Source organism: Anarhichas minor, unplaced genomic scaffold (assembly GCF_050575085.1).
Source record: "Anarhichas minor isolate MPS153535 unplaced genomic scaffold, ASM5057508v1 ptg000079l, whole genome shotgun sequence".
Classification (NCBI taxonomy): domain Eukaryota; kingdom Metazoa; phylum Chordata; class Actinopteri; order Perciformes; family Anarhichadidae; genus Anarhichas; species Anarhichas minor.
Window position 1 is genome coordinate 1,585,348 of NW_027466525.1, and position 144,179 is coordinate 1,729,526.

At 42.3% G+C, this 144,179-nt stretch overlaps 7 protein-coding genes across 7 annotated transcripts; 2 read left to right on the plus strand and 5 right to left on the minus strand.

Moving 5' to 3' along the window:
• Window positions 1-2,455: 2,455 nt before the first annotated feature.
• On the minus strand, window positions 2,456-3,470 carry s100a1 (S100 calcium binding protein A1). The gene is made up of 2 exons (XM_076081125.1): window positions 3,330-3,470; window positions 2,456-2,644 (listed from the first exon to the last, which is right to left on the minus strand). Exons 1-2 carry the CDS (start codon window positions 3,468-3,470, stop codon window positions 2,456-2,458), a joined length of 330 nt encoding a protein of 109 aa, XP_075937240.1.
• A 4,027-nt stretch (window positions 3,471-7,497) lies between these two features.
• On the minus strand, window positions 7,498-10,816 carry tlr18 (toll-like receptor 18). The gene is made up of 3 exons (XM_076081177.1): window positions 9,831-10,816; window positions 8,078-9,260; window positions 7,498-7,953 (listed from the first exon to the last, which is right to left on the minus strand). The coding sequence occupies exons 1-3, from the start codon at window positions 10,814-10,816 to the stop codon at window positions 7,498-7,500; spliced, it is 2,625 nt and encodes an 874-aa protein (XP_075937292.1).
• A 16,611-nt stretch (window positions 10,817-27,427) lies between these two features.
• LOC142938003 (semaphorin-7A) lies at window positions 27,428-58,764 on the minus strand. Its single transcript, XM_076081178.1, has 14 exons — window positions 58,686-58,764; window positions 53,022-53,161; window positions 51,021-51,083; window positions 46,651-46,746; window positions 46,176-46,281; window positions 41,927-42,034; window positions 40,986-41,125; window positions 39,895-40,073; window positions 38,344-38,452; window positions 37,907-38,114; window positions 29,889-30,004; window positions 28,801-28,973; window positions 28,323-28,378; window positions 27,428-27,774 (listed from the first exon to the last, which is right to left on the minus strand). Exons 1-14 carry the CDS (start codon window positions 58,762-58,764, stop codon window positions 27,428-27,430), a joined length of 1,920 nt encoding a protein of 639 aa, XP_075937293.1.
• A 7,144-nt stretch (window positions 58,765-65,908) lies between these two features.
• Window positions 65,909-67,744, minus strand: lingo4b (leucine rich repeat and Ig domain containing 4b). Its single transcript, XM_076081276.1, has one exon. The coding sequence runs from the start codon at window positions 67,718-67,720 to the stop codon at window positions 65,909-65,911; it is 1,812 nt and encodes a 603-aa protein (XP_075937391.1). The 5' UTR covers window positions 67,721-67,744.
• Window positions 67,745-98,759: 31,015 nt separating this feature from the next.
• Window positions 98,760-115,775, plus strand: ctsk (cathepsin K). Its single transcript, XM_076081250.1, has 8 exons — window positions 98,760-99,010; window positions 100,278-100,401; window positions 105,147-105,269; window positions 107,478-107,630; window positions 111,202-111,420; window positions 112,821-112,986; window positions 114,289-114,397; window positions 114,614-115,775. The coding sequence occupies exons 2-8, from the start codon at window positions 100,279-100,281 to the stop codon at window positions 114,711-114,713; spliced, it is 993 nt and encodes a 330-aa protein (XP_075937365.1). The 5' UTR covers window positions 98,760-99,010; window position 100,278; the 3' UTR covers window positions 114,714-115,775.
• A 1,968-nt stretch (window positions 115,776-117,743) lies between these two features.
• Window positions 117,744-127,412, plus strand: ctss2.1 (cathepsin S, ortholog2, tandem duplicate 1). Its single transcript, XM_076081197.1, has 8 exons — window positions 117,744-117,886; window positions 119,368-119,492; window positions 119,621-119,743; window positions 120,691-120,843; window positions 122,350-122,577; window positions 125,253-125,418; window positions 126,103-126,205; window positions 127,026-127,412. Exons 1-8 carry the CDS (start codon window positions 117,868-117,870, stop codon window positions 127,123-127,125), a joined length of 1,017 nt encoding a protein of 338 aa, XP_075937312.1. The 5' UTR covers window positions 117,744-117,867; the 3' UTR covers window positions 127,126-127,412.
• Window positions 127,413-133,860: 6,448 nt separating this feature from the next.
• Window positions 133,861-142,034, minus strand: onecutl (one cut domain, family member, like). The gene is made up of 2 exons (XM_076081222.1): window positions 140,993-142,034; window positions 133,861-134,171 (listed from the first exon to the last, which is right to left on the minus strand). The coding sequence occupies exons 1-2, from the start codon at window positions 142,032-142,034 to the stop codon at window positions 133,861-133,863; spliced, it is 1,353 nt and encodes a 450-aa protein (XP_075937337.1).
• Between the last annotated feature and the right edge of the window lie 2,145 nt (window positions 142,035-144,179).

Sequence of the window (144,179 nt, forward strand, 5' to 3'; positions counted from 1 at the left end):
AGTTCAATCTTTCTATTCTTTCTGACTGATATAGTAGAAAATGCATTATTCAATCACTCTGGAAAAAACATGAAACTATGAGTCATTTAGCACCTGATGAACCACTAATGCAACTCTGTCAAAACAAAGAGTAGATCCATCCAGACTAATTCAAATGGTTTGCGACTGCTCTCATAATTGCATAAAATCCTCTGTTGCCCGCAGCGTGTCGCTTCAATACATGTCTGTTTTGGCCCGCTAGTCAAAGTGACCTTATTCTTCCTCTGAGGTGAACGACCGTAACGTGTCTGAGGAATGAGAGCCGACGTCTCGGTGCCTCTGAATGCACAGCAAGTGTTTTCATTTCAGCAGCAAACAGAAGGAGCACAGCTGCTGGGTGAGCAGTTGGACTGAGAGGAAGGGATGACGTCAGGAGCCTCCATGCAGTAGATGTGTGAAGCCTCTTCCTCCTGCTAGCTGCTCTTTATGTTCATGACATTCCATAGTGCTCTTCATTTCCTCTTGGAGTACTTGAATACGACTCTGCTTCGTGGCATTTAAACCTGCTGAGTGAAGTCTTTTGCAAGCTTCTTTGATTCGTCTGTAAAAATAAGGTTCAAGACGTTATTGAGAGGACCAGCTTGGAGAAGGGGAAACAGGTGAACTACCGGAATACCTTTCGGGGGAAAAAATAAATCATTGAGGAACACTCAAGACTGTGTGGGTGACCTCACAATGCTAAATGACTTCATAAAACCCTTCTTTACAGACTGGCTTTTATGTGATGTCGCTTTCCTGCTATATTTTATTATTCTATTTGACAAAATAGTTTTTATATTTATTTTATTTCTTAGATGGTTCTTATATGGATTGGTTTTATTGTTTTATCTATTTGATCAGGGTTTGTTTTGCTTTGTTCAGCCTTCCTTTTGCTTCGCCTTGTCGCTCAAAGCACTTTGTAAGCTCTGTTTTTGAAGGTGCTATATAAATATATATAGTTATGATGAACACTTTCTCCTGGTCACTGGGCTGCCAAGCTTCTTAAATCCTGAATGGTGCAGTAAAATGCCTCACCTTCTTTCAAAGCGCCCTGGCCACTTCAACCCAGATGAAAAACACAAGTCTGGAAGTCTGTCGTGTGAAATAGTCAAAGGAGCTAAAGTTGTGTGTTCATTTTGGACCATCACTCAAAGTGAGAGGATTGTGAAAAGAACACCCGAAGGCATCAGTTGAACTATTTTGCTAAATATTTTGTATTTAGAACACAACCCTTTGGGACATGCATGTCCCAGCCAAGCTGCTGTTTCATAATTAACTGCACTTTACAACTTTGTATGCGCCCATACCGAGTTTCTCCAGACTGCGTTTAAACTTAAAAGCTTCTTGTGTTGACAGAATGTAGCCTCTGCCAGTCTGTCACATGTCAGGGATGCAGTTTAAAGTCAAGAGGACTCTTATGAAGCCGACTGACCGCGCTGTAATGAGATGGTTTCTTTGGAGACAGGTCAACATCCTCAGTGACACTTTGTCAGTCTTAAGCAAAGAGCTCCGACATTTCTCCAATTATCTTCAGATAAACCAAATGTTTAAGAATACTGTTGGAGGGCTTTAACTGGATCGTTTGGTTTGAATGCTACTTTTTGTTCTGGGAAAACTGAATAGACATTTTACCAGGATATCTGCGGTGTAAGTTACTAGAAACACTTAGTGTTGCCCTAACTTTTGCTGAAAGTTTAATTTTAACATGCGAAATTACTACATCTGTAGGTAACATAACTGTTTTTCCTATAATACGAATTGCATTACTTTCACAGGCAGCTCCATATTTCACAAGAAATGTATCATTGGGGAGAAAATGTCAAACCAGGAGTCATTTAGTACCCGATGTATGAATTTAATTCAACCTTGTCTGTACAAATTCTAATAACTTATAAGCTCAGTGTGCCGCTTCAATCAATGTTTTATCTGCTAGTCAAAGTGCTGTTGCAGTATTCGCTCTGAAAGGAACGGCCATATTGTCTCTGAGCCGCCAGGACTGATGTCATTTATTGTGCCAGCGTTTTCCCTTTCAGAATAAAACAGACCAGAGCAGCTGGACGAGCGGCGCTCTGTTGGAATGAGATGACGTCAGGCCCTTGACAGCTGGCCGTCATGAATTACCCCCCATCAGACACTGGGTGGTGCTCAACGTTGCCAGTGAGCTTATTAACACTGTTCCACATGTGATCTGGTTTCGCATTACTCAGGTTTCACAACATTAATAATCGTTTCATGATTACAGAAGTCTGTTCCTGATTGATTAATCAGTCCAGCTTGCATCTTAAAGACGAGACATGTAAGAACAGGATGACATCTTTATTGAGATGGACGACTTGAAGGACAAAAAGAGGTCGTTTGCACCAAATTATCTTCAGAGTCATTACAAGGTGCTGCGATTAAGCCGAATCCCTGAATATGACTTAAATGTATAGAAATATTAGACTTTCTTAGAACCGGGCTGCTCCTTCTTTGCCACCTTGCTCTCGTGGCAGCCTACGAAGAACTCGTTGCAGGCGACGGTCAGTGCAGCGACCAGAACGACAAACTCCTGGAAGTCCACTTGACCGTCCTTGTTCTCATCCAGGTCGGCCAAAATCGCATCAACCACACCGGGGTCCTTGCTGGCCTGAAACAGAAGCGTTGGGATGAAAATTGTACAAAAGAGAGAATTTGTTTTTGCAAGATCAAATCCTGATGGCACCTCCCACATCCAAGCCTTAAGCTGAAGTTCTAGTGATTTTAGGGGAGGGGGGGGGGGGAGGGGGGGGGGGGGGGGAGGGGGGAGATCCCTTCTGTTACCCTGCCAAGGGCCCCCTAATAGTAGATCTTTTATCTGACTGGGATTGTCAAAGTTAGAATGACCTGAGCCTGGTTCTGTAACATCAGTAGCCTGACTGTGCCTTGCATCTATAAATCCATGGCGCTGTCCTTGGTGCTGAAGTAGCAGGAGGATTTGTAACTGAGATGTTTCCTTCTGAGAGCCACCCTTCTGTCAGTTTCATCTTGGATCTAGAATATTCTCTGCACCCCCCGTTTTAACAAATCGCTTATAGACCTTCCCAAAATGCTACAGATATAAGCAATACCATTCAGCTCTTAAGCAACACATACGGTAATTGTAGTGTTCCATTTTGTCACGGTTTTTTCCAAATAGAATTCTCCCTCCGGTACAAACTAAATTCTAGACCCGTTCTACAAGTCATGTACAAACACATCAAGTAATAAATAAAAAATCATCACGGTATCGTATCGAAGTTCCAGTGTATAGTGAGTTGAAGCAAAACCTTCGTTACAGCCAATAAGATACTCACTGCTATGAAATCGGCGAGTTCCCCGTTTAACAGGTTCTTCAGCTCCGCTTTGCTCAGCTTGTACTTGTCCCCTTCTTTTCCAGAATAGGAGTGGAACACTGAGATGAGGCCCTCCATCGCGCTTTGCAGTTGGGAAGTCATTTTGTAGTCTTACAATTAATGCCTTGAAGGACAAATGCAGAAAGTCACCAATATACTGTTTTATTACAGATTAGTTGAAGTCATGAGGAAAATGGCATTTTAGCAAATTTGTGGATTTCCAGTGAGAAAAAAAGAGAATTAATTTAAGACGAGTTAGATCAATCGGAGCGCGATAAAGATTTGTATGCAGAGGACCGGCAGCCTCCATTAGCTCTGAGAGGAAGATCAAATGACTCTGGGAGGAAAGAACTAAAAATATACTGCAGTAACCAAAGATGTTACTTTGTATGAAGGGCAGAGGGTAAATTGTTTTTGATGTACTGAAAACTTTTCCTGAAAGTAAAACAATTGGAGGAAATAATGAGAATAGACATTGTGCCGCTTAGACTTGCCCTGAGGAACCATGGAAATGTTTTTATCTCTGAAGCTCCACTGCACCAGTTTAATCTGTCAAACTATCGACTTCCGTCAGTAGAGGAGATGCTGGTCATTTTAGGCACTGCGGGGGGGGGGGGGGACGACGACGACTAAATTAAGAAATAAATGAAATCATCATCAAGTCAAACCCACCTCAAGGCCAAAATAAAAATGCAGGTAGAGGAGTTGAAACACCTCCTGCCCTTTCACTATCAGACACCCGAGATGGAAGCTGCTGGGGGGGGTCATTTCACCTCCACCCTCAATGAACCAGTGGAGCACAAAGGGACAGACCTCCTGCATGCAGGGCAGCTTGCACATAAACTAGATTCAGATCTTCTTGCGTTACCTTACATGAACTATACCTGAAGGATTAAGGGTGTGTCATATTTCATCATCTGAATGTCTGCTGATTCGTATCCATACTTGATTGTCTGATGATCCTCATCTATATGAGAAGAGACGTGCTTTCATAAATAATACAGGGCTGTCTGTCTGCGTGAGAGTGCGTGAATAAACTCTGCGGTTAGAGAGACAGAAGTGAGCGCTCCATCTTCTTGATTAGTCTCCATGATTGCTGTTAATCAGTCACTCCCACTGCGATCGGGGAGCTAATTAAAAACCTTTGAAATGTCAAATGCAAAAGCGGGTGTTAATTAACTGAGACTGAGACTAAAGCACGAGCATTTTGGGGAAATTGTCAACAAGCAGACTGCAGATGCCACTCCACAAGAAACTAATAAATACATGTTTTTACCACGTTTCCTAGTTAGCAGAATTCATTTTGAACTCTCATCTCGCAGATCTAACTTTTAGGAGTTGAATAGCAACGAAACACCAACAAGTGGGAACTCACCTGAACGCTGACAGCTGCTGGTGGAAGTGGCTTCAGCTCTCATCAGTTATAAGGGCTCCTCTCACCTGTGTGCAAATGAGTCCCAATCAGATAAGCCCCTCCCCCCGGACCGCTGCAACGTCACCTGGTGAGCCACCGGGCCATGAAAGGCAACCACAGGCGCTTCATTGTTGCTGCTCCTATTTTCACCATGTGGTGACAGGAGACGCACAGCTGTGGCTAATAACGCGGATTATGACCATTTAAGGGTAAAGGTAAGAAGTCAGCGCGTTAAACTCCTACTGACACACGGACTGACCCCAATTATACATTACTAAGAAACAGCCGCTGTAGCAAAGTGTTACATCATTTCTAACTTGAATTAGTTATTTAATTATAGTCGCCTGGAAATAAACCCCCAAAGACATCATTATTAGTTTAAGAAAAGTATTTCATTATTGGGTAAAATAAAAATATCTAATTTTCTCTTATACAAATATCACAATCCACATTGCTAGAACAATATTTGCCATTGTATGATTTAGTTTTCTGTCATTTCAACTAAACATACATATATAAGAAACATTGTTACTTCAATATATAATAATTAAAATAAACCCAATGTCATTCAAACAAAGTGCCACTATGATAGGAATTAGAAGCAGGCATCTGAAGTCCTCTTTTCACAGGATGCAAAGCGTCGGGGTTGATTTACATCAGTATCTCCAGATCACCAATGTAAAGGCTTTATGGATATTTGCATGCTTCTAGTTAAACATTAGCTTCATTTCTCAAAACCAAAGTGCATTTGACACAGTAATGCAAATAAGAAGAAGGTCACAGTATTACAGTATGAGATCATGTGAGGCTCAGATGCTTCTCAGCGTTCCTTTAGGGACAGAAGCGTAAAACATGTGCACAACGCAATATTGTATTTTAAGGATGGAAGGACTGGCATTATCTTGACCCAATATAATGTTTCCAAATTTCACATTTGTCTACATTATTAATGAAAACCTGAAACTCTCTCAGATCAGAGCCAGATGTTCTGTTCGCTGTTTGAGGAAGAGTAAAGATGAAACCCTTTATTTGACTTGATTAACTGAGAACGACTGGATGTGTGAGAGTGAGCCTCTCATCTCTCTTTTGTGTGGGAAACCAAAGTAACCGTCTCCGATTACTGCTTTTAAAACCAACCGCAGAGATCCACAAAGAGTGGACGTGAGACAGTCAACATAATCACACAGCCATGACTAAAACAGTTTATTCCATTACACCGTGCATGGAAACAGTAAACATATGTAGCAGCTGGTATTGCACAACAACTTTTCCCCCAACATACATGGATACAAAGATCAAAGAAAATCTCTCTCTCTCTCTCTCTCTCTCTCTCTCTCTCTCTCTCTCTCTCTCTCTCTCTCTCTCTCTCTCTCTCTCTCTCTCTCTCTCTCTCTCTCTCTCCAGGGCTTCAACCAGAAAATAATGAGTTCAATGGTGTCATCTACTGGCCATTTGCTAACTGTACAAATGACTTCACATGTAAACTTGTACAAGTGGCTTTCTTTAAATTGTTACATAACACCGACTCAATACTGCATGTGAAAGTGAAAGGAAATAAGTAATTTGGAAAAACTTTGGAGAAACATTAATCATCAAGTGTGAGCTCTACTCAACTCATCCACACTACACTAAGTAAAAAAAAGATATTTGACAGCAATGAAATTGGTGATAATAAATGTAATAGTTAAATACGGGAGCAGTCAACTTGAAACACGAAGGATCTATAGAGAGACTTCAAAATGATCATCAGTGCAAACTCTTATACCTGATATACAATGTGCCGGAGCGCTATGAATGTTTTGCCAAGTGACCAACTATCACTAAGGATTGCCCATCCTCAAGAGCTAGCATGGAGTGTAACTCAAAAGATTTTACAAGACGCTCATAACATCAGATAACTGTTTATATTACCAATGTAAACATGTGTATAAATGAGCATACGTTCATCCATCCATTATCTTTGACCGCTTATCTTGTTCAGGCGCTGGAGCCGATCCCAGCTGACATTGGGCGAAGGCAGGTTACACCCTGCACAGGTCGCCAGACTATCGCAGGACAAACACAATTAGATTCATCATTTAACGTAAGCTGCATGTCTTTGGACTGTCGGAGGAAGCCGGAGAACACGGAGAGAACCCACGCTGACACGGGGAGAACATGCAAACTCCATTGCACATGACTCCTACGACGTAATTTGTGTTCGTACCTAAAATAAAATTTTAAATACGAGGAAATTGGCGAATGCGGCAAGTTCTCCTAAATCCCTCAGAAGTACGAATCTGTTCGTCCTTGCATGAGGCCCATTGTGAAGTGTTGTATGTCCTGTGTGGCCTTTGACATGGCCCTGGAGCGCTCATGAGCTCATGCCTCTGAGGGCCAAGAGTGTAACAGAGCACGGCCCTTTCACATTGTGGCTCCTGTCACCACATCTTCCCGGCACCAGCGCTTGTTACCCTGAGTGCGACATGGGAGATCTCATTTGTGGCCTTTCAGTGGCTGTCAGCTGGCCACCCGGCGCTGAGACGCTCAGAGGGAGAGCGGAGCGGAGGGCATCCAGCTCGAACCCTCGGGGATAACATGACAGAATGCCATCGGGCAGGCTGGGGATCGTGTTATTGTCATCATAATGAGACGATGGCTTTTGCACACAAAAGGCCTGGGTTCAGGCCTTTACTGAGACAATACTGTATCATTTTTATTTTTCTAACCTTTTGGTCAAAATGCAACCACAGGGATGTGTCTCTGATTCGACAGCTCATTGTTATTCCATTTAATAATGTCATTCTTGGGTTCTGCATTAGATTTAGCTACTCCTGGGTTCCCATCTTCCATGGGTGTCAAAATCACAGAAACGTTTCCCACAGATGATGTTCTGCTCTTAACACTGTGCGCCCTCCTCCGGGTCAGTGTTGGCTTGCCCAGGACACCTTTCAACTGCGCCCAGAAAAACGCCTGCTGGCTGACCTGCTGGGGCCACTCCAGGTACGTCTTGGTGCTCAGCATTTTCTTTAGCTTGCAGTACTTGCTGGGCAAGGAGCTGGGATCCATGGGCTCCTTCAACACTAGTATGACGTCGCCGAAGGTCTTTCCCACTGCTCTCTGCTGAGCGAAGTACAGCTCGTAGTTGCACCAGTCGCTGTTAACAAAATGTTGGGAGAGAACAAATATGACCTGAGGATGAAGACAAAGAAAAAGAAAGAAAACATGGATTACAATTGCTTCGTAATATTGTGTTTTATTCTGTATTTTTGTCTTCTGGCATGTACAAGTTTCTTACAAAACTACACTTTGGTACCTTACGACTGCTTTCAATGTTGTCAATGATGTTATCGATGATCCACCTTCCTGGCATGAAGTCCCTCTCATGGATACACAGACGATAGGAGTTCCCATTGCTCTCCAAACAAGGCAAGAGCTGGTTCCTCACCCAGTCTGCATCAGAGTGGCTGTACGATATGAAGGCATGATAAGTAAAAGTCCCATGTTCCCCAGCCGCTTTTTCCTTGTGAGCTCTGTACTTGGCCCTGACGATCTGATACGTGGCTTTAGTGTACCACGGGAGATCAAACATATAGCATATCAGCATCAATATCAAGATCACCGCTGCCGTGGTGGCGACACAGATGATGATAACTAGTCTGATATCACACGCCACTTGACCCGGGATGAATTTGGATATGACTGTGTTGCGCAAGGCCTCTGGGTGGTAACACCTGTAGTTCCAAGGCCAGTCCGTGAGGTTAACCTTTCCTCTGGACATTGTGTCCTGGACGAAAGCGTGGAGCTCACAGGTGCAGTGGTAAGGATTGTTCCCTGCCCTCAAGTGAGACAGTTGAGGCATGTCCTGGAAGGATGCCCTGCTTATGAGACCAACTGAATTCCCGTCCAAAGCTAGGAACTGCAGTGAGGGACTTTCCCACATGGATGGGATGAACTTGATTTTATTCCCACTCAGCAGGAGCTCTTTTAGGTTGGTGGCTTTCTCAAAGTACGTAATGTCCAGCAGGTCCAGTTCGCAGTAGGACAGGTCCAAGTAGTGTAATGTAGTGGGCAGACATTGGAGGGCTTCACTTACGAACGGGTTGTGGTGAGCGATAAACCGAGTGATATTTTTTTGCCAAACACAGTCCCGACTGTTGTCGGCAGATCCCAGTTTGTTGTTGCTTAAATCCAACACCTGCAGCTGCTGGAACTCCCTCGTTAGCAATGACACGACTTTCAAACTGGTCAGGTCATTGGTGCTCATTGTGAAGGTGTGAAGATTTGGCATGGTGCTCTTGTAATCACACCGCTGGTTGAAGATGAACTCGTTCTCCAGTCGATTGTTGGAGACATCCAGAAACTCCACGCCCTCCATCTCAACCCAGGCATCGCAAGGCACAAAGTTGAAGTACACGTGCTGCATAGACAGTTCCTTAATTTTGTTGAACCAGGTGAAGCGCCAGTCAAATCGCAGCACATCTGGATTGCTGATATACCTGCAAGAAATAGAGATTCATAGTGTTCTGTAAGTGCACGTGTAAAGCAAACTTCTAATGATCATTTTTAGCTTTTTGTGATTATTGAAAATCCTAAAACATATTGCCTTTGTGTACCAAATGTGGTGTTTTGTTTTAACAGTTAATTGTGGAAATATTACAAGCCAGCTATAAATCACGTACGTGACGTGTAGTGCTGCCAATGTGATATAAACCAAATGGTTATTTTTAGGAATTAGATTAGAAATGGTTCAGTTCTGGAAGCTTGCTCTGGAGGAGCTTGCAGTTCATGCAATTGGTTAAATTGGCAAAAATACTTCCAGTTTCACTTTTTTGTTTGTGGTTTTAAGATCTCACATATTTTGTCTTTCACTTGAATTATCGTTATCATTTGTGTGATCGCAAGATCATGAATTCCTGGAGGGAATATACACTCAGTAAACACTACATGAATACCGTGTACATTTTAACTTTCAAAATGTACACTTATACTAAAAAAATAAAAATTCACAGCCAATGAATTATATTCCACCGTGGCACATGATGCCCCCCAAATGAGAAGATACTCACCAAAGATCCAACTTATCCAGTGCCAGGTCTGTGATGCTGGAACCGGCTCCGCTGTCAACAAATGTGGGTGAACGGGCAAAGTCGATGTACTGAAGTCTCAGCCTTTTGATCGGGGTGACTTGTAAGTTTATCAAAGCCATCCTGAGGAGATTCTCATTGAATTTACCTCTGTGGAAGATGAGCTGCTGGGCTGTGATGTCTTTTAAACCCTGGAAAATGTCCTCCTCTTCCAAGTAGTACATGAACTCAAAGAGGTTGCGGAATTGGATGACACTGAAGGTCTTGTTGGCGAGGTCACGTAGCATGTGAGGGAGAGCATTCGGCCGTTGATCTATGGCCATATCAAAGCCCATCTGCTTTGTTTGGATGACTTCTAAACTTCCAGGCTCGTAGTAGCTTAGATTGGCGGAACATTTAATTGCAAAACCTTGTAACCTGATGTTTTTCAGGGGCTGAAAATCAGATTTCTTTAGCCCCATCACCAAAGGGCCACCCATAGACAGAACTTGGAGCTCATCAAATTTGGAGAAGCTTTCCGCTAAAGTTGCATGTTTGTAAAGGTTATTGGACATGTATAGCTCCTTCAGATTCAAGAGAGGAGTCAGAGCTGTGGCAGGAATTTCCTGCAGGGAGTTATTGAAGATGTCCAGATGCTCCAGTAGTGCGTTGTTTTTAAAGGCATCGTTGTCAATGTGTGAAATGTTATTGTACCGCAGCTTAAGGATGCGAAGCTGAGGGAGCCGGAGGAAGTCGTCAGCATGGACAGCTTGAAGTTTGTTGGAGGAGAGATCTACGTGTTCCAGTGTGGATGGAAATTGTCTCCACGGGATGCTGTCGAGCTGTCTTCCCAGACAGTCTGCTGCGCGGCCAAAGATGTCGATGCGACAGGGTCCTCCGTCAGTGTTGGTGGTGCGGGGTGAGGGTGGAGTTGGGGATGTGAGTGCTCCAAGAAGGAGAGCACTAAAATGAAGCAATTCCCAAATCATCAGAGAGACTAGTAAAAGACAAGACAAGGAGAGATAAAATGTTGGCATTATATTCTTTACTCCACAGAAAAAGTTGCAGAATATCGGCCCAAATAGTTTTTTTGGAAGCAGGGGTTTACTTGTCACTAAATACCAGTACTGGCCCTTTTACTTTGTGTGGGTCTCCACCTTTCTCCCAGTATTTCTCAGAATACTACTTTTACCTTTGTGTGCTCTTTTCTATTCTTGTGTTCTTTATTTCTGTCAGTTTACTTTTCTTTTCTTTTATTTCCTCCTCATCTCTGTGCCTTTATATGCTTGTTTATGTGTTTCTTTTTCTCCCTCTGTGCTTTCATCCTCTTTTCTTGCTCCTCCTTAGCTGTAATTCAGCTCCACTCATCACAACACTGCTCCTCTTCACAATAACAATTTACACATATATAAGTAAATAGCTACTGGTCAGAGTGCTTCTGTCGAACCATAACCATGTTCCAAAGAAAGTGTGCATGTATATATATGCAAAGTAATTTTTTGTTTATATTTGGGAAAACCCGCTAAAATTAGGCGATAGACTAATTTCCCATTGCGAGTTGATTTCACAATGGGGGGGGGCATCATGCATTTAGTTGTGTGTGCGTGTGTTCATCCGTCCAGCTAATCTTGTATACTACAGGAAACCATCAGTCAAATATTGTTTCTGCTTAATCATGACTGTGTGCTCGAGGCCCTCTCTTGGTTGTGCTGACTCAGTATTGTGGGGTGAGGTTGGGGCAGCAAGTGATCAACACCTGCTTCAGCAGCCAAAGGCATATCCGACAATAGGCCGTGACAAAAACAAGCCTCGCAGTCTGTTGCAGGCCACATGTTTGCCTTTGTCGTGTCTCAATCTAAAGTCGTGGATTTTTTCAAACAAAATAGAGGACATTCACACTTTTAAAGAAACCCCAAAAAGCAGGCCTACAAATAGCATTGAGAGACAGCAGAGTCATCAATATAAAAGTCATCTACAAGATCTTTCAGCAATTTTCTGTCATTTCCCATTAAATCATAAATGTGCCATTGCACAATAAACAGACGTTTAGTCCGTTCTGCAGGGTATGTGAACCTTGCTAGACCCACAACAGACAACAGACACATCACTCTACCTTCAGTCATTATGTGCTCTCAGGCGTCACATCTGCAGTGGAAAAGACAGACTCATCCATATAAAATAGAGGTTTTCATTGCTCCCCCCTCACACAACAGCACTCGTTGCAGTACAAACTGCACAGTACTTACCCGCTCAAGAATAGATTCCTGCTTCAGGCTGTTAATGCAGATTCCTTCAAATCCGCTCTTCTAAGCCTATTTATATAGCTGGTCCAAGGCTACACACTGTGTTGGCCCTCACATGGAGGAGCCGTCAAGCTTTATAGCCCCCGTTAAACAAACAGTGTTAGTGTTATCCAGTCCAGGAGTGACGTGGCTTGAATAAACATTTATGTCTGTGCGGATGTGGGTAGTATCAAATTATATTGTTTCCTTATTTATTTGAGGTCATCTTTGTTTTTTTCTGGTGGTTGTCCAAGCTGTCAGACTGGGGGATCAATAAATATGATTTAATTTTGGTTTGATTCACGATGGGAACGGAATTAAAATGACTTTGCAGAAGCCAAAGATACAATTAAACTGAGTGGAAGATATTGTGTGTAGCTTTTCCAGAGCAATAAATCACAACATAATAAGATGTGTACAGTATTCTGTTACCACATGAAAACCCACATCAGATGTATATTTATTACAGACCCGTGAGCAATAAGGAACAGGATGGATTGTGATGTTAAATCTATTCTTGTCCCAACAGGTGTTCTTTTGATATGCAGCCAATCGTTCCTCGTGGGTCAACACTCACATGAATGACTCATTGTTAACAGGTTCCTCTGGATGAATACAAGATGACACATACAAAATAATACGCTTAGAATGAATTACTATCACCCTGTGTTTATTGTGTGGTCATCGCCTTACTTCCTTGACATATAAACACTGTCTGGGTGAGAAAAACAGCAGCCGCGATGCTGCTCCAATGAGGAAACAAGAGATGCTCCTCGGCTATCTGATCTGGCCAACAGTGGACAGCTGTTCCTGGAAATTGACAGATTTCATGAACATCAATAATATTGACTGAGTGAAACTCAGCTCATGAAATAAACTGTTGTAAAATGAATTTGTAATATCCGGCAATAACAAAGCTTTGGGAATCCATACAATCTTGTCCCAGACTATTTAAAAAAACGTTTTTTTAGGGCGGTAATGGCAACTTTTAAATGTTACTTTTATCTCTAATCTTTTCCAGTTAGTGAGTAGACACGGGTCGAAGTAGTCCCTGGTGATAATTAAGTATTACATGTGTGATATTGCCTCGGGATCCCCCAGAATGAGCTGGAACATGTTGCCGGTGAGAGGGAGGTCTGGGTCAGCCTGCTTGACCTGCTGCCACCGCGACCCGACCCCGGATAAGCGGTGGAAAATGGATGGATGGATGGATGTGTGATATTGTCAGAAAGTTGATGCAGTCTCTTGTCTTTGTGATCTAGGTCCACTGTTTTTAGACAAAATGTCTCTCTCACAAATGTCAACTTCTTTTTAATGTGCAGCCCGGAATTTGTGACCGATCGGACAGAGCATGCTCCAGTTGGTGGCGTTTTTGCCGAGACAAAGAAGAAGAAGAAGAAGAAGAAGAAGAAGAAGAAGAAGAAGAAGAAGAAGACAAAAACAACAAAGTAGAAGTTTTTCAAGAGGGATTGTGGAAGGAAATCCTTTTACCTACATTTATTTAATTTGTCTTTACAGGAATACAAAAACAGCCAAATGCTGTTGAACTCCTGGAAAACATTATGGTGCAATAATGCATAATAATACCAACTGGAATGGAGTTTGGATCCGGAAATGTGCATGCGTGGCCTCCAGCTGGTTTGACATTAACCTTTCCGGCAGGAAGTTATGTCGGGAATGGATGTAGAGGATTTACTAGTTGACTCATGTGTGCGCAGTTTCCTTCTCTGTGGTGTATGCAGCCTTATCTGTCAAAGGAATGTGCACTACATGTTGGCAAAGCTGCAGGCTGTCCTCTGTTTCAACCTTGGTTATTATTTTCCCCAGCTTCAGAGGTAAGGGCATGTTGCAATCACATCAGCGTCAACACACATTTAGGGTTTTAAGATTTCTGGGTCATACGATCTATAAGACCTACACAGACCTACGCTTATTGTGTATGCTCACAAAACATGTGGCCCTTTTCCCAGTCAACATCTTTCACATGCAGGTTGGCCCGCTGCCGGGTTTATACAGTACGAGGTGGGGAGACAACTGGGAAATCACCCAAGAGCACGAGAAGAGGGAAAATATTTGTTTTCTCTGCATCCGAGAGATAGCTCTCAGAAATCCTGTCATGTCTAAAACCTACAGACTGACACTGCCTGGCAACAATGACATTGTTCATCAATGCACCCAGCTGAGTTGGTGTTGCAACACAAGGATGCAAATTGACACTTAAATCTGGTTGAGTCACTCGTGTGGAGAGAAGTCAAAAGGAAGAGAAAAACAACTTGAAATGTTTCAGTGTGACAGCAGGTCTCATTGTTTGAAAGGTACTCCCCGTCCTTTATAATGAAATCAGTGACGGAAAAAACTAAAACGTTGTGAAAGAACAAGCTTAAACCTCTCAAACCAAAATGTTGACTCTAGATCGAAAACAAGATCGAAACCTTTTCTTTTCATGCATACCAATTCGTTGTCAAATCCTGGCACCTACAATACCCACAATGCAACAAATCCGCCGACAGTTAGGTCAGAGGGTTGGATGTGTTATGCTTAAGCCCCCAGAAAGAGCGCAGAGGTTTGAAGCTTATTTGTCTAAAAATAATAAATAATAAAAATAATTCTGAGGTAAATCAACCTCTTAATTAGCCCCTTTGAAAATCAGCATGTCCTCAAAGTTGTAAAATGCACTAACAGTCAAATGTGTCTATGCTGCTGCTATCCAGCGCCATAGTGCCAAATGTGTATGACTGGAAAAATAAGTTATCTTTGATGTAATGGTCCTGACTGAACTGATCGTGATGTCTGGACTAATAAAAGAAAAGACAATAATCCTCTTCTAACTTTAACATTTGTACCTACTTTACTGTATTCACAGCTCACAGGAGGACTAAGGGATTTCTGCAGGCAGTCATACTCTAATACTGTATTGTGGGACCATGTGGTCCACAGCAACCCAATGCAACACATGCTGCAACTTGAGCTCCATTGTGAGGTGGTAGTGCTGCACTAAATTAACAACCAGGCTATGAAAGAATCAATAAATGGCTCTATTATTGATTCAACTATGATATCTCTCTATTATGCCATGGATGGCGTCATCTGAGTGAGCTCAGAGCTCCATTAGCGTGTGTGATATTTACCCAGCAGTCGATAGCCGGTGGCAAACAGCTCTTTCATTGACATTGCCCACTGCCTCTGTATGACAGCAGTCTTGTTCCTTACTGTGGTTCAATGATGCGCCATGTTTATGTATTACGCACAAACGCAGCTGCACTACAACTCGAGCTGCGCTCCACATGTTTATGTGCATGGGTTGCTCATGTGATTTACACCCGGTGGTATTCAACCGTACAGATACAGGTGTTTTTGGTGTTTGTTGTTTTTTTGTCCCAGGTTTTGATATGGCCATCTCTGAGATTTCTGCTGCCACCCCCATATGATGATGTACAGTTACAGTCATTTCTGCTGCTCAAAGCATGGATGTTGAAACAAAGACAGTCTTCCCATTAGTCTGGATAAACTGCAGGATAGGATGTCAGCAGTTTTTATTGGAAGTATTATTTTTATAAATTTTAGAATTATCCATAGTAAGCAAACCACAATCTTTTCAACAGGCTATTCTTGGTTATTTTGTCAAATCACACGGTAGCACAGACAGGAAGAATGACAGTACATGAGGTTGTTTTCTTACCAACTTGTTTTAAGCATTTGAATAATGTCACATTGGTTAGAATGTTTGGTACAGTTGCTAAAGTGCTTACTAGCTTGCTTTGCCTGCAAAGGTTTAAGGTATGTGATTCAATCCTAGCCTGGAGCAATGCCTTCAAATGGGTGTTGGGTCATGTTGAGAGAGTTGGTTAATAATGAATGGGAGGCCAGGGTCAAACCAATGAAACAGACGTCCACAGAGAGGAACACATTGGTGTATGGCGTGACCCCCTGTCAGTCGTACCAGCTAGATTGTCACTGAAAAGGTCCTTGATAAGTCCTGGTACGAAATGAGTGGGAACCCTGAATGTATTAGTTTCACCAGAGTCCCTATGATGAGTCAAAGTACCCACTCTGGGTACATTATACACTGTTATATATATATATATATATTTCAACGTAATGTTTCAAATGTTCATAGTATTTTGTTAAAATCTACTTACGAATGCAGTTTCACAGATAAAAAATAGAAAAAAATGGTCTTGATGAGTTATGTATTTACTCAATTACAGGGCTATGGCCTCAAAATATAAAAGGTTGTCTCATTGCAAAAACTTAAAAGTCTTGAATTCACAAAAATCTAAATTGTATCCAGAAAGACCTCCAAAAGGAAACAATGCTGAGTACAGAACGAAGTGTGCTGTGTGTGAGTTGACTCCACCTACATTGTCCTGTGCTTTGTGCTGTGTAACATAATGCGTAATCAATGACTGATACCAGAACAAGTGGAGCCACGGGCCTGCATTTTTCATGACTAACTTATAATATCAAACTTTGCCAGACTACAAACCAAACAAACATGCGGTTGCTTTCAAACTCAAGAAAATAATTCACGGGTCAAAATGGTTTCACTCCAAGCTAGCCGCAGTGTGGCTCTCTAGAGACAACAACGTACTGCATGTGACCAGGGAAGCTTCCAAGCATGTGTGGTTAAGGCTGCATTGCAATACTCCAAGAACTGCAAGAATATAAAGGAAAGTTGGAAAGCTGGTTTGCCATTTGAGGGTTTAACATGACCTTTTTAAATGACTGAAGTCACAACATGAATAGAAGTATTAAAGGACTGAGGTAAATGGCACTGAGCAACATTAAATAGCTTGAAAAAGATGTAAGAAGGGAAAACATCAGCGGGGATCCGGTGACTTCAGTAGACAAACCACTGGAGCCTTGGCCTTAACTTCTGCTCACTCTCAATAAAACCCAGAGTTTATCACTCAATGGTTTTATGTCACCAAGAGCATGTACAATTTCTATTCCCCACAGTGTTGTTGAGGAAAGGCCACAGACGTGATCAGCCAGGTCCTAACAGCTGCACTAAACTGCCGGAAATGAGCCAATTTACCGCTGGAGCTTCACAGCTGCCAAGAATTAAGCCGACTGATTGCCTGAGGAGACGGTTATCTTAAAAGATAAGACTGGTGGTAGTTTCTGTTTCTATTTTTATCAACAAATCCCATTATAAGACCCAACCCAACAATTTATATAGAATATAATATAAGATTAGAAGAAGGTGATGGGAAAGCTATATTCATTTTACGGGTATTTGGGCATTAAAAAAAAATGTTGGACTTATTTAAATTATGATCTGATGATGACGCTGCATCAACACTCTGGGGATCGATAATTATTGCATTCTGTAGGGGAACATGGATGTCTGTACCAAATTTACTGGCAATATATCCACTATTTGTCAAGTGATTTATTCTAGAACAATCTGAAATGACAACTGATCAAGCAGCCGATGCCCAACATTGCCAGAGCCACACTACTATGATGTGGCTTAAAAGATAAAACAGGCACCAGCCTAATCCTGTCATAGCCTACATGTTTCATGGATGTGACATAGAGTACGTTGCTGGTGCAATCCCTGAACCACCATGAAAAAGCTGGCTAGAAAACGTGAAAGAGCTGCTTTTTCATTACCACCACTTAAGTGCCCTTTAGCAATATATACAAAGGTTCTTATGATATCTTACTGTATTTCTCTTTTTTTGTGCATTTTCTTATGAATGTCCGGCATCACAGGTCAAATTCCCTTCATATTATACATACAGTATTTTCAAAATAAAAGTCTGTCTTTATAGGCAAAAATTGTTTGAGGCAACAAAAGTACTTAGTTAGGTTTAACGACCGTGGTTTGGGTTAAAATAACTATGGATGTGGCAATACTTGAGTATGGGAACTTATATGACAAATAAGTTAACGTTTAGGGTGAAATAAATTGACATCGACCTCTGGTTTCCCTAAGCAGGATGGTCACTCTTTATATTTTCTGGTTAATGATTACGTGGATTACACACATTTATTGCTGTCAAAGCCCATTTACTCCAGTGGAGCTTCTCCGTGACAACTGATACGACTGCGGTTGAACTGGGAAGACTTCAGGTGAGTCTTGTGTGAAAAGGAAACTCATAACTTTCTAAGCCTGAAAATGTTTGAAATCAATAATTAGTCAACAGGTAAAATGACTGATAAACAAACAAATTCTGGACCTTCACCAATGAGACACAAGGAGTTAAATCTAAAGTTGTTGTGTTTTTCAAATCACAACATTAAGTTTTACAGGTAGAAGCCGTTTTCCCCGTCTAAAGCATAAGAATGGTAGCAATAACAACTGATAACGCTCGTTTTGGCTGATAACATCTCGTTTTGGCTGATAACATCTCGTTTTGGCTGATAACATCTCGTTTTGGCTGATAACATCTCGTTTTGGCTGATAACATCTCGTTTTGGCTGATAACATCTGAGATGGGTGTGTGCTCTCTGACCGATTTCTGGTCAGTGATGACTAATGAGTGACGAGTCTTTCTTTACTTAAAGTCTGACGTCTCTATTTACTCGATGCCAATGCTTTACCCTCGTTAAATCTACAAACTTCAGAACTTAACGTTTGACTTCACAAATAATGTGAGATGTTTGGGTGTTAATCCACTGAAAATAGTCCTCAATATGAAGAACGCAGCAGATTAAAACTGCAACAAACTTGACTACAAACATTTGTATCTTAAGAGTTAAAACTAAAACTTTGAAACAGACATGACAGAACAAAATTCAACTTTACTCACCTTGAGATGGGCGGTCAGATTCAACTGCTTCGCCAGTTTATTAACACACAGCACAGAGTAAAATGTCATGTTAGAAAGTCAGACGCTTGGTGAGAAGTGACGGGAAGTTACTCAACACTGGATGATTTAAAGCCTTTGGCAACTCGTACAGCTCTCTCTCTCTGGCAGCCTCTCATTAATCTGTGTGCGTGTGTGTGTGTGTGTGTGTGTGTGTGTGTGTGTGTGTGTGTGTGTGTGTGTTGCTCAGGAATGTGTCAGACTTCTGAGAAGGAAGAACATCTTCCTGTCACTACATTCATAAGTGTTGATGACATTATCGGGGCCATTATTCTAGCCATTCAGATAGACTTGGTTTCATTTGTCCGGCTTTTAAAATATGGATATCTGCATTTAACCCAATGAAGTAAAAAGGGAATTCATTTTTGGTGCTTGAAATGTAAATAGTCAAACAATATGTCTGACAGGTGAGTGTAAAATGAATTATAGATGGGGGAACAGTTGTGGGGGGGGAAATAGAATAAAGGAAAAGAACATACAAAAATATTTGACAATGATCCAGTTATTACATTACACCATAATGTTTGTCAATCCTAACTGTCCCCTAACATCCCTAAATGGGGTTTGAGCATTTCATATCCTGGAAAAGTTGGCAGGTATTTGTAATGGGAAAATGTTACAGTATCATGTTATGTTTTAAAACATGTACCACTGAAAGTGATGAACACAGACAGACACAAAACAGCAGTCCTGCAGAAGTAGTTAATCAATTTATGAACCAGATGTCCTGTTTTCTCTTACTTTTGGTTTATCACACGCTCCCACACAAGAAGGGGAAGTGAAGACTGTAAGGGGACAAATATGTTGAAGGCCTCTGTGTGACCGAGTTGTGAACCTGAAACTTACCTGTGTTCAAAACTATGCAGTAAAGAGGGTCTTGTTGTAAATCGTGATAACTGTGACTGGTTCCCAGCGAACACACCTGACAGGAACTAAATAATGAGCAGAAGCCTTTAACCTGTGTCAGAGGGCCCCTCGTCTCCTGTGTATGATTTATCTGAGAAAGAGGACCTCTCCGTGTATAAAAGGTGGTGAATCCTGTAGTTCGGAGAAGTCTTTACAACATGCTGCTGGATACGTATCGTGTTGTGCACTCTTCCCTCTTGCAAGAGAATAAACGGACAAAGACAACTTTGAATCTTCTGAAGACATTATTATTAATTTGTGAACAGGAACTCTCTTCTCCCGATTAACCTAGAAATATTCCACCACATATTCTCCACATGATCTCACTGTAGAAACTTTGAACCTTTTGGACTGTCACTTTTTAAATTCTTTGTCACAAGACCTAAACACTGACTGAAGGTATGCACACTGTGCCGGGTAGGATACACAGGCTTTTGGACATTATACGTTGATGATATGGAAGTTGCCTTTGTCTCTGCATTCTGCACATACCACAGGGTTGTTTTTAGCATGTATTCACTTCCTCTAAGTTGGGCACCCTTACAGGACCTTGTTGCCTGTACAGTATCCAGCTCGGAGCCTGTTTGATAACACTACATGGTATGGGTCGAGTCACTGGTTGGGTCCCAAAGTTTGTTCCCCCATCAACTTATGTTCGAACATTGTTAATTGTTTTTCTGTATGATGCCATATTAGTGCCTCCTTACCTCTGTTCTCAACTGAAAAATCAGAAGCTGCAACCTTCAGCAATGCGGACAAATTAAATATTCCAAGAACCCACCCAGTTTTTGCTGAAAGTGCTTTTAAAATTTCTGGACCCTCATCTTGGTGTGAGCTAGAGAAACATTTTAAACTAGATTATGTAATTGTCCAGGACACCCTTGTGAGATTCAAAATGTAAATGGCATTATTCTGGCTGAATAAAGGTTAGATAAAATAATAGAAAAATAAATAAATTGCGAGAAAGTCTGTGTAGGTCGGGTGGGAGGGGTTCGGTTAGATCTGTTTTATTAAGAAACGTACATTAATGCCAGTTACTTATAACAATCCTACTAATTCTACACACTTTATTTAACGCGTATTTTTATCGTCTAAACTTAATTTTTTTGTGTAAGTTGATCATGTATTTTGAAAAGACACAATGCATGTTACGAGAGGAAAATGTACGTTTCCTGTGTTCATGGGCTTTTATTTTGAAAAGCTACTATGCATGTAACCTACGGAAACTGACTGCCGCCCTCTTTTACATCCAATACTGCTGCTAGAGGGGAACCTGGAGCATCATAGTTGACGAAGCGGTGGTATTTGACAAGGGAGTGAAAATGTGTTGGTTTATTGTTAATATGATCAAGAAGAACCAGAACCAGCCAGAACCTGCTATCTGCAGTTTTCATACTTTTTGATGTATTTCTTTGGTAAATAGTATTTTGAGTAAAAACAGTCGAGGAGACTGATATCTCCAGACCTGGGCAAGTAAAAGTGTTTGGTACTGTAGATATGAAAAGGCAAGTGAGAACATGTTTTTATTTGGGTGAACCAAGCCTTTCCCACCATAGGAGCAGTTTTCTCAGGCAGATTACGTCATTGTTTTGAGACATGACATCTGGAAACAATTATAATGGAATGTTGATTGATTTGTTTTTGCCACTGAGAAGATTGACATGTGAACTTCTTCATTGTGCGTGCGTGTGTGTGTGTGTGTGTGTGTGTGTGTGTGTGTGTGTGTGTGTGTGTGTGTGTGTGTATGCTCCTGATAACTGCAGAACAATGGATGTGCCAAACCAATTGACAAGAAAGGAGGATTTATATTGAATGGCTTCTGCTTATTTCAGCCAGAACATATGAATAGAGTTGATAGGCAGCAACTTGTTTGGAAACAGTGAGCTAACAGAGTGAGATAGAGACGCCTACTCAGGGTTTTCCTGAGAAGCAAAGCTTTGTTCTTGAGTCAAAAGCTCAGGAATTGATTGACTTCTGCAAAAGGCTGCTTTTACTGAAGGAGAGTGGTCTTCTCATCTCACCCCCGGGAAGCAAGAAAATGAACATATTTCCCAAAATGTGAAACCATCTAGCTGGCAAAAGTTGTTAATTCAACACTGAGTTATCTTCAGAGCTGCTAACAAAACACTGTATAATGTTGTTTTTTGTTATCTTCTTAAAAATATTCCCATATTTACAACATTCAGGTTTAAAGCAGGTGGCAACCTCCAATTATGAAAACGGAAGCCAATGCCCAAGAGCTTGCATTCTCTCTAATGTCCACCAGGGGGCGACTCCTCTGGTTGTATAGAAGTCTATGAGAAAATGACTCTACTTCTCTCTTGATTTATTACCTCCACTGTTGTATGAGGACACGCTGCAACAAGAGGACACTGCTATAGTCAACAAGGTCCTCGTATGGCAAGGATGGCTGGTATTTGCAATTGTGGAGCTAAATGGTGCACAGGTGTAATTTTCACCACATCTCTCCTACGTCATTAACTTATTGTTTATAAAAAGCCGGTGTCTATCATTATGGTAACCATTAGAAGGTGAAGTGTTTTTGGACAAAATTCACTGTAGTATGACATTTCCTCCTCCTTGACAAAGCTAACTAATGTTCCCAAATACTAGGCTTTTGGTGCGTTCAGTTCACTCAACAGTCTCACTAAATACTGTTTAACGAACATAATTGGATATTTTGGCCACGAAACATTCATCAATCTGAGAAAGCCGGCTTTCTCTCTCAAGTCCTATCACGGAGCCTGCTGGCTGCTGTAACGTCATCTCTGAATATCTGAGCAGACAGGTTTGACAACCATGCCCCATTAGTGTTGATGCATGGAGAAGATGCTGGTTCTGGACTCATAAAATACCACGGATCAGGGAGGGGGACGCTACAATAACACAGCTGCAACAAGCGTAATCAGCTTCAGGTTTTAAGAATAACTAAACTGGATTTATGACTCATGTCGGTTGATTTTAGATGCTGAATGGGCGGTATATGTCCTTTTACATATTTTGCCAATACACCAAATATTGGCCAGCAGATGGTGATGATGCAACCTGCCTGTCTTGACAGGAACCTCCAACTGCATGTCAACCATTTTGTGATGCAGATTTACACAATATTCTGCTTCTTTTATGCTCTTATCTCAACAACTGTAATCTGAAAGGGTGATTAAAACCCCTTAAAACATTTTATTAACCAATTAGATAGATTTTAATTTAAACATTGCAGTAAATTGATATATTTGAGATTCTTGTTAATTACTCAAGTATCTAATTGGTTTACCCCAGATAAAGTATGGGATTAATTAAAGAGTACAATTATGGATTTGAATGCATTAATGGTTCTTGAAAGGGTGTTCTGCATGGATTCATTGCTTTTATAAGGGGGATAATATTTACAGGTGCCATTTAATTTGTAAGAAAAAGAAAGCTCCTAAACTATGTCACTACACCTTTATATAATCCAATCCATGAATTATCCTTTAAAAACCTTGATTGCATCATTGTTGATGTTTAATTTAAGGAATTGAAAGCTAAATTCAATGATTCAGTTTCATAGTTCTTTGAAATAAACACAGTAAATAATGTCTTTATACTTATATTTTATTAATTTTCACCGCACATGTTCAGGGAAACACATGTCAATATGGGTTTGTTACATGAATATCTATTGCACTATAGATATGTCTTCTTTAAAAATACACGTTATGAGATGGCATTCGACTGGCATTGCACCAATATAAATCTTTTTTTTAAACAAGTTTGGCATGTTACTTTTAAAATGAGATATATCGAGACACAGAATCGTGGGCACACATCATGTACAGTACTTGACACTCAAAAACCCCAGAGCAAACAAAAACAGGGGCCCGCTTCACTCGACGCTGATTGGCTTGCAGCAGACAGCGCGATCCATTACATCGGTCTCCTGAAGGCAAATCAAGAGCTTGCTTTGAAGGAGACGAGCCTTTATCGGACTGGCTGACCCTGACGCATGTGATTGAGTGATAACTGAATTTCGATAAAGCGGCCGTGTGAACATCCACATCAAAGCAAGGACTTGAACATAGAGGAGATTTGGATAGTTGGTATAAATGCTATAAATCTAATTCCACGCAATAGCTTGAAAAATGTTGATTAGTTGAGCATGATGACTGGGAGTGCTGAGTGATGAAAGCTTGATTTTACCTGCCTGAGGAGCAATAAAATCAGCTCTGCACAGCAACAACTATCTGACCCCATTTAAACTCGAGGTTATCTCTTCTGGTGAGAAAAATCCACACTGTAGACGTCTGCCAAATAAACACTGTCACTTTAGGCAACGTAAAGTACCTGGTTAATGGAATACTTTGTCCCAAAAAAAGGAACTTTTTATAAGAATTGTATAAGAACGAAGAATCAAAAAACGGAGCAAAGTCCCGATGCTTTGAAGTAAATTGGGGCCGCGTTCAACAACAGCAAAACTACATCCAAACATCTGTTTACGAACTCTCACACAACTGGTGCAGGATAATCGTATCCTCTCTAAAAGCTTACTATTTAAAACACTTCCGCATGAACAGTCTGAAGACGGTCTCCACTGGATTATCAGCCCGTCAGAAAAATGTTGGCATTGCACGTTTCTGGAAACCGCGGAGTTGTTGAATGCGGACATTTTTTGCAGCAAGTGACGTAGTATATCGAGCGAGCGTTATTGAAAGTCACCTGGTATAATAACGAGCGTAACAACTGAGAAAGTCCTCTGTGGGCGGGTGGGGTTTCGCCCAGAAGTCCGCTCTGTTGCGTTGTTACATTAGTAGTAGAAGAAGCTAAACCTAACCAAGAAATGTACCTTGCCACATGGCATTGTGCGTTTCTGCAAGCGTGATACGAGGCTGAAACATTCATGAAACATATTTTTGGTTCACAAATGTCTGCAGAAACCTAAAATGCCCAAAGAAATTCTGCCGACTACGTTGGGTCTATAGTATGGACTTGGGACACAGGAAGCTTATGATACCACGTTAAATTGCCAAAATGGATAGCATAGGCTTCTCCTCTCATTGTGGCGATAACAGCTTTCTGAGTCCAATCACACAGAAACATACGCAGCAGTTATAGTTAATGTATAAAGGAGGTTATACAGGGAAACACCTTTAGCCCATCGGTGTATGTTGAGATAGTTTCCTGCCAATGGTCTCTGACAGCGTCGTCAACAGCCTTCACTAAATGCTTCCTAGCACTTGGCTGGTGTTGATTTCCAACTGAGACACAAAGACGATTAATATGCATGTCAGGGGTTTGTGAGTTTGGTTGTGGGGGAAGACTGGTGTTGTACACACACTCAGTTTGTCCAGGACATTATGTCAGGTAGGAGCGAGGTATTTTTACAAATGAACACAAGAAGCGTCGAGAGGCCGAGGTTGCTGAATGTAGCTTTGTTTTAAAATTGTTTTTCATTTCACGTAATGCAGAAAACAAGCAGATCCCCGAGCAGCAACACAAAACCCAGCTGAGTGACAAACACGCGACACTTCCTTGAGATTTTCCCAGCTGAGAACATGCTCGCTGCTCCTCTAACCTGACGGTGTAAAATAAATTCTTTAATACGTTGTATGAGGAGTTGGCTGCTTTGTCTAATTGGCTATTAATGACATTCCTGCCACAGTGGACGGCTCGGCACGGCCAGATTTATGTAACACTGCTGAATGATAATTCTCAAAGCTCGGGAGAACATGCTAATCCGCTGCATAATTCATCACCACACAAGCCTGCTTCTTCAGTCAGCTGATCAGTATTCACAAGGTTTAGCATGAGTTTGTTGTGCATTTCAGTGCTATTGAACTCCAGCTACATTCACAACTAATTTCTTTTTATATTCAGCTTTAACCTGCCTTCCTGGTCTTAATACAGTTTGTGCATGTTAAAGCCACTGCTCTCGTCGCTGGTAGTTGTTGCTGCTGTACATCATTGAAGCGTCTTGTTGGAATCTGTCAAGCCTTTTTGTTTCACAGCATAGAGACACAAAAGTACAAAGAACAACAACCAGTTCCTTGTCTCTTTGCACCGGCGTCTTTGGGGAAAGAGGTACAGCGGTAAATGGTTACATATCACGTTCTAACTATGGCATGAAAACCCAAACAATCAACACAAAATGTTACACAAGTAGGCAGCAATGGTAGAAATCAGCATCTGCAGAGCAATAAAATACAGAACACACTTCACGGATCTAAGTACAAGACTTTTTTTTTTTTCCTCCAAGCAAACAATAAAATGCAAGCTTAATATGCGGTTCCATTTAGCTTCGTCTGCCCTTATGATAATGTAAGTGTGTGTTTATTGAAATTGCTATAGCACAACACCTTGTTCATATCTTTACGCATTGCCGGGTTGAATGGGATGCCATTGGCAGCAGATTAGCTCCTCACTGTTGCTCTCTGCTCTGTTTCCTGAACACTAATGGACGCCTGGGACTCGGAATTAGCAAAAAACAAACGTCCGTGCTGTTTCACATAACTTGCAACCATCATCTCTCCACAATAAATGATCTGACAGAAATGATCCAGATTTAACACTTTGCCATTGATTGATAGTTTTATTTAATTATTTAAGGCGGTTTGTTCCGTAGCGCCGATATTAAGCAACTTTTACTCCAACGGAGCTGTGGCCGATGTTTTTTTTCACGTGCTGTTAAGTGTTTTGTTTCTGATGCTCTGGGGAGGAGGCAAGACAATGGCGTGTAAAAATATAAATAATAATAACGAAACAACGGACAAAGCTGTGAACAAGGCGTAATAACCACGTTTGATACCATCTGATTAAAAAGATGCAAGAAACTGCCGCGTCTGAGGAGGAGGTGCTGAGACACAGTGATGTTCGAAGATGAGCTCTTGCCCACCCGCCTATTTCCTGTCAAAAAGCTGACACTTCCTCCCAGCGATTGTTGTTAAGACTCAGGTGCACTAATTACAGCGCCAAGTCCGACCGAGGCTGCAGTATTCTGCCTCGACTGCAAAATTGTGCTTAGGAGTTTTTGTCCCCGAAGTGTTAAGGCTTTTAAAATCTCAATACCAGACAGTTTTCTAGTACTAATGAGCTATACTAATGAAGTTTAACAAGATGAATGATTAGATGTAAGAGCGGTATTAAAGGTTTATATATTCACAGATAAGCACAGTCAAGTCAATTTGAAAATAAGTAGAGGAATGGTGAAAAGAATTGGCCTGGTATTGGTGTTTTTTCACCCCAACTCATACGATATGTTTTGAGTCAGAGAGGAAAGGTTCGCAAAGCACCTAATTATGGTTAATCGAACTCGCAAGACGTGTCAATTCATGGACAGTAACTCCTAGTCACTTTAGTATGAATTTCAAAGTTCTGATCTTATCAAGGTAGCTGCTGATATGTTGCTTTATGCAAGAAAAAAAAATACAGAATTTTATCTCTCATTTACATTTTCTTGACTCTTTCTCTAAAAATCGATGTGGAAAAAGGTGAATTTTCACCGTCCAACCCAACCATGTAATTTGATGCTCTGCGAACCTAACCTCCTGACAGATGCTCCTCGTCTTTCTCGCATCGGGAGCCAGTAAGGATGAGGGGTTAGCATTAGCGGTAGCTGCGGTTAATGGAGCCACAGGGTGGCCATGGCGAGCAGGAGCGACGGCCCCAAAGTGGAGGCCAGGGAGGCGGCCAGGAGCCTGCCGTTGTTCACCAGCCTGAAGGAGATGATCTCCACCTTGAACCCGTCCTCGGTGGCCATGCAGCGGAAGACGCCTTCCCTCAGGGGCGTGTCGACAGCCGGTCCCAGGACGCAGAAGTCCCTGGAGAAGAGGCAGGGATAGTTCCTGATACAGTTGTCTTTCTCCCAGCGGTAGGTGGCGTGGAAGGAGCGCACGGGGCAAGGGAGAAAGATGGAGGTGTTGGACTGCACCATCACTTCTCTGGGGGAAGTGCGACGCTGCTTCAGAGCTGGAGGGACAAAGACATTTGATTTTTTTTAATGCCAAAATAATCCTTTCGTATTGGGATTGTGAATATTGATTGAACTTCTGATCGTCATTTGTGTTACGTATTTTTTATTCTATAACGTTAGACTAAATATGATAAAAGCATATTGTGTGAAACTTTGTTGTCTTTTGTATAATTCCTTTGCTCCAAGATATTAGTGAAAGATCAGGACACCTAGCTAGTACTCCTTAATATAAATAGATAGACCTTGTCACAGGACCTGTGGCATCGCGGACACAGCTGGAAATAAGAGCAGTGTTAAAATCAGACAGCCGTCCCTCCAGAGGGGAGTAATTGTCATGATTAGTTGAGGTTATAACTGGGTTTTGAGCTTTAAAACAGGGCAGGCCATGATGTAAAAAAAAAAAAAAATAATTCTCCCTGTGGGTTTTTGGACTCTGCTCAATTATATGATAATCATCTTTTCACTGAAGCTGCTCAGAAAAGGTTCCTATTTTGGTTTAATTGAGATACACAGAGAGAGTGTGAGAGAGCAGATAAGGGCTCACCAGCAGCTTCCCCACAAACCGAGGAGTTTGACTGGTCCAGGTTCTGAATGAGTGTCCTGTAATAATAATAGAGGAGACAAATTAGCAGCATTAAATAATCCCACAAATGGCTTAAGAGCCGGCACATCAACCCACTGTTACTCGCAAATTAAAACATGCACAGACAAATCATTCAACAATGTCAGGGAGGCAAAAGAGGAAGGAGTCAGCGGCTCATTACGGCACATGATTGATTTGCATATTTTCTCCAAAAATTGGAAATACACAAGATATATTAAATCCAAAGCAATTTACTAACCAAGCCAAACACAAACCGCAATTTCTTAATAGTAAAAACAAGTTTCATCCCCTCACAGTCAATAATCATCAGTCAGAGCACAAGGCGGATTGTTTTTTACACGAGAGCCCGCTCTCCTCTCGTCAACTCGTCCAAAAACAGACGACGGCTCTGCAGCAGCGACATCACATCTAATCGTACCCAGTGGTGGTGTTGTATCCGGGCGGGATGGGGATGCACCTCCTCCTGGCCCGGTCCCAGCCGCAGTACGGATCCCGGGAAAGGATGCACTCCCTGCATGTGTCGCCATAGCGACTGCAGTCAGCCAGCGGCAGTCGCTGGACCTCCATCGCTGTACCGACATACAGGTGTCCCTGAGGGGGAGAAGATGCAATAGACTGAGTCACCAGTATTATTGGAATAAATCAGCCAGTCTGCTAAATTGACAAGGTTTATGACACACTAATTACAAGCACTCAGTCTTCTGAAAATGTGTATTCTTTTTAGGGTAGCAGAGCCTCTGAAGCAGCTTTTAAACCAACAGGGGACAGTAAGAAACCTAGATTTAAACCCCAAATGAGGAATACATATACATATGACATGCCTGGATAATGCCAACGGGGAGATTAACATCCCAGTCACCTGGTTTTGGACATTGTACGTTTCAGCAAACCACTGATACAATGAATGTGGAATTATTGCATTCGGTCAGAGCAAGTGACGTAGTATGAGAACCATGTGCAACATTTAGGTATGATTGAAAGTTGCGTGGTATAATAACGAGTATAATAAGCAAGAGAGTCTGCAAAGGGTGAGACTGTTACTGTGATGACCTCTGTTTGTGTGGAGTGGAACCAAAAGTAAACCTTCTGTTACGCTTGTTGCTTAACGCTTAACGCTACGTAAGAAAGTCCGCTGAGGGAGTTGCATTTCTGCGATAAATTGTTGCGTAATTATTTTACCACGAGTAGTTTCGTCGGCCAAATGTAACCAATCGTTGTACAACGTTTAACCACGTGGCATTGTGCGTTTATTTATGCAAGCGAGATACGAGGCTGATGTGAAACGTATTCATGAAGCGTAGTTTTGGTTCAGAGACGTCAACATTCTACGTATTCTGTGCTTTGACTGGACTGAGGATTTAGCTACCTCATCAAAACATAACCTAGTTTTATTTAAGATAGACTGATGTGATAAATGTGATAATAAAAATCACAAATCACGTGTCATTTAGTTTGTAGTGAAACCAGGAACGCAACTGAACCCCCCCCCCACACTATTCCTCATACCTTTTGGGAGTCGATGGCCATGTTTAGAACGGGGCCCTCATTGTGAAACAGAGAGTACTGAGATATGACGAAGACGCCCTCGCTGCTGTGAAGAACTTTGAGAACTTTGCCTTGGTCTGTGGAAGGAAGGAGAAGACATTGTAAATGAAGTGTAGGGATGCATCAACTCCTCTGCAACCGCACACATACAGAAAAAAGACCTCCTCGATGTTGTAGAATTTCTGTTTTTCTCCTTTTTCTTTGCGGCCCCTGTTGTGCTTTCCAAAGTGTTTTATAAATACATGCATTTGACTTGGACGGCTTCCACTCTTGAGGTAGGCTGGAGGGCCATAGGCAAAATGGCAGGCTCGAGTTTTTGAGATTTGTTTTGAACAAGCACTTGTGAAGGAGAGAGAAATAACCTCAACCTTGGATGGAGCCAATACCAAAGACAGTTTGTAAAAGTCAAGTAATATTTGGAGTCAGGGTCAAATGTGGATCAATCACAGAAAGTTTCATTCCTGACAGACGATGGAGCATTCAATGTCCAAACACTTACGTTACCGCACGGAAGCAAAGCAATGTACTGCTGTGGACGGGGGGGGGGGGGGGGGGGGGCGGCAACAAAAGGTATTTTAGACACCAAAGAAAATCGACATCAGTTTAAGTGTAGTATTACAAACACATTTAAGTATATTTGGAATATATTTTGCCAGTGTACCTTGCCATGAGATGAGCTATACAGTCTGTGCTTCAGATGGGGAACTGAAGTCATTAACCATGCTCTTGTGAAAGCCAACAGACTCCATTGAAAAAACAGTACCTCGCAGAGCACGCATCCACAGCCGTACATTACTTTGCTTCGTGCTTCTTCAACCTGTGGGCGTGCTGACCGTCATCTACTGTAGATAATTAAGTGAGCATGGATAGAGTACCTCATACAACCCCACATTTCTGAACTATCTCTTTGAGGTGTTCCACGTTCCTGGGCTCTGTGTAAATATCAAGCCACAAAACCCTCAGTATCCAGTGTTGTGCTTACATGCTGCTCATTTATTAGTTGACTTGTGTGCAAACCAGCAGACCTCAGACCAGGTCTTCCAGCATAGATGCTCACATAGAAGCTCACATGATCTTTAACACTATAAAAGCTGCCCATGTCCCCTCTGTCTCTCCCTTCCTGCAGCTTACATCCGCCCTGCATTACTTTATTTTGGTTTGCACCTTCAACACCTCCACAGCACATTAACCACACGTCCATGCACTGCTTTCACTGCTGAGTCTCACACTTCATGGTTGATTGTTTAAAGTTAATTTCTTGCGTGGAGTCCCTCCTTGTCACATTCCCTAAGCAAGCTTGTGACACAGAAGAAAACTGGCCTAGATTTCTCACCAGTTGGACATTGAAGTGTGGAAAACTTGCCGTGGAAGCGTGTTACTTGCATCAATTATCTTCAAAAATCCATTTGGTTTTTGTGGCTGACATAATGGAGATACATGATTTACAAAGATGTGTGTTTAGCAAGAGCAGAAAGGTCTTCACTGTCCGCCTCATAAATGAGGTTTCTTCGATAACCGGCCTGGTGCAATTCGGTTCTTCTCTTCCACGTTGTACTCTGTGGGTCAATAGTGCGGTCTTGCTTGCAGCTTGATTTTGAAAATGAATAATTATGGAATCCTAATTGTAGCTTCGAGCCCTCACTCTGTTTTGTGCGATAGGCTGTCACACTAGTCGGCTGAGTGCAGCGTTACTCTCGCAGCCTGTCTGCAGCCTCGTGCTCTGCTCCGTGTTGCTTCTATTGCCTACCTTTTCTAGTGCATAGTGTGATGATTTTTCATCGGACTGAAAGCCAATGAAAATGTTCTTCTACTCTTACTATTTGCATTGTGTAACTCATCGCCTCTTTCCTCTCCAAATAAAGACTTGACAGATGTAAAGGCTCCCTGCAGAAAGACGTTCTAACCTGATATTCTTCTGTCACGTCTAAGATGATTCTTTACCTTCCCCACTGTGAAAATGTGATTACAGTGATGCCTTTTTATCTCCCATCTTCATTTCCTGCATGCTCCCTGCACGAGGCACTCTCACAATGGTAATTATGCTGGCAGGTTCTGGCTGTCACTTAGACCTCCTTTGTCCTGAAACTGTCTCGTCTCTTTTTCATAAACTTCTAATCTGTTTCTTCTTGTAGTCAAAGATACCACTCCCCATTTCATCCATTTTATTCCATGTGATTCTTTTAATCCTGTCCACAGCTATTTTCAGCTCTTTTATCAAAGCTGTGTATCAGTGCAAAGATAGCTGCACGACATTCTGCAGAGGAAAAGGGTGACAATGCTGAACTCGTGCGACTTTTGCTGAGATAATCTGTTTTTTTGGGGTTTTATTTATCCAGGGAGTTTGCTGAGTGCACATATTCTGTTACAGCAAACACGCATTCCCTAGTACCTCTTTAACATCTATACAGTCGCACACACTCCTTATCTTAAAGCTTTGAGTGCTGGCATAAAGATTCAAACTCGCCGTCTTGGTAAAAAGGTCCGTTTCCCTTCTCTCTGAATTACAACCTCTACACATTAACACTGAGTTACTGTCACTCACTTCTTAAAAAACAAACCTTTTGATTCGTCTCTCTAACCTTTAAGCTACTGCCACCTCGAGTGTCGCAGTGTGTGAAAACAAAATTGCTTCTGATCTCAAACACTAAGTCAAGTTGAAACAAGTGTATGGCCCTGGCCTCACCCCCATCCCCGAGGGGATCTTTCTGCTGTATCGACTCCATGTCTGAAAATAAATAGTCCAAGCAGCTTTACATCTTCTGGTGGTCAATCTGTCACGGAGTTACTGGAGGAAAAGAAATCTTTCACTTCTGCCTGTTCTTTTGTTCCAGTTCCAACATTCGCCAGCCTTCAGAGACTAACTGAGCTCTACTAACCTGTCATACATCCTTTGTCACTCTTTAGGGTCCTGACACAACACACTCACAGTCAGACGCCTTCTGTTTGTTGGATTTCAGTGGTCGAGTCTAGATTTTGTAATGTGTGCAGCATTGTTGGCTCAAGCTTGTCGCTTGTCAGCAGAACCAACTGACTTGCAGGGAACGAGTGATTTCACCCGAACTTAAGTTCATCGTTCCCCAACCCTCCGTTATTCTATGCAGATATTTTAGAGGAAAATGATGTTAAAAAGACAGGCATTGGACATAATAATAACAATAATAATACTAACAATAAATGTTAGTATCATTATTAATGTCATTTAATTTATGTATGTATTTATTTATTGATGTAAGTAAACAAAAAAAGGATGAAAAAAAAGCCTAAAAAGTCTTAGAACTTTTTTCGGCGTTTCACAGAGATGTCCAATGTCAGTGTGACCTCTGGTTATAGGGTCACTCTGTATCTCTTCCAGTAACCAAAAACTCTACTCTACTTTAAAAAGGAATCCATTTTCTCTGGCCTTGAATTAGTCTAAACTATCTTTAGACCAGGTCTTACATTGCCAGACGTTTTTGAATACAGCGCTGTATTTCCAGCTGTATTGCTGCAGATATCACCGGGACTTAAGTCACTTCTGACCAAAAGGGACTCCAATGAAACTGAGAAGACCCACATGAAAATACCTAAACTACCAACCATCAACTGAGGCATCGAACCCCAGTCTGTTTGGAGGACATGAATCAGAGAAAGGACATATCACCAAAAACCAAGATGCTACAAAATCATCTGAGTTCCTCTTGAGTGTTGTTGAAAGAAATCAGGTCATAAAACAGCTTTCTGTCAGTCTGACTGTACTACATTGAGTGTTATGAGAATGAGAATGTTGTGTTATTGAAGTAGCTGGTTATTATATGCATAGATGCTGCTGAATTATTTGCTGTCTGGTGATCAGAAGAAAGAGGAATTAACTGCGTCAAATCCTGCAGCGTTCTGTCAGCTCGCATCTTACAGGGGAAGTCCCCCCGAGACTAGTTAGAAAGGGTTTAAAGCACAGAGTGTACGGTTAGATATTTAGCTAATTGGGACTCTGCATGGCACCGTCCTGTCAGTTTGTTCGAGGTCAACATTTTAAAGTGAATTCCTTTAGCCTCCAAACAACATCATCACTTCGCCAGACAACCGTGACTAGAATAAACACCATGTGTGTGGGAAATTAGATGAGTAATGTTCTCTGCTTTTATTACGGCCACCAACAAGGCGCCCTAATGCGTGGCACCCACGGTCTCGTCTCTCTATTTGAGTTAAAGCCGAGTGTTCGCTTTGATCAGCCGAATATGTAGCGACACCGATAGGAATTTAGAGACTTTCTGTGTGCTTGTCTGCACTCATACTGTGCATGTTTACTCTTGTGCACAGGTCTCCCTTGAAGAAGAGATTGATCTTAATGAGACTACCTGTTTGTTTAAACGAGGTCCAACTCACAGAGCGGTATAGAGCTCTGGCAAATAGAGGTACACATGATGAGGATTAAAAGGCTGCCGCAATCAGCACCCACATCAAGCATTTGGATTTGGATTCATGCACGCGTCACATATGGACCAGCTGGTCGACTTTGCGTTCGCGTCACAAACAAACCCGCCTGTGTGGAAGCAGACATCCAGCCAACTTCTAAAGTTGCTGTGAGGAACTTTTAACTGCATTAAACAGTCTGGAATGAATACTGATGCCTCTACATGACCTTCACAAGTTAACCAGACCATCAGAGAGAAGAGAAGAGTCTATTTCTATTTAGTAAATAGTGCTCGTCATCGGGGCCACCGGGTCAGATTCTGGTGAAATCAGATGAAATCATGCAGGTTCACCAGAAGCTCCTTCAGCTCAGACTCCAGCGGGGCCTCCAGCAGAGACCGGTCCACCCAGATCCAGCTATCCTGCCGGCTTTGGCCTGCAGACCGGGAGGAGAGCCCAGCGCCCGGCACCAGAGTCTCCTCCTCCTCCTCCAGGAGCAGAGCTTCTCCTCTCTGCTCCTCTGGTCCCCGCTGGGACCCAACACCGACACCACGCTGCTGGAGACCCAGGATGTGTTGTTTGGCCCGCTGGAGGGAGGGGAGCCACAGGAGCACCAGGACCAGGATTGAGAAGGGCAGAGTGTCAGACCCCTGCTGCAGTAAATTTGGAGGTTTTCCAAAGGGACTCTGGTGCTCGGACACACTACCACTTTCGTGCACAGGGACCGCCGGAATCAACACTAAATAAAAGTTCCCTTTAGTAGCTATCAGGTGGTCTCGATGTGGTTGATAAGTCTGCATCAGAGAGACATTGAATCACAGTGTTCTCACCAGACCAAACTGAACCGGACCCAACAGGAAACATGCACCACAGTTCATTTAAAGTGCACTTAATAGATTTCTGTCTTCAGCAGAGGGAGCCTCGCTGAGGGTGACCTCATCCCCTTCAAAGATGTTTAGTGTTTGACCTCTACATTTGCCCGCGAGGCTACCTCACTAATATGTTTGTGTCTCTGAGCTCGACTTTGTGAAGGATATTCATTGGAATTTCCATGGCCAGGGAAGACTAACCCTGGTTTAAGCTGCTCGAATGCAACCATCCATCAGGAAAAGCTGTCCGTCCGTCCGTCCGTCCGTCTGTCCGTCTGTCTGTCTCACTCACCAAAGATTGGATTATTTCGAGGAGGGAGCTTGTACAGATACATGGGCATGTTTGGAATTAATTGTGCAGACTGATGATCGTGACATTTTTACAATCCTGTGAATATTAATAGTTGGTGCCCTGACAGTGATGCAATATTGAACAGGAGAAAAAAAGGAATGCGATCAAACCGGAATTCAGAAAAGATCAGAGGAGTCAAGCACGAATTATCCAACGGGGCTCCGACCTCGAGGGGCCTCCGGAGCCCCCCAACTGTGGCCTCATCCCGTCTTTGCTTATTTTTTTCTTATTTTTTTAATCAAATCAAATTAATTAATTTTGTGTTTGTGTGTTGGAATACAAACCGATGAATGCAAAGTTGCTTTTGCAAACGAGAAAGATATTAGCATTGGTTTGCTGGCTGTGTCCGTGCCATGATGATGATGACAAGTCAGCTGACTGTCGAGTTTGACTGACATCACTTTCAAAGCTACGCTAGCTGTGAACAGAAAACGGTGGAGGAGCCAAGTGAAAGGCTGAAAAATAAAAGGATAGCAAATACATTGTGCTTCGTAAGAACATGCCGATGATGATGGCGACTTTACACATGACATCCATTGCACTTCCATCCTGGGAGAGGGATCCCTCCTCATAATCTCTCTCTGAGGTTTCTTCCTTTTTTCCGCTGTCAAAAGGTTTTTTTCCTCTTCCGATACGAGGGCCCACGGACAGAGGACGTCGTATGTTGTACAGATTGTAAAGCCCTCCGAGGCAAATTTGGCATTTTTGATGTTGGGCTAAACAAATAAAATGGAACTGAATAGAATTGTAAAATATAACATTGGACTGTGTCCCTCCAAAAATGGAGAAAAAGGATATATATATATATTATCATCATCATCATCATCATCATCATCAGTTTCATATATATATCAGCCTGTCTGTGTGTCCTTCACTCGATCTACTTCACACTTGGTGGGTGTTTAGCCGAGGACCCCATGGAGTGCTCTGTCGAACGTGGGGCGATTTGGACATGTAACAAGTTTAATATTAATAAACGTGGAATAAACAAGCGGACAGCGCTCTGTGTAGCAGCAGGGTGCGGAGCTTCACAGCTCTGTGTACCTGAGAATGTTGTCTGCAGCGGAGCTTTACAGGTCTTTTTGTTTCCAATGCAGCTCGTCCGGGACCGGGAGCCAAGCAAGAGGCATGTTCCAAATGGCTGCGATCGGCCACTGCACTAATATTTTGAATACCACTCGACTAGAGGTTCATCTAATATAAAACACTGTAACGTTACTCTGAGCAGGCTAGATTCACCCTGTACACCCTGTTCCTCTGGCGTCAGACACCAGTGAGACTCACTCTGCTCTGGTTTCTTTTCAGGCCACCGCAGAGACCCTCGGCTGCTCACAGCCCTCCATCCTCTCCTCCTTGTTTCTGACTCAGTTAGTGAAGCTCACAGCGAGAGGCCAATCTCACTTCTTTAACACTACGTTGTTGGTTGTTTTGTGTGTGTGTGTGCTATTATTAGAAGCAACCCAGAACGACAAGCACACGTCCACTGCAGGAGAAAATTGTGCTCAGGAAGATGACACTTGCTCATCTTTTTGGGTGAACTTCAGCTCGGTGAGACATTCATGCACGCATGAGTATATGACTTGTGATGGTTGCCATGGTAATCTCCCTGAGGCACAATGCAATTTTGTGAGCAACTGCTATCGGCAACAGCAGCGGCTCAGCGTTGCTGCTCTGATCAAAGAGAAAACAGTCGTGTGAAGGCCAGGAAGTGTTTGAATGGATTTTCAACAGAATACATTTTGACTTTGCGTCATTTTTTTCCCTTCTATTCAAATTAAAATAAGAATTCAAACATATCTTTCAGCTCTACGTTTTATTGTTTTTTGCATTAATTAAATGTCTATGTTGTTATTTTGTATTTGTTTTTCATTTTGCTGCTGAACTGGAACCTTACAACCTCGCTGTACAGTAGGACTCACTAGTCCTGATATGAGAGCAAATGTTGCTGTCCAAGTTCTTAAAAAATTAAAAAGAAAATCTATTCATTCTTATTGCCACAATAACTGACCATCAGAAACGAAGCAGGTGCGGTCACATGGGTGAGATAATAAATACAGAAAGGTTTAAGGATGTTTTACATATTTTCTTTCAGACCCATTACCAGCAGCAGCTGTTTTCAGCTTTGATCAACCAACTGTACATGACATGCTTAGCACCAAACAGCAGAATGACAACGTTAACGACTCGCTGAGGATGAAAATTAAACATCTGGGCAGCCAGTTTTTGCAGCACATGAGGCCATTTGAAGAAAGCTCAAGGCCATAGCAAACAATTCCTCAACATGAAAATGTAATCCGTCCCAACAGCTCAATCTTTAACACACACACATATACATGCACACACACACACACACACGCACACACACACACCTGTTCCGAGGTACAGGACGCTGTAGTGCTCATCGTTGACCGCCAGGACGATGTCCGCCACAGCGTGGGTGATTTGGTCGTCCGTGGGCAGGTCGAGCGGAGCCACGCCGACTGGCCGGATCACGTCCTCGATTTCCGGGTGGTATCTGATCACCCCAAGGTTTTTGATGTCGTTGTGACCTCCGGACGTTGAGTTTTTTCGGACACACTGAGAAGAGAAGTGATGTAATCGTTTCAGACGCAGGCTGGGCACTTGAATACACAATATGCCCTTAAACAAAGAGTTCCAAATTGCTTCTCTTTTATCAGCTCGTGCCTTTCAAAAATAGCACTTCAATCTTTTCACCAGAAATGAAAGGCTGACTCATGCAATTGCGTATATTTTCTCTCAGTGTGACAAAAAGAAAAGAAGGAGAAATCTGGTCATATTTTCTTACCATCCCAGGGCGACTGCCAATGAATGGACTGCTGTAACCCTTCAGTTTGGATGTGGAGAAAGCCTGGTCAATATCTTCGATGGAGTAGGCACAGATCACTGTTTTGCCCCTGAACAAAGGCAGAGCGAAGAGTAATTACACTAACCACAAAAGCAAGACGAGTGGTTGTGAGGAACATGCAAGAGAGCACAGCTAGAAATCCACAGACAACTCAGTCCTCTAGAATAGAAAATGTCAATAATCCACGGCTCGTTTTAGGGCAGTGGACACTTTAGAGTAAAACATCATAATCTCTGGATATTCTGAATTACGCCTTATTCCGAATACGCCGATATTATTTTGGTTTTAGGAGCATTCTTTGTACATGTATACAGAACATTCAGATATGAGTCTCAAAGGGGGTTTTAATAGCACTCTGCGACACACAGCTTCTTTTCTATTCACGACCAGCTTCATGAGCCAAAGGTTTGCAAAGCTGTAGTAGAGATGCATATTCCAATAAACACCTGCCGTGTCACTTTTCCATATTTTGACGTGACAAATCTTCTGTTGGTGTTCCCAACATAGAGGCCATTAGAGATAAAAAGGTTTGATTTCATCAAGTCCTTCCTCACTGCAGGAAAAATAGCATTGTGTCTTATTGTGCCTTTAGAACTTGTTTGTGTTTTTAACACGTAAAAATAATTGCTTTTTCTCTATTGCATTTTGAAAACTTGTTTCTTTTCTGATTCAAAATGTGTCCACATGAGCAAATAATACATTTGACATGGACGGGAAGCAATTACAGACATTTCTTTATCAATGTCTTGCAGAAAATCCCAATGTTTTCTGTACTTGCATTATCAGATGTGTGCCAGCTGATATTAATGCTGGAACATGATTTGAAAACTTTGAGAATAATTATTTGGCAGATTCTTATTTCCACAGAAAACTGAAATAAAACATAAACGAAACACCGACAAGACACATTTTCAAAGTCTGATATAATGAGAATCACGAGTGTGTGGGTGTGTATTTTGTGTGTATTGTGTGTGTATTTTGTGTGTCGGTAGGTGCTGCTGGTATGTGGTGTGTACTGCTGTGTGGGTGGATGAGTGTCAGTTACTGTGATATTGTGTAGCTTCGTTTTATACATCAGTTTTTTGTCATTCTATTGAAGAATGTTCTGGAAGATTTCTGTATACAAGTAAATATTACGTCTGACTATTAAGTCAATATTAAGCCCTTGGTTATGTTTGCTCTCCTCCTTATATACTCTACACTGGCACTACGGGATGTTACTCCTTTGAATTCCTGAATACTTTAATTATACATCTTCAACTTGTGTTGCATTAGGTTATTGTATTCATGTTATGTGTTATGCTTCTACGGACGGCACTTATTCAGAACGTGCATGGGGGTCGCCGGCATGGCCATTCATCTTATACTTGTAAACAGCATGTTCATCTTTCTTTTCATGTCCATTTCCAACTAGCCTCCAGACAGGCGTTGAATCAGGTAACCTATGTCTACCCACAATGCTGTTCTCTGCTGTTCTGTGCTCCAGCTCACCATGCGTTGGAGAACAGGCCGTACAGGACTCCGGCCCTCTTGTCCTGCGCGGTCAGCACCACCGCCTGCTTCATGTTGTTGTACTGCTGCTGAGTGTTTCCCGCGCCGCACATCACCCGGGCCTTCATGAAGGTGGTCCATGAGTCCGCCAGCAGGGCTTTGATGCCCCCTTCATCCACCTGGAAATGACATAAAAGGACTGTGACAACAAAGTCATAGTAGGGCATCCGGTTTCACTTTGTGTCTCCTGCCAAGTTGTGACATTGACACCGTATCCAGGATACCTAGAGTCCCTTTCCCCCCCCCCCCCCCCCCTCATAGACCCTTTTACAGTTGGCAAACAATGTTGATGCACGACATTGTTGCTTGATAACTCGTCTACATTTTTGGGGCAAAATGCCACCTCTGTTGCCAACATGCGCGAGCATATTTTGATGCCGTCGGCAGTAAAAGGGTCCATAGAAATACTCATAGAAATACATTTTAGGAGGAAAGATGTTGATGTTTTATGTTTATGGGCGTTCAATACACAGATTGGTCCAAGATGTGTGTAGCCAAGCCAAATAGTTAATAAATGCAGCAACATGCTTGCATGTTTCCACCCAGAGCATTGCAGCAGCAGCTGCAGCAGCAGCTCTGTATTGTGAAAACTTTTAGAAATCCTACCATTTTGCATTCTGTGCAGATTTACTGCTCGGGGTATAAAACCAGAAACATGTTGAGAAAATGTAAAGTGGACAGTAGAAAATAAACGAAATGATCGTAGTACTATATCATCTTGCGTTATGTTGCATGTTCACTCAGCACTTTTGGGATTTGTTCGTATTCTGAAGCGTTCTCTCCTTGAGTTCTTAGCAATTCACTCAAACCAGTGGTTTTCTTTTGAAACAGTATTTATACCAAATCTGCTCGTCTCTACCAATTAATCAAATTAAACGATCTGAAAAGGGCAAAGCACTCTTTGATTGCATGCTCACAATTCAGATGTATGCAATGTAATGGAGAAGCAGCAAAGGTAGAACAAGAGTTTGTGTATGGACCTGGATTTGTGCACATTTCCCAAAACACGGGCGTGAAAGTGTGATTTTTACCGTGCAGATTCGGCCAATGCGGGCCTTGTAAGGCTCCTCGTCCACTCTGGCTGTCTTGTTGATCTCACTGAAGAAGAAGTAGATCTCCTCCTTGTACTTTATCGTAGACGGGATTATGGCTGCACCCGCAAACTGTGGATCTGGTGATGACATTTAAAAAAAATGTTGTTTCTTCTTCTAGTGTCTTATTTCATGATTACATCAACGTTTCATGCCGGGACAGTTCACCCCAAAAAAAATCCAAAATATGTATTTTGCATCTTACTTGTAGTGTTATTTATCGACCGAGATTGTTTTGGTGTGACATGGACGAGAGGCTCGTGGTCGTGACAGCGTGAGATGTAAACATGAATGGCATCCTCCCCTACTGAGCAGGAACGTTATCGAGTATCAATATCGTGTATGCGTGCTTCCTTTTGCGCTGTGATACAGTTGGTGGGTGTAGAAATAAAATAATTTAGATGTCAAACTGACCACAACAAGGTTTGTGACTTGTGAAGTAACCAGGTCATGATTTCTGGAGAGAGACACTGATTTTGAGTCTTTCAAATGTATTTTTTTGCAGTGCCATCTAGTCTCTCTATATTGGAAAAAAAAGCCGGCATCTTTACGGCGAATATCTCCTAAACTAGACAACTCACAGCAAAATATTTTATGTTGATAAATAGCACAACAGGTTGGTGGAAAAATATGTATTTTCGAATTGGGGGTGAAATGTCTCTGTGTGATAATCAACAGGCTGCTTTCAGTTTCTGTATCGCATTTTTGTGCTGTAAATATCGTGACCCAAACCACAAACACAGTGACAGTGAATACTCCTCCATGTTGTTTCTCCCCATGGGAATGATAGTGGGTGATTTACAGAGAGTACCGCCCACCATCTCCATATTCATTAATCTAAACCGCCACGGTTTCCACGTGACTCCCTTCCTCCTACTCACTCAGCAGCCAAATGTTCTCTGTCTTCAGGAGTTTCTGGGAGCCAAACGTACGGCGGATCGAGCCGGCGTGACCTGCCACCGACGACATGGCGGAGTACAGGCTCCCATCTGAGACAGCGAGGAAGAAAGATGGAGAGAAAGGGAGGGTAAAAAAAGAAAAGGGTACAAAGGTTAGACAGGGAGGCAGGGAGATTGGAGTGACACAGAGGGGGATTGACTGAAGCTGGAGGAGAGGAAGATACAGAGAGAAGGCATTAAGCACAGAGAGGGAAGAGTAAAGGCAGGAAAAAAGGAGGCCCAGGAGGACGAAGGCAGAATTAAACAACAGGGGAGGAGAGGCAGAGCAAGAGCAAAGAAGACATCAAGGCAGAATAGCTGACTGCACTGACGAGCAGCCACCAATCACCATATTCTTCTAACCCCACTTAGAGCTCTGTCTCCATAGCAATGCAGAAGGGGAGCGTTTGAAATGGTAGCAGCAGCAGCATCTTCATTAGGACTGATCGTTATTAAAATGCTGCTCGACTAAAGCACAGGGTCGGTTCGTTGCTTCAAAAAATCGATCCCCATTTTGGAAGAGCGCCGTCCTGCAGCGCCAACTAACCTCTCACTAATCTCTCAGCGTCTCTACAAACAATCCATCTCGATTACATGTTGTCCGTCCCTCATCGTGCACTGTGTACATTGGAAGATCGTTTTTCATTTAGAAACATCTCTGTTGAGATAATGTGGCTCGGCACTGCTCGATATCACACAATCAGGAGTTCTTTTTCCCCGTGGAGATGTGCAAGGCACTACATGTCTGTGTGGTGACCTTGTGTAATTGATGAATTGCACCCCTAACAATTGCTTTTTATTTAATTCAATTCTGCTGGATTTGCAAAACACAACTGTGACACCACCCATTGGTTTGTGGACATCCATTTTGAATCCTCGAGTTCTGCATTTTGGCTGCCCCTATCTTGGTTTCCGGCTGTCGCCATCTTGTTTTATTGCAACACAAGAGAGGGGGAGCTATGTACAACCGAATGCTGAATAAGACATTTTTAGGTGACCAAAATGGGACAAATAATCTTCATGAAATGAAAACCCACTATGAAAGGGTTAACGTTGTAAGACGGAAACGCGGAGGATAGCCAGATCGGACGCTGTGGTAACGACCTGTCAATCACCGTGTAGCCCCGCCCTAAAGCATCCCCTGCTTTATGGTCTGTTTGACTCTAAATGGATCATAATCTACTAAATGAACATCATGCTGTATTGAAGAAGACTTGAAACTAGCGATTGAGACCACAAATTTAGCAACCAGATTTACCGACAGCAGGTAAAATGTGTAGGCAGACGTTAGAGTGGGAATATATGCTGGTTTATTGTATAAACCAGCATATATTAGTGTCTACCTGTGTCATAATTATGCCCATTTAAATGGAAAGTTATACTTTGTTAAGTATGCTTTTCACATTTCAAATGCTTTTTCAAAGCTGGAAGACACTTCCACAAAGTGAAAGCATATTTTTTCACTAACTTTAGAGCCCATCAGACTTAAACTGTCTCTGCCAGAAGCGTAATATTTTGGGTGGCCAGTTATGGCTGCATGATCGAGGACCTCCTGGTTGCGGTGAATCACACTTTCTCAAAACATGTTTTTATTGCCTGTTTTATCCTGCCATTGATTGCCTGCTGACTCCTCACTCACTATTCTCAACCGCCCCCATACCTCTAGTGACTGCAAGTGATATTGCAGCTAAGTGCATCGGCGCCTCGCAGCCACGGCTCTGCAGCCAGGGACCCAGTTTAAATGTTTTTTAAATTGTAATTCTGCTAATTATCCCCATTTTACTAACTTTATCAGTAATCTGATTGTGTTTTTTTTTTCCTTCTGTAAATGTATGGAATAGAGTCACCTTTCAGTTTTATCCTCATAACCTGTATATTCCTCAACTAATGGAGTAATGGAAGTAAACCTGCAGGGATGCATACAGTGCCATGGCTGGTCCCATTTTAAAGGATTTGTCAGCCTGTTGAAAAGGATATTGTTGTTATCAGAAAAAAATAATATTAAAAATGATTGATTTCACAAAGCCCAAACATTCTTTTCTTCTTCTCTTTTGCGTGCAGGAGTCTGTAAAACGTGTCTGAATTACTTCTGAATCTGTCCGTGCAGTCAGTTCAACATTTAGCAATGTTTTACATGAGTTCTGTCCATGTGAACGCACAACGGCAGATGGCTGACTCTGGTGTGTTTGGCAGTCCGGGTTGTGTGATCCCCGAGTGATGTTACACTTGGAAATAACATATATGATCTGCTGAGGCACTGCAATAAAATTGGGTCATATTGGCCCTGTGTTGTTGCTCTTCTTCATATTGAAGTTGGGGGGTAACAAGATGGGACGGGGGGGGTCGAAGTATAGAGGGTGTTATATACCGTACAGATTGTGACGTCCTTTGAGCAAAATAAAATGTGTTTGCAGTAACGCTTTGAATCGGATTTGTCCAGTTCTCTTGAAAGAAACCCCAAAAGCGATAACTGTAGCTCCTCTTCATCTTCTTCTTCTTGCTCTTCTTCTTTTCTATGCAGCTACATACTGACACTCTAACACGAGGAGATGAGGGCCTTGATTCAACCGTGTGGTGAATGGTTTCATTCACTCGATAGCTTTCAATTAAGTGAGGCTCCTTTTGTTGAAAAGGTATTAAAAAGCTACTCACGTAGATTTATAAATTAGAAAATACTGTCCGGAGTTTAATTCTTTGAAGAATATTGTGACTTACCAATTGAAAACCCACCTCAACATTTATTCTTAACACAGGAGAAAGAAAACTAGCAGAATTATGTTTCTCATTGCAGATATCGACCGATTAGCACGGCACATTATAATAAGGCAACACATTAGATCTTGTTAGAGGTAAAATACATATGTGTCAGCCAAGTGCTACATGATTTAATAAAATCTACTAACACACCGGTCTTGTAGAGGATTGGCTCTTTGAACTAGCGTGAGGTACTTTAGATAAAAGCATCTACTCATGTGCACGTTATGAATAGAGAGCGATAATAAGAGACGGATCACTGCCGAGCCCGAGACTCACAAGTGTCGCTTTGCTGCTCCCGACTAAAATGAGCAAAGTTAATACAAAGAGCCGAAGACGGCTTTGTTCCAAAATAAGATATTTGAAAAAGTGACACCTTTCTTTATGGTCACACCCACTCTTACAGAGTGGAACTCAGAGACACACATGACCTCATCACTTCCTGTAGTAATAATCCTTTTTACTCCTTCTATTTGGGCCTGGTCACACCAGCATTTTATAATGGCAAAGTCAATTCATTGAAGTGGTATAACCACAATCAAAGGCTTTCCTTGGTAAAAAACGAGCCTGACTTTGGTCAATGTTGATGCAAATTGGTACAGTACAAAAATATGATGCAGCTATCATTTGTCTGATTATTATAAATACTTCCAAGTTAAATTATGGCTTTTTATAGCTTTTGCGGACAGTTGAGATCAACAAATAAACCAAAATAAACCACAAAATACATTGTTTGTAAGACCCATAGGTGTGATATGATTTGATGTCCATCTCTGTAGAACACCATTTGTTGGTGCATTATAAATCACGAGCTGTGTTTCTATTTAATTGTCAAGAGAATTTCAAGCAAACTTTTGAAAAGTCACAAAAAAGAAATGCACGTTTGGTTTGGAGTGCTATATATACGGCGTAGTCTCAGCGGGCGTGTCCGCGTCCCATTTAGCGATTCAACTCTTTTTCGACGAAGGGAAAAAACACCTCAAGCTAACGTTAAAAGTTATTTGCGCGATTGAGGAAGTTTTATTGAATTTTGCCATTTCCATAGAGCTTTTCTTAACACTTAAAAAATATATGTGAAAACACGACCAATGTTTCCAAAATGATTTATATATCAAGACTGATTTGGTCGAGGTTTTGCTCAAAAACGACTCGGGTTCCGGAGAGACCATGGTTAGGGTTAAAATGTTCACTGATGCTGGGATTTTTCTTGGGAGGACATTCTCACTGTGGTACTTGATGGGTAAAGAGTCATTAGGTGTGCTTTGTTTTTTACTTGGTGAGGTACCAAACCTACTAGCTAACTCGCTGTCTTCCTTTGTTGATGCTAAACCATGAAGAATCTATAATCACGTGTTTGTAAGATGATATTCTTCTACGTCACAGAGTGAATCATGAACTCCTGCTGGCAGACGTGTCATTTATTTTCTGGGTTTGTTACCTGCAGGCAAGCTGATGGACTTCTGGGAAGGGTAAGGTGGTGAGATGTCAGAGAAGGGCCCTATCTGCCCGTTGCCCTGAACGTCAGTCAGCACAGTGTCATTTACCTGGCGGGAGAGAGAGGAGACCTTTGAGCCTGGGGGAAGTCTGACCTTTTAAACCGTGTTTATTCCCGGCATGCATCATTATGCAGTAAACATCTTACACTTTATTATCCCAAGACCCAACACTCAGCGTTATCTGTGTGTCACCACACAGGGTTTAAAACACTTTAACTTAACCATGGGGGCACTTATTTATCACTGAAAACATCCTCGGTGGCAATAAACAACTCCCGGCCTTCATCTCACCAGCACAAAGAAATAAGTGAGCAAATAAATAAATGCTAATTACAATTGATCTTGAGACTTTTTAGACTTGAAGAGTAATAATATACAGTAAAGCATTTCAAGAAATGTGTCTGAAAAAACTCTTACCAGCATCCAGCACCTGGGGCTTCCAGCATTTGTTCCACATACTATTATTGTGTCGTTGACTTTCTGAATGACGGTGATGAAATTATCACACTCCAGCTGTGAGAGAAAGAGGCAGCGACAGAGGGGGACAAAGGCAGAAAATGAGGCAGAAGCAAGAGAGAAAAGGGAGAAAAATACAGATTGGGAGAGCGATTAAATATACAGAGAGGCAAAGGAGATTGGAGACAGTGGAGGATGTGTGAAAAAGTGATTCGGCAGCACAAAAGGGAGAGAGAAGACAAGACAAGACCAAGGGACTGAGAAAAACAAACAGAGGAAGAGAGGAAGGTGGAGTAGAGAGATAGAGAAACAAAGAACGAGTAGGCTACAACATCAAACAGATTACGAGAGCAAAAAGCGGATTTCTCAGTGAGAGAGAGAGAGAGAGAGAGAGAGAGAGAGAGAGAGACAAATTGGAGGTGATCCATGCTCTGAACATTTTTGGCAGACAGCACACAGGGGGCTTAGCCCTGCAGTACAGCGCCGCTATGCTCCATATGCATCACTTATTCATTAAGTACAGAAAATGGACTTCTATCTCAAAGGCATTATAGGATGGTGGATGGAAATGAATACTGAGTACAACCTTAAGGGGTAAATTCTGATTTTAGGTGGTGCTCATGTCGGGTCACGTATGGTTTAGTGTTTTTTTTAGAAAAACAATCAAATAACAAATTCTGATGAAAACAAGTAAAAAGTGGAGATGGAGGAAGTACATCACTAAGTCCAACAAGCAGGGCCAAAAGCTTGTGTAAGTGTGTGTAGGTGGATGTGTAGGCGTGTGGGTGGGCTGGGTAATCTGTGTGTGAGTGTGCACATTTTTTACATTGTGTGCTTATGTTCTTGAGAGAAATACTTTGAGTTTGGGTAAGTTTGTGAAGTGATTTTAAGAGGCCCACACTAAAATCTAGGACTGAGGTTGTAGACCTAGAAGCTGATGTCAACCTCACACCAATGTCTTCTTCAGTAGCGTCGGGTTTGATCAGGCTGAAGGTGGTCTCGCATTCTTGTGGTGCATCATGTTGTTTTACTGCACTGCTTGGCTTGGCTGCAATACTAACCTAATGCCCCTGGGAATTACCTCCATATTTTATCATTCCACACCTCATGATTTATGTCCAAAGCCAACATTCGGTGCCAGTGCAGGAAGTAGTATGTTCTTTACGTAGTGTAGCTTTAAATAAGGGAATGGAGGTTGGGGTACCTTAACCCGATGTGGTAAGCTATACCTATGGAAACGTATGCACTATAATTTGTATTTTATCCACGTAATCATGAGCCGGGAAAGGACGACATAGTGTAAAGAGCAACAAGGTCTCCATAGGCAGGGAGTCAGCGTGGATGGGACTTTCACCAAGGAGGCCGATGTTCGTGTCCCATGTCATGAACCAGAGGTCAATGTTGACTTCTTACATCTGTAACCCAAACTTTTCCTCAACCTAACTAAGTAGTTTTGTTGCCTTAACATTGCAGGGCCTTGCACGGGCGCACTGATTGCTCGTGTTGCTGGATATTTGTAGTAAAACGCACGGAAAAAAGTGTAGTTTGATACAGAACCATCCCCTTAACTTGACCACGATGTAGTTTAAAAATGTTGGCATGGACGCTTTGTCATTGAACGTATTTTGGGGTTTTGCCGGTATCTACGTTCTTCTCCGGCTATCAGGTTGAGTCCACACTGGCAAGCAGCTTTGCTTTAATAAAAGCATCCAAAGTCCAGTGTTTTTGGACTGAAGTGAACTTGTCTACTTCTCTCAGATTTGACAAAGATCATCTAGAGCCAAGGCACCTTCATAGCCGAGTGGTTACAATGAATGCCACCTTACCCCAACGTCCTGGGTTCACTTCCAGCCTTGGGACCTTTGTTGCATGTCACATCCCTCTCTCCCCCCATTTCAGTCCATCCAGAGGAGACAAATATTCTCTCCATCGTGTTGTTGGTCTTCCCCCAGGCCTCTTACCAGTAGAAAACATCTAAAGGGAGGTGTCAAGGAGGCATCCTGATCAGATGCAAAACTCACCTTAGCTGGCAGCTTTTGACGCCAAGAAACAGCAGCTCTACTCCAGATATGTCCGAGCTCCTCACCCTATCTCCCCATTTCCTGTCTCTGTCTTTAAAACTGTCAAGTTAAGGTAAAAATGCCAAACGTAATCTTTAAAAAAGCTGTACTAGACTCACAGAGGACATTATACAAATGTTTTGACAAGTTGAACAGTACAACCTCTCCAAATATAATCTGAATGCCTGAATGCTGCTTGTGAGAGTTGACAATTGGGTCATTTTGGTGGACTTTTAGGGTTAAAGTAAGATTTGGGATTAGCTTTAATTAACACTTTGTTAATGTTTTGCTCCACCCGGACCATATTTGCCATCAGTGTATTTGCTCCTTTTTGACGTGTGTGCTCTGGACAAACTGAGGTGGACTTGAGAATACAGTCTGTCTACTGAATTACTGTTAATCTATCGCAATCAAGCCATTGTCTTTATTGGGATAAGATTTACTGCGTCACTCATCTCGTTTTCCACCACCTGCCACTGCCAGACCGTCTGGAAGCATTAGCTCTGTTTATGCATGGAAGACAGTGCCCTCTTTGCTTTGTGCCATAACTGAAGTAACACTTCTACTTTATTTATACTCACAACTTTGATGGACTTTAGCTGACACCAGATATGGTTGGAAATATTGAAACTGGTAGAATTCTTAGCTAATTGAAATGCAAAAGTGCTCTTGTCCTGGTGATAACATGCTCACGGTCGCCACAGTAAACTCCAGTTGACATGCTGCCTTCACAGAAAACACATAATGCGTTTTGAAATAGGACTATCACTCCGTTGTCAAACCTGACTCAAGTTTACAATCCAGGCAGAGATTGCTGGGCTGGAGACTGAAGGGCTTTGAGGTCTGACGCAGCTGCAGCAAATCAGATATGAACATAATTAGCAGCTTTCACAGCACCGAGCAGAACAACAGCGCTCTTGTGCAAGGTGTCACTTATTTTCTGTTCTCAGCACACTAAAGCGATCGTCTATTGAAATTCAAACAATAATTTCTCAAGACAAGCCGCGGTGATTAATGTTAACTGCCAAGCCAGGTTCACAGGAGGCAGAAGCGCCAAAACGCGTCTGGAAGCCGGGAGCAAATCTGGCAAGAATACACACTGATTATCTATTATAAAGGATCTGATTCTGATCAATTATAACATGCATCCTTGACCTGCATTATTGACCTCCCAGCTACACCCTGGTCTTTTCCCTGTGGACTTGCCCCTGATATGCTCCAAAACACATGTGGACAGTGGACACATACACGTGGTTCTGGACATTATTTGGATGTGATCCCTTGTGGACATGACCCTCGTGGCTATACAGATGCTGAAACTTTAATTTGCCCTTAAAGGGGACATATTGTGCTCATTTTCAGGTTCATACTTACAGTTTTTATACCTGTATTCACCCTCTGTCTGAAACACTTCGTGTTAGCGTCGGCCTCTTTAAGCCCTCCTCCTCCCAATCAGTCTGCTCTGATTGGCTTGTCAGAAATAAATTGTATATTCTAATGAGCCTGCATGTGAGAAATTGGTAGACACTGGAGATACCTAAATGTGTGCACAAGCACTGAAAAGGTATAGTCATATATGAACTATCTGAAGTAATACATTTGGTTATGAGTAGGGAGGTAAAAATGTATCATCAAGCTATTGAAGAAATGCAGAATTTGACCCTGAGAATGAATGGAAAATCAGTTTTAATGATTGAAAATGATTGAATGTCCAAATGAATGTGGAAGTTATGAATTGATGTAAAATGGTAAAAATAATTTCTTTATTTTCTTTGACGAGCAGCAATGTTTCCTTCTGCTTAAGATTATTCCGGAGCCTCGGAGCGTTTCACATTAAGTTGAAGCTTCCTCACGCCGTTGGATTTATTTCAGGTCGAATGTATTAATCTGTTGGCTCAGTCTCTCCATGGAATCTTATGGAATTATGCAGTAGCAATTATCGGCAGCTCACTCATCTGTGTTTGTTTTGAGGTGAAGTTCTCTCCTGTGTCACTTTATCCCGTCTCCATTACTTATGCATTCATTTTTTTCCGACTTAACTGTTTTTATTTGAATTATTTGGTCTCTTAGGTCCTATAAAAAACATGGACATGAACCTGAGTAACTGAATTAGACCTGAGCATGGCAGCACTAACCTCACAGTGGTGCAACCTCAAATGATCATGAAGAGGGTGATAAGAAACATGATGACATCGATGATAGTACACTAATGGAGGAGGAGAGGGCCTTGTAGAAGTGATGCGGGTGCTGACGGTGAGGATGAGTTTCTACCTCGAGGGGTGCAGCCTTTGCCTTGCAGGTATCAATTGCAGTCTGGTCGGATGCCACTGGGATCTGTGGGAGGAAGGACTGTTTAGTTTGTGCCAACTTCTTTCACACTGGCCTGTTTCAGCAAGAAAAACCGCGACCTCGCCGTAGTTGATGATACACAACCCTCACAGAAAACACAGACTTTCTTAGCTGACACCTCTATGTGATGTTCGCTGCATTCAATCATTTATTATCGCATTAAATGTGTCCTTTATGTCCTTGTTGCCTGTGTACAACCTGCCTCGTGTACTTGGCATTACTCAGACGCATTCACAGTCACATTTATTTTCAAAAACGCCATAAAGAACGGCCATGAATGAGGCGGACTGAACTTATCCTTCAGAGTAAACTGCTGAAAAGTGATGTGCCCCTCAGTCAATCCAGCACTGTTTCTCCATTGCAAAGTACATAACTGAGTTGAGTGACCCTTTAATATTAAATATCTCACACTACAATTGTGTAATCTCACAAAATATACCCTTGCTCTCTCATGCTTCTGTTGATGCTTCTGTTGATGCTGTAAGGAACATTCTTATGCTCCGCTGAACTAACCTGCTCTGGAAATAACTCCTGACAAACTGTCACTTAAGCGTGTGAGTAAGAAAACACGGCATCAAACATCAAAACAGTCCCTCAATGTCTTCTCGTCTCCACTGAGGAAAAACCCAACACTGAGCCAGCAATCGTTCCCAAAATTAGAGCATAGTCATATGTGGATGAAACGCGGAGCTTACAGTCTCTTCAATTTGTCAGGCTAGTCAGTGCTGACACACTGTGTAATCTTCAACCTATATTTCGACGTCATTCGTTTAGTGAATGATGTTTTCTTTCCTCACAGGGAGAGAGATATGTGTAGCTTCATTAATGTCTGCATGATCCCACTTCCTCTGCCCTCAGCTGCTGAACTGGGTCAGCGGCAGGCCGGCCGCCTCGTCTCTCGCTCTGCCCTCTCCGGCTCCCTGTGTCCCCGTTCACAGCAGGAGGCCGACTATATTTGCTGTTGTCCAGCAGAGACTGGCAAACAGTGTTTTTTAACAACCCTCGCAAAGTTCAAAAACACACCTACCCACACCTCACAAATTCATACATTTGTTTACTCGGTACACAAACAGAAATGCAGAAAGTTTTGTTAGAGGCTGATTACATGCTGTAACGATTCTATTTACTTCTGGAGATGTCAATCAAGCACACGCTGTACACGCCCACACAGCCCTGTGAGGAGGTTCAAACAGGCAACAGGTTCAACCTTCAGGTCCCTGCTGCTTATTACACTCCGTGGGCGTGACTTGAACAACACAAAAATCTGGAATTCTCACCTGCAAATATTTTCCATCAAAACTATTCTAACTGAATTTGCAAAATTGTTGTAAAGCCTAAACTACTTTAAGGTTTGTTATTGAGTTTTCTTTGAGCAAAATTTGGATTTTAGTTCCTTCTGATAAACAATTATCCACTGCATATGTCCAAGGCTTTTATTGTGAAAGGAATGAAAAGAAGGAGTAGATCTGGTCTGTGCTGCCTTTGTCAAGAGTAATAAAGTTTGCCGTCTTGGTTCGGACTACGGAGCCTCCCGTTGTTGTTGTACACTATTGTGTACAAATTGTATATGATTGGTTATTTCCTTTATTAGCTGTTTGAAAGCTCAGAAAAATCACATCATTACAGGAAAATTGCTTTTTTGCTGCATAATATTTACGTTCTGTATGAAATTACTAACAAAAAGCCCCCCGTGTGTAAAGGCTTTAAGTTGAATGTACGAACAGCACTTCCAAACATTGCTTTGCTGCCAAAGTGGTTTTAAAAGTGGACTGACTCAAAGACAGTAGTTAGTATTTCAGCTGGTGTTATAACCTCTCTACTTGGCAGCAGAGTGGTTGCCCGTTACAAAAGACTGTCTGGAGCTGAGAGAGTGAATCCCTGTCTGCGTACCAGACAGCAAACACAGCTAAAAGTGAAGCATACCTCCAGGTCGCGGACCCCTCTGTTAGTGAACGTCACCATGTAGATCATGGCCTGGCCGCCCACGTACAGCGTGTCGCTCCCTTCCTGGTGGTACATGCTGATGTAGTTCTCAGGTTTGTTGAAGTGGAACCTGGAGGCCTCTGTGGATCACAACAATGTATATTAGAGAGATGAGCTGGCAGCCGAGGGCTTTGCTTGAGTATGTTGTTGTTTTAATCGTTCAAATGTTTGTGCAATGAAAATGTGCCCTGTGGTAATGAAGTTAGATTAATATAAATGAACTTAGACAAAAAAACAACAACAGCAACCATTTTGGATTTCAATAACATAACACTACTTCTGCTGTTACTAACTATTACTACTACTATGTCAATTCATATACAGACATTTTCCCAATCCCAGTTAAAAAAGCACTTTGTTAAATGATAGGAAATCAGTCCAATCAACAGCTAAAGCAAATAAACAACAACACGGTGCTGCAATAAAAACAGAAGCATAAAGTGCAGGTCAAAAGCAGTCACAAAATGTCAATGCATAATAGCAAAATTGAGATTTTGGGAAGTTATTTAAAGTGGTGATCCAGATTTAACCGGCCTGAGCCCTGATGGCAAAGAGCCAAACCTCAGGATTTGAATCTACATGTAATCTACCGTCGATATAAAAGAGCCAGCTCGACTGCTCCTGGACGTGAACTGGTTTGATTTAACAAAAACCCGACGCTGCTGCCCTTTGTGGTTTTAGATTAAACACGGAGCCTTTACAGACACCTGGCTTGGGTGTTAGAGGAAAAGGGCATTTGGTTGGAGCATAAATATCACTACAATGATCCTGTGGGCAAATGCCATCAGAGAAGCTTGGTTGACTCACTCTCGGGACACCTCCAGAAGACTCAGAAGTACAATATGTTATTTCTGATTCATCCATCCAATCAGACTCACACTTACCTACACTGACACTGTGTTAGCTTTTGAAAATAGATGAAATCACGGTTACTATTTAGAAAGATGTTGGTTACATGCAGAATATGTACTAAAAGTCATGGTGAAGATATAAAATAGTTCTTCAAAAAGATCTGTCATGTCTGATAATGAATGCTAATATTCACAGATGGATTTATAAAACATCAAAGTTTCAATCCCTTTAATAGGCCTGCCAGCCTTTTCCTTTCATTCCGTCTCTGCTCCAGAACTACGTTCCTCCATTTATTTTGCAGAGAGACATTTCAGTAAATTCCAGTCTGAAGAGCTTAAAAGCTTTGAAGCAAACCAGCCGGCTACCTGTTCGAGCTTCTGACAATATAGAACGGAACAGTTCTACAGATGATACGGTGTCAAATCTGAGCGCCAGAAAACAAGCTTTCATTTTCCCCTTTCATCTTCAGCAAAAACACATCATGAGATCAAAATGTAATCCACAACTAATGATGCATTTTGCTCTCTGTGTCTCAATGTAAATAGAGACGCTAATAATGACAAGAGGTGATTACGCGGTCACAGTTATTGGTTACATTGTATTTGTAGTGATTTTCTTCTCATCCCTGAAACACAAGAAGACAGAAAAGCCGGGATGAAGCGGTGGTGATCGCTGGTACGGGTTGCTAGCCAACCAACTAAGTTTCTATGGAAACAGTGGCCCCTCGAGTCTAATTGATGTTTCTTCAGTGGAGGTCACTGAGTGAGAGGTAGAAAGGAAGAAGACTGCGATGGAATGTAAACAATGTAAGTTCAAAAATTCCAAAAAGAAAGCTTTGAACATGTTTGAGGAGGAAGACAAATACATTAAAATGTCTGTTAGGCCTCAAGGCACAAACCAAGATGAAGATAAGCAACATTAAATGTGACACACAAACAAACTCTCGTTGTACCATAGAGGTTAAGCTCCTCCTCCATCTAGCCCTGAATAAAGAAAGTATCAGAGAAGCTGTCCCATTTCTTTAAACAAACAGAAGAACGCAGCTGGGACAGAAGGTTCAGTCCTTATTCCATGTCTTCCTTAACACCGCGTCAAAAGGTTCACACATACAGTATACTGTAATGTCAACGTGTTCTCACTCCCAGGAAGAAGATGTTGGAAATTTCACATTCTGGATGCAATTTGAACTCCTAGCGTCTCACTTGCACTCCCTATTTGTGAGCATGTTCCCTTTCCTTCTTTCCTTAGACATTTAATCGTTGCTGTTGGGTAAAAACCTTGAATTTTTAAAAAGGTCAGCTTTTCAGGAAACAAGAAAAACAGCCTTGTTTTTTAGCTTGTTTTTCAAAAAGAGGGCTTCATTAAACTCACGAGTTGTAGAGTTCCCTTCCCCTCAGAGGAGCACGGGATCCTTGAATGAAGTTAAAACATATTGAAATTCGTGAGTCACTTTTATAGAAACAAATTCCTAATTGCACTAAGAAATGTGCTAATTAAAAAAGAGTAAAGCACAGATGTTAGCTTTGGGAATAGCTTCCACTTTTACGGCATGAATAAAGCATTCTAGATGTTGGAAAAAAACCAGCAGAGGCAAAGTCAAAGGGGTTTTGATCTCAAAGCTTCTGAAGTTCTTTCTGTTCTGGCATCATATAATGGCTGCTGTTTAACTTACATGGAATATTTCACTGCAAATATGTTGTTTAGATGGACCCCAAGGTCCTCCATTATGAACCTAACAAGAACATCTTTCAGGCTTCCGGTTCAAGTGTTTCGAGGTGTAGCGAGAGAGAAGGTCAACACAAGCGATGCCTGAACTTTGGCGAAATGTTCTGATATTCAGGATGCAGCCGTAGATGTCAAAGTAGTCGTGAGATGAGCTGTTGTCTCTCTTTCAGTCCTTCACTCACCCTCTCTGTCTCTACCTTTGCATACAGGTCTCCATGTCTCTCCTCTTTCTTCCCTTTTATGGCTCAGATTTAGATGATCTCCTTGTGTTTGTCCTGCTATGCTTCTCTCTGTCTTTTGATATTCGTGTCACTCCTAAGCAGACATATTCAAAAGAAGGTGTGTGCATATAACGCACAGTGAAGTAAGGCAGACTTTCATTTCCTCTCACCTTATTCACTATGATCATATCGACCCTTAAAGAAGAAAAGATCCCAACTTTGACGACCATTCTCAATGAACCCACAGAGTATTATCACTCAACTCTGCAGTTCCTTTCCTCTGAGCTTTTTAGCATCTTTCAGCCCATTGTTTTGGTTTCCGGGCCTAGAACTTTACTGGTTTGGTCGTGTCTCACCGTCAGCAGATTACAGGGAAAACGCTCTAATACTTTATGCAACCTGCTCAGCACCAAACAGCACACAGACACAAGTCGGGGACTAGCTGGTGAACATAGAGGAGCATTTAGCTGCTCAAGAGACACTTTTGCTGAGAAACCAAACAGAGCTAAAAAAGGCAGTAAAGTAAATGAATCAGGCAGACAAAAACATGCCTCCAAATGAGTGCTAATGGTGCTCTTTGTCCACCTGATGTGTGAATAAGCAATGTTTTCCAACACATACACCATATCAACTTCATATGGAGATAATATGTCAAACGTGATTAGCCCAAAAGTGGCGGTAATTGCTGCTCTTACAACTTTTTTTGTATTAATATTAATCTATATGATTTATTACTTGTCCTTATATGGTCTGTTTTTATTTCATATCTATTTTTTACAGTATATCAGCCTACACTCCAGTACACCTGTCTAAAACTAGTGTCGTCTAATACAACACTTGCAATACATCCAATATCTATTGAGGTTGTACAGTCAGGATCCCTTTGTGTTGACTGTTTTAGGTGTTGATTCAACGTAATGGTCATCTTGGAGGCTGTTGTTTATGTTGATGCTGAATTGCATTGAATCATACTGAGAGGTGAAATATCCAATTTGTATAAATAAAGGTAGACTAGACTCTGTTTAAAAAGCCCTGAAAATTACAACTGCCATGAGGGTATAATTTATTGTACTAGTATGCCCTTAGTTGTTTGTTTGGGAGGAATGCACTTGGGATTTCTGATGACGTCTTGTTCCTACTGAGGTTTAATGCACTTATTGTAATAGCTCCGGGCAAAAGTGTCTGCCAAATTAATACAATGTAATGCATCCCCCAGCCCCTACGATACATTCAGCCATCACAGCATATCTTACCATAAACTAAACCCAATTTTAACCTGAATCTTAAAACCAGGTTTTAGCCCTGAAAAAGTCCCTTGATGGTACAAATGTCCCCATCTGGCACAAACATGTGAAGTGGGGACCCTCTTCCGTCTGAGGACACCGGCGCTGTCCGCGGTGCTGAAACCGTGCCAGCTCTGAAACAGCTCCAGCATCTTGTTGTGAAGCTTTTGCACTTCAGGCTCAAACTGCGCCTTTGATGGATTTTTTTTCTGACAGTGTTCTATCTGTGTGCGTGTGTACGCGCCTGTGTACGCGCCTGCATGCCCCAATGACAGACATTCAAGCTCAACCTGGAATTGCATAACAACGAGATTGATTGATATGACTTGCACGTTCGGGGCCGTCATCTTGTGCGTTTTGTACTGTGCTTATCAGCGGGGAGGGGAGAGATAGAGATACAGATAACTTGAGACACACAGCCCCCATCTCTGCTGATTGCTGAATACATTAGAGGAGTGTGTGAGGTGAAAAAAAGGCGTGAGTGGAATAGATAACTAGGAATCGGCATGGAATTTTCCGTTCTATTCCCCCCCCCCCCCCCCCCCCCCCATGTTTGTATATGTGTAAATGTGCATCATATATTTATATTTACAACCATCTCTGCCGCGGAGCTGGGCTCCTCTGCTGCAGTGTGAAGCAGCTGCCGTGTCCCGCATTGCAGCTCCGCAAGGACGGAGGAGCTCCAGTGTGTCAACCTCCAAAGAGTCATATTTCACAATAACGATGCTTTGTGGCGGGGGGCACGCGGCTGTTTAAAGGGCTCGCGGTGTGTTCGAGGGCGGACAGGCGGCCATGTTACTCCAGAAGGTTGTATTTAAGTGCCTCTGGGTTTATCGGTGCGCCTGGAGACCAGGCTGGACGGTCGCCAATTAAAGCCTGTGTGCACCTAAGTGACACAACCAGCGACGGCGCATTTAGAAGACGAGCACGCAGTGATCATGCAGTGCGCGGAAATAAACATACAAGTTGTCAAAATGACCAACAGAAAAGCCACGAGTTGCACAAATCACATCCAAATCATTCAAATGTGCCTGTGCGCGAATGTGCACACAATGCAAACTGGAAATTGAAAGGAAACAAAAGACCGAGCTGGCAAAGAAAACACCCCGGTAACAGTAACATATTGTGTTAACAGCCGAATTAATTTTTACTCCAGATGTTCACCCTGTTATCGCCTGTGAACATGTGTGCGCGGCCTGAATGCTGGAGTGCGTAATTTACTACTCGGTCAGTGGGGGGAGGGCGGCGTTTTAGGACATTAATCCAGAGGTAACCCCGCCAATATGGCTTCATTGGTGCTGTCTGTGCATCTTTCGCAAAGGACAAAACAACATAGGTTAGGAGGGGAACTGGAAAATAACTGGCTTCATCACCTCGAAACTCTCACTGTATTCACTCATCCGTCCATCCATTCACCCATTCATTGGTCCATTACTCACCATACACATTAATAAAACATGCTTGGTGACATAAAGAAAACAATAAAAGATGGTCAAATAAAAGGTAAAAATACAGCTCCCTACCGTGCAAAACAAATTTCAGCCGAGGTGACTTTCCGGCGATAGTCGTTGCAAAAAGCGACAGCAGGATGAAATAATTCATCTTTCTTGAAGCTCCTCCGCGTGTAACCGGTTTGTGAAAAAATATAAGTAAACCGTACGAAGCGCTCCACAAAATCCTTCTTCTTCCTTCCAGTCGCCTTCTTTTTTTGGTCCCTTTCCTGATCTGCTGCGTCCCAGATCTGTGCCACCGACTGCTGGTCCAAGTCCTTTCTTGTCCGTCTCCTTCGCCAGGCAGTTCAGTTTGGAGAAGTCGGGGTATCAGGCTCCACCTCGGAAACAAACAGCAGAGCTGGGGGGGGGGGGGGGGGGGGGGGGGGGGGGAGGAGTGTAGCCTTTTCAGCAGCAGGGACGCAGGAATGAAAAATGGGATTGCAAAAAAAATAAAAGGTTTATGATTACAGGCGTGTGGGATTATGCATCAAACCTGTTGCTGGTGGTCAGAAGATGATTTCCACAGATTGAAATCATGTCACTCATCTTGTTTTTCATTCCTTTTTTTCTATTATACATCCGCTCATACACTGAAGATCACATCAGTTTTTCTTCCAGTTTTTTGATAAATGTCTTATTTTCTAAATCTACTGAAATATTAACAACATCAGCAATAACACTTCCTTATGCATTTACAGAATGACTACATATTACAGGACATTATGATACAATATTTTATTCTCTGGAATATGTTTTTTTTGCACACAACACCTCAGCCAACAATGATAACGCCTCGGCAACTGCGTCTGTAATGTCTAATCAATATGTGTCAATAGTGCCTGAGAGCCTGAATGGGAATGAATCAGCACTTTGGCTCTGCTGCATTCGTTTGCATTTGTGAAAGTAAATTGACTCAAATTTGATGAATTCAACCACTCTAAGCAGTGAATGCCTGTTAGTGGAAGCAACTACACAGATGCTTCCATTTACAGGACATTGCACCATCCAAAGCCTCAACCGAGTGTCTATGAGACATTTGGGAGAAAAACAGCATGAGGCTATTTTGAAAAATGGAGAGACATTCTAGCATTTCCTCAATTCACAAAGCAAAGTATTTGTCACACACAGGTGGGTCCTCGAAACAAACCTGTAAAAAAAAACACCCACTGGGGGGTGTTGGCAATTTACCTTTCATAAACATACTTTAAATGCTTTAATCATCTCTTAATGTTGCTCCTTAAATCAACACCTTTGAGTTCAGTGAGGGATGTCAACCCCTCAAACTCTACAGGGATTCAAATTCAGTCCTGTTACTCATTCACACTTATTCATTACGTCACACAGTCTACCTCAATCATGCATGCTATAAAAGCTTCACAGAGAGATTTGGTACCCTTAATAACCTTCATCCTATCAACACATTTAACTAACAAGGACTACCGCTTGGAGCTTGAAGTGTTTTTAATTTGCACACGCCCAACATACAACGAGTTTAGCAAATCATAACAAATCCAAAGTATTACTTTTCACAGATCACTTTTATAGTCAAGATTCACCCCCCTTAAGTTACTTTCCACCAATCAAACCAGTCCGTTGAACCAAAAACAAAGCACATCTGGTCTCTTCATTATGTCATGCCCTCATGACCTCGTTTGGGTCAAGTTTTGGGTCGATTCATGTACGGGAACTGTTTTGTTTTTGATTTATTACAATGTGTCTGGCGCACGCTGATCACTTCCGAAGAATGTGTTTCACATAACAAGTTATATAAACGGTTTACTTGTGAATCGAAATGTGTTCAGTTCAATCCTAAGTTATATGATGATTTTCATCAACAACTTCTTCTGAAAACATTATTAAATGTCATCTGAGAAAGGGAAAAAAACAGATACAGTTGATTTGCATATTTTGTAAAACTAAAATAGACAAAGCACATCAGGAAATCTGTCTTCTGTCTCCTTTAAAATGATTGACAGAGTGCCCGATAAGTATTAGTTAGATGTGTTCGTCACAGCATTGACCCTCTTCCTCTCTTTCTACTCGCCTTGCTTACTGGGTTAACATCAGTCGCTTCCTAAATGGTGATGAAACCTTTATTTCAAGTCTGTTGCACATATGACCTCACTCAACAGTGATGTCATTTTGTATGGAGTCAGTGTAGTGCTGAGGTGGGGGGTATTTTCACCACTAGATGGCAGCAAAAGCAAGGGTTTCAATCTGTGTTTCAGCACTCCAAGCTGATGATTTCACCTCCTAAATCATTACGACAGCAGCGTTCCGTCTCATCCAGCAGCGTACCGCATCCATCGGCTGTCTGTGGTGGAAGGTTTTATGGTTTTATGGTGAAATCACCTGATGTACTCTTTCCCAAAGGTTACAAGAAGATGACTTCATGCAGTAGTAGTTTGCATCCAGTGCAGCAATCATCATCATTCAATCTTTTTTGTTGTTTATAATGATTGAAGGTAAAAAATCTGTGATCCAAATTCAAACAATCGCCTCCCTACCAACATTAAAAACACTTATTATCTAATGCTGTTACGTGATTCTTTACATCAGCAATGCGCTAAATGATACGATTGTAAACATGGTGTTACCTGCCTGTGCAGCCAAGCTGAGGCCGGTTACTCACCTCAAAAGTAACAAAACAGTGATCCTGAACAGTATAAGCTGATAAAGATAATGGATGGACTGATTATACATCATGATTGAAAAGAGGTGACCAAGCATAGGCGGCAATTATAAAGTGGATAAATGAAGGTGCTCTTCTTTCTAATGAACTTAAGACTTTTCTCTTTTATCCAAAACCCAATCAGGCTAAAGGCATCTTAAGCTTATCACTCCTGACTTCTATTTACTCACAAAACACTTAAAGCTAATTGGTGCAAATTGGTAAGTGGTTGTTATATGTAATGGATCCCTTATATTTGTAGGTTTAGCACCACTTGCTGGTACAAACCATAGGACTGCAGGATGATAATGTGAATATACAACAATTTCATGGTTTTAACACGATGAATTCTGGAGTTTTGCTTCAGTTATTTCTGATTCACAGTAATGAAGTGAGGTAATATATACCAATACAAACACAGATATAAGTAACAGGTTACTTCATAAAGCTGGTGAGACAGAATTCCATCAAGGCTATTTAAACAAAAGTTACCATTTAGATAACCAAAACCTCCAAAGAGGATGAAACCTGTGTTTGGTGATTCTCTGACCTTTTTTTTAAGTGCGACCAAAAGCTCCACATGTCCTATTGTGTTAGGGGTAGCCTGTAGGGAAAACCAAGACATAGCACAATAGGAATTGTACAGAGTATACCGCAGAGGCGGCGTATTTTTGTAGGCCAATCCAGAAGTTAGCTTCGCACTGGTTCCCACTGGGGTTTTCACTGACATATTTCATATCGTAGAACAAATCGTCAAAATCTCTTAAGAGTTTGTTAATCAAAGACCTTATTTCAGTCATCTATCCAAATACCCATCAAAAAAACCCGTTGACTTCGAGAAGAGGGAAGTGGAAGTGTGAATATGCTGACTCATTTCTGGGTTTAGGACTCATTCCTGCAGCACTCTATGTACCGAGCCTGCAGGATCATTTGACAAGCAGTGGCAGGAGTAATGACTGAACTCTAGCCATTTTGTTTTCTGGGTGTTCATATGAAGATAGAAACTTCAGACAGGGCGTGGCTAAAATACTAATGACAGCTGTGTCATGTCACTGTCCGCAGGAAACACAATGAACCCCGAATTGTTCCCAATGCGGTTATGGTTTAGGGTAAGTCTCCAGGAAATAAATGTAAGCCAATGCGATGTCCTCTGAAGTGACGTAAACACAACTGTGTGTTTGTTTGTGTGTGTGTGTGTGTGTGTGTGTGTGTGTGTGTATGTGTGTGTGTGTGTGTGTGTGTGTGTGTGTGTGAATGAGAGGCAAATTATATATGTACATAAATGCATCCCAAAAAACCATAACTTACCTGTCAAATAACATCCAAATGCACACAAATAAATATCTACTTGACCAGCCAAAACCACGACGAAATGACAATAAACAAAAATGTCTACCCACACCCAACTTAGTATATGGAAGTTTATTTCAACTGATCTACCAAATGGCTTAGAACTTCATCACAATTAGCATTCAGCTAAACGCACAGCTGAGTCTGAGCACAGCTGAGTTCAGCTCAGACTGAAGGGTGAAGCAGGTCTGACAGTGTGGATCTTAACCCCTTTACAACATGACCTTTTCTGTGGCACCATGCTGAGGCCTAAATTAACATTGCTTTTCCCCACTAGTGGTGGGTATCTTTTCATTATTCATCCATCCAACATTTACATCCCCAAAGTGCTGCTCGTGTTGCTGATCACACTACAAATGAAAAGCTGTTTCTTGTGCTAGCAGCGACGTCCTTGTGTCTGAAGTCCCCCTTGAAGCCCCTATATGAGGGTTTTGTTTCAGTTAATATGTAGAGCCATGCACACTTTTGTCACGGTAAATCAGCTGGAAAGGCTTTTCCTGCTCTCTCTCATCTTTTCAAGGACCTCTCGTCACCGCTCATCTCCTCTCTGCAGCGCTGTAGAGACCACCTTCATCCAGTGCAGGTCAACTCCAGCTGAGTCAGAAGCAGGTATAACGACAGTAGAGACCAATTAATTGAGACATTTTCAAGACCAGAATATTGTAATATTTCTTCAGGATTAATAGAGATCTAGATCCAGTTCTGCGCCGACCTCCTATTCAAACAATTCTGTGCATTGACATTTTTGGAGAAATGCTCTTAGAAATTTTATTTGAGTCAATAATAAAAAAGTGTATTTTCAAATAATGAACCATGAGCTCAAATAAATACGTTTTCCTTCTTTTTACTTATTATTCTATTTCCAGCTTTCCAGCACCTCAGCTTTGCCACCCATGCCGTCAGCTGCTTAATTGAGGTCATCTAATCATTCAGTCCTCTTCCCCCCGTCACTCTGGATAACAGTGTCAGCCAAATGCCTACAACATAAATGTAAAATGCATCTTGTGTTGTGAAGCAATGCTTGGTCTTTACCGTCAATCCAGAGGAGGAGCTTGAAGCTAACGTAACAGCAGATGCAAATAGACCATAATGTTTTCGGTGGCGTGTGCACGCCTGTCATGGGGGTGGGGGGGAGTGGCTTATAAACACCACTTTAATCTGCCCCTTTGGCTTTCTGTCCAATGGGAGCAAATAGTTGTATTAAAATAGATAATATGACCACAGCCAAGCAGGGTCGGGAGGATAGCACCCGCCAGACAGACCTACATAACAGATTGAGACGTGCCGAGGTAATCCAAAAGGGTTTAAATCTCTGCTCACACACGTTAGTATCAGTTCCTTTCTTTCTTTTTTTATTATTGCTATTCTGGGCAACTGCATTAGACGGACAAAGAGATATTCTCTCCACTGAATCCACTCTGAGCACTGCAGGTCTTTAAACTGCACTAAGATGAAGCAACGGTAATTCATTGGGTAGCGTTTGTTTTATCACTTTCAAGTGCAATATCCTGTTTTTAACGGAGTCAGCAGTGAAGAATATGCAGCTGGGGAGACAGTACATGCCGAAAGAGATCCATTCGTGTTTCAGCAGGGGTGGCTCTGAGAGAAAACAGACAGCCACAGCGGTATTCCTCTGCACACATAATCCGTCGTCTTCACAGAAAGACAAGCGTACATTTGTGTGGCTAGCTGCCAGCTGTAGCTTTGTTGTCTTCCAAAGGGGCAACAGGGCCACTTCCTGTCTCGAATTGAAACATAAAGTCCCCACAATGGACTCACAGCACAGAGATTAAGTGCTTTGGTTATGCAAGAAAATGTCTCCTACTCTTGCCAATTTCCCAACAATTGAGTCATTTCAGAAGAAGATCCAATGAGAGATTGGTTTTCAGATGATTGGATCAGTCGTCTTTTCCCAATTTGATAACATTCCCAAATAATCTATATGAAACAATTGAAGGCATTCCACACACACAATGCAGGTTTAAATATAGGCATTTAATAAAGTCAAATGAAAAACATCTCAATGCTGTATGTGTGCATCCTTTACATCCTGTTATACTGAAGCATTGCTTTGTGCGTAGTGCATCTACACAGTTTATACAAGAGTGCAATATTTGAGTGACACTAATCCCCAGAACTAGATAAAGTGATGGAATAAACCCAGCGCACACAAACGCCCTTGACCTAATATTTACAAAATAACAATGATCAGGTGAGCATTCTCTCTGTCGACGGTGAGAATGTTACTGAGGCACATATTTCTTAATGATTTCTGTGGGTAAAGAATAAAAAAAAACCTGGTTTCTTGAATATAAAAAGGAGAAATCATAGCATCTTCTGATGGAACAGAGAGTCATCTGTTGTAATAACGTGACACAATAATATGTTAAAAGAGAAAGACAGTGATCCGATTTGGACTTTACGAACTTGTTTTGAGTATGTGAAAGGATACATTCCTATGTACATTAAGGTACGCTATCCATCCATTTGCACTGCTACACCACTCTCCAATGCAGCACACCTGAAGCATCCTGCAAAGCTCCAACATTTAACCATAAAGATGAGGATCTGAAATGATTTGGCTAGTCTATTCCATATATTTATTGCAAGTACCAGAAGCTTTTTAGTCACATACACTTACAGCCAATGCTGAATTGACAGTCTTTGACATGATCCTCATGTGGTGGTTAAGCATAAATAGCAACCCAAGGGTCAAAAAGGGCAAATGTTTACATGGCTTGTATTGGCAAGTGAAGACACACAACACACTTGTATGATATGCATGTTTAAACAAGAACCTGATATGTTGACAATACAGAAACCTGTGTTAAACTCTCCATGTGTTAATTCCAAAATCTGTGAAAATTCAAACTATTTCATACTTACATGCTACATACAAAATTAGACCTGTGCTAAGTAAGTGTTCATTTGCTTATTTAAATTAAAAGTTGCTGAAAACAAATGCAAAAAAAATATGAGAGAGCTCTGCCTTCAATCTGTTAACATCTTTCTATTCCAAGATCATGAGATATTCATTCGTTAGCGAAGTGGATGCTGAGACATAACTTTCCACTCTAAAATTAGCAGAGGGCTTGCACATGCCCAACAAACTGGCTGCCTTCAAAGGGGGCCTTTGAATAGAGATCTCTGTCCTTGAGTGTCCCAGCGTGGGTCCATCTGCAGAGGAAAACTCACAGTCAATATGGAGGCCCCTTTCACCTCTTCCTTGGCTTTAAATAAGTTTCATGGTGAACCTGCCACCGTCTCCTCCGTCCCCTCCACCACTCATTGAAGACCGAGGAACAAAGTCAATAGTTGCTGTGTGCTTGATCTGACCTTTGCTCTGGCTCCAGAAGAACATGAAGACAAAACAGATGGCCACTGAGCTGAGGAAAGACAGGAAGCCCATGGTGGTGGCGATTATCAGGGTCTTTGCGTCAAACGGGTATGGTTTAGACATTTGAGCCGAGGAGTTGGCGGCTTGGGAGTTTGACGGCTCTACCCAGCCCTCCTCTGAGAAAAAGGGGATGGTACGGTTACGAGGGAGCCCCTTCACGTACAAACCGACAGTCAGGCTGTCATTGCCGGCTGCATTGCCCGCCAGGCATTGATATGTGCCACTGTCCTGCACTTGGGCAAAACGCACTTCTAGAGTACCATTGGGCAAAACTCGGATGCGTCCTGTTGGAGTAACCATATTCTTATGGGATGAGATCCAGGTGATGGATGGGAATGGATCCCCCTCGGCTTTACAGGAGAAGTGAACAGTTGTGCCCTCCTCTACTCTCGCCTCCTGCGGCCTGCGGTCCATGACACGGGCCGGGCGGCATTTAAACAGCCTGGGGAGCTCCTTCTCGGAGAAGTCTCTGAATTCACGCTGTCTCACTGCACCAGGAGACGAACAAGTGGGCTGATGTCCATCAAAGTTCAAGCGCAATCGGCGACGGACCACCCAGAGAAGTCGGCAGTCACATGCTAGGGGATTCCCATCCAACCGCAGCACCTGAAGGTTCCCCACAGAGTGGAAGACGCTCTCCTCCAAAGTAGTGAGCTGATTGAATGTCACATTGAGCATGCGAAAATAGGCCAGTCCCCTAAAGGCCCCCGGCTCTATTCGTAGCAGACTCCCCCCTGCTAGGTGTAACTCCTGGAGTCTTAGGAGGTCCCCTAGCAGATTACCCTGGATAACAGAGATGGGGTTGTAGGACAGGTCCAGGTAGCGCAGATACACCAGGTGACGCAGTGCGGAGTAAGGAACAGTACTTAGGTTGCAGCTGTTGATGACAAGCGAGGTCAAATTAAGACCAATCAGGCTGTTGCTAGCCACGGTGTCCAATGCTGGCCAGTTTGCTATCAGGAGGCTACGCAGACGGTGTAGTCGTCGGAAAGCGTTGTTAGGGAGTGTAGAAATGGTGAGGCGTAGCATGCGGAAACGCACAAGGCTCTGGAGCTGGGACAATGCCTCGGTAGGAACGGAGGTCAGGTTGCTGCGGTCTAAATTGAGCTCCTGCAGATTCTGCAGACCAAAGAAAGCTCGCTGGGAGATGAAGACCAAATCATTCTCCTCGACTTCCAGCGTTTGCAGGTTGACCAGTTCTTTAAAGGTATAGTCCAGAAAGACGAGAATTTCATTCTGGCTCAAATCCAGAAGACGTAGACTGGACAGGCCAGAAAACACCCCAACTGGGATGATCTTGAGTCGGTTAGTCTTAATCCGAAGCGTCCTGAGATTCTGTAGGCCCTGGAAAGCCTCCACCTCAATCATAGAGATTATGTTATCACTGAGATCCAACTCCTGAAGTTGCAGGAGGCCAGAGAACTGGCGGCGCCCAACAGTCTTAATCTTATTGTGAGATAAATCCAAACGCCTGGCATCACCGGAAAAGCCCTCCGGCACTGAGTTCAAATGTTTGCCAGAGCAGATCACTTCTTTAGCCTCTGGTCGACAAACACAGCGTGGAGGACAGCCTCCTGCAGATACACCCGGTCCAAACTGGAACAGGATGCTCCAAGCCCCCCATCGGACGACTGACTCCACAAACATCTTACCCCCAGCCTAAGAAGAGACACACAATTAATGCAGAAATGTTAAACTTAATCTCATGTTTTAAAATAAATACATTATTAAAACCCCAAGCAAGTCATGTTTGTATTTCATTTATTTTCTTCATGTAGTTTAGAAATTGTGTCAAGGCGTACCGTTTCAGTCTCGGAGTGCAGATTCTCATAACCAGTGGCAGTCAAGTTGGAATCAGACTTGAGTTAAGTCCTCTGTAGAGACGCGGTTCCGCCGATAACATGCCCTTTAGAGTGGCCTGGACAGAAGACGGAGAAAGAAAAAAGTCTGAACAAAATTAAAGAAACAATGGCTTTTTGTGTTCAACTTAATGTGCAAATAATCAAGTCCAGCTTTTAACAAGAGTGAAGAGTATCACAACATGTAAACAGATCCGGGTAAAGATGGTAACCTTGTCTGCACTTTATATGCGAGACCTATTTCATGTTTGTTTGTCCTGGAGGAGTCATCGCTACTCTGTTGCTCTTCCAGAGGTTCTATTATATTATAATATTTTTCTTACTTTTAATTTTAAAATAAGAGTGTGTGGGTAAAGTATGGTGTAAAGATTGCAAAGCCCTTAGAGAGAAATGTGTGATATGGGCTGATTACTTGACCTCACAACGTAATGTATGTCGCAACTATTTTTTAGTTATTTCATTATTTTTATTTTAGTACCGTTTTAGAATAATGATTCTGGACAAACAAACAACTCCATAAGTTCAACCTGATCTATAAAGGTTTCTTGGGAGGGTTTCCAGAGATTCTAAATTGTCACTTTCTTTTTTTCTAATTGACTTTAGTGTATTTATTACATGAATATAAAGTATGCCTATTGAAACCACATCAGCAGTTTTCACTGCTGATGTATTTCCCTCTCCAACAAACACCACTGAGACCTGCTACAGTACGTGCAAAAAAACCGCAACTAACCTTAAAATCAACTCTAATTCTTCACACAGCACCTACAATGTCCCACAACTGCACCGGATTCTTAAAGCCCAAAATATAAGCTGCACTCAAAAACAGCAAAATTGTTTAAATCACAAGCAGAGATATTACATATCGTACTGTTAAAATACCGCTAAGACAATCCAAATGCCAGACTGAGTCTAACCTGCAGCATCAGACAGCTTCCAGAGCGTGGGCTCGCCCTCGCTGCAGCCTCTCCTCTGAGTGGCAGAGCTGTCGACAGTCCCAGAGCTGCGCCGCCTTTATCTCATCCCTGCTCTTCTTGCAAACAGTTCTTATACTGGCTGGCTGCACTGACTCACAACCCAACACTCGTGCTCCGAGTCTCCCAGGTCTCCTGTTAGACCGATATATCACACACCGATACACACAGCGCGGACACACCGATACTGGCTTTTTATTAAACTTCAGTCAGCGATATTTGATCGGGGGAGGTTTTCTTGGCCACAGCCGAAGCAAAACATTCTGTAAAAAACATATATTAAATTTTAACTTTCATTTATCAATTTGTTGTTTCTGTGGAGTAATTCTGATGCATTTTGCCCTAAAACAATGATAAGATGCTATTGCCTTAAGTACATATCTGATGCATCTATCTTATGTGTATGAGTTTCATTGTCCCATGATGGTCTTTGAGCCACTTTTGCAACCTCTCTCCTTCCTGGATGCAAAAATATAAAATAATTGATTATTGACATCAAACATTGGCCTTTAAGAACCAATATCAGTCTTCTAAATGTGTTGATCCCCCCCCCCCCCCCCCCCCCCCACCCCTGAGACAACTTGTGAGAGACAGAGACTGGCAGGTGTGTGATGTCCCAGGCGGGTTGGCTGTCATTTTCTCAGCCCTTCCAGCCAATCAGGGCTCAGGATCGGTCCTCCCCCTGCGTTTCTGCACACATCATAAAGCAACGGTCCAGCCGAAGGTCGCAACCCCGGAGTCACGGCCAGGACTGACCCCGTCTGTTGAATTAGAAAGTGAGGAAATAGATGCATTTGTAATTTCGACTTGTATTTCTCACCCTGCGTGGAGCGTAGTCACATGAGTGTCCTGTTACAGTGTTAAGTACCCTAAGTCTTTTCTATTACGCACCGCCACTGGTTGTTTCTATTAATGAGATTAGAGCGGACAACAGTCACTTGAAAATCTTTTGCTGAAACACTTGAGAACTAAAAGCAGCTTAGATGTGTGGTTCCTTCAGAAATATAATATTGAACTGTTTCATGTCAAATGAAATAGAAACCATGTTTATAACCGTAAGGAATAAGACGGTAGTGGAGTCCCTTTAGTCTTTCTTCTGTAGTTTACAACTTTGATCAGGCTGGAAAAAGTCCAACATTTACCCGAGATAAGCCTCGTAATACCTCGTAAATTACAAGCAGAATATTAGTTAACAAAAAATAGCAAGATGGCTTTTAATTCAAGGTATTCTGATACAACAGTTTGTGTGATGATGATCTATTTTGGGGTCGTTCTATGAAAGTCCAACAGCATGGGTGGGTGATGAGTGCACTTGCGTAACAAAATCGACTTAGTTTTAGGAAAAGATTCTGGTTTGGGTTAAAATAAATGTTTGTTATAATAACTACCTACAGAAACATAGGATTTTCTCCCAAGAGACTGTCTTCACGCTTGTTACGTAACGTTGTAACACTTTTTATGTAATGATATGTAAAAATAGTGTCGGAACGTCAGGCTTAAACAAACACAAGACCTTCACAGGAGATCGCTGTTCACGGCCAGTTTGAAACCAAAAATAAACATCGACTGTACGCTTGTTACGAAACGTTACGTAAGAAAGTCTGCTGAAGGTGGTTATTCTTTATTTATGGTGGTTACAGTGTCATGGAAGTTACGTTTTCTTGTTAAGCATTTTTAGTAAAACCGTGATCCCTTTTCTAACCTCAACCACGTAGTTTTGTTGACTAAACCTAACCAATCATTTCACAACGTTAATAGTTAATAGCTACAGTAAAAGGTACTTTTGAAACGTGTTTTTGGTTCAAAATGTCAAAATCCAACGTATCCCTTGGTTTTCAGCAATGTTCACTGGGTTGCCTCCTTTAAACTGCCAGTTTTGATAACCTCGTCCCTGCTTTTCTTCCCCTCCAGTCTGTCCTTTCCTACATCTCATCTCATCAACATCTCATCTTTCAGTAATCAAACTCAACTTCCTACTTTTCGAGTCTATTAATCATTTCAGTTTTTTTTATAGTAATTACTGATGGAAGTCTGTCCATCTGGGTGTTTCTGGCCAACTCTTACCTACTAAACCCTCACAATGCCTATACGTATAAACAATATCCAAGCCAATCGTATGTTTCCTCTCTTCAGAGAGTCCGGCTGACTTTTGGGTGAACTCCCGCGATTGCTTAATTCCCTTAACTTCTCTGACTGTGCCCCATTTGCCGTCCCTCCTCTGTCATCGGACAAAACCCATCAAGTCTCTCCGCGCCGGCTCTTATCGCCTCATATTAATCTGTGGACAGTTGCCCACAGCTGCACATTTAGTCATCACTTGGCTCTCCAACAGTTGTTCCCTCGACTGTTAGGATTATGAAAGCATTATACAGATCAAACAACTAATGAAATTTAAAAAATAAAAAAAAGAATATTTTTATTGGGAACAGCATCATTGACGGCCACCAAAGTGTTCCTCTCGACATGTGTGGTGTCTGTATGATGCTCAGCAGAAAATGCTCCACTCAGCAGCTCAGCTCTGATGGAACATTTTTACTACTACAGCGATTCTGTTCAGGATCTTAATCAATCAAGAGCTACCGTGGACAGCCGCGCATATCATTATCTTGCTGCAACAAGGCCAGCAGCAAAGAGGAGGCAATGATTCTCAATTGACTTGAACTCTTCTTCTCGTATGCATTATGGGTTCATTAGCTTTGAGAAGGAGCTCTCTCTCTCTCTCTCTCTCTCTCTCTCTCTTTCAAGTATTACTTTATCTGCCGTTGCTCAAAGCTCTATCTCTGCCTGTTACTTGGGGGCCTGCGGCAAACTGTGAGAAAAAGTGAGACAGACAGCGTGCATGATTTTTAGGGGAAAACCTCCTTTGCACAACAGGTGCAAGACCTCACAAGGGCCGCAGGATGACAGTCTTTGTTTCCCTCTGAGTGTGGAAGCCCTGAGCATGGATCCCTGTGCCAAGTGGCCCATCTGACCGAGAATGCAAGAGTCTGAGCCCGGCTGGGTTCTCTAACACTTGTCAAATAGCTATTTTTAGCTCGTCACAGTGAGAAAGACGAGAGCCCGGCTCAAATCCCCAATTAAAGCGGCTGGAACAGAACAACAGTGCAGGGATCACAGAGCCCGAGCTTGTGTCTTTGCACTTTTGTGTGTGTTTTTCTTTTCTGTGCGAGTGTGTGTGAGCTTGAATTGTTGAAAGTGTGTGATGGAGTCTGTGTGTGTGTGTGTGTTTTTATGGGCTTCTGGCACCTGCTGCAGTGTGACGGCCCCTGAGACCTCCTGCATGCAAGCAGCAAATATTAAAAGGTTTGCTGGCAGAACAGCTGTCGGGTAGCATAGCAAGAAAACAGAAAGTCCCCTGGTCCTTCCCCTTTGGGTTTGTAGGGGAAAGGACTTGTAAACAAGACCATGTCTGGAGCCGCATGTTAAATAAACAAATAAATGTCTGACACGCAAGGTGAAAGAACGTTTGTTTCCCACTCCAAGGGGAGTGAAGGATGCTATAGTAGAGGAAATAAGTTTTGCAGTAGCTGCCGAAGAGTCAGCAGACGTTGACATATTGTGAACATAAAGGAATGTCTAGTGGGAATAAGTGCTGATGTTCAGCCTGCCCCTGAAGTGTTGAATGTTGTAAGTGGGCAGATGACTTTGATTGGTTGGTAACTGACGCGATGTGGACTTGTTTCAGAAGTGGCATCTTATATCAAAGTTTGTAGGACACACGGTGTGACAGTCTCCAGTTATTAGCTCCCATGTGTCATTTAACCGCTGCCAACTGATATTTCTAGGTTGGCTTTTTTTTGTAGGTGGCAAAAATACATGTATCTGCTGCTCCTGGGCTTTACCTGAAGCCTATATCACTTTCTTCAAAGCCACCGGACTCCATTGACAAAAAAACTGTAGTTTTACCTCGCAGAACATGGGAGTATACATTTCACCCCACTTAACAATATCCGAACTAACCCCGTCAGTTATTTCCAAACATCTAATGTTTACTATACGGTGAGAGTTCGTGTTATTCATATTGATGAGCTCACATTGCTTTTTATAAACGACTGAGTTGGCGTTTCCATTTGAAAAACCTGGAAAAGAAACCAGGTAGAGTCAGGTAGAAATAATCGACTTAGTCTTAATATAAAAATATGTTTATTTAGTTAATAAACTGAAAAGGTGGACCAAGATCACACTGGCCAACATTCATTCAATTTTCAATTCAAATCAATTCGTCTCTTCTCATTATTATTTGCTAAATTTGATGAATAGCACAATGGTGGAGAGGTGAAAAGTGAGCATTTGTGGTTATCACATAATCCCGTTTGAGGTGGAGGAATAAAATCTTCACGTAACTCATGTCTACATTACATAATATCTGCACCCATTGCAGAGCATTTTACGGACCGTGTGGAAGCCGTTTTCTAATTCTAAAAGGCTGTGAAGAAAAAGCAGAGTCATAAATACTAATGTCACAGAGGAAGGGTGGGTTTGCCTGGTGGCGTAGTTGAAATTGGCATGTGGTGGGAGTGATATAGAGAGGTGTGGGGCAGTGTGGCAGCCAGCTTGTATCTGTGACTAATAGGATAACATTAATTATTTGCCTCTGTGGCAACACATTGAAACACATTCATTACTTTTGTGTTTGAAGTTTTTACTAAAAGAACAAGCTGACATGAGAACAGTCACAACAGCTTCCACAATCAGAAATGATCTGAAAAAAAGGTCAATTTTCTGTGTTTGTGGTTTGTGTGTGAGTAGATTCCAGGTTGGTCAATCTATTTTGGAGTGCGGGTGTTTTTCCTCTCTTTTGTTTTGTTGCTTTAACTTGTTGCTGGAAGCATTTTAAGTGTGTTTGAGTATTTACACCCATGTAACGTGTGGTGGAAGTGGGTCACGGTGACGGATCCACTCACGTCGGTCTTGTTCCAGACTGCGTGTTGGGTAAAGCACTCTGCTGTAATTCCTCATTCTGACGAGGAGAGAGTTAAGACAAAGTGCGCCGTCTGCAATATTAATAATAGCACAAATAAATGAGGGAAGGGAATTAGTCTCAGTGCAGCGCCTATGCGATGTGACAAATTAGGTCGTCTCAGCTAACAGCGATGATGCGTCCGATCCATCGACGTGCATCAGAGAGATGAGGGGAGGTCACGCGTTAAAGTGGAGCTGACTGATGGGACACGGAGGGCTCCTAACCTGGAACAGGTCAAACACTGATCAAACTCAATCAGGGCAACATGCACACTGACAAATGCAACAAACTCCCCGTAAAATGTAGGGCAGCAGACTTGTTGGTGTTTCTTGTCAGATATCAAATACGTCACCATGTTTCTATTATAGAAGGACTCTGAAGAACTCTAAGGAAACTAAAAAGTCCCTCAGTCCAGTGGGAGAAGAAGTACTCACATCTGAGTAAAGAATTCTAGTGGAAAATTTCTCACACAGCAAAACACAATGAGGTGAAAAAGAAGGGGAACAAGGAGGGAAAGTACCAATGACGAGAAATGGGGGGGAAGCAATACAGAAAAAAGGAGTAGGCAAAAGATGAAAAATGATATTCAAAAAAGCACTACGGGAAAAATGGAAGAGAAAAGGGCAAGAAGGTGGAAAAAGGAGTAAAAGAAAGCAAGAACAAGAAATACAGAGCGTAAAAGAAAAGGGGGTAAAAGGAAGCAACAGGGAGAAAAAAGACAAATTCATCAATAAGGAGATAAAAGAGGGAAGATAGTATAAAGGAGAAATAACTACTCAAGTCAAACTGTACTCAAGTACAACGTCTGAGTAAATGTCCTTAGTTACTGTAACCTTTGCATGTCCAAGAATCTCTGACACAAAAATCCTTTGAATAAAGCTATGAGGCACTTTTCACAGGTTTCTGTTCCGCAGGTTAAGAGCAAAAGGAAAAGGAAATCACTATTGTCATTTTTTCGGGGGGCTATTTCATAGAAAAGCGATCAACTCTTTAATCTCCTCTCTCTAGTGTGCAGGTGGAGCTTTTCCTCTTTGGCACACTCACCGGCCTGCATGTTAATCTAACGGGGCCGCTCCAACATCCCACCTGGTTTCCAACGTATCCTGAGCCGAAAAGAGTAAAAAAGAAAGAAAGAAGGGTGCTGTACATGTGTGGGAGGGGATTGGAGGCTTCCTGTAACGTGTCCATTACTATTGTGTCTTTGAAAACAATGAAGACTGGATAGAGAGGAGAGCTTTAGATTTATGGATAGTTATTTTAGCTTTAATCATCCTCTCGCATTCTTTGCATTTCTACACTCATCTATGCTGTCCTGAATTGCAACAGTTACAGTTAGGGGATAATGCCGGACGAGGTGTCCATTAGCAGGAATTAACGGACAACATGGAGGCCAGAACCGTGCGACCCGCTGCCTCCGCCAAGTGCATTAATTCCTGATAATGGACACTTTGCGTATACCATGGTCACTTGCCGTATTAAAACACAAATGAAGACCGTTAAGACCATTTAGGTCATATTTAATACAGCATGATGTTTGTTTAGTAAATCATGGTACATTTAGAATAAAATAGACCAGGGGTATTCAATTAAAATTCACCGAGGTCCACTTCGAGAGAATTCCCTCACGCAAAGGTCCGGAACATCACAATAATGTCTAATTTGCACAATGATTTAGTACCATATGTATTGAAGTAGCCGAACAGTTGTATTACCGTCTGTATGTAGTCAACAACTGGCTGTCAAATAAATTATAGAAAGTGCAATTGAATAATATCTCAACAATATTTGTCAGTTGTCCTGGGAGAGGGATCCCTCCTCTGTTGCTCTCCCACAGGTCTCTCCCTCTTTTCTTCCCGTTAAAGGGTTTTTGGGGGAGTTGTTCCTGTTCCGATGTGAGGGTCCTGGGACAGAGGATGTGTACAGATTGTAAAGCCATCTGAGGCTAATTTGTGATTCGTGATTTTGGGCTATACAAAAATAAATTGAATTGAATTGAACCTGTCCCTACTGTTTTCAACAACTCCACAGAAGACACCTGGACAGCTCTGAGGCAGACCGTCAGATTTCACTCTGACGACGTAGCATGGCGCTAATTTCTTATAAAGATATTTCATTTTATTTCATTTGATTGTGGTTAGACTTCCTGGGGGGCTCCCAACCCATCTTAGTTATGCTGGGATGTGAACGTCTGTTGACGTGAAGGTCCATCACAGGAGTATTCAATTAAAACTCCAAATAATCTCCTCGTGCAAAGGTCCGGATCATTACAATAATATCTAATTTGCGCTATTTAGTGCCATATATATAGTAACAACGTATGTGTGTCGTCAACAACTGTCAAATCAAATAAAGAAAGTACACATCACTTATATTTTAACAATTATTATTCTCAGTTTTCAAATTTAACTGGATGGATTATAAATGATACATAGAAATACATAAATAAATGTTCTCTCATTTCAAGTAAAATAAGGGCTCCATCTAAAAATAAAATACACAAAAGAGAACTTTTGGAAAACTTGCATCTTAAAAGAAAGTGCTTGATTTTAGAAAAAACAATGAAAATGAAAAAGGAAAGAGTTTGGCTGGAGTTAACTTATTTCTTCTGTTTTGTTAAATCCATTTCACATCATAACGGTCTCAGTCAACTTTATAATAAACTATCTCTACACATCTCAACATCTTGCCCTCAGTTCAGACTGGAGTGTTTGCTCAAAAGAGTTATGTTTGGTCTCGTGGTGGCGTTACACATCGGTGCGTTTAATATCGGCCACGGTATCTGAACACATGAGGCAGAGTGGTTTAGTAGCGCCAGCAGGAAGAATGAACAAATAAGAGTCCGTCCATTCTTTGTTAAAAGCTCTGTTTCCGAGGTCCACTCGCCGTGTGAAACTGCTTCTCCCACTGCTCTCTCTCTCCCCGTCTCTCGACTCACGATGCATTTTGGAATACACATATTCGATTGGCTGAGTAGCATCACGTGAGATGATTTACAACTCGTGTAGCCTAATTGGTCGGTGCGTTTCCTGGACTGCTGACCGAGAACCGTAAAGGCTAGAAAAGCTGCGCAGGTTAAAATAGAAGCGCTCCGCCAAAATGTATAATTCTCAATTATCCATCAGTTATACGTCCGGGTCCGGATAGGACAGCGTCTGGGTCCGGATCCGGACCGCGGTCCACCTATTAGTGACCCCTGAAATAGACCATAAAGCAGGGTATGTTTTAGGGCGTGGCTACCGAGTGATTGACAGGTCTCTAACACGGCTTAAAGCCTTTCACAGTGTTTAACATTGCGATGATCAAAAACCGAGATAACCTAATCTAAATTAAAGGCTGAAGAAACGCTGGTACACGGAGTTACCAACTAGACCCGCAAACTGTGTCAGTGCCTTCCTAAACACCCCATGTTATTGCTCCAAAAATGCGTTGTGTCTTCTGATATGTTTAAGGTATGGCTAAGATTGAGCCACTCAAATGTATGGTTAATGTTGTGAAAGACTTTAAAACTAAGTAGCATTGATTGTTGGAGACAGAACCCAAATTGTGGACTCCGGTGTTGAAGTCTTATGCAAAGTACACCTGACTTTCCACCCTGACCTCCACAATAAGTCAAATCTAAATCGATGCAGCTTACAACACTGTTGTACACCCTTAACCAGGATGAGGAAAAACTCTCAAGAGGTTTTGTGGTGGTGTAACAAGATCACACTGCTTTTGCCTTTGCTACTGAGAGAGGACCAGTGTACAACTGCAATAAGTCTCTTGTTAAGCATTGGAACAAATTAGTAATGCCGTCATTGTTTCTGGTGATAAAAGTCTTGGAGTTGTGTCCTTTCACAAAGAGGGAAATGTCACAGTAAAAACACCTTGACCAGCCAGCAGGAGCTGTTGGTGTGATAATAAATACCCTTTGACCTGATCATTTGCGTAGCTATGACATCTTTATATAAATTACTTTTAGTTTGGACCACCTGAAGGACTGGCCACCTCTCCAAGGTCCCTCCCTCTCGCCCATTGCATGCTAAATAGGCTCCAGCCCCAACGACCTTGACTAAATGGGGATAGAAAAAGGGGCGCATGCATATGAAATCACTTTTGAAAGTACAGCCAGTTAATGATGGCTTTTGCATTTGATGGTCTCCACTGCTGGTGATCTCTGGTGGTGCAAAAAGCCTGTCTTCATAGCCTCCTCCTTGCTGCGTCACACTACCTCCCTGATCTCCCTCTCTTCAAGAAAGTGTCTTTTGCATGGCTTTGTAGTCTTTATGCAATTAATCATACAAATGAGGACAAGGGCGCACTTTTGTACGGTCTGTCCTCAAAGGCGTTCATCACGTTGCACTCAGTTGTAAACGCAAACAGTGACGGAAGTAGCTGTGTGACAAAAAAGAGCTTGAGAGAGATCAAACTCCGCCCCCAAACACCTGGCCAATCACTGCATAAATAATTGTCGGATTGATAGTTTCGGAAAGTTATTGGTGGGTGGATCCCCCGAATTCTGACACTGGAAAGGTGTAGAAGGAGGGGGTTTCAGATGCTGTTTAATGATACTGATAGATGTTGTTCTAATGCATAAATAACCTTGAGCCCCAATGACTCACAACATGACAGATTGGTACCAAACGGAGCCCTATGGTAGGCTTACAGGACTGACCGAAACAGGACTACTGTTCCTGTCAGTATCTGCAGCTTTGCAGACCTTGGTATTCCCAACCTTTCCACCAGATGCCCCCAGAGTTTCCTGCTCCTGGCCATTCAGCCTACCCAGTACCTCCCTGCCACACCTGTTCCTAGTTCCCTCATGAAGCACCAGTGTATATCCAGGCCACTTCCCCACTCTTAATTTGCCAGATCTCCAAGGAAGATCGAGGTAGATGTTGCTTCCTTTCCATCGCTTCCAACCATTCCAGCATGTCAGTATTGTGTCGCTGTCCTGAAACTTAGCTGTCTTTTTGGAATGCCAAATTGCCAATTCTGTTCATTACCCTTTGATTCTTGTACAGTTCCTACTTAAACCTGCTCTGCCTCCCTGCACAACAACCGTGACAATAAGCATACATGATTTGAATGGTGGATATTAGCAAATACTAATACCTTACTTAATTGAAGCTACTGAGAACAAAAAGACAAGCTGCTTTGTGGTTTATTCCTACTTAATTCTTTAAAGAAAACTTTAAAAATTGATGCTGTAGATTAAAAAACTAAAATGCCTGAGACAAAGAATTATTAGGAGAAGCCCATGAAAACGATATAATCAAACTGGAAAGGACACAAGCATCTTGGTGAAGGAAAAACGGCATGAAAGAAAAAGACATGGAGCATAAAAGAAACCCTCAAATATAAAGATGCTTTTTCACGGCCAAACAACACCAGGCTGCTGCTGACGCAAGCCCAGGGGCAATGCCATTCAACTCGTTATTCATGCCCTGGCTACATTTCTCCAGAGGCAGCGAACATCTCATCTTTCTATTCATCTTCAAAAAGTCTTCAAATGACTGTGTGGCCTGAATAGTGCATCTGTGCACTTTGGTGGGTTCAAAACTGTGCACCACAGATTCTGCTCTGAATAGATGTTTTCATGTGCAAACCCTCCAAAAGCAAGTCTGGTTGAGACTCGGATGAAAAGACAACCAACTCAAATTAGGAATTAATTTGTATGAAAATCAAGACTTGTATCCTTTGCAGAAACAAGAGAAGTACTGAACACAGCTGTGGTGTTAATCGTATTGCCGTTGAGACTGACAATGTGGTGGGTAGATGTGTGGATTCATTGTTCCAGGCTCAGCTAGATCTTCTCCCAGACAGCTGCCTGGTATTAAGGTGCTGCCTTTTGGATAGAAGTCAAAGCTGCAGTGAATTACTCTGTCACACACTTTTTTCATTTCTTCGAATGAGACAATGTGTGTGCAAACAGCATATGGCTTTTTGAAGACGTTAATTTTTTTAAAAACTCCTTCAAATACTTTTACTAATCTGGAAACTTTCATCCACATATCTGGGCCTTCACTGTGGAAGTCAATGCGATGCGAAAGTTTCAGAGACACCAAACAGTAAATGGACCTTGTGATGAGAATCTTTAGTCAAAATAAAGAAACTACAAAATGTGTGAATTAAGTGAAACAATGACCAAAGCTTTTCAAATTATTTTGCCTAACTTAACCCACAAACCTTTAGGATATACATCTTGAGTTTGTTACTCAAATCTCATCCCCACATTTCTTCTGAGCTCACCGTTAAAGAGATGGTTAGGACTTATCCATCAGTGTATTATCTACAGTAAACACTTTAAAACAACTAAGTTACACAACAACACTAACTAACTAACCAATCGAGGCAGCGGTAGACAAACAACTCCCATTTTCTCTGTGGGGTTAAATTACTGTTTTTGTCAATGGAGTCGTATGGCTTTGAATAGAGTTTAGATTGATAAAACAGCTGCAGTTTCCCGTCGTAAATAGTTATCTGAGAGAGGCCTTAACCTCCGGTTCTGCAGAGTGAAGTCGATGCAGAAGTATCTTAAAACGTGCATTCTCTCTACTGACCACCAGGGGGCGACTCCTCTGGTTGTATAGAAGTCTATGAGAAAATGACTCTACTTCTCTCTTGATTTATTACCTCAGTAAACATTGTAAACATGGGTTTATGGTCTCAATCTCTAGTTTCAAGTCTTCTTCAATACAGCATGATGTTCATTTCGTAAATTATGGTCCATTTAGAGTCAAATAGACCATAAAGCAGGGTATGCTTTAGGGCAGGGCTACTGTGATTGATAGGTCGCTACTCCTACCAGAGCCGTATATGGCAGCTCTATGTCACTCCTACGCATTGCAAATATAGTCACTTCCGTTCATTGTTTGCGAAAAATAACAACACGGTGAAGGCCGTAATCCAAGATGGCGATGGGCAAAATCGTCAAACTCGATGCCTCAAAACGGCAGTCCATAGACCAATGGGTGACGTCACAATGACAACGTTCCACTACTTATATACAGTCTATGATCTGACAGCAAGGTAAAGCTGAGAAAACATTTTAAATATAGCTTACACACAATACAACTGATACTGTTTTTTCTTCAGGTGGCTAAAACGTTTTGCTGCTGCCCCAGTCCACAATTGCTTCACTGAGCCACTGAGGCTATGAAGGCAAAGCAAAGAAACTAGTTCAAGACTTGTCATATACTTCTTTGCCTGAAGCTAAAATCAATTAAAGTCTGGAGCCGCAGCCCAATATAACAGTCCAGATAAATCATCCCCTAACAAGGAGACTGACATACTTCCTCTGCATAAAATGCCCTCTGATTAAATTGCCCATTTGGCAGAATCCCAAGCGTCAAATCCTTGGTTCTCACTTGATGGTGATCTGCTCCTCCAGAGCCACACTGCAACTGATGTGATGTGTGTCCTCATTATGACAGGAGAGGAGAGGACAAAGTGTTTGGTGCTGATTCACCTCTGCGCCCTCACTGAAATGCTGATCCTGGCTTATATCAGACCGCAGGTGAGCTGAAAATCAAATCAAATGGGAGGAGCCAAGTTTGGAAACGATACAGTTTTTTGAGCGAGAAACGGAGGTTTGAGGAAGCATCTTGATTTAAACGAGCCTCACACCGTCCCAGAGGCTGCCGGTGCTAACGGCTGTAATCCTGCTGTGTTAAAACACAGTCTGGCCCCAGTTTTATGGAACAAAGTATCCTGAGGATTACTGTTCACATGGACGGCCAGAGTGCAAATCAACAAAAACAACAACAACAAAAAGACGGATTTACACAAACAACAAAGCAACAAGGCTGGAAAGTAAAAGTAGTAATGGTGCATTATTCTAGTTTTCCATAAAGGGTGGTTTCAAGAGATCTAATAAAAGCACAGGGAATAAAAAAATGTTGATATAGGCCAGTGTTTAAGCTCACCATGGTACCACACACAACACAAGCTACGAATATTATAGCAGTGTTTTAGACATTTTTACAACACACATTTTCTCAATGTGAAACACAAACAAGTCCCCCAAACACAGAATTAATAAAATTATATGGGATGGGATCACACCAGCAGTGACGCCAAGTCGGACCAGGGTGTCCCCTTTGCCCCCCCAATTTGGAACTCAGCCTTGATCTCGACTACACACCTTGAATGAAAGTTTCTGCAGCACCACATTTTGCCATGATGACTCACACACAGACTCACAAAGACAAGAACAACAACACCAGTCGTGGCTGATAACCAGCAATCAAATATATAAAAAAGGAAAACGTGTTTCAGATATAACATCATATACATATACTGCCAGAAACGTGAGGCTTCCTTTCTGTTCATTTTCAAGTTTTTGGTTGCTAGTGCCACAACAAATCAGATTTGAGTTAACCTTGAGGAAAATAATCAAGTCTTGTTTAATCCCTATTGGATAGGAACCCTAAAATGGACAAAAAAAACACACAAATACGATCATAAAACTATAACTGGCACACTTAAATCATCTCCACATCTGAGGATTATTAAAGTGATTCCATTGTGATGAATACGGGAACAAAGAATAGCAGTTATTGCCATAGACACACACCAGACCTACAAAGGAATGCTATAAATAACAATGGATTCATATGTAAATGGTGCAAGAATACCATATCTTATTTCATGTCCAACAACAAGTAAAACTGATGAAAAGTAGTTTGAGGGTTTTTGTTGGGAAGAAGCATCAAAATGAACTCACCAGCTTTTCAGTGAAGGAGACATCGCAACAAAGCTCCCACCTCTTTAATGCCCATCGTCCGTCTCCAACAGAAAAACGCGTTCATCTCCGTTCAGGACACTTTCCCCTCTTCCTCTTCCTCTTCCTCTTCCTCTGCCTACATTCAACTGGACTTTTCCAACATCTGTCGCATCAGAGTCGCGCAATCCACTTTCGCCCTCCTACTTCATTAATGTCCTTTTTTTTCTCTCCCCCCGGGCTGCAGAAACACCTCGGGGGAGTTTTGGGATAATTGCGCTACTAGAATAATTTAGGTCGACTCCTGTCCGTGTCTGCCGTGTTGTGCTGGGGAGAAGCTGCCGCGCTCTGACCGCCGCTCTGCTGATTGCTGCCCCCCCTCCCTCCGCATCTCCATCCCTCGGCTCGGCTGGAGCACAACACCACGGATCCGCGGCTGGATCCGCGCCATGTGTCGGGGCCGTAATGCCTTAAATCCCCATCTAACTATAGTGGAACGTACGGATGACTCTATTACAGTTGTAACAAACCCGAATCAAGTCGGTACTTTTTGTTAACGAAACAACATTTTCGCTTAAATATAAAAAAGAAGCTCAATCCCATCGTCATGCTCGTTTTTACCATCCATTCATTATATTTTCACTGCTTTTATGAATCAAGTGCATGACAGTGCATCCAGGCTTCCTAATAGAAGTCTGGATTTGGAAGTAAATCAGAACCAAGTAAAATATGACCACCTTAATTTGTTTGTTTGTCATATTTTATTGTACATTTTCATATGTTCTCTTTTTAAATGATGTATATTACTATTGCACTTTGTTTAAGCACAAACCACCGAGCCATATTCCTTGTGTAACTTGACAATAAACCATTTCTGATTTAGATACTGATTCTGTCTATGAAGTACAAGACCATTTACATTTTGTAGTTAGCATGATTTCTTTCACTTTACAAATTATATAACTGCACTTCTCTGACAACTAAAGTTTTAAAGTATCAGGGTTTGCTTATAAAATATGGCCTATAAGGATCCGTTCATTGCATTTAATGCATAATCAAAGTCAGAACTGGCAGCAGTTTGACTGGAAACATGTACACTTGACAGCTTTAGTTAACCCTTTGTATATTAATGAAGAAGTTAGAAATATGGAATATTCCTGTAATTTACCCGTTTTTTTCTAATTATTTCTGGCGAATTTCAAAGAACAGCACAGAAATGTTAGAGTTTAGTTTAACGGTTCCAATATTGCACCTTTAGCCTAGGAAACAGACATTAGAGCTTTCTGCGTGTATTACGTTTGTTTGTGAATCACAAATAAGTTTCTAATTAAAGTTCATGCAGATCTTTTTAAGGAGGTCAGGGTGGATGGACGTGTCAAACACCCTTTCACACTTTTCACCCTTCATTCTTTTTTAGGGGTTTTCTTTGCAACGCTGAGATTGTTTTTCTCAGACCATAAATAGATTTTCAGGGTGCTTTGAGTCTGTAACTTAAATAACATAAGAAACACATTTAGTGTTTTACAAAACCAATGTGTTTTGTTGCATTTTTGTTTTGTTTCAATTTACAAAGTCAATCACTTTTAAACCTGCCGTTGTCTTCCCAGATCTTAGCTTTTGATTTGCTGAACACATTGTTATCCTAACCAATAGAAATGACGACCAAAGCTATGAAAATAACACACGATGTCTGAGTTCTTCTTTCATCAATGTTAGTAAGTAAAGATAGATGAAGTAGTGCTTCACTATGAACCAGCTGCAATCCCACAACACTGTTTCACACTGCATGCAGCAGCTTTTCTTCGTCAACAAGGTAACAGTTAGAACACATCCAAGGTGCCGGAGATGTGCACATAATCATAACATGGGTGGCAAAATCCCCAAGCTGTCAGCTCTCAGGGGATTTGTGAAATTTTTCCTTTTTCTTGTTATCCGCCACACTGAGTGAGTGCTTGCATGTTTCCAGGACAGTACATTACTATCACAGCTCGGAGGGGGAGATAGGCAGAAATGCATGGGTAAGCCAAATCTCTGGATTGAACAACAGCTGGGTACAATAAAGATGAGTAGGCTCCGACTCTAGAGGCGAGGAACACCCCCTTCCTCCCCTTACACATGCATACAGATGCACAAATAAACACATATGTACAAACACACTCATGCACACACTGCTTTATTAATGATGCTTCAAAACAGATCAACTGAGTTCAGATCTGACATCCCGGGAATTATCCTTTAAAACAGGGTTCACTACGGTCATATGGACGTATATCCCTTTGTGAGGTGAGTGAGCTGACTGACCAGCTGTTGTGTTATTAAAGCAGTTATGATCAGCGATGCTGGAAAATGAGAATGTGACTCCTTCTCATCATCGACCTTTTCCTCTGCGGTCGGAACAACAGAGACGCACGCTGCAGGCTGAAAACTCACCTGCTTAACATGGACCTCACGTTGCACACACACACACACACACACACACACATTTTCACTACTTATGAGGACCATCTGGTACGCAGTGTTCTTGAACCGATTCTAACGGGGAAAAGTCTTTATAGCTGTTCTAAATGGAGGCACTGGAAGCCTGTCCTCAATTTATTTTATTAATTAAATTAATGTCCGTGCAATTCTGTACATGGAGGTTGGGCTGGATGTATGTGTTAAACACAGGACTGTCATCCAGGAGATTCACATATTTTCACATATTTTTTATTTACCTCCGTAACTTAAATAACGTAAGAAACATATATTAAGCCAAACCATTAAGTGTTACTGAACAAAACCAAGTGTTTTTGTTGCGTTTTTGTTTTGTTTCAATTGACAATGTTAACTTCGTGTTTAAAACTGATGTTGTTGGGGGCAGGACCGAACCATTACATGGTCCGCATGCCTCTCAAAGTTTGAAAAAAACGTGTTCTGACTGGCTACTTGTTGACAATAGTCTCCTGATCGGCTCTGTGGTACCCTTGAGCCAAACACGTCCACCTCCTTCAAAAGGACACCAACCAACCAAATAGCCTATTTACCAAGCAAAAGCAGCATCTCGTGTCCTTCCTGTAGATTTGTCCCCAGTGTCCTCCACGGCAGCTTCCATGCTGGCGAGAGCACCACTTGTGTGAGTACGTACTCGAGGACAGTGCGCCCATTGAACAAGAACATGGCGAGTCCTTAAAGTAGGAGGGCAGAGTGGTGTTTGACTTTGGTACCAGAGACACATTCAAGTTAATTCATCTCACCTGAAGAGTTGGGGGGACAACGTTGGTCAGTTGGTTTATACATTTTTCCAACATTTTTCTAGACTTTCCACAGAAATTTCTAATATGCAGTCCGACAAGAAAGTCTTTCTATAGAGCTCATTCTTCATGCAGAGCCTTATCCATTTTTGACACTTTAGATGTTTTACTGGTATGGCTGAAAATAGCAAAGTCTATAAAATATTGTTGTTCCTTTCAATACTTTCATATCGTGGAGTTTGACGCAGTCTTTTGGGGCCACTTGCAAGGTTGTGGGATTTTATACATATTGACTGAGCCATATTGAAGTTTTAAACTCCATTTTGGGATTGAGCCAAACACCTGCCAGAATGCAATCTGGGATCCCTTTCACAACAGATTCTTACATTGTCAACGACTTCGATGGAGTATCCACCCGGTCGGTAGGTGTAAAGGTACATGCAGTCAGGGATTTTCTTCTCAATGCTGAGATTGTTTTTGCTTTGAGTTCTGCATTTTGGCTCCCGGTAGGCGACGCTGGATTGGGGCTCAACCTCACTTTCCATTTTAATTAATCCTCATTCGCCTGTGGTTCTCTGATTAGAGCGGGGCAGCCTTGCGCTTCCTCTTTTCCCTGAAGCGGAACACGGAGCATCTGCCAGGCAGGAAGTTGCTCTTGACGGACGAGAGGATGGAGGCGACGATTGATGCACAGGAAGGTGCAGGAGGTTATTGGGTTTGACAGCAGTCAGCAGACAGCGAGGTTGAATTAGGTCTTGTTATAATATATTTGAAGGAGCGCCAACATACACGCAACTGTCTAGAAATGATCCAAAACAATAATAAAAGCAGCGTTCCACAATTTAATGAATCAGATGTATTTTGAGATGTGCTGATTTTTTCGATGAAGTAAGACCTGGAGGAAGTAGCGTGTAGACAGCTCATCAACAGCTGTTCATAGAAAGGACAGTTCTGCCCGAATGTGAACAAACAATCTGCACATGAAACTGTATCAGACAGAGTTTTGAGAGGACAGCAATGCATTTGGTAAATTCCGGATGGGTTTAATTAGATCTGGCCCCTATGGACCGGAGCCAATTAGGAAGGAAGTCTCATGAAGCCTGACCTTTGGCCCCCAGGCGCACCTCCTGTGAAAATCCTAAAACTATAGCAGCAAAGACAAGAGAATTTGTTCAATAGAGAGCTTTTTTGCTTCTATATATATATAGATATTCACACCGCAGCCGCTTAGGGAAATCATACTTTAAAGATCAGCTGTAAAGTTGTGTCGGTTCCTTGGCATTACAATGTACCTATGAACCTAATTTGCTTCCATCCTCAACCCTTTGAATTAGTGTAGTTTGTAGAGAGCAGTTTCTGCATGATTAGGCAGAAACGTGACCGGATTCTCAACAGCATGTGGTTGCTTTGCTAACCAAAATCAACAGCTGACGTCTATCGTGTCCACATGAATGTGAGGAGAATAATTAACGGGTTGGTTACCTCCGAGTGCCCATCTTCTGTTTTCCTTTCTCTCTGCGAGTGTTTGTAGGTATGTGTGTGTGGAAAACAAAAAACTTTCAATTGTTTCTCTACTTGGTTTGATGGTACAAACTGTGGAATGACATTATTTTTAAGATAAAGAAATGCTGGAACTTCAGCCAGCCGACAATACAATCTTTAGAGTGCAGTTCATCACATTTGTTGCTCATATTGTGTCGCTCTTCTCCAAGAGCCTGGTGGGCGGAGTCGGGGAGATTCAGCTGGTCTGACTCCAAGACTCTATCAGCTGATGGCAGTCAGCCAGTCTCTTCCTCTCTCTAACATTACACTCATTTCCTTTTTAATTATGTAAAATAAACTTCTCTTTAGTTACAAGTTGTGTGTGTTCTCCCCTCTTTTGTTCAGTCTTAAGCAGAGTTGTGACAATATTTACAGTTGCATTAATCAATAATTTGAAATATGTTTTTTTAGGGTACTTTTAGCTAATTGTTTTGAAGCTCATAAATCAACAATGCAAAATAGTTTTTGGTAGTGGAGGGACCAGCGGCAGTAACAGTATTGGCACCATTGTAATCAGCATTGGTTCGTGGACTAACGTTTGAAGCCTTGAGGTCGGCATGTTGGCTGTTGCCATCTTGGTTTTTGGCCACCGCCTTTTAGTTTTTTGTAACCAGAGGGTGGAGCTAAGTAAGACCAAAAATGTAATAATTTACTATGATGAAAATAATTTAGAAGTTACGAAATGTGAGACGTCCTCGTCTCTAACGTCCTCTCTCTCTCTCTGTCTCTCTCTCTCTCTCTCTCTCTGTCTCTCTGTCTCTCTGTCTCCTCTCAGTACAGCGTGAGACTCACATCATGATCAGAGAGAAGAAAACATTGTAGAACTCTGGTCGTCCCAAACACAATAAAACCCTCACAAGTAAGTTCATCACAACATCTGACCAACAAGCAGAACATCAGTCTGCAGAAATGCTCAGTTTTCTACTGTTTGTGGAGCAGCCGTCCACCCTCGTCCTCTGCAGGTAACGGTAGTGATGTCATACGGTAGTGATGTCATACGGAGTTTGATCAGAAGAACAGGATCATCAATGAAAGATAATCACAGAGATAATTGTTTAGCTGCGAATGTATTTTAAAGATTTTGGAACTTCTTGTATTGCTGCTCAAGAAAGACTATTTATTTATATACAAGAATAATAAAGCAATGTTGATTATTTTCATAATTAATTGCTCTTTTGTTCTCAAAAATTAATCAAAAACAACCTACGAAAAAGAAACCGAGCCGATAAGCAGCATCGATAAGAGTAAAATCCTAGTCCTATCCACGACGTTGACTGGCTGATGTAAGAGTTAATGTAACGTCTGAATCAGCAAAGCAACACTGGCTTCTGTGCAGCATGCACCTCAGCACAGTGAACCAACAGGAAGTGTTTCGGTGGGTGGAGGAGGAGAGAAAGGGGGGCTTCTCAAAAAATCATCCTTTTGTAATGGCTGCCAGTGACATCTGGTCATCCTGCTGTCATACACGGGCCGGGCCTGTTCCTATAGCCACCGATATTATGCAGGGATTATTTATTTTCTATCAGATCCGGTCTGTCCTGTATCCCTCTGTAATGAGACAGAGAACACAAACAACAGACCGCCCCTTCCCTCAAACCAAGATGGGGATATGGAAGAAATGGGGGCACATTCGTGACACACTGGGCTATAAACAGAACTAATTGTTCCCTAACACTACTTACTCATTTACTCGTACAATCTGCATTCAAAACCCACAACACATTGTGAGCAGGAACACAGTGTTCTTGCAGAGTTTGTGTTGTAAAGGTTGGCAGATATTTTTTTAATCCCCCTCTTGTTGTTTTTCTATTAAACATTTTCCAACATGGCTCTTCTCCAAAGCCTTGAAGCTCCTGATAATTAAACCTCCGTAAGCCCATCCATGTAAATCTCCGTCTTTATGAATGGAAGCTGTGATGGACTATCATCTGCTTTCAGAGGTCGCACTAATGCTATTCCACAGACCAAAGCGTACAAGAACAAATAGACCTTTTAGCTCTTAAATCCATGTTGAGGTCTCAGCTGTTGCCTCCTCTAATGAGAGTCCAGCTAACGCAGAGCACTCAAATATTGTTTTGGGGGTTAAAAATGATTGGCACGACTACAAAGAGGGTGTCACCTATAAGCTACGAGCGTTGCTTGTACGAGTGTCAGCAATTTCTGCGTAACCCTCGTCTAAAAATATGAATTAGGGGACAGAAGTGTGTGGCACTTTAAAATCTCATGTGGACGGCTAATCCCCGAAGAGTGAACCTGACGGAGCAGCACGTGACGGATGAACCATCAGAGAAATTATGAATGTGTGCCGGCAGCTTGTGTTTGTGAATTGTCAGTGTGCTGGGTGGGGGGTGGGGGGTATTCCTCTCTCTGCTTATAATAAATACTTATCCCTCAGCCATGGCAGCACACGTGTGCGTTAACCGAAGGCACAGCTGCACGGCGACCGGGCCATTGAAAGAGATTAGAAGACAGGACTCATGAATGGCTTTGTTTTGCTGCCAGTTGCTGATGATTTTGTTGATGATTTTCTCAACGGGGAGTGACACAGATAGAAAAAGGGAAGGCCCAGAATGAGCTGATGGTCCAAAGCCCAACCACACACACACACACACACACACACACACACACACACACACACTGTACAGATAGTCATGCTTCATTTTTTGAGGGCAAATTATTCACTATTTCTGTTTACTCTTCCTCTGCAGTGATCGCCTGACCGATGACAGTAGTTTCTTTTGAATGGTGACTGCGATTAGAGTGCTAATTTCACATTTATTTACCATATTTATTCATATAGTTACTTATCAACAGATGGACTCTGCTCATTAGGAGTCAATTACATTAAAAAAATGCAATATATTCAAATCTGTCAATTCTTTCTATTTCCAATGAACGTTTGGTCTAAAATTAAATTCAGCTCTGTCTACTTTTTTCAAAGAGCTGCGAATGACAGAGCTCCTGATGTATTTGTGAAGCCAACTCTTTTTTTATCTTGAAAGTAGATTGTGGATATTGTGGATAGTTTGTGGATATAATTCTATAAAAGATGAAAGATTATGTACACACATACACAAACTAATAACTCATGTCCCCATGCGTTTCCCTTCCCCTCCTCCCTTAAAAGAATAGTCTGATGTCAATGCAGTAGTTTCTAAAATTACATCTTCAAATGAACCTCAACATGATAAAAAAAAAATCACACAAATAAGCCAGATGAGTAATATTAAACCGGCTCGAAACCAGCGGTAGATTAAAGAATATTTGTGCAATAAAATATGCACCAATTGTAGAATTGAAAAAGAGCTAAAACCCTCAGTTCAGATAGAAAACTACCATCACTAATCACTAATCACTTGCCAAAGTCCAGAAACATTACTCGAAGAAAGACTTGGTCCCTTATAGGCACAGACCCAGCAGCAGGCTCTGTGTTACATGAGCACCCACACTGACAGAGTGGAGGTGAACAAAAAGATTATTCCACCCATTTATCTGGAAACTACAAATTAAACTAAGTGGCAATATTCCATATTCATGAAACACGTTCCCATGCTTGATCAGACTGCTTTATTGAAAAGCAATCAACAACAATTTGTGCAGGTTATTGTAAAGTTGTAAACAACACCACACCCTCTCTAAGATGAGGAATCACTCTGGTTTGTGATCGTTTTTCATTTTGGCACCAAGCAAGCCCAGAGGGGAAGGGGACTCTGATTAATGGCGTAGATTAAAAGGGAAACATATTGTACAGCTTAGATGCATTGACCCCCGGAGGTGTGAAGGCTAAAGAGGACTATTCTAATCAATGTGCACACCCTGAACACCACCCGCATGCTGTTCATCGTATCCCTGTTTCTATTCTCATGCTAAATCCAGATGCATTGGAATGCGTAAGTTAGCATGCAATGCTAGAAGAAGCTAATGGAATATCCCAATGGAATTAATCCTCTGGGCAGCATGACTGCACATATCAAATGTTACAACCATGTGGCCAGTAATTGTTAAAATATCTTTCTGGAGCCCAAAAAAAAGAAAGGCAGTGAATTTTTTTGTAACATGTCCTGTACAACCTCCAATCACGCATGTCCAAAACCTATTTCTCACAATAGGCGGTCCATCTAAATAATTGATGCTCATTCAGCTTGCATACAACAATGCAGATCTCTGCAGCCTCGCTGATAAACATTAGAATGTATTTGAATTTGAGTCCAGTAGTCACTCTCCTCTGACTTCCAGTGTGGTCTCCACAAATTCCTGCGAAAAATATTTGACTCCGTCGAGATGTTCTACTTCCTGTTCACCAGCTAGTCACCAACTGTCTGCCATGTGGTGCTGGAGGGGTACAGTAATGTAAGGGTAGGGTAATCAGAGCCTTTCTTGCTGGATATTGGGTTGATGACGGCAGCTAAACTGAACCATAAAGTAAATGTATAAAACAACGAGCTTGAAGAGGCTAAAAAGCTCTGTAGAGCTGCAGAGTTGGGCGGTGATTCTCCATGAGAGGGAAAAGTAATCTCTATAAACAGATTCTGCATTTGTGCTGAACAGGGATGCCTCTTCTCTCTCCTGGCTGCACCGGTAACGGTTTTTCAAATACAGCTTTTTGGAATCAGTCTCCAAATGCATCAGGTTCACTCGCAGGAACAACGTGCTGCAGCATTACTTGTTTTCTACCAGAATAGATATTAAATGATCTTTTCGGTACACAGTCTCCATTTGGAATCAAAAGCTTTAAAGTTGATCTAATCTGCTCGGATGAATGCAAGAGTTTAAAATGCGTTCTGTCGTCTGGCGCTCTCTTATGAACTGATCACAGGACAGGACAAACAGTTCTGTTCAGGAATAATCGGATTTATGGATTGAAGGCATAGTTGAAGAGGTAGGGGGTCAAAGAGATGTCATTTTTCTTTTTGTGTTGTTCTTTTTGTTAAGTCAAGCCGCTTCCTTCCGACCATCTCCTCCTCTGGAGCTGCTGGGTCTCTTGGTGGAGGAACCTGGTTTCTCCAAAGAGTCTATCCTCATCACAAACCATCCATCGCTGGAAGATAGCAAACAGAAATGGTCTTAATTACAGTACTTTGACAAATCACAGTACCAATGAGATGGTCCGTAAGTGATTTATTAAAAAAAATGGGAGCATTCGCTTCATCTCTGACATGTAATTATTGAACAAAAGAAAATAATTGTAGTTTACCCAATTTTATTAAAGAATTTGCATTTTGGGAAAGAGGTTTATTTGCCTTCTTGGCAAGAGTTACATGAGAAGACCGGTACCCCTCTCATAGTTGTATGTTAAATACAAAGCTGCAGCCAGCAGCCAATCACCGTAGCAGAAGGACTGCAAGCAGGGGGAAATAGCTAGCCTGGCCATAATTAAACTCTGTTATATGCAACACGTTGTCAAACAATGCACAAAGTAACTTCAAGATAACTCAACAGCACTGTGGGACACTAACACTGGTCTCGAACTCTTATCTCCTGGTTGAAAGTCCTACGTTTGTTTAATCATTTGTGGTTCTATGGAAAGTTTGCTGTCTGTGCCGGACAGTGTTTGTCGGTGCCACCAGCAGCTGTAGCCTCATATGCAACAGACAGATAGGTATCAATGTTCTTATCTAAATCACAGCAAGAAAGCGAAAAGCATTTTTCCTAAATTGTTGAACTTTACCTGTAAGTTATTTCAATCCTCAGTGAAAAAAAAAATGTATTCGTTAAAATTTGCAGAAAATACACACGTACACATCAGCCTGCCTTTAAAATGGACGATATTGATAGCATAGCTTTGATGACTTATGGATACATTGAAAGCAACAGTTTAGGTTCCCTTTCATGCACACTATTATATTTACTACATACGTCTTTATTTTTAGAAATATATAAGAAGATATATATACAGTGACAGTTGATGACAACTTCAGTGCACGGCTGACTTTTTTTCTGTGCTCTTTTTCAATGTACACTAAAACATTCACACCCATTCAGAAAGAGCAGAAATCAGTGCTTTTAACGACAACAACTTACAGCGAATACACTTCGTTAGTTTTCCCTCGACAAACGATCTGAGCTCGGAATGAAAAAAGACGACACAGTCTGATCTGTTGGAATCAAAACAAGCCTGTAAAAGCTCTTTGGTGTCTACTGCTCTAATCTCTGAACTGGTCAGTGAAAAGTGCACACAGTTCAGACCAGGATTTAGCCTCTCAGTAGACTGGCAGGGGAGAAGAATTTGAACGATGTTTTCTAGTGCTTAAACACAATTCATTTCAACAGGGAACAGCATTAGTGTTACGTAATCTGTCCCAGAGGGACTATAATGCATATAGAAAATGGGATGTCATTTTTTTCTGCAGTGATGTAAGATTACTTTTTTCTATCACAGGGACGACTCAGTTCTGTAATAGCAAGACATCCCATGATGGGCTGAGTCAGCGGGCTGATCATATGACGGGAGCAGAGGATCCTGGGAGCTGAGGTCTGTGGTCGGGGTGCGTCAAAATGGGAAACAGATGTGGCCTCACAGAGGCAGGAATTTACCATCAAACTGGGCCTCAGATTCCTCCCAGTGTACACACGGTTTACATGCTAAAAAAATACTGTTTTTTGCCCTCATTCTGAAAAAGACAATAGTCCTACTCAGCAGTTTACATGGCCAATGAAAAGTATCTTTCCACTTATATTCCTGTGCATTCCCCGATTAACGTAAAACTCCCTGGTGATTTACCTCCTATGGCTACGTCCTCTAAATAAATTAAATTTCCCTCCTTTTCCAACTGCAGTCATGGTGCTCCCGTGTTGCACCCCTGTTGTCGTCATTCTGCAAGTTTTGTAAAACTGTGTTCTTAAGTTATTCTTTATTCGGCTTTGTACAAGAACAGACGAACACGCACAAAGCGGATCGTAAACAGCTAAGAGGCCTTGTGTCGCAAACTGCCGTAAAAAACCCAATTGAAACGTATATACTGAACGCGCAATATGTCCAAAGAATGCTCCTAAAACCGGAATAATACCGCATATCCCACATGTCTTCATTTAAAAATGCTACTCATAGACTAAGGGCTAGTTTGGAATATTCAAATGTTGTTCACATGACCCGTATCAAATTCAGAATATTGTTATATTCTGAATAATAGAGGAATATTAGTGTCTATGTAAACACAGTCAGCGAAGAGTCTGAGTAGAAAATCAATCACTGCATTAAGGTAATGGCTGCCGCTGCACATTTGGATTATAGAAATGCATTCTCTATATCGCGATATTAAAAGATTTTCCAACACTGCAGATAAAAATAGAGCAATCGACCGCTTGGTAACCACCTTAGTAAGGAGTATTGGATTATAAATCTATCTCCGCCTGTAGCTGTTCCCCACACACACACACACATACATTTACACCTGCTGCCTGTTCACTGGTGCTGAGAGGGGGGGGGGGGGGGGGGGGGGGGTTGGGTCCTGGATGATGGATCAATCGAGACACTATCGTCCATGAGTCTCATTATCTAAAGTGGCCATGGAGGAACCTGGAGCAAGAGCCTTAAAGGAGATCAAACTGCACTCTGCTGCCTGGTGAGGTCCAGCGAGCAGCTCTCCAGAAAAATAAATTAATTTTAAAAAACATCGATCGATCAGATAGATAGGGAGCTGCCAGTGATGAGAGGCCTGCAGCCGCTTTCCTGTGCTGTACTTAACACACCAGAGATCTTAACCCGACAGAGCTCTTAACACACCAGAGATCTTAACCCGACAGAGATCTTAACCCGACAGAGTTCTTAACACACCAGAGATCTTAACCCGACAGAGATCTTAACCCACCAGAGATCTTAACACACCAGAGATCTTAACCCGACAGAGATCTTAACCCGACAGAGATCTTAACCCACCAGAGATCTTAACACACCAGAGATCTTAACACGACAGAGATCTTAACCCGACAGAGATCTTAACCCACCAGAGATCTTATCACACCAGAGATTTTAACACGACAGAGATCTTATCACACCAGAGATCTTAACACACCAGAGATCTTAACACGACAGAGATCTTAACCCGACAGAGATCTTAACCCACCAGAGATCTTATCACACCAGAGATCTTAACACGACAGAGATCTTATCACACCAGAGATCTTAACACGACAGAGATCTTATCACACCAGAGATTTTAACACGACAGAGATCTTAACACGCCAGAGATCTTAACCCGACAGAGATCTTAATTAACACAACAGAGATTTTAACACGACAGAGATCTTAACACACCAGAGATCTTAACACACCAGAGATTTTAACACGACAGAGATCTTAACACACCAGAGATCTTAACACACCAGAGATCTTAACACACCAGAGATCTTAACACACCAGAGATCTTAACCCGACAGAGATCTTAATTAACACAACAGAGATTTTAACCCGACAGAGATCTTAACACGACAGAGATCTTAACACACCAGAGATCTTAACACAGCAGCAGAGATTGCTGGTGACCTTGAGGGGCGCTGAAGCTGCCAAAGGAAGAGATGGATCGCTGCATTTATATGAAATTATCATCAATTCATGTTGTTGAGGGCACTGACTGCCTTTTATTTTGCTGTATCAACACACCTACACTTACAACAGATTGTATACATTTTGGGGGGAAAATAGCTTGAACCAGAAAGGTGCACTCAGCAGAGTGCAGATATCTGCCACGGCCACTGATGTATTGTTTGATTGAATGAATACAAACCCCAATGATGTGTGTGCCGTTCTGTTAGCTGTTAGCCAAACTGTTTAGTATTTGGTTTCCCCCACGGAGTAGCGGCTGCGCTGGCGGTGATGCACTCAGTTGTGTTATCCCTCGTGGCCCCTACGAGCCGGGGGCCGGTTGAGAGGTGATTGAGGAGTCAGCAGGCAGTCAATGGCAGCATGAACCAGACAATAAAAGGTGTTTTGAGAAAGTGTGATTCAACAACGCCCAGAGAGGTGTTTGAGCATAACTGGCCACCCAAAATGTTATGCAGTTTGCTGCAGCGGCGATGCAGCCGGCAGTGGTTGTAGTTCCGTTAGCTGTTAGCTGTTAGCCAAACACACCGTCCAAAACAATAAAAGTGGGTAAACTTATTTTCTTCATTGACATACAGTCTATGGTTTTACCCCACTCTTTCTCTGGCTGCAGAATAGCGGCTGTGAGACACTCTGTGTCATCACCCTACCGACCAGGAGGCAGTGCAGAGTATTGAGTGAGTGATTGAGTCAGCAGGCAGTCGATGGCCTTATAAAATAGGTATTGAAAGGTGTCTTGAAAAATTGAGTCACCGCAACCATGAGAGCATGCAGCCCTAACTGGCCACCTAACATATAATGCAGTTTGCTGCAGCAGAATGTGAGATTAGCCGAGGAAAGACAAGTGCACTCTCACTCACTCACGGATTTACCCACACGGGATTATCCTGTGACTCCTGGCGGAGATAATAAAAGTCGGACTAAAAGGTTGAAACAATGCCCCCAATGCCCATCACACCCGTGGAGATGATGATTACCCCACAAAGACAGATGTTGTTGTTCAATAATAACTGTAAAAATAGAATGTTAATCTGACTTCACACAGGTTTAAATTCTGCCACAGAACCAACGTAATGAGGTCAGCCATATAAAAACAACGCATGGTATTGTTAATGAGCACTAAAAAGCACTTGAGGGCTCCTCGTTATTGAATTATGAGCAGCTTAGTAGCAGTAGTAGCCTTTGTAAAAGTATAATCAGTACGAGAACTGAATCCTCTGCATTCACACAGACCTCATTACATGAATGAGTAACCTGCTGCAGCACTGTATCACTGGACATATGAGGTACACGGGACCTTCTTATATTTAGATGAGTGACTACATGTGCTAGACAGCTGTGTGACTATGGGAGTCACACGACATGTTCATATATACACACAGACCGGACACATAGGACCGTTGACTAACGGCATGAGGAAGTAGATATCCACCAAAAACCAGACGACGCAGCAGAAAGAAATAATATTGTAAAGATCTATTTTGGCTCCGTCGTGGGAAGTTTATTTGAATAAGTTAGCTCACGGGATCAAGTCTCATATGTCGTGTTCGTGCATTATTAATGTTAAAAACATCTTCTCTGCTCTTCTTTTGAAATATGCAACATGTGTGAGTGTCATTGCTAATAACTAATAAAGTTCAGGGCAAAATCACAATTGGTATGAATGTGTAGGTGTCAGCTGAAAAAGGCTAGAAGTGTGTCTGTCTGTAGTTTCTTACTTTGCTGTGTTCAGGACATTTCTGGGCGTCAATCTCCTTTAAAAGAACGTAGCGACCAGGTGCCTCTAAATAAAAAGGCTTTGTAATCTTACCTTTTCTCAAAGAGCAACAGAAAATGTGTATAATCAGTTAACAAATTGAATCTGTAGTATCTCGTTTATAGCTTGTTTACCAACAGTGTCTGTAATGGAAAGGACAGAAAGGACAGATGTCTTTCCACTCCGACTGTCAGAATCCACAATGTATCTCTCTATACCATCATATTTCCAATGTTTTTTCCTTTATTTGGTTATCAATTCCTGCAGATAATGAAGTCGGTGTTTTAAATACGCCTGCAAATGTTTCACTTTGTATTCTGCAGCATAAATTGCACCTGTTAACACGTCATCCAGGAATTATGAAGGTGTGCAATGTAAATGATGTAATGTCTTACTGTAAAAAAGAGATATGTAGATATGTGTGCAGATTTACGGAGATCAGATTGTTACAAAATGTAAATATCATAAGTCAGGGCTAAACAAATAATTAGTACGTCGACAGAATGTCTTGAAGACATGGTTGGAAAAAGCTGACAGGTAAATGCAATGGAATTAACTAGACAATATTTCCCTAAGTATATAGTATATAGTACCATCAAATGGAAATATGCAAGGGAGTAAATGTACTTAGTTTCTGTCCACCACTGTCTAACATAAACCCTGCAGTGTCATACTTTACATGGCAGGAAGTTGAGCTAATAAACGGCAGCCTTTAAAACAACCTTGCACCTCTCAGTGCGGTTACATCTGGTTGAATAATATTTCAACTTCCTCCTGTAAAGGAACAGCCTTGCAGCTCCAAAACACAACATGACTAGACGTGTTTCTACCTCCCAGCTTTCGGAAAAATGCTTGAGTGTTAAAAAGAAAGTATTCTTTGTATCGAGGTCCATGCATTCATCCTCTTTAAGTTCATGTTGAGTCTTATGAACTAAGCACTTGTTCATCTCTACAGTGGTCTGATGAATAATAGCGATGTTAGGGGGGTTGTGGGATGAGGATAAGAATGTAGTTCAGGACACCATCTTTATTAAAAATCCAGCAGTCCTATTCAATTTTTCAAGCAGTGTCCCAGAATGCAGCTGGGCGCTGAGTTCACTGCCAGCCTCTGTGAAGTTTTCAGACACCGCAGCGTAATCCGACACCTGACATCATCTGTTGATGGGATCTTTGCTATTTGAGTGAAACCAGATGTAATTCCCCTGCCTGGAAAAAAAAAAAGAAACTCCTCCCCAGACCTGGAACTGCCTTTTGTATTTCCTCAAAATCCAACCGGTATATAAACTCACACACTGACCTACTTTGACAGCAGAGGAACACGGTGTCGCACTCAGAAAACTTCACCAAACCCTTTGACTTTCGGACTCAAGGTAAAGTTTATTGTTTTACTTTCAGTTCTGTACATTCCTTCTCTGGAACAGGGTTAGTTTTCAGCTTGTTAAACTTAGTGCAGCGGGATTCAGGTTGAGTAAACCTGATGTGCTGCTCCTCAATGAAGCCAAAGGATTCTCTTCATTACAGGCACTGTTCTGTTTAAGTTTGACTCTCGGGGTTCATTTCCTTTGAATTAAGACAGACAGATTTAGAAGTATTTGTGTAAGCTATGAAAGTGATTATGTTAATAGGATTAGGATTGTGTTGAACGTTAATAGAAAGAGTTTTGGAAGTCAGAGGTGTAGACTTAACTGGGAGCTGTTTCGACCTCTGCAGAGTTAGTGTGTCTTACTCCTGGAACAACATATCATTCAAAATATTGACCAATGCTGTAAAATATACTTCTAAAGAACAAAGAAATGTCCATGGGGAGAATTGCTATGACTCATACAGCGACACACAGTGTGCTTCTTTCACATTAACTGTAGATGATTTGCATAGATCATAAACCCTGCTATTTAAATCATTGCACTTCCTTCAAACCGATCGAGAGTGAAGCCAGACGAGATGTAATCAATATGTGTGTAGGACGCAGCTCAGTTCACACACAGCCTCAAAGATAAGCTTAGTTTAGTTAAACTCAACAGGTCGATGGCCTTTACTGGAAGCAGGGTGTCATAAAACAAGAGAGGAAGTGGGAGACGCTGACGAATGACAGATGGCACGAAAGCAGAGAGAAGCAAAGGTGGAGGAAAAAAGTCCAGTCTGCTGTGATTTCTTTCTCTAAGTCTGGAGTTGAACATGCACCGAGGAAGTGTTTGAATCCCTGATGAGAGAGCAATGGGAACATTTCATATTCTTTATCTGCTTCCTGGTCCTTTGGTGTCTGTATGAAGCTGCTGACAGACGATATTCAATATCTTCAAATTTGATCATGCTTGTGGCCAAAAAAACAAAAGGAGTGTGTTGTTTGCCACCGACCTCTGGACGGGATGTAGAGTGTTATCTCCACTGCAGCTGTTGGAGGGTTTCCTGGGAAATCTAAACCAGCATGCTTCTTGTCTTTGGTGGCACACGAGTGAAACCATCACGTGACAGTACAACCAGCTTAAACCCATTAAAAAGTGATGTGTCAATTTATATCCTTACATTCTTTATAGCAGCTTTGACTCTCACGCCACTCTGAAAAAGAATTCCAGCCAATGCTGAACTCTGAGTTTTGATTTGATGTCTATAAAACATGAGGTTTTTCTGTTCTTTCAGAATGTTGCAGTGTGTGTGCTTGTTGCTGCTGGCGGCCTCGGCCCTGAGCCACCTGGATGAAGCCTCTCTGGACGCCCAGTGGGAGGATTGGAAAATCACACACCGGAGAGAATACAACGGCCTGGTAAGTCTCTGCCATTAACTGTGTGTGTAAGCTTTTCTCCAAATCCAAGAAAAAAGCTATTCCCAACCATATGTAACGACAGTGCTGTTGGTTTTCTGGTGAGGACATTCTCTAATGACTTGCTTTGCCACAACTGAAGAAAACATGATTACACAATTTGATAGTGAAAAGGAAAGTTTACGGACGAAAACAGTACAGTTTTATAAGCTGTAAAACTTCCATGACTCCTCGTATCCTAATAACAGACCACATCCGAACTCAAGATGGGATTTGCACAGAGACAAAGTGTTCCTTTAAAGAAATTTACCAATAAAGTTATCAAAACCTGACTTTGTATGCGATGCAAATTCCTCAAACATTGCACCAAGCTCTCAGAGAGAGACCGAGGGAAAGATCAGACAGATATTAACGGGAGAGGATGTCAGACTTTCATTATCACTGGAGTTGCTCTAAGTTGCGCACCACAGCTGAGTTTACTGAACAATGTCCCTTTTCAACGGTGACTTTCATCAGAGTGTTTTATTTTGAAGTGTTACTGACATTACAGCCCGAGCTGTGTCTGTACGCACCAATGAATAGATGTGCATTCATTTAGCCCTTTCTTCCGTCTTCAGGCTTCTTGTGTTCCCTCTCATCTCTTCTTGCTCTCTTTGTGCTTCGGTAAATTGCTCAACAAGTGGACGTCTTTGTGTTGACTCACTGCCTGTCTAAAGCAGACTCAATTTAACAGCCAGTCAGTTCACTGCTCGTCTCCTCTCTCTCTCTATCGGCTGGCCTGTTTCTGCTGTCGGCAGTCTGGTGGGTATCTAGTCTGGATATTGCAGCTCTGTTGAGAGAACATTAAACAGGGCAGATGTTTTGTTTTGCCAACATTCACTGTTGTATGTTAGTCATATGTTTGTGGTCTTATTTTGTCATTAAAAATGATTCAAATAGCTCATCGTTCCTTTATAGTTTCAAAGATTAAAATGGAGGTAGAGGGTTTATTGTTGACTGTAAAGTCCAAAAAGGAGAGTCAGATTTTAACCAAATAATTAACTTAATGATTTGCTGCCTTTTGTTTTTAGAATAATAATATAATAATAATATTTAGGATTGTTTAAGTTACACTGCCAGAAAGTATTCTAAAAGATCTGGTGCTGCCAGTCCACCAAAATGTTAAGATTGTTGAAGTGTAGATGTTTTCATTTGGTGTTGGATAGTATCATGTCATCAGCATATAAACAGAGTTTTGTGATTATTAGCACCAACTGGGACATCTTAAATGTTTGTGTGATGGTGTACTACAGAGGCAATAGCTTTAAACTTAGCAAAGAGTGCTGTGAGCAGACTTGTCTAGTTCCTTTTATTGCTCATTTGGTAGAGGAATATCTACCAGTGAATGATAGAAGGACAGTTTTCCCCAATGCCAATGTGCCCTTACATTGCACGGCAGCTGGTTTCTCGCAAAACATCACAAGATCACGTAAGAAGTGCGGAATCACATATCACACGAAAAACCAAGTTATCAGGCTTCAAGTAATGTGTTTGTGTCCGAAGCGTCCTGTGAGCAGCTGCTGGCGGCTCAGGGCGTGGTTTAGGTGTGTGTGACGCGACACAGAGATGTGACTGTTGCGTTCAAAACGGCGGCTCCTAAAGAGGTTAGCATAGATGCTGCTATAGCATCAACTATATCACAACTGGAGAATATTTCTTCACTGACAGAAGAGCAAAGAAATACACTCAATGCTTTTCTTGATGGAAAAGATGTGTTCACTCTTCTCCTGACTGGCTTCGGCGTGAGATTCTTTGAAAGTGCCTCTACCAAACAGTTTCCAATGACTTCTGGCTTCCTATATGGTTCCTGTGTCACAAAGCGTGTCAGGTTAAACGTGTCCAAATAAATAGGTGGATTAGAGTTGATGAAGCCTGTCTCTAATAAACTCAATCCATGTACTGGAGGTATACTACTAATTTGTTACCCCAATTACTTTTTTGCAAAGAAGCATAATTGCTTGCGGTATTATTTCCCCTGGCGTCTCATCGAGGTGATTCAGATGACAGGAGGAATACTGAGTGCAGAGAACAGGGTCTGCATCCTTAATCCTTCAGTGTGGGATTTAGATTTACACAACTAAAGTACTACGATTGAGTTTGGGAAAGATTGTGCATTCAGTTGAATGTTAATAATGTAAACATGTCAAGTATCGTCCTCCAAGTCTATTATCCTTCTCTAGTCTTAACCAAGTGCTCTGAGGGCCTAAACATAACCATGCAAAGGTTTAATAATGCTTTAGTTGCTATGATGAGCCACACTACAATCAGAGCAGATCATGTAAGAAAATAACGTTTATACTTTGTTAGTGAGCATTTTGCAAAAATGTTCAGTATCCACATTTAGTGACATAATCGACGCGGCATTACTTTTCTTTCAAAACGTATTTGCTGAAGCACATTAGTATATAAATGTAATTTATAGGAGACACAGTTGAGTAGAAAGGAGCTGTACTAGCCAACAGCAGCATGGGTGTCTTACATGGTTCCTTTACTCAGTGTAGGGCAAAAAGCAGTCTGTGTTAGAAGGTTAGAGAAATGCAGAACCTGCAAATCCATTACGGAAGAGATGATCAATACACCAGATTTTACTTGGACCTGGTTCTACTTCTGTAATGATCTCTTGTTGTTATGTTTTTCTCTAGTTGAGATCTATAAGATCAATACGATTAGAAAAGGAAAATGACTGAATAGCAGAAACAAGTCAATTAAAAAGAGGAGAGGGCCATGATAACTTGGGACAAATAGACTGTCAGCTGTCAGCTGTCCTGTGCCTCTCAAACCATTCATGCAAAGCAGCAAAGAGTCTTCCTGCTTTGAGTTTGGAGAGGATAAAAGAAATGCCACATCACTAATGTTAAAACATGACTCAGTGATGACAAGTTGTGTATAATGTGTCCTCAACACACGGCAGCTACTTCCTCTCTAACATCATCAACTGTAAATCTTTAACAGACATGTTAAAATGTGCCCTCATGTTTTTCTTCCACCAAAAAGAAGAAAAGAAGAAATAGTCTCTGTGCTGCGGGAAAACAATGTTGACTGGAAAAACCTGTAATGCGAAGCCGGCACTGGTTGCTCTACTTCCTTGTTTTGGCCCCGAGAAACAAGACAGATGGAGTCAGAGAACAGAGAAGCAAAAGTAAAGCAGGACGTGCAAAAAGGAGAATTTACAGTCGCTTCATCGTTCTCCTTTTCAGAAAAGTTCATTTCCTAAAGACTGTAGACGCACTTCTGATGAAGCAGATTGTGTTTAGGTTTAACCAGGCAGATAAAGACACGTTAACCGGGATTACCAACTGAAATCACATGGACAAAGAACACATCATCCTTGCTTGCAAATTTAGTTTTCAATTGAGGTTAACTTTCTACTGTACTGCGTACTGCAGTCAGCTGGTATATTGAGCAATGGAAACTCAAAACATGTCCAACAGAGGAAACTCCTCTCTCCTCTCACTCTATGTTTCACCCTCCTTTCTCAGTTTCCCTGTCGCTAAAACTGCCAGCCAGCGTTTTTGTTTTTGTTATTTTGTTGGAGCTCCTGGCTGCGAAGAAGGAAGAAGATGTAGTTTAGCTGGTGTTAAACCAGAGCCGACCACAGACTCACGTCTCGTGCGCTCACTGAGCATCTGTTACGCCTCTTCACCTCTGGCTAGAGGTCACCGCTCCACAGCTCTGGCGCGTGCGTGCGTGCGTGCGTGCGTGCGTGTGTGTGTGTGTGTGGACAGATGCATGTGTGGACTTCATCTACAGTGCTGCATGTGCCTGCGGGTTCATGTACAGTATGCATTTGTGTGTCTTATGTTGTTTATATCTGTATCTGTGTTTACATGCAGTTATTTGAATGTGTGTGTTAATGAGATCATTATGTGGTGTATTATTGACATTCATGTCTCTCTCTCTCTCTCTCTCTCTCTCTCTCTCTCTCTCTCGTAGTGATTTCAATCAGTATTCCTCCAACAGTGCCTCTAATTCAACCCCTCCTTGAACTGACATCACTTAAATAGAACCAAAGTCTCCGCGCATCATTTGCATTTTCCATTACTGGAATGGATATCAAGATAGAAATAATCATTATAGTTATGCTAATGGCTGTTAAGACCACGAATACTAAGCAGAGCGTGGATGTTTTTTAGGTAAGCAACCAAACACTCGGCTCTATCTCATTCCCTAATTGAGACGGCCGAAATGCAAATCAGTCTCCTTAGTTTTTATAGACACGTACAGAGGTGATGAGGTGCCAATATTCTAAAAATAAGGGATGAAGCAACATTTTAAGGCAACTTCCAGTTGCATTGGACAGTCATGTTGCTGTCTAAGCTGTAGGGAAGATCGCTATGTGAACCTGCACTGGTTTAATTGGCCTAATTAATGAAATGAGGCTGTAACACAGGCGAGCTTCCTTTCTTCGCTAATTAAAACGCAGATTTGCCCTATTTGCCCAGATTAATTTCTCTGAGCTGTCAGGTGTTAACACAGGAAGAGAGGAAGGATCTGCATATGTTAAGACCTCAGGTGCAAAGACTTGATGCTCCAAAGTTCATATTTCTAGACCTAATACATCATCATATACATGCTAAAGTCTTCTTTATAAGAAATGCAGACTTCTATTGTCTTAATTTGGAGGACACAAGCGGCCCCCAGTATCCCATAATCCTCATGTCAAGCTTCTGTCTTGACTCAAAGTGACACGTTGCACTTGTTTGTCTCAGGATGAAGAGGGGATTCGCAGGGCCATCTGGGAGAAGAACATGCGGCTGATTGAAGCCCACAACCAGGAGGCAGCGCTGGGCATCCACTCCTACGAGCTGGGGATGAACCACCTGGGCGACATGGTGAGTCTGAGCCGGTCCTGCATGCTTGAGGCCACATTTCTGTTATTTGCTTCATCCCATGTAAGGTGTCATAGGGGCAAGACAGCCGACTCTGTGTGTAGGACGCTTCACGACTCCTGGACAGAAAGATGGTTTCATTCTTTTCCATTCTTCACTCTGTTCTATGACATCATCTACACGCTACAGATTACGTGGTTTTTGACATTTATGCTCTCAGAAGTCTATTTCTGGCCTCTCCTACCGGATCGCCTTCGCATGTCATCCAAGTGAAAGCAATGATTGGTTGATGTCCGATGTATAGCAGAAAACACAAGCTAATTTGCCAGAATGACTATCTTTAAAGACATAAATGTCATGGAGATCATGACACACAAATATCAAGTGACAGCTAAATGCACGGCAGCCAATGACAGAAATCAGACATTTTCCAGCTTGTTTCCACAACATTTCATTACCAGAAACCAATCAAGTTGCTATTTTATCATTATTTATATTACAATAATATCACTGGCTCAGCCAACACCAGACCTCCGTCTCAGGTTAATGAAGTAAAGAAATACCAACTGCCATGCCGAGGAACTGCACCACGTGTTTGCCGTTCACAGGCCTCGGGTTCTGATCTTGTATCACACATTCAAGTTTTCCCAGATAAAAAAAAATTCTTTTCATTCTGGATTAATATGCTGACTTGCTTGTTTTGTACCCAAAGAGATTCAGTTTACTGTCACATAGGACGAAGGAAAGCATAAAATTCTCACTTTTGAGATGCTGGAACCAGCAAAATGTAATGCGTTTTTGTTTTTTTGCTGAAATGTGCTCAATTCTAAATGACGGACCATTCGTACCACACAGAGGGGAAGTGACTTCATTAGACATTACTCCACTATATCTTCAGCAAATAGCTTTTTGTGGCTACAGGCCTATTATTGCTCTGAGCGTTGAATAGATCATCTTTGACGATTTGATTATGAAAATAGTTGGCAATTAATTTTCTCACAATGGACTAATCCTTGCAGCTCTAGAGGATCAATCAGCAGTGACCCATTTTCAGCTACAGTCTGAGATACAGCTGTTAGCAACTGGGACAATTGATCTGCGTGCTGAGTGCATTCATTCGCATGTTGTGATAGAACCAGCTCCTACGTGTCAGAGATTCATATTCTCCACAGCCGCTGTGTCTTTTAGCTGCTGTCGTCTCCGTTTGTTGTGCACGCTGCAGCCCGCTGGGGTGAAACTAAATGGGTTTGGTGTCCTTAGATCAGCGGCAGTCGCTGACGTGTGTGTGTCAGAGCGTCATGACTGATGGTTGTTTTTGTAATCAAGTTGCCGGCTGTAACAAGCCGTACATCAAAAAATGTGTGGGAAGCAATATGGGTGAAAAACACAGGCTCATTTATTAGTGACAGGAAGACGTTTACACATTCAAGACTTCTGGATAAATGGCCAATTTCATGTGTTGATGTAGAAACAGGTGGCCGGGAAATGAAGGATGTTTTTCCATTTTCATCTTGCACTTAGGTGAAACGAAAGGAAGCACCAGATGGTCTGTAGTTCTTCTGTTGGTGATCTCTCGGCTCGCATACTGAGCTGTAATGAAAGCACTGGGGACATTATTTTAAACAGATAATACAGGAGTTCCCTTATTTCACCTCCTCTTTTGCTCTTATCCTCCTCGTCTGCTTCCTGCTTTACGTCGTTGTTTTGTAAATCTTGCAGCGTTGCACTTCTGTGCCCCCTCTGGTGTCACTGTTTGACATTAGTACAGTGCAGAAAAACTCCATTTCCTTTTGGAGTAAACTGCTCAACCCATCCCTTCATGAAAGACTTTTCATCCTCCGTCACCCTGCTGAATCAAATCCTCCCCCTCCCGTATCTTCTTGTTCTTGTCTTAAGTCTAAAAATAAATCCTCTCCAGCTCTCTTCTCTTGTTCCCGTTCCAACACATTTTCTATGTCACAAGATTATTCCAGGAACCAAGGGAAGTTTCATATCATCTGTTGTCGGAGGGGTGCAACCTGTAATCCTTAACTTCTGCTCTTCAAAGAGATCATTTCTTTGAATATATCTTGTTTTGATCAAGAAACTCAACCTCCTTCTGCACTCATCTTTTCTGAACGAGAGCGTCAGAAACATTCCTAAACCCCCCCCCCCCCCCCCCCCCCCCCCCCCCCCCGATGTAAAACATTAACTTTGTCTCCGCTCACGCAGACGTCAGAGGAAGTGTCCGAGAAGATGACCGGTCTGCAGGTCCCGATGGACAGCGAGCGCAGCTTCACCACGGCTCTGGACGATGCGGTGTTCAAGTTTCCCAAATCCATTGACTACCGCAAGAAGGGCATGGTGACTCCAGTGAAGAACCAGGTCAGAGGTCATCTAGCACACATCTTAGTCGTTGTATATTTAGTAAAAAACACACAAACTGTGGTAACACATTCATGATTCTTCTTATTGGATATCTGGTTCACCGGAGCTTCTATGTTTGTTTGTTTTTGGCGGCTTCTTAGGGTGAAGCGTAGTTATTCATTTTATAGTTACTGTACTCATCTTTAAAGCACTCTCTTCCAATAAAAGCATTTGTTTTGGTTTTTCAAGAGAAAGACCTCAATGGTGAAGAAAAACTAGGTTGGTTTGGTGAAGGTTCATCTGCTTAAAGCCTTCACCTCCGATACAGATCAGTGCAAAGCAGCTTCCATAAGCTTCCACTGTGCTGCCTAAGATGTGTGACCTAATAAATTCCCATCAAAGCTCCACCTACCTAGGAGAGGTCTCATCAGCCAGAATAACTGGAAAAACCTTGAGACCATGTTGTGATGGGATCACACAGCTCGTCCTTATTCCCAGGGCGCTGATTACGGACGCTCTGTCTCACACACAATCTGTGTCAATTACCTACTGTAATACCCCATCCATGTCATCAGCAGACGCTTAGAGAAAATGATGCGGGAGTGTGATGAAGTAGTATTATAACAGGAAAATGAAACTGGGAACCTCACAACCCTGGCACCCGCAACATAGTGGAGAAACTGGGCTTACAGGAAATATGGCAATGACAATCAGAAGAGCACAATGAGGACAGAGAACGTGATCAAGAGCTGATATCACATGATTAAAGAGTTTCACTTCAGTAAGCACAGCGATCAAAGCAGACCTGGGACATATGAGGACATCGGGCTGAAAAATGAATGTTGCAGTTCATGAGAATCAAAACATCTCACGATGGAACAAGTTATTAAGTCTTATTCCTCAGTCAGTAGTTTTCTCATTAACTGAAATACAAGATATGAATCTACAGATAGAAGTTTCTTCGGTTCATGCGTTTGATGGTGTTTGTTTGAGGGCTTGGGGGAGAGCTGCTGAGAAAGATGTCCCACGGCTGCTTCCAGGCAAAACGCTGAGAAGGAAACTCACTGATTTCTGTGGGGAAATGTTGCTGTGGGAGGCAGAAGCAAAAATAATCAGACGGGAACAAATAAAGAAAGCAAACGGTCGCCAGAAAAACAAAAAAGTTGGCAGTGTACGTTGCTGCACGCTGCGGGATACGTTGAATGTTAACGTTTCTGAATAAAACATCCGTTTCATGAACAAGTTTCATTTAAAATGTGATCGGTTCGGTTCAGGCAACAAAACTACTTTGTAAAGGTTAGAAAAAAGACACAAGCAGCAGTCTCCAGGGTGAAAGTCCTGTGTTTGTTATGTTAGAAGTTTCTTGTGCAAATATTAAAATAAGTATGCACAATTATGAAAACATTATAAGTAAGCACTTTTTTTTTTACTCTAAATCCTTAAAAATAAGACGAGTTCAGGAACACAAGGTTCACACTCAAAACCCGTTTTACGAAGCGTTAGTTCAAAAGAAAATATTCAAAAGCTCCTCCAACATGAGTGAGCGCGAGAGAGCAGCAGCATGTGATCTCAGAGAGGCTGAATGAGAGTTTTGAGTATGTGGTGAGAATCCTCCACTTTCAACCTTCATTCACGCTCCAGAAAGGTCAACACGGTCCCAGTTAGTGTACGAGGTGGTAACCTGCCGGAGGAAGCAGCCTGTTCTCACTGCTAAAGGACTTTGAAAACTCAAGAATGGGTTCAGTTATTAAATGTAATTAGTCATTGTGAGTGGATCGGACAGCCGGGCCGTGTTTCATGTAAACAAGGGTTGAGCAGAACAGGAAGTAGATCGACTGAAATATGCTGTACATCTGTGCTTTCTGCTGGCAGGCAGAGAGCAGCAGAATGATGGGATGTTATCTAATGAACATCGGAGCTGAAGCTGACGCACTGAAGTCTCAGCACGGTCAATGATTCATAATCAATGACACATTTTACTGTTATAGTTCATCTATTTTCATTTTGTTTCATTAACTTTGAGTTTTTAATGTTTTTCTACAAACACATGCATATTTTTGTACATTTATTTACCCCAAATTAGGCTTCATTAGTCCAGAAATGTTTAGTTCAAGCATGTTTTTTATTTATACTGACACTAGATTTAGCTTAAAGATTTGATATATATATATATGATATATAATAGTGTACAGAAAAACAAAAAGATGATAACTGCAAATATTTTAAACATGTCAGATGGATCATTTTCCATTTCTATTGTACATGTGGGTTTATGTGGAGGACGTTGTCGCCCTCTGGTGGATGAAAGTCAAACTGCAGCCATGAGCAGGATGTATTGAGCTGCTTCCTGTCGTTCATGAATTATGCAGCAGTCTGACTTCACTCTCTGCATACTAACAAGTCTGCCGCTTCCTCCCCGACGGAAGCACGAGGACTGAATCCTGTTTTTGATGTTTTGTTTGTTTTGAGGCAAATTTCAGTTTTACTCTGCGCTCAAAGCCGCATTCAGAACATCCTCCGGTGAGATGATGTGATTAGCCCACACGCTTAGAGACTCCGAGCAGCAGGGTGTTCTCCTGGAGCAGCAGAGGTGTTTCTAACCCAAAGCCAGATGATCATTTATAGTCAGACAGCGACTCTGGTGGTGTTTTACTCCTTCATGACTGAGAGAGCGTCTCCAGCACACCACAGAGATCCTGTTATTTAACGGAACACTGGTTTGACATTTGGATTTCATAATTCTATTTGTCACTAGTGAAATTAGATGATATGTTTTTTTAATGCCACTATAGGTGCATTCACATGGGTGGATTTAGAGACAATGGTCCCCACCACCTCCCCTACATAAGAGCAAGACACACAGACTTTATATTTGTTGTCTGTTTGTCTCTTTGTAGTTGTTACTGATCTCTTCTGTAGGCGACTAAGAGGGGCCAGCCTTAATGTCTATATCAGCCTTCAAATCACTGGAGTTAATCTAACATTCTGATGGGCATTCCATGTCATCAGTAGTGTCCTGCTCAGGTGACCACAGGTTTATAATCTTAGAACACATATCAGTGACTGTGGCATAGTATTGTTGATAAAACATCACATTTCTCCCTGTGTGACATGTTCTCACACAGAAACATCTGCCTCCCAGTGGACAGACAGGAGAAGACACGCCTCTCATCTATCAGTTTGATTTCCCTTTAGGCTGATGAGATATTAATGCAGTTTTCATTACTGATTAATCTGCCAATTATCTTTTTAATGTGGAGTGTAAAATATGCAAAAAAAAGTCTGTCCGTTTCCTAAAGCCCAGGGTGCCGCCTTTAGATTACTTATTTTCCCTTATACTAACAATTCAGAACCCAAAGATATTCAGTTTATTCTCACATATGACAAAGAAAAGCAGCAAATCTTCCCAGCTGAGAAGCAGGAACAAGTACATTTGTACATTTGTTTGGCTTTTTTGCTACAGAATTTGCTCACATCATTTTCTGTTTGGTCGTATCCATCGTCCAACCTGTAACGGGGCCTATATGTGCATATCGTATCATCAAACTACAACCACCTCACTCTCCTCTCTTTCATTAACTCCTGACAGGGTTCCTGTGGCTCCTGTTGGGCCTTCAGTTCGGCCGGGGCCCTCGAGGGCCAGTTGGCCAAGACGACGGGGAAGCTGCTGGACCTGAGTCCCCAGAACCTGGTGGACTGCGTCAAGGAGAACAGCGGCTGCGGAGGAGGATACATGACCAACGCCTTCAAGTACGTGCAGGACAACGGAGGCATTGACTCGGAGGCGGCCTACCCGTACGTCGGAGAGGTAAGGAAGCCACAATGCTGCACACGTGAAGGAAATATATCAGTTGAATCCTTAACTTCCCCTTCAGTGGGTCAACATGTTACCCAAACGTTCACGTGTCCTGAGACTGAGGTCAATCACATCTTTAAATGCTTCGTTTCTCTTTCCTGTCATGTGCTGTTGGTGTGACATCCTGTTCTGTGGTCATAACCCACAACTAGAACCAGACTCACTGCCTCCCCTCAGACTGAATTGAGAGACCTATGCAACACTATTAATGATGTGCAACGTGGAAAAAAAGGTCCATCTCATAGGACTTTTTCCACCCTTAATATGATTTGTCTTACTTTTACTTGAAAGATAATCATGCTGTGAGTTTTGGAACTACAGTTCCCATGATGCTTTGACAGATTAGACAGCAAACAATAAGAATAAAAGTTGCTCTGGAGTCAGCTGTTATTTGAAGTCACAATATCATCCACAACACAAAATGAATATACATAAACTATGCCTAAATAATATATAGGATATCGAATAACAACAATACATTATCAACAGCAAAAAAAAAGAAGTCAAAGTGTAACTTTAACACTCTGGTTTTATTAAATGACACTAAAGCGAGAAAACAAATTACCACAACAGAGCTGCAGACAGACTGAAACCAAAGGCGGTCGGCGGTTCCTCACTTGGCTTTCAGGGTGTCACACTTCACCCAATCAGGCTTCAGCAAGAGCAAAATCACACCGTTTATTCCACTTTGATCTTTAAAGCAGCAACAATATCAGACTGAAGGGAGGCGGCTTATCACAGACGATGAGTGGTCCTAAACACAGTTTCCTCTTAAGTTAACTGTTGGTGCAATGAGGAAGACTTAAAGGCTGCATTCTCCCCATTGTTTGGATACTAGGAACGTACCGAGGCTGTGATCAGAGTCACATGAGGAGTGCATGTGACAGTAAGATCACCAGGTTTGCTGCACAGGCCTGCAACTAAAAAATATTTTTATTATCGATTTATCCGATGTTTTGTTTGTTAATCAGTTATTTGTTTTTTGATAAAACATCAGAAAACGACTCCCAATGTGACATCATCAAAAGTCTTGTTTTGTCAGAACAAAAGTCCAAAACCCCAAAATATTCACTTTACTACAGTGGAAAAGCAGCACATCTGGGAACCATTAAATATTTGTCATTCTTGTTAAAAAGTGACCTGAAGAAGTTTCTGTTGATCCTTTTCTGGTTTGTTGCAGCTTCCTTTTGTATAAAGATTACGACCATAACTGACGTAGTTCTTAAATTTGAAGCATTGCATTTTCCAGCTACAATTTCTTAGTCAGTTTTTTTTTTTTTTTTGCCAGAAGAGAACACAGAGATCTCAACCAGGTTTATTCAGGATTGTTTCCTCCTCCTTTTGTCTTGAAGGACCAGCCGTGCCGCTACAACTCATCGGGCATGGCAGCCCAGTGCAAAGGCTTCAAGGAGATCACAGTGGGCGACGAGCAAGCGCTGGCTCGAGCTCTGTGTAAAGTGGGTCCCATCTCCGTGGGCATCGACGCCTCGCTCGGCACCTTCCAGTTCTACCAGAGAGGTCAGTGAGACGCTCACATGTCTGATATCTGACACTGAATTATCTGATTCTTGTTATGACATGTTTGTACTGTTCTATGCAAATAATATTAAAGTAGAGACGAAGTCACAACACTGCATTTTGTTGTCAAGGAAAGACACTACAGGTGAAGAGGGTAAAGAAAATGAACTAGATATCACCATGAAACTTCCCCGTTATTACTGACATTAAGACAATCCTTTCTACATTAAAGTCTGTGATTAAATATGCAAATGAGGCATTATCTAGGAGAAATAGACAGCGTAGTAAAATCAACACCTCAATGTGTATTTGGGATGTTTTCTGAAAGAAGACATGTTATGGAAGCAAATTAGCAGAACATCTCTTTTTCTACAGAAGCCCAGAACGGACAAACCAAACATGTGCTTCTACACACTCCGCACACGGGAGAAGTTTCAGTTGGTTGCAATCTGCATCCTCGCCACTAGAGGTCGCCAGATCCTACACACTGGCCCTTTAAGAAGTGTGATAAAAAATAATTGCTAACACATTTTCTATCTTGTCAGTGGTTTAGTATGTTTTAGCCCTTTAACTCTTAATAGGAAGGACCTTTCAGGCAGTGGTAACAGGAAGTGTGTTTTAACACGTCAGGTCCCAGAATTCTAAAGGCATGTTGTTCTAATTAAGAAGTCAGTCATTAATAACTCTGCTCAGGTTTCATGCTGCTCACAGCTTGAGTAGTCGTCCACACAGCAGCAGCAAAGTGAGAGACGTTGGTCAACCTGCTGAGGTGTGCGGCTTGTCGCCTGCAGCTCTTCACCTAACAGATCACTGTGCCCCCCCCCCCCCCCCCCCTTCTTCCATCACTCCCTGACGGATTTCAAACTGACACACTGACAAAAACAAAAAAGACCGAAATGACTGTTCATTGTTGATGAACGATTGTAGTCGGCTAAACCAGATGGGAAATGACTCCGCCAATAAAAACTATTATATGGGAAGAATATTATGTGAATATGTTGACTTACGCAGACCATAGAAAGCATCTAAACTGCGTGTGATTTCCTAAAAATATTAACTTTAAAACATGACTGCTTTTAGGCCTTTCGGGATTTCTCCACCAAAATGTTCTTCCTCGCAGCGCGGAGAGACTTTCATGTTGGAAAATAAAACCTTCTTGAACTAGCTGAATAATTAAAACTACCTCATCGAAACTGTAACACTGAAACCTGAGCCGCACATGTATGTGTGTTGGTTCACTGGTGCACTTCCAGCTCTGAATGTCTCCTCGCTCACTCTTCCTCTCCGCCATCGTGTTCCCAGGTATTTACTACGACCGCAACTGCAACAAAGACGACATCAATCACGCCGTGCTGGCTGTTGGCTTCGGAGTGAACACCAAGGGGAGGAAATTCTGGATCGTCAAGAACAGGTGGGGGGACACATCATCACCTGTCGAGAGCGGCATCAGGTGGCTCATAAGGCCGCCGAAAGTGAAACGACACGGCGGCGTCGATTTGACGCCGTCTGTCGGGCGTGTTGGTGACAAACTGAAATGCTTCTTTGACTCCCGGCGATGCTCAACGACTCTCATGTGTCTTTCTGTCCATCTCATCTTTTGTCTTTTTCTTTCTTTTGTCCCTGACAGCTGGAGCGACCAGTGGGGCAAGCAGGGCTACATCATGATGGCACGTAACCGCGATAACCTCTGCGGCATCGCCAACCTCGCCAGCTACCCCGTCGTGTGAAGAAGGACGAAAAGGGGCTTTGCTTAGACTACGACACACAGAAATGCACTTGACTATGTATGCAGAGCTCATTCCTACCATGGATGTATTATTAAACTGGTGGTCCAGTTGCAAATAAATCCCCTGGAGCCCAAAAACTAAATTTTAAAAGAGACATCTCAGGTCAATTATCACTCTTATTATTGTACATTTTTAAAAACAGTTCCAAAGCCCCAGAAAAGTATTTTTTGGTTTTTCTGAATGACATCACTGCTGAACGGTTTGCCCGTTCTCATTGGCTCATACCTGGGCCAGAGGCATGATGGGATTAACACATAACCCAGGAAGTAACCCGGAAGCTAGAAACCTTTTTTGGTGAATGCGCCGCAGGCGAGCAGTTCTCATTGAACTGAACAGACACCATTTTTGGGGACCCAGTTCTATAATACATCCATGAGTCCAACATACAAAACCACTGCAAACAATAACAGAGGATTTTATTCTGTCTTGCTGGTTTTTAAAACGGCAAACATATATTTTTGAATCACCAAACATTAAAATAAGAAACCAGACTCTTTTGGAATGAACCTCTTCCAGCGATGAAAAGTGTGAAACGTTTGTGTGAAGTCTTAGATTCCAAGTGTCTGATGAGGACGTTTGGTTTATCTTGAGTTATTTGAAGCACTTTGAACCCCTTTAAGACTCTTCAGTTGTATCTTCGCACCAGCAGACCTCCACGGTGGTCTGCTCCATAAACAGATATAGTACCTCCAGGGCCTGCTGTTAGTGACCCTAAACCTGAACACTGTACCAAGTCCAATCTCAGCAGGCACTCAACTCACAGTAACATGCTTCAGCTTTAACTACAAGTCAAGAACCAACAGAGTTTAAATTTACTGTGACAGGAAGCATTGCTGGCCAATGGGAGCTCCTCCTTTTCCTTTCAACGCAGTCGGTTCTTTTAAAATTTTAAGTTTTTTCTCTCGATCGTGTCGACTTTTGTTTTTCTGTTCAGCACTTTTTCTGATGATCAAACTGTAAACTGGTGTTTTCTATGAATAAAGGTTTCATTTTGAAGTTAAATGCATCGTTTAAATTCCTCATTCACAACTGTTTTAGATGAATGTAGCTAAGCAGAAAAGCTAGAATCATGTCCTCAACGAGCTGCATTGTGTTCAGTATATATGTGACGTCTGGCCGTATACTCTGAACACACCGTCTTTGTGATCGAGGAGTTGCCTCCACATGGCTCTCAGCGAGGCGACGAATTTCTAATTTAGCACCTTTGAAGTTCTAAGTGTAGCGTTTCATTCATTTCTTTCACTCTGAGAGACTAAATGTGTTGTTTTCACAACTTGAAGTGGTTCAGTTTATCCAGTTAAGAATTAAAGTGAGACTTCAAGAAGAAAAGTTGGGTTTCTATTTTGCAAATTTGCTCGATCTGATACGTGAAGAGAGGCCTGCTGTTTGAACCCCGCATGAGCCGAAGTCTAATAACAGATTCATAATATAATATCTCAGGGATCTCGTTAGAATAACGGGATTCGTGGTGCAGCACAGAACATAATGTTCAAGAAATAAACATATTGAGAACGTGTGGGAATGTAATTAATCAATGAATTTCATCCAAACTCTTTAAGAGTTTGGATGAAATACAAGAAATATTTTTCCTCGGTCAAGAATATAACTTTTGGCAGAAACGTAATAATATTGAAAAGCAAAACAAAATATCCGCCATGAGGTCCGAGAAAACTAAAACAAAATAATCCAAAATGAATAAACAATGCAACATGTATGTGCAAACTGGTAGGATTCTGTTTGTTATATCAAACTGTGTAAAGTGTACCTGAGTGGTACAAAGCACATTAAATATGATCACGTGCACAGTGTTCATCAGGGGGCATAACCATCATAGATGGAGTGGTCGATTTTAAATTCAGCAATTTATTTACAAATTTGACATTTTATATGATTGTTATTGATTAACAGTTGAAGCAGAATGGGTTATTATCCATCTGCTCACCCGACACTTTGGTCCAGAGACCTCGCCAACATCTGGCAGAGCGCCACACAGTGTGTTGACCTTTCATCAGGTCTGAACCACCTCCTGACCTTTGCTCCAGGAACACACACGTCCCTTCAACTGCACCGACTGTACAGGAACACACACGTCCCTTCAACTGCACCGACTGTACAGGAACACACACGTCCCTTCAACTGCACCGACTGTACAGGAACACACACGTCTCTTCAACTGCACCGACTGTACAGGAACACACACGTCTCTTCAACTGCACCGACTGTACAGGAACACACACGTCCCTTCAACTGCACCGACTGTACAGGAACACACACGTCCCTTCAACTGCACCGACTGTACAGGAACACACACGTCTCTTCAACTGCACCGACTGTACAGGAACACACACGTCCCTTCAACTGCACCGACTGTATTTCCATGTCGTTCGTGTTCCCGCGACGCTGAATCCTAATGTTTAGTAACCTCCCTGACCTTCTCTGCCTACACCACCGTCATACGAAAGAAAATCTTCTAACTTTGAAATATCATATATTCTGTACAACAACATATTAATTTCCCCGTCGGGGGAATATTTTTCATTTCCATTTGTTCAGCCCTGAGGACGATATGTTAAACTTACACACAAAATATTTACTAATCTCATTGTGTTAACGTCTATTAAGCTCTTTAAGCACACATGACGTTTTATTGAACATTTTATCCTGTTAAATCTAAATCATTTGTTTCATCCAACATATTTGCATTGTGAGTTGTAGTTCACATCACCGCCTCTAAGGTGCTGGTGCGCCTTTAGACTTTTTAACAAATATATAAAAGTTATTATTTTAATGTGTTTAGACGCTAAATAAGACCACAAACCCTCTCCTCTAGTCTCAGGAGAGTCTGTGTGATTCTCAGGTTCAGTTTTAAAGCTTTAAAACTGTATAGTTATAACTTTTGCTCCTTTACTCCCTCGTGCACTTAGTTCCTCCTCTCGCGCTGTTTTCCCCGCAGCTCAGCTTCAGGTGATCAGACTTCAGGGCGATGCTGCTTTCTGTTTCTAGAGGGGAAGAACAGCGACAGGTCATGTGACACGTTTCCTGATAAATAGCGAGCAGGAACACAGAGCGGCTCAAACACGACAGAGAAGCAGCGATGACGCCCACTGTTCAAGGCAAGTTAAAACACTTTATACCCATAAATATACACACAAATGTTCTGCTTTGTATGTTAATGTCAGGACCTTTCTATTAGGGAATCCGCTGATAAACAGCTCGGATGCTTTTACTTTCGTTCCTTTGCTTTTGACAGTTTGTTTTGTCGTCAGGCTGCAGGTGTGTTTATCAAAGTGGAGGAAAATATTAATAATGCTATATAACATTGTTATACTGTGGTTTAGTGTGACTGGTGGTTTATAAAGACTTTCAATATCTTTTAATATTTCATCTGGTCATTCTGGGAATCAAAAAACGATGTGTTGCACGTTTATCCTCCAGTATTACAACATTCATTATAGGCCAGATATGTCTTTCTATTATTAGTATGTCTATGAGATGAACAGAAGTGACCAATAAACAACACTTTCTTCAGATAAAGTCACTCGACTATAAACTCTACTTACTGATGATGTATGAAAAGTCGACACAGAGTGTCAGATTCTGGTGATTGTTTTGAATATTAAAGGTTCAGATTTGGGTTCATGTATCTGTGAACTGTGACAGTGAGTCAGTCTGGTATCAGGTGACTTCAGAGTCATCTTGATTTTGCTCTCTGCTCAGCTGTGCACCTGCAGGAGATCCGGTGAAACCGGCAGATCAACACACTGAACACTGATACAAAGACCCAAACCTGAATATTCATTAGCAGTAACTTCTCTACTTCCTTTATAAAATCGCTGATTCTCTCGTCCAGTCATCTGAAGCTGTTGCGTCCTGTCCAATCATTGGATCAGACAATCACTGATGATGCATTCGGTCAGATTTCTTGCTTGTTCACACAGTTTCAGTTCTGGTCTTGTGATGATTGCCTCACTCTGGGATGATTTATGTGCTGTTCATAGATTTTAAGTTGGAAGGAAGTGATACTTGGCCTGCTGCTGAGCATCAGACGCAGATCTTGAACACTCACACAAGTCTTTGAGAGGTAGCAGGTGAATCTGAATGTTTAAACCACTGACTAACAATAGCTATATACTATAGATATTTATATCTATAGTGTAGACTTAACATTGCTACATCTATTATGCATCTATTAGTTACATTGTTTACCCTATTCACTTGGGGCATCTCCCTTCTTTTTCTTTTGACTTTTGGATTCAATGCAAACTCAGAGGCTTGTGTCACTGATCCTCCTGCAGCCTCCGACACGTCGATCCGCTCTGTGTGGTTTTCATGAAGCGAGCACCACTTGTATGTTTCTGACTCAAAAAAGGCCTGAACTCTGCCTGCCGGGTTTGTTTTTCTCGGCGTGTGAGCATCTCCTCAAAGGTCAGACGACATCCTGACTTCTCATGTGGCCCACGTCTCTGTCTGTCTGTCTGTCTGTCTGTGTGTGTGTGTGTGTGTGTGTGTGTGTGTGTGTGTGTGTGTGTGTGTGTGTGTGTGTGTGTGTGTGTGTGTGTCTCTGTGTGTGTCTCTGTGTGTGTGTGTGTAACAGGCCTGATGTTGGGGAGCCTGCTGCTCGTCTCCCTGTGTGTCGGGGCAGCGGCCATGTTTGACAGCCGGCTGGACGTCCACTGGGGGCTGTGGAAGAAGACACATGAGAAAAACTACCGAAACGAGGTACGCGATTAGAAAAAGAAAGAGGTGGATGTAAATATATTTGTAGGCGCAAATCCATATGTGAGATGTATCATTAACTTAAACGATATTTGACCCGATGCACTCTCACTGTGTGTTTTTGTGTTGAGGTGGAGCATGTGCGCCGCAGGGAATTGTGGGAGAGTAACGTGATGCTCATTACGATGCACAACCTGGAGGCCTCGATGGGGCTCCACACCTACGAGCTGAGCATGAACCACATGGGAGACCTGGTGAGACACGTTCACTCACTCTACTGTTTTACACTGTAGGGAAAAAAAGTTTTATGATTTTTATTGGTTTATGATCAGCATGCGTTCATTAATGATGCAGTATTAATGCTGGTGGAAGGTCAGAAGGGGCTACAGCGTGACTAGTTTGAACTTTGAAGCGCAAAAGCTAATCGTTATAATAAAGTATAGTTATGTATGTCCATATATATTTGTAAAAAACGTAAATGTTGGATATGCTGCTGCTCTATTTGCTGGAATACGGACGAGGTAGCAGACAGCTGGACCCCCAAGAGGCCCCAAAGGCTCCACGTTAGCCTTCTGTCAGCGCGTTTATGGTGAATAAATTAACAAAAATGTATCTGAGGTAAATACGACAACGACGTAGGTTAAAAAATAAAAACGTAAATACAGAGCCGGGGAAATGGGGATTATTCAACTAAAAGAAAGATAATTTACTTTACTTTTCCAGATGTAAAATCATAAATATATGTCAAAAAAATTTGAATCCAAAGTCATAAATATAGACCCAGAGAACATACAGTATAAATGTTTAGCTTTAGCTCCTCAAAACGTGATTCATTTGGATATAATAATAACAATGACAATAAAAATTATTATAATTATAATAATACCACTCATAATTATTCTTGTTATCAGTATTCGTATTATTATTATTATTAGTAGTAGTAGTAGTAGTAGTAGTATTGGTATATAATAATAATAAGACTATTTATGTATTATTATAACAATAAACATAGAGATTTAAATAGTCCCTAATCATGCCGTTGCAGCTGCACTTCACACATTTGTGACATTAGATGATAAATTTAAAAACTGACTTTCTCACGACTTCTGTCCTTTTTAAAATCTATTTTTTCATCTCCTGCCAAATGAATAAAGGCCTCTTAAAACTGATCTCAGTGCTGCTCTTATCTACCTCCTCACAGACGCCAGAGGAGATCCTGCAGTCTTACGCCACACTCAGTGCCCCCACTGACATCCAGAGGGCACCATCTGCCTTCGTGGGGACATCAGGCGCCGACGTACCAGACACCATGGACTGGAGAACGAAGGGCTGCGTCACCAGCGTCAAGAATCAGGTAAATAAAACCACACTCCGTGTTTCCATCCGTGGCCGAGCTTAAGAACCCTGTCAGCAGGATTAATCAGTATGTGTTGGTGAAAGCAGGGACTGATTGTGTCTCTCAGTGATGCAATCAACTGTCATCATCCCACACATTCCTGCTGTTACTTATTCGTCGAAGCGGTTGTTATTCATACAGGAAGTCTTGGTTTTGCAAAACAGGTGCAGAAGACGGTCACCGCACTGCCAGGCATGCATTCTCACCACAAAGTCTAGTTCACCATCCAACCGCTGAGTTTGTATCTGTTAAATATCTCAGCTTTGAAAAAACAGCCAGTTACTGTTACTGGATTAGAAAAATCACTCGTGGAAATAAAAGTGTATACAGCCTTTATTTGGCCTCTTCATCCCTAACAATACACCCGTTTTAATATTTATAGAAGTTTATACATCATAATTATTTTTATTACACCCTGCGAGTATGGATGGATTATGAGACAATTGGCCCCTGGGCACAGACATTTTAAAAGGCCCCACTACCTCACATAGGAGCGAGGCACACAGACTTGTAGTTGTTTGCACTGTTTACACAGTTGTTTAACTTCTTTTGTGGTCATTTTGCGTCTCTTTGTAGTTGTTTTGCGTCTCTTTGTAGTTGTTTTGTGTCCCTTTGTAGTTGTTTTGCATCCCTTTGTAGTTGTTTTGCGTCTCTTTGTAGTTGTTTTGTGTCCCTTTGTAGTTGTTTTGCATCCCTTTGTAGTTGTTTTGCGTCTCTTTGTGTTTCTGCAGCTGTTTTGCGTCTCTTTGTGGTCATTGTGCGTCTCTTTGTCACCGTGACGTTTTTGGCCAGAACTCAAGAATTTATAAATTTCACCTGGTTGTCTAATAGGATCTAAAAAAGGGGGATGACATTTGAAGGTTGGCACAGACAGTTCTCACAACATAATTTTAAATGTAATGTTTATTGTTGAAAAGAACAATAAAAGTACAATATTTGACTAAACTAAAGTATGTGAATACCATTTGAATGATGAGGCCCATTTGTCACATTAATTATTATTTCACAAAGCTTCATTTCTTGAAGTTGCACAGACAATTTGTTGAAACGATGAGCGACAAAAGACATTAAACCTATAAAAAGACTCAAATATAAATCACTTCCCTAAATAATCATCAATTAGTGACTTTTTTCTTGCAAGTCTTAAGATCTTGTTGTGAAAAGTCACTAATAAGAAAAGTGTGCTATTTAAAAAAAAAGTTGCATTACAATGTGAAGAAGAAGAAGTATTGATTTGGCCGTTCATATTGTTGTGTGCAACATGTTAGATATAATAGACCAACAAGGTCAGTAGAGTTCTTTAACCTCTTAAACTCCGCTGGCTTCGTCTTTTACAAACACATGTTGTGCTGCCAAACATGGAAATGTGAAGCGTTTCAGCTGACTTTGAAGATAATAAAGAAGGAAAAATAAAATGCAGTGTGTGTGTACAACATCACAGTAACACCACTCATTTAAATCCAGGGTTCCTGTGGCTCCTGCTGGGCCTTCAGTGCCGTAGGGGCCTTGGAGGGCCAGTTAGCCAAGACAACCGGGAAGCTGGTGGACCTCAGCCCCCAAAACCTGGTGGACTGTTCGAGCAAATATGGCAACCACGGCTGCAACGGTGGCTTAATGCACCACGCCTTCCAGTACGTCATCGACAACCAGGGCATCGACTCGGACGCTTCGTACCCGTACAGAGGAAAACAGGTGAGTAACTGCTTTAATCCTGCTGCTCAAAGAGGCATCGAGGGGATTTGGAAAGACCCGTTAAACGTTGGGAAGAAAAAGAAACGTGGAAAGGAATTTAAAAAAAACAGAAACAAAAGGTCAGATCAAATATACGCACTTGTAAGCACCTACAAACCCAAGTTAATAACCTCAGCCATGATGTTTATGACCTCTGTGGCAGTTGACTGTTAAATCACATTTTCCTCAAGCAAGAAATTATAACACAAAGTCGCACAACAGCATCGAAACTGAGAGGGAAGAACATGAACAGTACAAAAAGGAATTCTCTGGCATCAGTTTCCCATCTTTATTTCTCACATTTGCGACTTCTGAGAAACTAAAGAGATTAGAAACATCTGGTGAAGAACGTGAGAGAGAATGCTGCATGATCCAACAAAGCAGGCGGTAAAAGACGTTACATTCATGAGCTGGAAGTGAGGTTGCTCTCTTAAAAGTGATGACGTTTGCAGCAACTTTCAAGCGATCAGGAAGCGAGTTTCAGGAATTTGTTCCTTTCACAGAAAAAGCTGTTTTGAACAAAAGATGTTTTGCAACACGAAGCAAAGCGATATCATTTCTAGATAAGGTCTGTTTAAACAAAGGGCCAAAATATTCTGAATCTATTATTAAAAAACACTTGTAAAAGCTTTTATTTTCAGGAGAGGGAGTTGAGCACATGTGTATTTTAGTATATTTCTTAGTATATCTTAGTGTAGTACGCCGTGTTTAAAAATGTGTAATGCGCGTGAAAACTACTTCTGCATGTCATGACTTATATCTAATGTTGTAGAGTAGCAGAGGCACTTGTTGTTGTTGTTGTTAGCTTTGTGGGCAGCTCTCTATGTATATAATAAGTAGCTCTTCTGGAGCTTTAATCATATCACCGGATCTTGAATTTTAAACGTTTAAATTATATTTTCATCTGATAACATAAGCTAGTAAATGGAACTTGTGGTCAGTTTGTTTCCGAGGGCAATAATTATATTTTAGGCATAACATCCTGTTTGTGTTACACACTAATAACTTGTTTTAAGTCTTTGTGTCGGCGGGTTTAGCGTGTCGATTTTTGGAAGCAGAAATGTTACATTTTCACGTTTTAAGCTTCTTAAATGTGAATATGATCTTATTTTATTCTATGACAGTAAAGTTGATATATTAGATTTTTTGGATCGTCGGTTGGACAAAAGACATTTGAAGACTTTTCTTCACACCTCAGGAACTTGTAATACATTTGTCACTATTTGCTTATCGAACAAACAAAATCAAGAAAACTATGAGTAGATGGAATATGGAAAAAATGAAAGGTGACAATTGTACATATTTTGAATATACTTAGTTTATTAACCTTTATTTATCCAGGAATAAAACCAATTGAGATTCAAAATCTCTGGCCGAGAAGGAAGCATTAAAAGTTTCACACAAAAGAACAAACGACAGACTTAAAACTAACATTTCACACATAAAAGAGACGAGGAACAAATTAGCAAATTACATCAACCAATAAATGAACAGTGTTCAGTAACAGCACAATAGCCCTTAATCCTGATTTTATCATCTTATAAAATAATCTAGTTTAAAGTGTCTCTGAAGCTCAGAAGATGACGGTGCAACAGCTTTAAAATCACTTCACCAAACACGGTGCAGCTTCTGGGAATGACTTACATAATTAGTCCGCGTGACGAAGGTTGCACTTCTGTTTTTGGCGTCAGTGGAGAACATAAAACAGGAAGCGGTGTGTGTAATATCAGTTAATGACAAACTGCAATAATGTGTGGGGGAACCCCCAATTAGAGACAAATCATAACGCAGCATGATGCTCTGAATCTTTCATTTTCAAAGAAGACGAACTTGCATACATATAAAATAATAATTGATTAATAATAATCAGTCGCTGATAAAAGCATTGCTTTAATTCCCTTTTTCCCTGCAGCAAAAGAAAACCAGCATTTGTATCTATAATAGAAAGCGTTTATTGCAATAGTTCATGGTGCTTCCCTGATTGTCTCTTACGAAGGCCCAAGAATGAATCAGGAAATTGAGGACGGAGTTGAGACCGGCATGGTGTTCCTCTTTTAGTGGAAACGTATAGGAAACCCAGCACAAACTCAGGCTTACAGTTAACGAATCCCCGTGTGAGACAACAACGTGGGTGTACAAGAAGTTAAGTCCGACCCTCCAGGCTGTGGACTGCAACACTCTCCTCACTTGTCTGTGGTCCGCCGTTAATGTCTCTTTGGAGCAACAATAAATTAATCGGAGCGGACAACGTGTTTGTCCTCCGGGCTTCATCTGGTTTCGCTGTTGTTGGCGTTTGTGTGGAGGAGGAGGAGGAGGAGGAGGAGGAGGAGGAGGGCAGTTGTGAGCCGATCCAACGGACTGCTGCAGTCTCACGGAGGTGTTGTGGCTCCAATTCACCCAAAAACATACATCAAATGTCTCTGTGATGTGAAATATTCTCTTAATTTCCTGCCTCGCCTTCTGGAGCTGGACAATGTTAAAAATGAATTGCTGAGAAAAAAGTTAAAATGTTACATACATGGACGTCATCCCAGTTGGTCAGTTCATTTCATCCCATTGCTTCCTTTCAGACCGTCGGGTATATTTCACACAGTGTGGATGCTCAGTTTTAACCCCGGTTCGTCCTCTCCCTTCAGTCACAGCAGTGCCTCTACAAGGCCGCGTACCGCGCCGCCAACTGCTCCAGTTACAGCTTCCTGCCTCAAGGAGACGAGGGGGCTCTGAAGGAGGCGATCGCCACCATTGGACCCATTTCAGTGGGGATTGACGCCACACGGCCCACATTCGTCTTCTACAGGAGTGGTACGTTACACATCATCACTCTCATCTTTACTAATGTGACTTGGATGCAGATGTTTGGAACCGGGTGGGGGATGGAAACAAAGTGGTTTGTCGTTTATTTATGTGGAAATTTCAAGTTAAACACTCCCTGAAAATCTTGTTTATGCTGGTGAAAAGTGGTTTAACTTTTGCATTGATGCACAGATGTGCTCCAGGAATCACTGTTGAGTAGTTAAAGGTGCGGAACAGCTCAATGTTATCCAGTTGGGGCAGTAAAACACTGCATTACAGCCTTATATTAAACTACTCATTAAAGTGTTAGACACTTAATCCCTCACCAGAATCAATAATAAGACAATTTATTCCTCATTAGTCTTTTTAAAATATACTTCTGTCCTCACAGGAAACTACTTGGTTAGGTTTAGGAAACAAGATCAAATTTTGGGTTAAAACTACAAAAGTGTCATTACTTACTTAAGTACGGAAGTTACTTGACGAATATATCAACACTGACTGCTGGTTTCACACGGGACACAAACAGCGGTGATAATGACACAACTTACTATATAAAGACATTTCAAAACATTAGAATATGGGCACATTTTTTAAGTATACCAGAAATTCCCGGCTTAAATGTTTCTAAAAAATAACAGATGTAATTATAATTGATGGATTTGTTTTTTATTTTGAAACCTGCCATTTCAGGAGTGTACGATGACGCGAGCTGCTCCCAGACAGTGAACCACGGCGTGTTAGTGGTGGGCTACGGCACACTGAAGGAAGGGGACTACTGGCTGGTAAAGAACAGGTGGGACATTTTATACTTCCCCATACATACATACAAATATACATACATACAAATATACATGCATACAAATATACATGCATTCTGATCCAGTTTCATTCTCCTCATTTATTGCATGATAAACATCCCAACCTGCTGCCTGTTGTAGCTTCCTCTCACCACACAGTATTCCTTCATCTGTTTCTCCTATTAGTGTTTGGTGCAGATGTACAAACAGGGAGATTGGCCCTTTAATAAAGCGGTTAAGTGGTGACAACATTTTATTATTTTTAAGTGGATTGTTTTTAATAGATTTTGACTGGGTTTATATTTTAAGTTTCTATCTTATCTTATGACACTAATTAGCAGCATTACCCTTTTAAAGTACTTTGCATCTTAACCTGGATGTTGATTACGATGCTCACCTGTTCTCTCTAATGACTGAGGACATGCAGCTGTGAAATGGTGGGTGGGGTCGACCATATAAATGTGGCGTTTAGGACGTCACAACACACTGGAGAAGACTTGAGGCCTGAACATCTGTGTCACGTTTTGTTCCACTTAACTGATAAAACAATCTTTTAATTAAAATGATGAAAACATTCAAGATCATTTCTCAGAATATTCCCCCTAGCCATATTAACACTTTAGCTAATGTTAATCATAACACTGAAAATAGTGAATGCTAAGCTATTAGCATGAGGCGCTAATGATGCACGCGTGTGGCTCTTCTGGTCATATTCTCATCACTTAACAAGGATCTTTATGAATGAGTCAGTATCAGCATGACACTTTTGTTAGTCCCTTTATCTACATCTTATTTTTCTCTGCTCTTTGCGTCCAGTTGGAACACTACATTTGGAGACCAGGGCTACATCCGGATGGCTCGCAACAAGAGGAACCAGTGTGGCATCGCTGAGTATTGCTGCTACCCCACCATGTAGCTGCAGAGGGAACTGAACTGAATCTCTTGCAGATTAAGTTCCCATCTCTTTTATGTAGAGGCTACAGTATATTTACAGTTTAATTCCACGTTGATTAAACCATTTTTCTTCAGGTTTTGTTTTTAAAACTCCTTTTTAATGCACCTTTTTTATGACAAAAGCCAAGTATGGCAAATCTTTAAACATTATAGTTATTGTAGTTGTCTTAAGTGTGTGTTTGTTTGCATCCAACTCGATGTATGTGTGGGGTTTTGAATCTGTAATAAAGATACATTTGTACTCTGTAATCTCTAGCTTTCAGTCAATTTCATGTTTCCTGACCAGGAGGCAAATTTAAGGAACTGCCTTAAACCTGCATTCTCTCTACTGACCACCAGGGGGCGACTCCTCTGGTTGTATAGAAGTCTATGAGAAAATGACTCTACTTCTCTCTTGATTTATTACCTCAGTAAACATTGTAAACATGAGTTTATGGTCTCAATCTCTAGTTTCAAGTCTTCTTCAATACAGCATGATGTTCATTTAGTACATTATGGTCCATTTAGAGTCAAACAGACCATAAAGCAGGGGATGCTTTAGGGCGGGGCTACACGGTGATTGACAGGTCGCTACCACAGTGTTGTCCGGTTTGGGAAAATGCTGAGAAATGCTTTTTGGTAGATTGTTTTTATTTTACTGACGCTCTCATCAAACATTAACCTACTTTACCAAAGAGTCCTCAAGAGGAATAGTTAAACATTTTAATCATATTTTTTTTTAAATTGAGACGATAGATTATACTGTACCTGTCCATTAAATATGAAGCTACAGCCAGCTGCTGGTTAGCTAAGCTAGGTCAGCTAACATAATTCACCTAAAGCTCGCTACATAACATGTCTCATCTGTTTAACCCGCACTAAAAGCTGAAACGTAAAAACGCCAAGTCGTGGTTTTACAAATAGACAGAGCCAGGTTTCCCTTCTGTATGCTAAGCTAACTGGCTGCTGCCTTTAACTTTAATATCTAGTGACTTTTAGAAAGTTAATCAGAATGTATTGAACTATTTCTGTAAAAGCTGCTAACAAAATAACATCAGTAATATGGGTGTATCAATATATTGACTGACAGATTTACTGTCTAAACTCTGAAAGGCCTCTTCATCCTGGAAAACATCGACTCCTTTTAATCTCTTAAATGCTGCTGTTCCACTCGTCGTTCATCAACAGAAACCCCTGTTATGTTTAAGCATTGTTTAAACTCACAGAACTTCTGAATCCTTCCAAAACTACCAAATATGTGACAAAAATCCGAAAAAAATTCAAACAGTACCAGAATATTTCCATTACACTGTAGCAAATATAAACTGTTTTCATAAAGCATCATAGAGCTGAAAGAAGCCGATATTAAACACTGTACATCATGCAATAGGGTCAACTTTAACGGCAATATCTTTAGGGTGATTTCCTGCAATTTTATTGGATGATCATAATGTAATTTAAAAGTACAGTTGAAGACTGCAAAGTAGGCGTTTACTGGATAGCAACATTTTCAAACACTATTTTTGTCAGCCTTGGCCTTTAGAAACCCAGAGATGTGAAACACCTCAAGCAAGGTCAGAATAAAGTCAAGAAGAGCGCAGTGTTGGGTTACAAATGAGTCATTTTTATTTTTTTAGTGCAACATCACAACAAACAATTTTCACATGAGGTATTCAAAGGGATTTTCTTTAGTTGATACAAAATGTCCCACCATGATTGACGTTTAAAGTGTTGTGTATCTTTTTTTTTTCAAAGCCTTTGGTTGGTTAGCCACATTCATTAGTAAGTCTAACACATGGACAAGAATGGCACGATAAAGCATGGTGGGTCGAGTCCGAGCTGAGGAAACTCAGACTCAGTCAAATATAATATTTCCCTCAACTCGTCCCCGTTTAAAGCTTTTTGTATGGATTTAATTAATTCCTACTTACAACAGTGGGATCGAACAGTATTTCAACTACACTAAACATTTTGGAAAAAACAGGGGTTTGAAGGAGTGGCTTACAAATGTGGAAAAATAGCTTCTGTCTCCTCCGACCTTTTTTATTTTTTGGATGAGAGCTTGATTTTTGGGCTTTTCTGTTACAGCAAGTCACATGATTCTAAGTTTTCGGAGAGAAAAAAAACAAGGAATAGGCAACGTTGATTACAGCAAGATCCTCCTTGCTTGGATTGTCACCTCCCTTCTTTTTTTTGGTCTTGAGAATGATTTTATTTATATACAGAACATGTATCGATGGGACACTCTAGCATACTGGACTTAAGCTTCGGCTGGACGGGGGCCTTGTTCGGCTCCTGTTACGGATTGATTCCAGCACATTTGGTTTGGAGTAAAAGGCATGAAGAAGAGACGGATGGACAGACAAGATAGATAGATAGATAGATAGACAGACACCCTGACAGGATGGATTCTTTGGTTAAGGAATATCTTTGCCACACAACATCTCACACAGTTGAGGTAGATGGGTAAAGTCTTCATGTACACATGGGGGGGAGACAGGGTAACACTGGGGTTTACAGAGTCAAAAGACTTCCATCTGAAGACACTGCCTCATGTCAGTTTCTCAGTTCCAGCTCAACATGATACTGTTTTATGCAACATAAATAATCAGCACGCGGAACCCCACTGGTGCTTTTTTGAATCCTCTGAGTGCTACGATAGCTCTGATAGGGAACTGCTAAAACTACCCATGATACATCACCGTTCAGCAGTCACCCTTCAATCTTTGGTTGTTGTTGTTTTTTTTTGGTTTAAACATTTTCAAAAAAAGAGATTTTTTTTGTTTTTTTGGTCTTTTTTATTCTGAAAGTAAACATTAGCTTTCAGTTCTGCTATTTCATTATTTAACGTTCCCCTCAGAATTGCTCTTCCAACGGCCTCTGCTGCCAGACTTGTTTTTTTAGGGTCCAGTTCCTAGAAAAGCCACCAGGGGGCGATGCTGATTCACTCCTCCCTCCCTCTCGCCTCCCGTCTGCACAGAGAGGGAAGAGCTTCCCCGCTTGACACGGAGCAGAAGGCTCAATACAAAAAGCTCTGTCTCCATTTTAGGCTCCCAGTCAGAGAGACAAAGAGAAACCTGAAAGGTGTCACCTCCGCTTTGATACGATGACAGTGGCGTGCAGGGGTCGGCAGAGGAGCCTCAAAGCTCTTTTCTTTTTTTCATTTCCCCCCCCTGTACAGACTCCACCGCACACCCCCACCATCGCCCCCCCTTTGCTCTCAGCATGCTTACAATTGTTGCTCATTAAAGTTTAATTCAGCTCTATGCCCCACTACTCCAACACCTCCTTTTCCTCGAACAGCCCCCCCCCCCCCCCCCCCCCCTCCCACCTCTCCTACACACACACACACACCACTACCACCATCCTCATTCTGGATGATTCAGCCTCCTCTCTGATCTCCCCCCGCCCCCTTTGAATGCCCCCTAAAGCCCACAGGTCTGGCCAAGAGCGGACCCCAGACCAGATACCCAGAGAGGAGACGGGATGAAAAAAGCCTCCTCTTTGAAGTCCGCGGAAAAGTCGATGGCCTCTTTCATGACCGCCCGTCTTTCAAGTGCACGCTGTGAAGGGGGCCCCGGCAATCCGCCCCCTTCCAACGTTAAAGACAGAGAAAGAGAGAGAGAGGGTGGAAAACGGCCAAGCTAACCTCCCCAGTCTTTGGCAGCATTTACACAGAGAGTCTGTTTTTCTCCTAATTTAGGCGTCTACAACACAAAATGCTGAAAAATCAAATCACTTGTGCCTGTGGAAGCTAAGTTGAACCTAAACAACCCTAACGGACCAGGAATGAACTCCAAGAACCCCAGATGATCAGGAAATTAATCCTAATGCTCTTGTAGGGCCCCAAAAGCCTTGCAACATAATCACAGAGCCCTGCAAGATGAGGATCAAACTCTTAGACCCTTAGAAGTTCAGACAGACAAAACCAAGAAACATAAGAGGCCTCACAACCAAATCAGAGTCCATAAAAGATGAGGAACGAAGCAAAAGAACCCAAGAAGGCCAAGCTCTAAGACCTTTAGAACCCAGGGAACTAAAACCCAAGATCCACAGAAGATGAGGAACACACTTTAAGAACCCCAAAGGTCCAGGGACAAACCCTAAAACCATTAGAACCTAGGAACCAAAGATCCAAGACCCCCAGAAGATGAGGAGCACACTTTAAGAACCCCAAAGGTCCAGGGACAAACCCTAAAACCATTAGAACCTAGGAACCAAAGATCCAAGACCCCCAGAAGATGAGGAGCACACTTTAAGAACCCCAAAAGTCCAGGTACAAACCCTAAAACCATTAGAACCCAGGAACCAAAAATCCAAGATCCCCAGAAGATGAGGCGCACACCGTAAGAACCCCAAAGGTCCAGGGACAAACCCTAAAACCATTAGAACCTAGGAACCAAAGATCCAAGACCCCCAGAAGATGAGGAGCACACTTTAAGAACCCCAAAAGTCCAGGTACAAACCCTAAAACCATTAGAACCCAGGAACCAAAAATCCAAGATCCCCAGAAGATGAGGCGCACACCGTAAGAACCCCAAAGGTCCAGGAACGAACCCTAAGAACCCTGTTGGAACTGAGACAACTGGGCATGTGGAGGACGGTGAGATCACACTGAGTTGGACATAGACAGGAGTGTCTGCACTGCATTGGGGAGGGGGGGCAGGTGAGGGGGATGGGGGGGGTGGCACTCAATGGTGGCTTCAGACGGCTTTAAGTGGGTCCTCAGACACTTTACACTCTCCGCCAGATGGCATTGCTCTGAACACAACTTTACGAGCAACCTGTGAACCTATGGGATGCCACATCATCATCGTTATTATTGTTATTATTCATAGCATTAATTATAAATATTATCACAACATTCAAACAAGCTTTGGCCTTGGCGTTAAGAGCTGACCGCAGAGACATTTGCAAGAGTAAAGAAATCCCCATTATTCTACAAAAAAGAAAGCAAAAAAAAAACGAAAAACAAAGGCCAGGCCTTAAAGATAGAGAGAGATACGCAACATCACTGGGTGGGTCGGGCTGAATCGGGGTGGGATCAGGTCGGGATCGGGTACTGGGTTCAGGGATTCAGGCCGTACATTCAGGGAGGCAATGTTAATCTTTGGTATTACGATGGGATTCTACAGCTAAAAGTGCCCATCAGAAAAAGTCTTCAGTTTCACACAGACATACAGAGCATTGTTAAATAAATACTTACAGTATATAGATAGCATAAATAAATAACCAAATAAATAGAGGAAAGAAATAAAGGGAAAACAATAAATACACAAATTCAGTAATAAATACATTGATCAGATCAGCAATTGCATTTGAGACGTTCTTGGTTTGATTTAACTATCGGCTATAAGGAGGCATGTTAAAGCCGTTCCTTTGTGGACCAAAAAAATGACCTTGTACGTCAGCAGGGCTGAAACAAACTGCCCCGCACCTCCATCGTGTTTCTATAAATAGAGCGATGTGCTTGAAATCTGTACAAAAAGGGCTGAAAGAATCACATTCCTCCATTTTCTAGACATCTGTAAAAAAAAAAAGGAGAAGAGGTTTCGCGATGGAGCAGAGGTGTGTACAGTTATTTGGAAATGAGTGGAAAAACAAATACTACAATGTCACTATACATTGTGTCGGGTGTACCTCTTCCCCACGGAGCCTTTGTGTTCAAAGGTTGTTTTTCTTCTTTATTTTTTTTTTTGGCTTGATTTTTGAGTCAAAAAAAATGGCTGTGGAGCTTTCGATTGGAAGCTCAGTCAGAGTCTTAAAGCTAGACAGTTGCACCGACAAGTCCGTTTCTGCATCCCTCCTTTGTGTTTATTGATCCGGTCCTGGCATACGGCGAGCTGCGCCGCGGTTCCCCCTCTCGAGAACTCTGATTCATTCGAGGCGGGACCATCTTCGCGAAACACAGGGGAACGGGCTCTCCCGTTTGAGGGGTATAATGATTGACGGCTGGGAGTCACGGACGCTACATAACCCCTCCTGATAATTCCAGGCTACCGAAAACGTGGAACAACGGCGTACAGTCCTGGGAACCATCACCATGGTAACACATGCTAAGAAAGGAGAATTAGGTTCTTCGGGAAAAAACAGAAAAAAACAGAAAACTGGGTTAAAAAAGAATAAAAAGCCTTTTTCTTCCTCTTTCACCTTGATTCTTGAGGAAAAAACAGGACCATAAGGACATCGGGGGAGGATTAACGTCTTTGGATGATGGTGAACACTTTTGATTAAGAAGATACACGATGGAGCTCGCCACGCGTGAGCAAACGCCACCTCTTGATTCTTCACGTTTGGAGAGACGACTATAGATTAGAAGGTACACCAAAATATGCTTCCTCCTGATTTGTAATACCCTCATTATCTCTAATCTAGATAATCAAAATAATGCAATGAGATGGCGTCTATGTGAGGGTGTGACTCTGTCTTTGAGTCAAATCATCTTTGCACCTTCGACTATACAAGCAGGACCTCGCATCCTGCGGTCGTATCACTCTGGGTATCGCCCCCCTTCTATTTCAAGGGAGCGATCAACTTTGGTTTGGGAAAAACAAAAAGCTTCATCTTCATAAAATCATCTATAACAGCTCGGCTCCGTCGCTCCTTCTGATAACGAGGAGGACATTTATGATGGCTGATCTCTGCCTAGACCAGTCTATGTGCCCCCCTTGCTCCCTGTCGGCGCCCCTCCCCACCGCACCTCCTCGGCGGTCCGTCATCATGCCGTGCTGCAGGACACGGCGGAGGAGGAGACGCTGGAGCCCGAGGAACCCGTGGAGGAGGGACGGCCCTCGTCCGCCCACTTGTTGACGTTGCGTCGGCGGGCGTTCATGAAGAAGTTGCTGACGGTGGAGAGCTCCAGGCCCAGCTGCTGGGAGATGGTGATCTGCAGCTCTTTGGTCGGGCGGTGGTTCTCCCTGAAGATGGCCAAGAGGGTGCGGCGTTGCAGGTCCGTGAACACCAGCCGGGTGCGCTTCGGGCCCTGGTTTCGCTCCAGCTTGCTCTGCTCCTGCTCCTTCCGCTTGCAGGCTGCAACCAGAAGGATAAAAGATGAATTTAAAAAAAGGAAAAAGGATAAAGGTTGGCTAACAGAGCGGCTGGCTAACTAGGACAAATGGATTAAGCGGAGGGAAAGTGGATTTGTTGAAAGAAAACAGATTAGCTCAGCAACTTTGATTAGTTAAAAGAGATGAATCAGCAACTTGTTTCATTGTGCAGTAAAGGAATCAAGATGTTCAACCTATCACATCCTATTAACAGTGAGCTGCTGGAGGCTGCTGGGAAAAAATCACTTCATTCAGGCCAAAGCTCTTCATGGTTTTCATTACACTCTTCCTCTTGGAGAACAGTGTGTTTCTTTACATGTGTCTGGCCTGAAGACAAAGTGCAGAATCTGGTGTTGTCATCCACTGACAATGTCTTCCAAACAGAATAATCACATCCAAACACACAAACAGATGCACAACAACGCTCTCATCTTGCAAAAGTACTGACGAACCCAATGGAAATTACTTTCAGACAAAAAGCGTTTTTCTTTTGCTGCGATGTCATTTCTGCAGCTTATTTGTCGTTAAATCTATTACAAAATGATGGATTCTGGCTTTTCACTCGTCCATGTCTGTTTTACATTTGAAACTGCAATCTACACCAAAGAAAAATAGCAGATGCATGAATTTACATGATTAGTCCGGCACTACTCAACCACTCAAAACGATGACTTTAAATTCAACTGATCAGTAAAGTTGTCGGACTCTGCCTTACTTAAGATCCTGTATTTCTGTATCTTTTTCACACCACAGAGGATATATTATCCGAGTGTCGAAGTTGGCCGTATTCAAACTTTTTAAGTGGTGATAGAGGTGATGAAGTCTTCTGGTAATTCGTTTTTTAATCCCAGTCTTGCTTACACGAACCGCAACACAAGGTCTGGGTTAAACACCACTGTAGCTGCAGCAACCCGTCCAATTATATAATCAATATTTCCTCACGAAAAAGTCTGAAATTTAAGAAGCACAAAAAAAAAAGAGAGAAAAGAGTTCAAGTGAGGAAGGAGAAAATAGCCTGATGTGTGTGGGTTGAGCTCAGATTCCATTTTGAGAATCAGACGAGCATTTTGAATTCAGGCTGCATGTTCCTCTCTGCATATCCATCGCTGAACCTTTCACCTCCAACGCGCTGTAATTCTGTATTTACAGGAAACACGACACCAACCTCTGCCTTTGTGTACCGAGCCAACTTCCCCTCCCCTTCCTCCCCTCCTCTTCCTCCCCTCCTCTCTTTCTCTGTCCATCTCCTACCTCTACCTCTCTTCCCTTTCCCTTAGTGGACACTTCAACATCATTAGTTTCTCATAAAAGTCATTTACATGTGGCGGCAGTGAGTGAGTAATAATCACTTTAGGGGGGAACTAATTTATTTTCTATTAAAGGCGGGTTACGTCAGGGGTGAGTGAAACAAGCAGAGTCGGCATTGCCCAGGGTGTTTAGAAGCCGTAAGTGGACTAAAACATATTTTTGGGGGGGGGGGGAGTCGTGCAATTACCTAAATGCACACTTTTAAGAGGTCTCAATCAGCACTGTGCGGTTGAGCGACTGTTTTGCTGATGGTATCAAATGCGTTTCTAAGTGTAAGCACTGGTGTATGTGCAGACAGCACAACGGGGCATGCACATTCACACCAACGCACAAATACAAACACACACACGCACGCCCACACACGCGCAAAGGGAGGACCAGTGGACTGGTGCTGGACCGTTGTTGAGTACAGGCCTGGAAGTCTGGAATCTGAACAAAAAGTGTATTTTCTTTCTGTTTTGCTGCATATAAATAATGTTTTCAATATTAAAAATAGAGCTGCAACGATTACTCTAGTAATCGATTCGTCCTTGATTAATTAAGCAATTCTTTTATGCAAAAGTGTCAGAAAATGCTGTTTTCAGCCTCTCAAATATGGAGATTTCCTGCTTTTTTATTTCATGTGTTTTACATCATATTAAAAATGAATATGTTTTGGTTTTGGACTGACATTTGACGACATCACCCTGGACTTTGAGAAACTGGGAAGGTAATTTCCCACTTTTTTCTGACATGCTATTTTATCAATTCATCGAGAAAATAATTGCTAGTTGCCGCCCTAATTTAAACTATTTTTCTATTATGTGTCCATGATTTCTGACATGCCAAAAAAAGTCATTTTTGTTTCGGAAAAGAGTCTTGAATTTTCTCAGGAGAGATTATTCAAACCTGTTTCATACACAAATACGTGTTTTTTACAGAAAGTTTCCAGAAATCAACGTCTGTATTTTGGAACAAGACATGAAAAAGGCAGAACGCAGCAAAGGAACCACGAAAAACTACACCTTATTTTATAGAAAATGTCTGCAACAATTGTTGCTTTCTGGAGGAATCTTGCTGCACAGGCAGATTTCTTTATGTTCATGGTTCTCTTATTATTGAACAAAATGATCTGATTAGATGAAAAAATCAGCGCGAAGCAATAACCTTGAAATCCCATATTTCCAACCCCAACACACACACACACACACACAGTCGCAATCAAACTCCCTCATGCTACAGACATACATTATATAAACCAAAGCTGCTGCCTTTTTTTCCTCTCAAAAACAGCGCTGACTCGATCGATTGATTGGCTTACATCTTCCCATTGAGAAACATCTCACGCAGCGAGGGATGATGTTTACTGTATGACCGGCTCTTCACTCCTCAAACTCACAGCGGCAAATTTCTCTCATTAGCAGAAGCGCTTGAGAAATAAGTGTGACCTTACTGCCGTCTTTTCCAGACGAGTGCCATCACAACAGCAGCATCAGTTGCCGGGTGGGGAGCCGTATGTGTGTGAGTGTGTGTGTGTGTGTGCGGCCGCGTTGGACTTTGATTGCTCTGACATCCAGCTGAGTTTCTGAAACTTAAGTACTCAACTGGACATGAATAAATCTGTGGGTGATTTCCCCGTCCTCTCCCCCTGGAATCATTATCTGAAGGAAATGTTTTGACTCGGGGATGCACCCTTGTCAGCTCCAGATTACAGGTGCCTGTTAGCTTTTGGGCCCCCAGAGCTCGTTTGCATTTCTGAGAGTTATCGAACCACGTCTCATTAAAATCTGAACAGGCCAAGATGTCAGCGGCATGTCAATATCACTACAAGTGAAATTTTTTTTATTTTTTAATTTTTCACCAAATGCAACATTTTTCACGGGCGTTACACCATTCCACCATGTCAATATTTCTGGGGTTGGGTGTTGGGAGGTGGGCTGCAGCTGTGGACGGTATATACAGCGGTGCACTCTCAGCTCATGTAGTAATGAAAGGGATGACATGATGGTGCTGGCTGGCTCGCTTGTAGCGTGGATTTATGGCTTGTTGGAGTCGGGGTGTCCTGCCGCTCTCCTCCTCCATCCTCAGCCTCAGCCTCCCTTTCTGACCATCATAACGCCGACCATTAAGTAAATGCTTCCTTATGCTGTAATCATGTGTAAAAGGCGTACAATTACCATGCTATAAATCCCAGGCGCTGGGGCTACTCCTGGAGACATAAATATTCCCCTATAGGCTTCTTATGATCGTGGGAATGGCCCCTAATCATGATGTATGCCCCTGTCTCGTGTTGCTGAAACGTGATCGAAAGCCCTTTCCCTACCCCCCGGCGTCTCAACCTACACCCCCCCCCCCCCCTCCCAACCAGAACAGACCCCACCCTCCACCCTCAACACCCCCCACCCTGCAGCCCCCAGCCCACCCCCTGCTGATTTCTTGGGCCAGGGGCTGATAGAAATTATTGATTAAATCTGTGCAGCTCAGACTCCTCGACCCACAGAGGCTGGTTAACCCCTCCAGCGCCGGAGTGGGGGGAGCTGCAAGAGCTAGATGTAAAAAAAAGAAAACAAAAAAAAACCAACAACCCTGTTTGTTAGGTGTATGCCACGTCGGCCTGTTTGCAAATTCCTGCTATGCAAATGGAATCGGCTTTGACCTTTGAGCCTCGCTAGCAGAATGTGAACTGTACGCAGCGAGAGGTGGACGAGGCTCTGTGGCTTTCATTACTGTGGGGGTGGTGCAGGCGCTGGAGCCGACACGTAAACCGCATTGACCTTTCTTATTCATTTAGACCTTTAGTCAAGGGCTTCGGCCATCATCTTTAAAGTTATAGTCTCTGATCCCCCCCCACCCCACCCCATCCCAACCCTCCTTGACTTTAAGTGTCCGAGCATGGCTGTGTGGTCTTTATCCTGCCTTCTTCTCCGACTAAATCCTGATTGCCTCCTCCACAGCGTGAGGTTGGGCGAGAGATGCATCTCATATACAGCGCAGTAATCCATAGAGTACACACACACACAAACAAGATACTGCGGATAAATCCGAGGGACCACCTCCTCCGTGTTTAGCAAAACGTCTTATTTGGAAGAAAAAAAAGACAAAATGGCAGCAGCTACATTTCCAAAATTACTGAGCACCCGGACACGGAGAGCTCTGCAGCCCCGCCGTACATCACAGGCATGGTTATGAAAATAACACAGCACCGCTGGCTGACACTGAGGGGCCTTCTATGTATTTAAGCGAGTGCTGCATTAAGGAGGATCATCTTAAAACGTGAGGCGTGAAGCAGAGAGCACTTGAGCTATCTTCAGACTGGGGAGCGCAGGGCACCACGCATTCTAATTCCAGTCTCGATTCGCCGATGCGGCCGAGGTGTGTGTGGGCAAGGCGTGCTGCTCTTTCCCATGGAAATCAATAGAGGCTTGTAATTAAACAAAAGGGGGTTGGCCAGAAGGGGGATGGAGAGGTGGGGGGGGGAAACAACAACCCCCTTCGGAAAGTAGGTTATGTAGAAAAAGTGCCGAGCTGTCCAAATTGTGGCTTTGCCAAGAACTAAATATGCAATTTCAGAGTGTGTGGGAGCAGCATTGTCAAACATTAGCACACTTCTCTGTGTACGGGACTTTAATTTTTTATGAGCCCGATTGATCGGCTGCTCGGACTCCGGAGCGCCGACTCGTTAAAAAAAATAATGTTTGTGTTTGTGAAAGACGAGGAAACAAAAGCTGCTGCAAAACGAAGACAGAATGATTTGGGAACAAAAAAATCTGCTCAAATGGGAACAAAGAGCTGTTTTTTATCACGAGGAAGATTACGTTGTTTTATTTCTATGTGACAGTAAGAGGCCCTTTGCATACAAAGCATTCACACACGTCGCGGGATTAGATTCATCAACAGCAAACATTTCTGTCAAATTGCAGAGCAAAAACAAACAGATAACTCGTCTTTAGATAAGAGGTTTGGGTGCGACGTACACATGTGCTCTCAGAGCCGAACAATCAAAGATCAATAATTGTGAAGGGATTGCAAGAGTGCACAATCATTACCTATGAACTCCATTGTGTTGTTGGGCTTAATCAGCGGAGCTGCTGACAGAGAGCAAAAACGCAGTGATCAACTGGGCAGGCTCACACACACGTCCCCCTCACAGACCCCCGCAGTGAGCACACCACTTGCAGACACACACACACACGCACACACACTCGTCTGTGCTCGTCTCACATTACTGTGTTCACTTGGATCTCTTTCTGTGCTCCGTGTATCAGATGGGCCCTCGGTCCCTGTGGAGGGACAACACTGTAACGCGGCACTGTACAGCGTGTGCTGTCGTGTCTTCCATCCACATCCCCAAAGAATATTAAATGTCAGGCAGCAGATTACAATGTGCCTTTCAAAAAGAAAAATCTTTACCCTGTGAAATCTGAATAAATACTACTAGGCTCGCAATCAAATGTTTTTTCTTCATTTCTTTAGTATTTTTTTCCAAATATTCCTTTAACTAAAGTTTATAAAATGTCAGAAAATTTAGAAAAATTCAAAGTGAAATCTTCAAATTGTTTTTGTCTGACCAACAGTCCAAAAACTCCAAAATGCAAAATTTGCAAATAATATAAAACAAAAAGGCAGTAAATTCTCACATTTGAGAAGCATTAAGTGACTTTTTTTGATAATCAAAATAGTCAATTAATTTTCTCTCCCTGCACTGATCGATCTCCAGTTGAGCAATAACCTCTTGTTTTTCCAGATATGAAGACTCTCACGAACCTGCGAGCAGGACAACATTCGTATTTAGCCTCGCGGTAATTGCCCTCGGTGACGACGTTGATAAAAGACGTCTGGCAGAAGCTCAAGCCTCATTTGCATCAGCTGCCTTGCCAAACTCAACTTCAGCCGCACACCGGGCCGACATAAATCACTGCTCGGATTAATCAATCGCTCCAGAGTGGCATATCTGCACAAATTATTTTGTGGGCTTCAAAAGCGATTAAATTGCCAACCGCTGCTCGCGCTGATCTTCATGGTTCATTTAAGAGGAGGGCAAATGTCTGTGGCTTTTTTTCTCTTTTTTTATTGTAGCTACTGTACAAATCAATAAGAGCTGTTTGGGAGCAAAGTAAACAAAGGAATGGCACATATGGCCCTCTCTGGCTCAAACTGTCCTCAATGTGCTGCTAAGTTCTCATTGTCCATGCTGTTTGAGACAATAGACAAACCAGTGGTGCATTCACAGTGGCGTGAAGAGGAGGAAACATCAGTATGATGCTTTAGCTTTTCCTCATGTCTCGACCTGAGCTGCATACTGATTGCTGGAGAGGAGATTTTTTTTTGTGTGTGTGTGTATGTGTTTGGAAGACATGGAGAAGGAAGGTGTTTGGGGAAAACAAGGAGAGAAAGAGTGTGTCTGTTTGTTGTTGTGGTTTCTGTATACGGTTGTGTGTGTGTGTGCGTGTGTGTGTGTGTGTGTGTGTGTGTGTGTGTGTGTGAGAGAGGCAGATAGAGAGCAAAGCCAGATCTTACCCTCCAGCCGGAGCGAGGCCATTCTTTGAAACTCGGGCTCCTGCAGCCAGCGGGACATCCTCTTAAAGGTCTCGCGGCCGGACTTGAGCTTGCCCCAGGGCTTGGGGTTCCTCAGGAGGTCAGACAGCGTGCCCTGTGACCTACACAGAACCCTCTCGGCGAAGATGGCCTGGGGGATGCTGTACCTCTTCAGCTCGGTGATGATCCTCTGGGCCACGTCTCTGGTGTTGATCTCCTCCCCGCCGCCGCCGCCCTGCGAGCCCGGCAGCATGCCCTCGCCGGGCGAGGACATGGCGGACGACGAGGAGTGCAGGTGCTCGCCCATCTTGGAGGCCTGCTGGCTTGGGTGATGGTGGGGCTGGTAGTGCTGGCTGTAGATGTGAGGGTGGTGGCCCGGGGCGTGCTGGTGAGCCTCCATCTTGTTCAGCTGATGCCCCACAGACACGTCGCCTCCGCCCAGGCCCGGTGGCGACATCTCGCGGCCAAAATCTGATGTCCGGCAGAAGAGGCTTCCCCCGTGGACGTCGTAGCCGGCGTGGAGCATCTGGCCGCCGTTGCCGTTGGGGCTGTTCCCCAAGCTGCCGTAGCCGTGCATGGAGGAGGCCAGGCCCGAACCCGTGGACGGGGGCGACAGGCTCTGGGACATGGCCAGGTCCTTGCCGTATGGGTTGTAGAAGTTGGTGCCGAGGCCCCGGTCCTCGCGCATGAGGGTGAAGCTGCCGATGACGTTGCTGACGGGGAGGCAGGGGTGGTGGTGGTGGTGGTGGTGATGGAACTTGTCGTCGAAGGGCTGCAAGGGAGTCAGGGTGGTGTAGGTGCTGCCGGAGCTGGACGGGGAGTCGCCGCTGTAGCCCAGTGCCGACATGGAGTGGTCGAAGCCTGACGGACGAGGCTCGGGCTCCAGGGACATGGAGGGGCCCCCGAGGGAGGGCCTCGGGAAGGCAGCCGAGAGGTCCCGCGAGTGCAGCATGGCCCTGCCGTCCTGGCTGTGGGCCAGATCGGGGTGACCGTGGAGGGACATCTCCCCTAGACTCCCATCCATCTTCAAAAGCTCGACAAATAAACGTGTATTTATTGCACACCCCCCCCCCCCCCCCCCCCCCTCCCCCCTTGTGTCGCTGCTCTCCTCTTCTTGTTATTGTTGTTCAGCAGCCGGGCTAACAGTCTGGAAGGTCTCTCCTTACACCAGACTATGGATTTATTGATTTGTGAATTAATTGATTTCCGGGCTTATGGGGTGTCTAATTAATTATCTGATAACGTTAAGTACTGTCTTCAAACTCCCTCAAACTCCCAGAAAACGAGTTTGCGAATTGCATCAGGAGCTTAAACTGTGATTTTATTCTCACTTGTGCATCAGCACTGGGCTTTCTCTCTCTCTTGTGTCTCTTTGGTGCTCAGCTGCGTTCCTCCCTCGGCAGAAGCCTCGCTTTTTGTGCCTGCTGTTGAGACAAGAAAGGCGCTGTTACTCCGGCTGCATTTTAAACTTTAACGGTCACAGAGAAGGGGGAAAAAACAGCCGAATAACGTTTCGTGTCATCGGCCTCAAACGCCAATTAACACTGGTGCATCCCAGACAACAACAATAATAGAAGAATTTAGAGATATTCCACCTCACGCGAGGAAACACGGACCGTTAATCACTTCGACCTAATCTCATCTCATTTTAAAGATGGGATTTGTTTTCCTTCTTATGCAAAGTTATGAATACAGAAGTAGCGCGCATGCGAAGCGCCGGACATTAAGGTGCGTATTAGGGTGCGTATTTACGCCACATGCAATGAATCTGAACGATGCGTTAACTAACTAGCAAACACGATGGCGATCCAGAGACACACACACACAAAAACCTCGACATGTGTAGATGTAGAGCTCCGTAATCCTACCTTTTTATGATCCACTTCTCAGAGCGCGTCCGCGGCCGTTGTCCGTCCTGTGCATGTCTCCGATTGTGTCGCCGAGCAGCCCTGCAGATTCACACAATTGGTCCGCCGCGCGCCCCGGGGTGCTACATTCACCGAAACCAGAGTGCAAAAAAAAAAAGAAAAACATCTGCGGTTACAGGCGAAAATCTATGTTTCTCTCGCGCGCGCTCTTCGGTCCCAATTCTCGGGTCTTTGTTTTCCACTCCAAAAAATCTCCGGGTCTAGCCTCGTGTGTGTGTGTGTGTGTTTTTTTCTTGCTCTACACTAGCAGCTCTCCTCTTTTTCTTTCATTATCTCGTGAGATTTTCCTCCTCCCTCCCTCCCTCTGCCTGCCACTTCATCGATCTCACCACCAACTCTTTCTGCTTCTCCTCCTCCTCCCCCTTGCTCACATTGACTCTCCGCTTTCAGTGCGTCACGGCCTTAAAAATCTGACAGATGTGCGATGAAATTCCTACTCCAATTAACCCTTTCGCTCCCGGGGGGAGGGGGGAGGAGGAGGGAGGGGTGACGGATGGGGGGGGTGGAGGTGGAGATGCTCCCTTTCTCATAACCCCACAGGTTAAGCCTCCTTCAGCTGATTGCATGCACAATTTATGAATTATGTGCGCACATCCTGGTCATTGTGCTGCGCTCGACTGTTTATTGGATCTGATCAATGGAGGTTTCACGAGCTGCGGCTAATGTCGTTTTGTTCTTTTTTTATGTAACAAGCGAAGCTGTTGCAGCTTATTGTCACTGTGAAGAACGTGGAGATGGAATGATAATATAAACATTTCAGGGTGTTTCTTCTATTATTATGATTTTTATTATTAGTAGAATTCTGCACTAACTTTTATTTTTATTTCTGTTTTTTAATATCAGTGCAGGACTAGACTGGAAGGCCCTGAGGTGATTAATAAATGAATTAAGGGTGAATATTATGTAAATCGCCTCACTGACTTATTGACTCGGAAAAAAAAATCTATCCATTTGCACTCTGCTGTGCGCCATCTCCACACCAGACCACGTCCTGTGTTCAGACATTCTATTTTTGTATTTATTTCTAGTTTTTCTGACTCCGCTTGTGCAACCTTTCAGGAATAAATGCTGTCAAGTGACGTTCGTGTTTAGCCCAGCTCTTAATCAGCACTCAGCACGCGCCTCCATTCACTCAAGCAGCCAGCTCTTCAGTCTGGAAAGTCCCTCAACAAGATCAATGCACCCCCCCCCCCCCCCCCCCCCCCCCACCCCCACCCCCCTCAAAAGACCCTCGACCTGCT

Excerpts from the sequence above, each read along its gene's own strand:
- s100a1 (XM_076081125.1), bottom strand. The coding sequence starts at position 3,470 with ATGACTTCCCAACTGCAAAGCGCGATGGAGGGCCTCATCTCAGTGTTC. Across the intron at positions 2,645-3,329 it reads AACTCGCCGATTTCATAGCA|GCCAGCAAGGACCCCGGTGT; the intron begins GTGAGTATCTTA and ends CTTCTGTTTCAG.
- tlr18 (XM_076081177.1), bottom strand. The coding sequence starts at position 10,816 with ATGATTTGGGAATTGCTTCATTTTAGTGCTCTCCTTCTTGGAGCACTC. Across the intron at positions 9,261-9,830 it reads CTGGATAAGTTGGATCTTTG|GTATATCAGCAATCCAGATG; the intron begins GTGAGTATCTTC and ends TATTTCTTGCAG. Across the intron at positions 7,954-8,077 it reads ACATTGAAAGCAGTCGTAAG|GTCATATTTGTTCTCTCCCA; the intron begins GTACCAAAGTGT and ends CTTCATCCTCAG.
- LOC142938003 (XM_076081178.1), bottom strand. The coding sequence starts at position 58,764 with ATGAATTATTTCATCCTGCTGTCGCTTTTTGCAACGACTATCGCCGGA. Across the intron at positions 41,126-41,926 it reads AGAGAACATTTGGCTGCTGA|ATCCACAGTTTGCGGGTGCA; the intron begins GTGAGTAGGAGG and ends TGTCATCACCAG. Across the intron at positions 38,115-38,343 it reads TTGGCAGTCGCCCTGGGATG|TGTGTCCGAAAAAACTCAAC; the intron begins GTAAGAAAATAT and ends TTCTCTTCTCAG.
- lingo4b (XM_076081276.1), bottom strand. The coding sequence starts at position 67,720 with ATGTTTGTGGAGTCAGTCGTCCGATGGGGGGCTTGGAGCATCCTGTTC.
- ctsk (XM_076081250.1), top strand. The coding sequence starts at position 100,279 with ATGTTGCAGTGTGTGTGCTTGTTGCTGCTGGCGGCCTCGGCCCTGAGC. Across the intron at positions 111,421-112,820 it reads CCTACCCGTACGTCGGAGAG|GACCAGCCGTGCCGCTACAA; the intron begins GTAAGGAAGCCA and ends TTTGTCTTGAAG. Across the intron at positions 114,398-114,613 it reads TTCTGGATCGTCAAGAACAG|CTGGAGCGACCAGTGGGGCA; the intron begins GTGGGGGGACAC and ends TGTCCCTGACAG.
- ctss2.1 (XM_076081197.1), top strand. Across the intron at positions 122,578-125,252 it reads ACCCGTACAGAGGAAAACAG|TCACAGCAGTGCCTCTACAA; the intron begins GTGAGTAACTGC and ends CTCTCCCTTCAG. Across the intron at positions 126,206-127,025 it reads TACTGGCTGGTAAAGAACAG|TTGGAACACTACATTTGGAG; the intron begins GTGGGACATTTT and ends CTTTGCGTCCAG.
- onecutl (XM_076081222.1), bottom strand. The coding sequence starts at position 142,034 with ATGGATGGGAGTCTAGGGGAGATGTCCCTCCACGGTCACCCCGATCTG. Across the intron at positions 134,172-140,992 it reads GGCCTCGCTCCGGCTGGAGG|CCTGCAAGCGGAAGGAGCAG; the intron begins GTAAGATCTGGC and ends TTCTGGTTGCAG.